This window comes from Ambystoma mexicanum, chromosome 8 (assembly GCF_040938575.1).
Source record: "Ambystoma mexicanum isolate Mex_15411 chromosome 8, UKY_AmexF1_1, whole genome shotgun sequence".
Lineage (NCBI taxonomy): Eukaryota > Metazoa > Chordata > Amphibia > Caudata > Ambystomatidae > Ambystoma > Ambystoma mexicanum.
Genome location: NC_090929.1, coordinates 354,007,893 through 354,152,071, shown reverse-complemented (window position 1 = coordinate 354,152,071; position 144,179 = coordinate 354,007,893). Strand labels below are relative to the sequence as shown.

Sequence of the window (144,179 nt, the reverse complement as noted above, 5' to 3'; positions counted from 1 at the left end):
GGGCTCCAGCCCCCCCACCCCTCTTCTAAATGTGAGCTGAGGGGCTGGCCTTCCGTGCTGAGCCTTTAACAGTTGAAAGGATTCGGAACATGGTCCTGGGCACATTTTGTTTCTTCATTGGCAAATCTAGAATCTTCTTGGCTCAGATAATCAAGCCTTTCCCCTATTCCCCCAGTCACAGCCCCCTGAGACACACGGGCTGCGTCCCTGGCTCTGCAGCCAGTGCAGTATTGAACTCGACAACACATTTCTTTTGTCATCAGCAGCATAGCCTTTCTTATGCATGATGGTGAATTTTCGAACTGAAAGAGCACCAGTCACCTTGCAAATCGGTGACAGTAAAAGTGAGCAACACAATAAAGCACCCTTTGAAACATATGTTCATACCCATAATGTCTAATAGCTTGATATGCAAAAAAGTAACGTTTGCTTTGATGTCCTTAGTTGAATGTTCCTAAAACCACACATAACAACACGCTGGAGGTTTGTGATGAATCTCCAAATCTAAGTGAGTTCACGACACAACTTATTTTATTGTCTGTCTTAAAGCGCTAAAAATAAAGTGGGCAAAGAGATATTTTGCCTTTTGCATCTTATAGTTTTCCATTCAGGATGTGGAAAATAAAGCTACACTGATATTATTTTTGGCTCAACATGCTGCTATAAGGATTTACATGTTGTCGTGATGCTTTACTATGCAATTTGTGTATTTTGCAAGTAAACTCTATAGGACAGTATCATTGTAGTCCTCGACACACAAAACTTAAATATTTGTTCCAAGTAAATTATGGAAGAAGGTGGCATGCCTAAATTGCAGAGTGGGTTAAAATCCCTGCTTCGCTGTTTAGCATAAGTGTGTGATCCTGGGCAAATAATGTCATCTCACCCTGTCTTCAACTGCAAAAATTGGAGTTCTTATAAGTGATTACGTTTACACCCATACAATAGGGCAGTTTTAATAAGCGTAAGGACAAATTGGTGTACCCTGGTGCTCCTCTGCTTGTGGCTCCAATACTGTCACAAACAATTGCATTATTGCTGCCTCCCCTTCCCCAGTTTCCTATCACTTGATTTGAGAGGCAGACATAGTATGATCAGCCAGTCAGTTCACCAGAGATTCTAGTATAGCTGACTAACTGTTATGTTATGTTACTTTGCATTTATATAGCGCCTTATGTATCATTGGTATGATCTCAAGGCGCTGGTAGGTTGAACGCCCTCGGGAACTGTAGTTCAAGTCAGTAGAGAGAGAGAGTCATAAGGTGCGTGAGTGCACCGGATATGTGTGCAGCTGGTGTGGCACTTGCATGATAGCTGCTTCTAGCGGTAGGTGTGGTGGTTGGGAAGTCAGGAATATATGTTCAATCTGGTGGGTTGATATCCAGACTGATTTCTGGCTGCATTCGGCCTGAGGAGACGCTTAGGCTAGCAGTGTGTGCTCAGCTAGCTATGTTTAATTAGGATGATGTGTAGTATGTGGCAGGTGTTAGTATGAGAACAGCTATACTGAATGTGTCATAGTATCGCTGTGTTCTAATTGAGTGGTGGTGTATAAGACAGAGTAAGCGTGGTAGTGTGATATGGTGTTGGTATGGCTTGAGATCGAGTGCTCATCTGTACCATCTATTCTATCAGTTTTATTCACTCTGTCCGTTCACTCAGTTTTGTTTGTTCATACATTTCGTCTGGTTCATCATTTAGTTTACTAGACATTCCATCATTCGATCCTTCATCTATATAAACTACTCCATCCAATCTGTTCATTCATTTCATCCTTCCCATCTGTTTAGCGTGTTCCATCTGTTCTATTCTTCTGTGGTTGAACTAACATTACATTTTCTCCCCTGTTGCTCCCAGCCACTGAATTTGTTTGGCCCATCCAGAGTACTACCCCAGACTCTGCAATGTCCTCTTATGCTATGATATTGAGTCTTTCATTGTACACCATCTGCCATTTTCACACTTTCTATGAGCTGCAGGATCTGAAAGAAATAAGGTAGGGGGCTAATGCAGTAGCAGAGGGATCAGGCCAAGATGCTTTGTTACAACATTACAACATTGATGTGTGCAGATCTTTAAAGATATGACTCTGTACGGTGAACATTTTAGATATTTTTTCAGCTTTGTGGAGCAGTGGTTATGTGCATTTCAGGTAGCTAAGGTACTTGTTTGTGTGATTGACAGAAAACTGAAGCGTTTTACTTTACTGTTTTTGCCACCGACTCACCGGAGAGCCAAAGACCAAAGGAGAGAACCAAAGGTCCAACTCGCAAGGGAGCCAAGGACCAGAGGAGAGTTCATCAGAGCAGCCAAGGACCAGAGGGGCAACTGACCAAAGAGGTTCACTTTTACCTTAGTTTTTCTTCATTCTATTTTAAATTTTGGCTGTAAGCCAAAACTATTGAACTGGAGTATAATTAGGAGGGAGATGACTTGTGAGGAGGGACGCACAGCTTGAGGGTGTTTTGTTATTTACCAGCCCACTGACTGCCCATGTCCATTCTAATTCCTATGGCCAATCCCACCCATTACCTCCCCCTCCCAAAACACGTCCTCATGAGATCTCTTTGAGCTAGCTTTATCAAGCATTAACATCAACCATTAGCCTTCCAAGGTTATTTCTACGCAGTCTGCTGAGAGTTAATGGCTTAATTACAATTGTAAATGGCTTTTGAGGTCCTAATAAAGCCTCATCCAACTGTATCTTCAACAAAAAGTACTCACAAAGCCAACAGTTTGGGGTTGAGATATTAGAAAGGCATTTGCCAGTTAATGCCATCATATGCCGGGGTAATCACTAATTTGTTCAGCCGTTGCCATCTTATCGCAAAGTAATACCATTATATCAGTGCCTATCCCATACTTGACAAAAGCCCAAACTGTCGGCTTTGCCAGTGCCTGCTTATTATTCCAGGCAATGTCTAGTCTAGCCACAAAGCAACAAGAGACATTGTAGATGGCAAACCAAAGGTCAAACCCCACCCACAACAATCCTACCCTCCCCCATCTCCTACCATTCCACTCCCTCCTCTTCGGATGCAGAGTGCCACTAGTTCCTTTTTTCCACTTCCAGCAGTGTTCTGAATACAGCACTTTTAACATGAATAAACAACTTTCTTGGCACAGGATGCAGCGCCAACACCTACTTGAACTTGCCTCCTCACTTGCAAACTGTTTTTATTCGAGGAAGGTGTGGTTTTGCAATCTAATGTAAGCTTTGTATGGAATTTAAAGGCATTGTGACGTGCATCAGGAGTGGTGATGCTGACAGGCAGGTGGAGCTCAGAAGCACCCGAGTCTTGAGTGATGATCTTCAGTGTGTTTGGGGATGTGTTATGAAATGCAGAGAACCTGAGGTCGGATCCCTTGAAGTGCTTTGTGGAAACCTTAGTTACATAAAGCATTTCATTATTAGCACCTGTATTCATATGCATACATGTTTAGGCAATTGAAATCGTGATGTGGGTTTAGTACTTACATGACACAAGAATGATTGGAAGGGTATGTGAGGGGGTTAGGAGACCGCTCGTTTTCACAGAAGTCCTTAGGTGGGTCTTTTCAGACCAAAAGGAGAGAGTGACTGCTTGTAACATTGAAGCTACACTAGAATAGTCTCATTATAATGCGTAAAGAAGTTAGATGCCCCATAAACAAGCAAGTTTGCCACTTCCACACCATCTCTGAAGTTAGTCCCTCTCCCAGCATTTGAAGAGTTAGCCTTAGTCTAAATGTTAGCCCAGGTGCACCCCTCGACATGTGCACTTGCATTTTGTTAGGCAGAGAGGTGAAGGAAGCCTTTTCCGAAACTGGTGGTGTTCAAGTTTCACTGCGTTTGTGCAGAAAAACGTACTTGAACAAACGCAGTAAAACTTCAGAGCTGCTACTTTCAAGAAAGACTGCCATCGCCTTTCTGCATATTGCGCTTTAAAATGTACTATTTGATAGTTGGTCCCCACACCAGACCATGGGGGCGTGGGGTGAATAGAACAGTGTGGGCGGAGCCTCCAAATTTGCCCCACCTATTTTTGAAGTGGCCTCTCCCATCCCCACTTAGCCCCCCCACCCGAAAGGCAGGTTTCGTTGCATTCCTGATCCAGACCCTCACCACTCCCTGTTAATCGAGTACTAACACACAGGCCTTCTGCTGTACACACCACATACCCACACACACCAGCATGGGCAAATCACTGATAATGGGCCAGGGGGCACCAACGCACACCCCATCATGGAGGAGCCAAGACAGCCCAGTGGCATCAAGAGTAAAACCAACATGATGAGTGTTGTCACATGGCCGTATTGGCCCACGTGATGCAGCCAGTCTGGACATGGTTTCTTACTGTGGCTTAGCACATTTCACTGGCAAAGCCAACAGGAGTATGTTTTTCAGTAAGGATATTGGCAGAGACAGCATCGACATGGTTTCTTATAGTGTCGTTAATGGACAGAGCGAACAGGCGTATGTTCTTACATGGGTATAATGGCATATCTTGAGCAGCAAGCATGAAAATGTTTTCATACTGGCAAATATTGTGGGTAAAGGAATCAGGAAAATCCATTAGAAAATATTCATGTGTACTATTGGTGGTTTGGCATCTATTGAATTTATTTTCCTATCTTATCCTACAAAACCGATTAAAACTATGTGGCTTTGTACCCAAGTTTTCATAGAAAGTGTGCTGTAATAGGCATCATTATAATCCATTATTTGAAAAATGTTCTTGGGGAAGTAAACCCCTCCCTAAACCCTCTTTGGTTAATTCAGGTTACCTTGATACTCCCAGTCACTCTTTCATACTCTTGGGATATATTTACACCCCTACAATTAAAAAAATACACCAGCCGCCACTGCACACTCAGCATAGAACAGACAACAGTGGTGCACGTTTTCCTCATATAGAACCAGCACAGCACTGGAGTGCAGGGGTGTAGGCATGTACAAACACACACCCTGGTGGAGCCAGGAGCAGTGGCATTTCCACTCACGAACATATGTGTACAGCAGGGGCAGCACCCGGATGAGGTTCCCTCAGGTGCATCTTGCGCCTGCAGCCGTGCAATGTTATGTTAATTCATTTGTACCGTGCACCAGGGGCGCAGAGGTGTACAGGCGCACAATTCAGCAAGCAGGTGTTAAACACAACACAACAGAACATACATAGAACAGCTACCAGTCAAACAGCCGGATATTCAAGCATAACCTCAAAGGCACTACCTAAACAAATAGGTCTTTAATGTCTTAAACATTTCCCTTCATTCAATCCCTCTGAGGGTCGGCGGGATCACGTTCCATGCCTTCGGTGCCACTGCGGAAAGGCACTTTTGCTGACCATGGCCAGTTTAGTCCTAGGTACCGCCAATACATTGGTATCATTGGATCTCGGCAGAGGCTGTCGCCTCACAGTTTCTGTCAGATAGACAGGATTTATCCCTGCCAGACACTTCTGTGTTATAGTCTACAGGCGGAAGGATATTCTAGCTTCTATGGGAAGCCAGTGCAGATTTCTTCTAGCCTCAGAAATATGGACTCTTCTGTTCAATCCTGCTCTGACTGCACTAACTGCACTATTCTCGATTATCTGAAGGCTAGCACAATCTTTCCTCACGCATAAACAGAACTGTTATCGCACATGAGCAGAAGTGCAAGCTCCAGTTCAGAACTGAAACAGCATGAGAAAATACATTGCAGACTTCCTACAAAGACAAAGGTGGATTTATTTGATGGTGCCCTCACCCCCTAGTTATCAATCTAGGATGGATAAAAGGCTTAGTTGACGCAATGGGCATTCAAACCTGTGAAGTGCAAGTCCATTTCAGTAAAATCTGATCGCTTGTGCCGTGTATTGTGTATGGTGAAATATGCCAAACCAGAATGTTCGCATTGGAATGCAACATAAGGAACAGGAACTATGAACGTATACCAACTCCACGCTGCCAGGGAGCATAGGAAACGGCTCTGGTTTTAACATGAAGCAACTTCGATCCTATTCATTGCAGTTTATTAATTCCATAAACTGATTTTCCATGAGTTGGCCACTTTCTAAGTTGCACACATTTTGGTAGATAAGTGAATAGTGGTTGAGGGAATGCATTTGGATTTCACATAATTACACAATGTGTTAAGGTCAAACCCAGGTCACTTGAGCCCACAGACATCCATCTATTATTCGAATACACCCCTCACCAAGTAGCAGGCAACTGTTAGGAAAACTGTACACTTGCCAACAGGTTGGCGTCACTGGTAGTTGTCTAGGGCTGGGGCAGAGCCAGTCACACATGCCTGGCTGACGTGACTGGAGGCCCCCTGCCCGATGAGCCTTTCCATATTGTCCAGTCAGCCTATGTGTGAAAGCCAGTCGGCAAAGGCCGGTGAACACACCTCAGTGCATAGAGAGGCGTGTGTCTGCCACTTGGGTTATAGTGGGGTATGCAGCACCAGGACGTTTCACAGGAATTCAACAGGCAGGACAAGGCCTATATTCATGAAATCCTTGTATTCCCCCATGGAGTATGTGGAGCAGCCCTTTTGTTTACATGATGCACATGTATTTAATTAAATTATGTTGAATACTTACATACTAGCATTTAACCAATTTGTAAGTGTTCCCTGTTTTGGCAGATATGAAAACTGCAGTGCTGGGGCACAAAGAGATGTACCCACTATAGCAAAATGATGTCTACTGGTAATTCAAGATTAGCACCATGATCATGCGAGAGCACAGTCACTAGACTGCATCTTCTTCCCGGAAGAGGGATGCTGGCCTATGGGGGAAAACAAGAGATTTCCAAAGATGCTGCCTCTGAAAGGTCAGTAGTGCTGGACAGAGCCAGAAACGTGTCCTCTACAGCTCCACTGACTTTGCAGGGGAACTGGGCAGGGGAGGAGAAGAGATGCCAAGGTCCTATACCACTTCTCCCCATGATCAGCAAGTGGCGGCAGAGGAATGTGGCATCCCTGCTCTCCCCCAGGTCCACTCAGCATCACAAAAAAGTCTGAGTACCCGGCCATTTGATGTCAAGACTCTTCAATAATGTACTTAGAGGAATAATGGCAACAACTGGTCATTGATATAAATGGTACAAGTACTAAACATATACCAGTTTCAATGGATTGCTTGTCTCCAGCAGATTCCTCATCTGACAGATATCCTCATCCAGCTCTGCTGCTCAGCAACATTTTCTACAGGGGGTGTTGTGGATCTCGACTCGGCCATCGATCGTCGATATGTCTTGCTCGGTGCTCGACCGTCGGCTAAGGACGTGACGTCAGGCATCATATATATACAACTTGACTATGCCCCACACCTTAGTTATTTTTTTCCGCACCCTTGCACGTTGCTTCGGGAACACAATATCGAGTCTTCGACTCTGCGCTTTTGACAAAATCGTCAAATTTTCTCTAATAAAACCTCAACCGCGATGTCCACTTGCTGGTTTCCAGGCTTTAAAAGGTGCACCGACCTGCACGACATTCGTATGTGGTGTCAGGGTGCAGATCAAGACACAGAGGGATGTGGGTCATGCTCCAAAATGCTTGCTTGGGCCGACTATCCCCGAAAACTCTGTCACGGTCGCTTTTCTGGTCCTCCATGGCCGAGACGGAAGGGCACACCGCCGGAAAGGGGAAGGAAAAACATTGTCGAAAAGCCAAAAAGCGGTCACACTTGAGGACTACTCTTCCTCGTTGCGTAAGAAGAAGCAACGCCACCGCCTTCGACACAAGTCCAGCTTGTCAGAGAAAGGGTAAGCCCTCAGCTGGGCTGACAACTCAAGAAGAGTAGGAAAGTTTAAAAAAAAGAAATACTTGAAATATTTAAGACTCAGGCTGTGGCATGTGCAGGTGTCCCCCCCTTCCACCCTTTGAACAGCAGGCCTCTGCAGTGAAAGCGGCCCTCTGCACTCCCAACCCAACGCTTGCAAATCCGTTGACACCATCATTATTGGAGAAGCCTTCGTGCTTGACACCGAAAAAGACGCGTAAACCATCGACGGCTGTTCCTTCTCTAGAACGTTGAGAGGCTGATGTCGCCGACGTCATGTATTACACAAGCCTCGACCGGCGCAGACGGCCACTCCATCCATCGCCATCGAAAGAAAAACCCTTGCCGCTGACTATCAGCGACAGATCTTTCATCATGCTCTCCAGGTCGAGATTATTCGAATTCATGGTATCAATTGTCGGCGCAGACCAGGGCGATGACCAGGGGGATAATGATCCCATGTATACAGGGTGGGGAGGTGTCAATTTCTTCAATGACCAAGCTGGCCTGTTGGTATAAGCCCAAGGGTTCCACAACACCAGCAGCCTGGACATGTCTCCAGATTTCGAATTTCAACAGGATCAGCCTTATACGCACACCCTTGCTAAATTTAGGACCTTTTTGGAAAGGGTAATAGACACCCTAGGTTTGAAGTCCTCTTCAGCACCTGTTCAGGGCTACGAACGGACATCTTGGATGAAGGTCCTGTAACTGAGCATAACATGCACTTAATCCAGCAATTGCAGACCCCCCCCCCCCGGCCTCCTGCTGGCAACATCCCTGCTCCATCCCCCCAGTCAACTCTAACTTTACGGGGAAGTACAGGCTGGCAAGAGGAGATCCATCTTTCTTGGCCTCTCACCCTTCTCCAGAAGGGCTTGTTGTGCAGGCAGCCACAATGACCACCAGACCTGCAGCATCCACTTCAAATCTGCCTCCGGACAGGGAGGGTAAAAAGTTGGACGCAATGGCCAAGAAGGTCTTTACTTCGGGCAGCATGGCGTTAAAAGCCACCAATTTGTGAAATACTCCTTTGGTCTATGAAAAGCCGTGGAGCAGGCAAAACAGTACATCCCTGAAGGTGTTGTTACAGATGGACCTGGATGTGGCTGACTGCGTTGGCCCTTTCGATGGGGTCAGCTTAGTATTGAGAAGGCAAGCTTATCTGAAAACATTTGGTTTTACCCCGAACGTCCAGAATAGGCAACTGGACATGTCTTTCAAGGGAGAGTTTCTTTTTGGCCAGAAGGCTGATGATTCTCTGGAAAAGTTCAAAGAGTCTAAAATAGCCACAAAATCGATGGGGCTAGCTGTGCAGACGGACAAACATTCTTCAGGTTTGACTCTGAGGGCAGAGGCTACAGGCGCTATGTGGCTTACAGCAGGAAAGCTCAGCTCCCACAGGCCAGGCAGTGGCAGAGGTGTTTCTCGCGCCCCGGAAGGGGCAGAGGGGCTTTTAGAGGCCAGCAAACCGCGGCAGTAGCAGGGGCAGCACCGCCCTCTAAACTGCTTTGATTTCCCCTCCCACGACTTGCTGGTTGGTGAAAGGTTGGCAGAACATTGGATCCAGATGCAGGAGATTACCTCCGATAGCTGGGCCCTGCAGCTCGTTCGGTGGGGTTGTCTGCCCTTCTTAAGAAAACCACCGGACAGACCCCGCCGCCTCCAATCCAACCATGACAGGAGCTTCAGGAAGAACTGCAAGCCCTGTTGTCAAAAGGTGCTGTGGAAGAGGTACTTCCTGATCAGAGAGGGCCGGGTTGGTATTCCTGGTATTTCCTTGTGCCCAAGGAAGAAAGGAGGAGGTCTCTGTCCCATTCTGGACCTCAGGGCCTTGAACAAGTTTCTGAGGAAAGACAAATTCAGATTGTAACGATGAGAGAAATTCTCTACGCTCTCAGAATTCAAGACTGGCTAGTGTCAATAGATCTGCAGGACACTTATTTCCATGTGCTGATACATTGAAAGCACAGGAAGTTCCTGAGGTTCCTCATAGGGGACAAGCACGATCAGATCAAAGTGCTTCCCTTTGGGTTGACCTCCACTCCAAGGGTCTTCAGCAAACTCATGGCGGTGGTTGCAGCTCACCTGAGGAGATCCGGGGTCCATGTATTACCGTACCTGGACAACTGACTTATCCAATGGAAGTTGGCGGGCAGGTCTTGTCTCATCTGGAGGACAGCTACCTGCTACTGAACAGGCTGGGCTTCTCCCTGAACTTGAAGAAGTCCCATGTGTAGCCAGTCCAAAGACTCCTGTTCATCAGAACAGCCCAAGACACTCGGTGGGGAAGGCCTTCCCTCCCGAAGAGAGTGTCGACAGCATAGCACAGATGGTACGCTTTATTCTGGAATCATGCCACCTTAGCAGTGTCTTCCTTCCTCTGACTCTTAGGTCTCATGGCCTCCTGTATTTTTCTAGTGCCAGAGGCCAGGCTGTGCGTTAGATCCCTACAATGGCTACTAAGAGGTCAGTGGTCACAGTACCTCGGAGCGCTCACAGATCCTCTCAAGGTGGCCAGCCAAGTGGTTCACGACCTCAGCTGGAGGGCTGACCGCAGCAATCATATGGCGGGGGAACCTTCTGACCCCCTTGGCATCAGGCCTAAGTGGTCATGGATTCATCTCTGAAGGGTTGGGGCGCTCACTGCAAGGTTTTGCAGGTGAGTGGCCTTTGGTCAGTGACAAAAGCCAGGTGGCACATCAACAGGCTGGAGTTGCAAGCCATCAGGCTAGACCGGAATGCTTTCGCCCCATCTCTCAAGGGGAAGCATGTCCTGATTTTGATGGACAACATGATGGCCATGCACTACCTGAACAAGCAAGGTGGCTTGTGCTCTCTCCCCCTCTGCAGAGAGGCGATGCAGCTGTGGGTCTGGTTGCTGGACAACTGGATCTCGGTTTCTGCAGTTCATCTGGCGGGGACAAAGAACGGCTTGGCGGGTGCACTGTGCAGGCAGAGCACTGTCTCACACGAGTGAGAAGTGTGCCAGGAAGTCCTGAAGGAGGTCTTCTCTTGTTGGGCTACCCCAGCAGTGGATATGTTTGCCATGGAGTCCAACAGGTAGTGCAGCAGTTTTGCTCAAGGGAAGTAGATTGGACCTTCCCTCTCCACTACACCTTCCCCCCGATTCCAGTCATTACTTGGATTCTCAGGAGGTTGAAGAGGTTTTGAGCGACCATGATCTTAATCGACCCGGACTGGCCGAGGAGAATGTGCTACACCGATCTCTTGCATCTGTATACCTCACTGGTTGCCTCGGTGCCCGGATCTCCTGACCCAGTCGGAAGGTCGGGTACTCCACCTTACCCCGGAATCCCTCAACCTACAGACGTGGCTCTTGAGAGGATGAGGTATGATGACTGGAACCTCTCAGAGGAGGTACTTGAGGTGTTGCTGGCTGCACGCAGAGCGTCTACAAGATCTCTGTACGGGTGTAGGTGGAGAACATTTGAGCCATGGTGCAAGGAATGCAAGATCAACCCCATCTCTTGCCCCGCCACTATAGTGATGGAGTTCCTGCTGTCACTGGCCTCAGCAGGCCTTCAGTTTATCACAGTCAAAGGATATTTGGCGGCCTTATGTGTGTTCAAAAGGTCCCCGGATCAAGGTTCTTTCTTTATGATCCCGGTTATGGGCCAATTCCTGAGGGGCGTTATGAATACATTTCCGCCAACTGCCTTTGTTGTCCCAGATTGGGATCTTAATCTGGTTCTGACATTCTTGATGGCGGCTCCGTTTGAGCCCATGCATTCCTGTTCCTTGAGACTGTTGTCTTTGAAAACAGCCTTTTTGGTTGTGACCACATCAGCTAGGAGGGTTAGTGTGTTGCAGGCATTGTGCTGCAAGCCCCCCTGTTCCTGTGGTTTTTTTTGGGGAAAAGTTTCCCGAAAGTGGTTTCTGAATTACACCTTTACCGGTATTCTACCCTCCACCACACTCCTCTAAGGATGAGGAGCGGTTCCACGGTTAGATCCCAAAAGAGCCCTGAGTTTTTATGTCGCTATGACGTCTGAGTTCCAAAAATCTGACCAGCTGTTCATGGCCCATTCATTGTCCCGCAAGGGTCTGGCTGTAACTAAGCAGACACTGTCTCGTATTATTCTTTGCATCGCAGAATGTTACAGTCTACAGGCAGGGAGCTTCCTCCCGGGATCAGGGCAAGACTCAACGAGAGGGGTCTCGGCTTCTACAGCCTTGCGGAGGGGAGTTCCCATTAGGGACATCTGTCGTGCGTCCACATGGTCGTCTTTGCACACGTTTAACAGGCACTATAGTCTGGATATTGCCTGCTGGGCTGATACACGTTTTGGTAGGGCAGGTCTGCAAAATCTGCCACTGTAGCACTTTCTGCCTGCCTCCATCATCCTAACTGTTTGGGGAGTCTATCAGATGAGGAATCTGAGGGAGAAAAGCAATCCATTGAAGGAGAAATTACTTACCGTAATGTTCTTTCTGTGGATTCTTTTCCCGCAGATTCCTCATCGCCCCTCACATCCATCCCCGCTCAGAATTCCTATGGCTTAGCGCATCTATTTAAGCGAAGAGATGCCTGGTGATGGCTCTGAGGTGACTGCTTCTATCTGGCTAGATGCTTGTTTTAAAAAAGAAATTAAAAAAACCTTAAATTTTCTAATTCTGCAGGGTCTCCCTCTTGGGATGTCTCCCATTGTTAAGTTTTTTACAGATTGGTTAGCCTTGCCGCCCATCGTTTTCTTCTTCAGCGTTCAAGCATGGGGAAAAAGGGAGGAACTGAAGTATGGGGCGTAGTGACCTGGTAGATATATGACGCCTGACATCACTTCCGGAGCGGAAAATCGAGCACCGAGCAAGACGGATTGACGATCGACGGCCGAGTCGAGGTCCACTACGCCTCCTGTCGAAAAGGTTTCCGAGCAGCAGAGCTGGATGAGAATATCTGTCAGATGAGGAATCTGCTGGAGAAGAATCCATAGAAGGAAATGACAGTAAGTAATTTCTCCATCTATTTCATAGTGGAAATATGATGTAAGTACCAAGACATAGGTGAAGTGGGTCTTGGGTGAGCCTCATCAGGCTTGATCTTGGGAAAAGTGTATTTTGATATAGACTTCTCACTTTCAGGCAGAGCTCCATACAAAAAGTTCTTGTATAAAAGATTTTCTCTGGCTGAAAATCTGCAGAATAACTGGTGCACCTCACTGAGGTGTCTTGAAACCCTGTATGCTCTTTTATTGGATAATTTTTCCATGGGGGTGGGTTCTAGAGCCTTACTAGGATTTTCTCCTGCTCAGGATAAACTTGTGTTTTGAAACCCCCTGAGCGCTTTTACTGGATTGTTTTCCCTCTGGGGTGGGTTCTTTGAGCCTACGTGGGTTTCTTTCTGCTCATGGCCCCTTTATGTTTGGACCCCCTGTGCGTTGTTATTGCATTGTTTTCCTAGGGGGTGCGTTCTATGAGCCTGGGTTTTAAATACTGAGTTATTTTCCCCCTGACAGCTTTAAAGCCCTTCATGGCGTTTGTGTTTGTTTTTATACTTTATACTGGGTCTAGAGATGTTTTTAAATGTTTGTTTAACTTTTTGCTATTATTGAGGATTTAACTGGCCCCTGTTAGTGTGGTTCCTAGATGCTGTTTGCAGGGTGGAAGGGATGTATTTTTGCTGTTGGCAGCAGGTCCAAGAGCCTGCTGCGTGCCTGTCAGGAAGAGAGAGGCACTGAATGAGAGGGGCTACCTTGCCCTCCCTTGTTATAGGTTTATTTTTGCCTGAGGGCAAGGTAGCCCCTCTTTGATCATCAAAGGTCCCCACTCCATGTCCGTCCGAATGGGAGGGGAGGACCTTTGATTTGAGGTGACAGGGGCTTGGACTACCTGTTGTCACTTGCCCCTGCCACCACTCTTTCCTGGAGGGCGCCCGGCAGTCTGGGTCCCCATTGTTCTGGGGATTCAGCTGCCCGCCCTTGCACCTGCATGCTAAGTAGAGGCAGCACTTGGAAGGTGCTGGCCTACCGGACCGACAACAAACCCCACACCTCCCAGTTTACGCCCTCGACCTCCCATGCAAGCGGGGCCCATGTTTATAAGCCTGGAAGAGTTTTTTTGCGGTGGGTGGCATGGAGGTGACAGGTGACATGAATGACAAGTATGACGTGACAGTAATGATAGTGTCAGGAATGAGAAGGCCAAACAGGATGTGACGTGGAGAAACTTTGGCCACAAGCTTTATTTTTGTACATGTCATGGTGCAAAAGAAAACCAACCATAAGAACATCATATAGAAAATAACAAGAATATATTTTGGGGACAGAGGGATCAGGTGAGCGGGGGACCCTCTTTCCACATAGGGCCCGCTCAAGGTTGAACCCTGCTGCCACCCTGAGGGGGGTGCTGCCCGGCGGCCCCCAGGTCCCCCCAAAATAGATGACATAACTAGGCGCAGCCCCTGGCAGCCAGGGTCTAGAAGATATTTCTGGTGAAGATGTCCATGCCTTCAATGGACAGGCAGACCCCGTCACTGCCGAACATGGCCTCGTTGTGCACTGAGATCCCATGCTTTATGAATTTGAGGCCTGAAAATAGGCAAACATTGGACACTGCTTTATTCAATTTGCGCCTGGATATTTCCATGACTTTATTGGACTCTGTGCCCTGCTAATGCTGGCGCGGGATGACTTCGGACATCATTACTTCTGTTCGTAGTCTCAACATGTGAGCCAGGGATCTGAGGGAGGTGCAGATTTCGGGAGGTGGGAGAGCATGCCCCCAGTAGGCCGGCCAATTCGTAGTGGAGTTCCCCCCAGCACATGCCTGGTTTGCCCCACCAGTAAGTGATGGTGTCCTGAAAATGCATGCCGTCCTGGGTTTCCTCCAGCCATCTGCTGGCCCTGGTAATAAGTGAGTGGCCCACAATCCATGCAGTTTTGGAGGGGAGGTTGCCGGTGAGCAGAATACGGGGGTGGGGAGCGGGGGGGACAGGGGAGGCAGAAGGCTGTTAGATCATGTCTTTCCTAATGTGTCTTTTATAAGCCCCAGATTTCCAGCTCCCTATCCCCTTCATGGCTTTTTCTTGCAATCCCCCATCCAGGCTGATGCAGCTGCTACTATCCTAAAAGAGTGGGACCCAAATTCAGTGGAGTTCCATCCTATTGCATTATGGTCTTTTTCAGCACTGACCTCAATTGAAATCTAATGAGAGCTGACCCATTTTTGTGTGTGAAAAGTTGCCCCCTCACCCCCCGGCTGGGGTGTTTGCTCAGAAAGGCCCTTGTGTTGCAGATGGGGCAGTACTCTGTTTCTTCTATGCAGTATAGGTTGATAATCTTCCCTTTTCCTAGTTGATCAGTTTTGGATCTGTTGAGTTTTACTGCCATAGACTCCTTGCCCAGGTGGATGTCGCCTACATCCAGCCTTTCCTCAGACCCTGTGTTCTTGGAAGCTATCTCGCAAATCCTGAAATCCCCAAAGTAGTTGAGCGTGAAGGCTGCTTTAAATAAGTTGGTCTCATATGCATTGTTGCATACTTTAGGGAGGGTGTCTAGCAGGGTTTTTAATTTTGGGCACCTGGTGTCTCTTTTTACCCCTTCAAGTTTGGACCAACCTTTGTTAAAGCACTGTGTGTGGGATTGGTGGCCCCCGCTAATCTAGTGTAATAGGATACTGCTGCCAAATGGGATGAAGCCCATGCTTTCTTTTTGTTATGTTTGAAGGCCCACTCCATAAAGTCATTGACATGGCTCTCCTGTATGTCTGTGATGTTGGTGACTTTTGTGATGTTGCTAAAATCAGTCAAGCACTTGTACATTTTAGCTGTTTTTTTGGGCCAGTGCCTTTTTGGCCAAGTCGCCTAGGACCCCCCCTGGGCTCACTTGTTGATGTGTGGTGCTGGGATATATTCCCCCCTTGCTTATGCCCTGAGGGCGGGTGAGAGCAGGAGCAGGGGTTCTCAGGGGGGAACCATGTCTGAAGGGATGGCGCGGTCTATCATGTTTTGTTCCAGGATGGCCCAAACCTCCTCTGGAACTGCTGCCCTCTTTGCTTCTGCCTGTGGGTTTAGTGCCCTGAAAGTGGAGAACTGAAAACGGGACAGTGTGTCAGCGGCTTTGCTTTCTTTGCCTGCAATGTGCCGTCCAATTATTACAATGTTGTGCTTCAGACTAACTTTTGTAATTTCTCTTAACAATTTCAATACCAAAGAGCAAGATGCAGCACCCTTGTTCAACACGTGTACCACTGCCATGTTGTCTGACCATGTGACCAGCTCTGTATTACTCAGCAGGTCCCCCCACAAGTAGAGTGCCAACCATATGGGGAATATCTCTAGCAGGGTGATGTTTTTGGTCCAACCCCACCCGTGCCAGCAGGGAGGCCAGTGGCCGGTGCACCATTTGTTACCAAAGCATATCCCGAAGACTGTGCTGCCTGCCGCGTCTGTGAACAGGGCCCTTTTCCCAGCATCATTTATGGGCTCACGCCATATCACTTTACCATTAAAGTTGCTAAGGAATGACTCTCATGTGGCTAGATCTTGTGCTATCTCTTTGCCCAGTCTGATGTGGTGGTGTGGCTTGGTTACCCTCCTCCTTTTCAGTTCCAGGCTTCTGTGGAAGACCTGGCCCTGGGGCATGAGTCGAGTAGCAAAATTGAGCTTCCCAGCGAGAGATTGCATTTGTCGCAGTGTCGCCTTGTCCCTGCCCGTCATCAACTTTATTGTTTTTAGTAAGTCCTCTATTTTTTCTTTGGGTATGCAGCATTCACCCTTGGAAGACTCAATCTCAATTCCCAGGAATGAAAGGGTGATGGTAGGCCCTACCTACCGGCGCCAGTGGGACCCCTAAGGCCTGCATGGTTTCGGTACGTTTGGATGGATGAGCTGCATAATGGGGACCCTGCTGGGCCAGTGAAGAAGACGTCGTCCAGATAATGCACTATTCTTGCTCTGGCCATGGCTTGCTGGAGTGTCAATTGTAAAAATGAACTGAACTTTTTCGAAGTAGGCACACGCAATGGCGCAGCCCATGGAGAGGCATTTATCAAAATAGAATTTGTTCTCAAAGTGGAAGCACAGCCACTGTTAGGCGCTCTCATGTACGGGCAACACCCTAAATGCTGACTTAATGTCAGCTTTTGCCATGAGAGCGTGGCTACCCGACAGTTTCACTAAATCCACTGAATCTTGGACACAGCTGTAAGAAACAGCTGTCTCTGTGGCAGGGATGCCCTTGAGAAGGAGCTCCCAGGTGGTTAGGATAAGTGGTGGATCATCCGGAACTCCCCTTGTTCTTTTTGGGCACAAGGCCCACGGGGGAGCATAGAAACTCTGTAAAGGGGGGGGGGGCAGGGGAAGCGACCCCCTATCCTGCCCAGTTTTAGTTCTTTTCAAATGTTTTCTTTGATTATGGGGGCAAGGGACGAGGCAGATTTTAGGTTTCTGGGGATGTTGTGAGGTCCATGTCCCCTGAATGGGATATGAAAACCCTCTTTAAATCCCTGACCCAAAAATTGTCTAGCTGCTGGGTCAGGGTAGCTTTCTAGCATTTGCAAGAGCTTGTCTAATTTTATTGGTGAGGGCCCCTATTTTAAATCTAGTGGATGTTTATGGCCTCAGTGACTTATGGGCTGGGCCTGGAGGGAGATGGTTTGGTGTACATGTACTGCTTGTAGCTGCACTCATTGCCCTTATTGCAAGACCCTTTTTTAAAGTACCAGCAGGTTCCTGTGGGGTTCCCTTTGGCCCCACCGGCTTTGCGGGTGTTATGTTGCCCTTGGGTTTGCACTGCTTTCTGCCCCCCTGGGCACGGCCTCCGAAAGGAGGGCTTGGCTTTGTTGGCATGTGAACTATCTTGTTGGTACCTGCGCTAGTTGTGCTGTTTGTTTTTTACCCTCCTGTTGTTTTGATACTCGTGCTCTTTGTTGCTCTGAGTATTTCGAGCTGAGTTTTCTTTTAAAACATTATAAATATGCAGTTTAGGGTCTTCTTCTTCCCAGCCCAGGTCAGGGAATCTCTGCATTTCTTTCCTGAATTCCCTGTCGTAATTCAGCCAAGATTCCCCCCCAAATGAGATATTTATCTCCAGGATTCTGTGATGGTAGGCATTTCGTGCTGTGCCTTCTTCGGGAAATTTTTCTGAAATAATTGTGGACAGGATTTGAAGAGATGCCTCTCAGTTCTGAGGCCTCTTTGCTCTCTCTTTTTCTTCTTCCTTTTTGTATTTTTGGGAAATTCCAAAGCCTAATTCCTCATATTCCAAAAGGCAAAATAAATATCAATGAATAGCATTTTTCCAAAACCTTTTCTTAATTTTGCGCTCAATGTGCCATGCAATGGTCTTTTTTAAGCTTCTATTCATATTTTTGCCGGCTGTGCATATTTAGTCATTTGAGGGCCTGGTGACTCAACATTATTGCTAGGTCCAACCTATGCTTTAAGATGGCCTTGATCCTCCTCGCTCCCTGATTCAAACTCTGTGTCCGTGCTGTCATTCTTGCTGCTGGAGCTGCTCAAGTCCTCCCTGTGCCTCTTCTTTTTCCCAGCACCCCCATCTTTGTGCCATTTTAAAAATTGCTCTAACATTGGCCCCAAATAATTTTTTACAGTACCTGATTTGGCTTTTCCTTTGCTGCGGGGGTGGGTGTCTGATGAGGCTGGCATGCTGCGGACATCCGGACGCTGTTTCTTCCTTGCCGGCTGCTCCTGCTCTGCTGAGTCATCACCGCCGTCGTCCTCTTCCTCGGGTGCCTCATTGGCTGCTGCGTTGAAGCTGGTTGCTGCCAGTTCTGCCTTTTTTTCCTGCACCAAGTCCATGCCATGGACTGCTTCGGCCGCCTTGGCCCACTCCACCTTTAGTGACAATGGGTCAGCCATCCTTTCCCTTATTTGAAGTTAGGGCTGCAAATCCTGTGGCATGCACCCCTTGTGTCTCTCTGCTTGTTGCCTTGCAAAATTGGGATGCTTGTGCTGCAAACTTGGGATGCCTGTGTAATGTCTTTTGCCCAGACCCCACGTGCAGGCTTGCACTATCCAGCTCTTCTTTGCTGCGTTTGGGGCGGAGGGTTCGGGGCGGGGGTGGGTTGGTTTCTTTCCAGGCAGAATGTTATGACCCAAGCCCCGGGCCACATGAAATGCGGGACGATAGAGGGTCTGGGAGTTTTCGCGCGGGGTGGGGGAAAACGGTGCAAAAGTGTAGGGAGGGGCGGCCGAACGTCGCCACAAGAAACAAAAGCCCAGGAAGGGCAGGAAACAGCACCTGGGGAAGGTGCGAAATATAACAGCAAGGGGCCGGGGGGAAACCCGGCCCCCAAGAAGGAACAAAAGGCCTGGGGGGTATAAGTAAGCCTGGAAAAGGAGAGGCGGCAGAAACCAGGTAAGAGCTCACCTCTCTCGGGTAGGCTCTTAGTGCCTGGATAAGGGGAAGGAAAAATGTTTGCGCTTGTGGGCTCACGCATTTTCCTACCTCACGGAATTCGTCCTAAACGCAGTGGCTACGAGTCACCCAACGGTGCCGGAGCAGGAGCGACCCAGAAGTACCAGCTGCGAACGAACAAAGGACTTTCGCCGTGGTCAAACGGGAAGCGCGGCTGACAGAATTCAGACGAGAAGGATGGCGGAAGGAAGAGCAAAAAGGGCCCAAGAATTCTCAGAATGGGCGAGAAAGGCAGAGAAGGAATACGGGACACAATGGGTGCTGGAGATAATGAAGAAAGAGCGAAGACAACGTCACCTCTGCTGTTCATAGAGCCCAGCAGCAGCGAAGGAGAAGACGAGGTACCGCAAGGACAGAAAAGGGGAAGAGCGGAGTCGAAGAGATCAGAGGAACAGACAGAGGCACTGACCAAGAAAAAGAAAAAAGATAAAAAGAAAGGTACTGTGAATAATAATGTGGGGAATAAAATCGTAAAAATGTTCAAAAATTGTGTCACGGTTTCGGGTAAGTCGCCCAGAACCAATGACAAGAAGAGCAGACGGGGGAAGGGATCCAGGGAGGAGCAGCAGGGGAGTTCCTCAACTGAAGCAAGCAGTGATGACGAAGAAAGGGATCATCTAAGGGCTTGGGTAAAATGGAGGGGAGTGGTGAGCAGGGAAAAACAGAGAGGGGCAGGGGGGGCAGGCGCAGAACCCAGGGAAACCCCGGTCCCGGCACCACAAGGGGCACCAGTAGAACCCAGGGAAACCCCGGTACCGGCACCACAAGGGGCACCAGTAGTCCCGGTGCCGCAAGGGGCACCAATAATCCCGGCACCACAAGGTGCACCGGCAGGGCCAAACGAAGTGGCAGGGGACACACCAACGGGGGCAGCACCGACGGTGGCAGCGGCTGAAAATGGGGGGCCACTCATGACGAAATATGGCAGGCCAACCATGAGTAAAGATGCACAGGGCAGGTCAATGAAAGCGATGGCTTGGTACATAAATGACAAAGTAAAGGAAAATATATGGAGGAAGGAATTGATCGATATCTTTACATTGTTAGATTGTCAAAAGAGGGGGATGAATGTGGCCCTAGAGGACATGAAGGAGGACGAGAAAAGTTTACTTAAAAAGGGGCCAGTAGTAAGGAATTTTGACAACTGGATGTCGGCCTTCACCATAATGTCTACAATTATATTACAAAACTTCCCGGAAGACGGGGTAGAATTAGTTGTGTATCAACAGAGGGTGCTGAAGGTACACGCAGCGTTTGGAGGTGACGCATGGCTGGAGTACGATCACGAGTTCAGAAAGGAGATGGACTGCTTTCCGGATATGGGTTGGGATGAAGAAAACTTTAATCTCTACATATTTAATGTGCTAAAGGAGAAATGGGATTCCAAGGAGCGGAGCACAGGGGGGCAGCAGGGAAGGCAGTATTGGCAGAAGGATGACAAAGCAGTAAGTACGAATCCAGCTATGACAGAAATAGAGACCAGAGTTTGCGGAGCAGAAATTATGGGTCAAAGAGAGGGTGGCAGAGCAGCCTGACCCCAACACAGGGGGGGGGGTCAGTGGGAGCACGGGGACAACGCGAGCAGAACCAGGACAATGTAGGGGTTTTGAAAAGGGGGTACCATGTAGCTGGGGATGGAAGTGCAAGTTCAGCCACAAGTGCGAGAGATGTAAGGGTGACCACAGCAGCTCCAAGTGCACAAGGGCCGCAGCTCCAAGCGGCAGAAGCGATGAGATGCGGAAATAAGAACTGGGGTGGGAAGGGGGCCACGCTGGGAAAAATCGAGAGATGGAAAGGTGGCTCCAGAAATACATAGACCAAGAAACGGCCCAGAGCGATGCAACGGTATCATATTCAGACTTTCGAGGAGGCAGTAGAACTGGTCAGGAAAGCGGGAAAAGGGGCATGGATGGCATTCCGCCTGTTGCCAGTCAACAGCAGATCACGAAGATGGTTATGTAGGCATTGGGAGGGGGAATACTTTGTCGACAACTGCCTCCCGATGAGGTGCGCCATCTCAGGTGCATATTTTATTGTGGAAATAACAAGCGAGTGGGGTTTTCCTCTGGCGGAGGAGAAAACAGTGGGCCCAAATTAGATTATCCAATTCCTAGGAAGAGAAATTGACTCAAACAAAGGAAGGTGTCGGATCCCGGTGACAAGATGACGGATCTGCTAGCGACAGTGAGAGAATTGCAAGCGCTGGCAGGAAAGCGGAACATCGCAGGAAGAGTCACACCACAGGGGAGGCTGTTCCAGGGAAGTATTGAGCTGAAAACGAGAGGTGCTACAAAGGGGGCACCAGAGAGTCAGGTTAGGGGGAGGAATCTAGAAAGATCTGGAAGTGTGGGCAGAACTTCTGAAATACTTCAATGGGCCGGTGATATGGCGATCACCGGTGAACGAGGAAGTTAAAAGGGTATTGTTCACCTGTGCAGCAGGTGGCCTTGGGTTTGGCGCATACTGGGGAAACAATGGTGTGCAGGCGAGTGGCCAAAAAACATGGCAGGTGGCAGAATGGACAAAAAACATAAGGCTGCTGGAGCCCTTCCCGATATGGGTCGCGTTATGCGCATGGGGGGAAGAGCTAGGGAACAGGGAGTTAGCAGTATGGCCAGATAACATGGCGGTGGTGCACGTGTTAAATAAAGGAAGTGTGTCATGCACAATAGTGTTGGAATTAATGAGGGCAATCATGCTGGAAAGCATAAGAATGAATAGATACATAAAGGCGAGGCATATCGCAGGGGAAGCAAATGTGGTGGCTGATGCAATCTCACGCTTGCAGTGGGAAAAATTCAGGGACCTAAGACCGGACGCCGGCAAGGAAAGAACGCCCACGCCGCGGAAGGCATGGGTCCCGTTGGAGGCACTAGAAAGGAAAGCACGGTTGGCTATACGAGGTTGACTCAAAAGAAGTGGGAGAAGAACAGAGAAAAGAAAGGGTCATCGACAAGCTGACCAGGAACGCCCTTACGTACAAAACGGGTAAGCAGTACGAAGAGCATGTAAAAGATCGGTTGGTGGAAACAGGTGTAAAAGAGGTGGAAAAAATTGCAATTGGAAAAAAGGTGTGAATCTCTCAAAGGGGCATTTGCCAAAAAAATAAAAAAAAATAAAGAAAAGTGGTAAAAGAGGTGTTGGTGGAAACAGCCGTTAAGAGGTGGAAAAAATTGCAATTGTAAACAATGTGTGAATTTCTCAGAGGGGCATTTGCCAAAGGGAAAAAAAGAAAAGTGGTAAAAAGATGTGTTGTAAAAGAGGTGGAAACATTTTTATTGATAAAGGTGTGAATGTCTCGAAGGGGCATTTACCAAAGGAGAAAAGAAAAAGCTGGTTGGTGGAAACAAGGTAAAAGAGGTAAAATTGCTATTGAAGAAATGTGTGAAATTCTTGAAGAGGAATTTGCCAAAGGGAAAAAGAAAAGATGGGCGGCGGCGCACCACAAAAGTGTCGGGCATATGGAACCCAACCGACAGCGCTAGAATAAAATATGCTATGAGAGAATGGGCTAAATTACAGGGGAAGAAACCAGGTAACAGAAGGCGGGTGAGCTTTGGGAAGTTGATAATTCTGGTAAAAGTATTACGAGAGGCACGTAGCAGCACGGGCGAAGCCGCGCGGTTCAGGGCAGCACCTTGCGCTGGCATATTATGGGGCTTTCAGGGTAGGGGAGCCGGGGGCCAGTAATACGGTGGCAAGAGACGGCCTGGCAAGGAGGGATGTTAGTATGGGAGACAAGGGGATGTCTATAATGCTAGAGAAAGCTAAAACAGACCAAACGGGGGAGACAGCAGACCAAACTTGCAGGAGAGAGAAGGACCACTGTCCCAGATGCATTACACAAGAATTCCTAGACCCCCGACCAGAGGTCGACGGCCAGCTATTAATGCATAGGGACGGCAGCGATTACATCCTGGTGAGGCCTCCCGGGGATACACTGGGAGGACATTCACGACTGGCTGTCGGACCGGATAGTTTTCAGGGACCCCCTCCCCCCCCCCGAGTACCTGGTTATACACCTCGGAGGGAACGACCTGGCGAGCACAAATAGGGGTAAATTACAGAGGAACATTTGCGATACGCTGCATAGCATAGCCCGCAGCTGGTGTAAAACCGAGATCTTTGTGTCAGAAATAATACCAAGAAGGGTCTGGTATGGGGCACAGAAGAGGCATGCAATTTAAATAGCCAGAAAGAAACTAAATAAATCAGTAGAAAAGTACTGCAGGAACACAGGTCTGCACTTCATAAGACATGGCTTACACCGGAGCAACCCGGACATGTTTCACCAGGACGGGGTACACCTATCAAGGAAAGGAATGGGGGTTTTTTCCGACAACATTTTTAGGGCACTCCAAGAACAAGGTTGTAGGTAGGGTGCTTTTGGGGGGACCTGAGCAGGTGTAAAGAACGACCGCTCAGGTGTGGTGGCATGTGCCCAGGAACGAAGGCCCAGGGATAACAAGGACTCAGGAGGAGCCTTGGGCAACTTCGGGACTGGACACAAGGTGCCCAAAAGCATATGGCAGTGTAATTATTTTGTTGTGTTGTATTTTCTGTAAGAAAATAAAATGCCTACGGCCTACAACTTTTCCATACACATAAGTTGTCTGTGATTTATTGCTTAGGTAGGGATCTGGTAAGAGAAGCAAAGTGAACCCACACTACTCAGCCTATGACCCAGGCCCCGGGCTGCATGAAATGCAGGACCATAGAGGGTCTGGGAGTTTAGGCGCGGGGTGGGGGAAAACGGCGCGAAAGCGTAGGGAGGGGCGTCCGAACGGCGTCACAAGAAACAAAAGCCCAGGAAGGGCAGGAAACAGCCCCTGGGAAGGTGTGAAATGTAACAGCAAGGGGACAGGGGGGTAACCCGGCCGCCCCAAGAAGGAACAAAAGGCCGGGGGGGTATAAGTAAGCCTGGAAAAGGAGAGGCGGCACAAACCAGGTAAGAGCTCACCTCTCTCGGGTAGGCTCTTAGTGCCTGGATAAGGGGAAGGAAAAACGTTTGCCACCCAACCCACCCTAAAATAATAACGGAAGAAGAAGGGTGCAGGCAGGAGCAGGTACGCCGAGTACTCTCTCGGTACACGGTCCAAGAAAGAAGGAGCAAGCGGAAGTAAGAATGCCGAGTACTCTTTCGGTACACGGTCCAAGGAAAGAAGGAGCAGGCAGAAGAAGGAACGCCGAGTACTCTTTCGGTACACGGTCCAAGACATGTCGTAGGTGGCATGTGCCCAGGACCGAAGGCCCAGGGATAACAAGGACTCAGGAGGAGCCTTAGCCAACTTCGGGACTGGACACAAGGTGCCCAAAAGCATATGGCAGTGTAATTATTTTGTTGTGTTGTATTTTCTGTAAGAAAATAAAATGCCTACGACCTACAACTTTTCCATACACATAAGTTGTCTGTGATTTATTGCTTAGGTAGGGATCTGGTAAGAGAAGCAAAGTGAACCCACACTACTCAGCCTAATGTTTTTGTTTTTGGGCCCAAAAAAAAGGGGGGATGGGATTGGGGGTGCGGTTTCATTCTTCTCCCTCGCCGTATTGGGGTGCCAGCAGGATGCAATGTGCGATCCTTTGCTTTGCAGTATCCAGCTTAGAGGCTGGACCGGCCCCGCAGGGGGTGCTAGAGGGACAGCCTACATAGCGGGGTGTCCCCTCTGGCCACCCCCTTCCGGGTAGGGGCCAGCCTCTATACTCTTCCTCCCCAGGGAAGGCGGAAGAGGCGTCCCCAAGGGCCTGACCTCCGGTCGGGTTCCTGGGGGACGCATATAGGTCGGGAGCTCTGTCTAGTAAACAGGAGTTCTTGAGTTTGCGTCTCCAAGGAGTGTCATTCCTGTGACTTAATCGCAGTGGTTCCTGGCTGCAGCCCCCAGTGGCTCAGGCGGTATGCGTGGTGTGTTACAATGCTGGAGAGCTGAGCTGGAATCTATTGCCCGGTCTCTCCTGGGGATGTTTTTAGCATGGCTTGGCTTGGCGGTACCGGGGGGTAATCCATGATTTTGGCACGGTATCCCTTGTGTTGGTGGATGGCCGCCGCGCTGAGCAAACAAATGTTTGATACAAATTGTATCCAGTACAGCCTCCAGTGGCTCATAGTGGTAAGTGTTGTGTGTTGCAATGCTGGCGAGCTGAAGTCAAATCCAATGTTCGGTATCTCCTGGTGAGGTTTTTTAGCATTGCTTGGCCATGCCGCAGATTTTGGCATGGTCTTCGTTTTGTGTTGGATAGCCGTCGCGCAGTGCAAACAATTGTTAGAGACGAATTGGAAGGCTTCCAGTATGTGCGTTTCATATTCTGAGTATGTGCATCTGGTATTCTTTGGCATTTATGGTTTTTTCGCATCCAATGGCGCTGCTTCGGTCGATAACATTTATCATTCTTCAAACAATCGATTTGATTTGTAAATAGGTGGCTTTTGGCAGGCAATGTTTATTTAATTAATTTGCAGAATGCGGCCGTTACGTTGCTCCGCATTTATATTATGGGGTCCCACTCTGTATAATGAATGGGAATGCTTCCCTCAGGTAGGAATATGTTTTACCGTATGTACCCCATTGTTGCCAGTTTTTAGGTAATGTTGCAGCAGTCCGGATGGCGGATACTGACTATACAGTGAGGGGGCTACTGAAGTTGGAGTGTTTCAAGGCCGGCAGGGGATGTTTTTTGGGGGGTAGGAAGGGCTGGTTGACGTACGGCAAGGGGCCAAAGGAATAATTCCCCTGCGCCGCGTGTTGTCATTTCAATGTACGTTAGCAGGACGGCGGGCCACACGTTGGGTATCTGGTCGTTAAACAATTTTGGAAGTATGCATATTGACAGGCAATGGGCATCGTTACATCCCAACCACGTTGGACTGGTGTCCTAAGTGGGGCTTTACACGGGCAATGTCTCATATTTCTGCGTAATTTCCTTGTCTGGTCGTGATTGCGCTGTATTGCTAACTATGTCTCCCCCCCTCGACAATGTAATGGAATCCCTTCTTTCAGGTGGGCATAAGTTTACCGTTTGACACTGTGGTTCCCCGCTCTCCTTGTAATGCTTCATCGATCGGTGTGGCTTTAACTGCTATTACTGTAGGGTGGCTACTTAAAGGTGTGCCGCATGGGCACGGGTGTGGCACGTTGACTTATCTTTCCTTCCTTCGTTTTTACTTGCGGCCAGAGCCTAGGCTTTCAAAAGAGATGGAAGTGGATTTTGGAATGTAAGTTTGGACAGATGGATCACAGTGCTGCCGCCATACAGCATAGGTTTAAGCTTGAAGATCAGAGAACTTTTTGTGTGATAATATGATTTCAGGCTTTAAGGCTGAAATACATTCCTGGAACTAAAAACCGCCACCCTCGGTTGTAATGTTGAGGGTAGGGGTGCGAGGCTGCCTTGCTGCGGGGGCTTGCAGCTACAGCTTGTAATGGTGCAGCACTGGGTTTCACGAACACATGGTGCATCACCGAGGTTCACAACCTTGTCCGGCAGTCGCTGTAGTTTTGGTTTTGTGTATGTTTATGAAGCGATTGTTCTGTTAGGTAGAAAGGGACCAGGCAGCAGCTCTGTCACCTAGGACACCAATTTATGTGCAGTGTCCTCCTATGGTCTTTGTAAATCCGATGGGTTTACAATTTTACTTTCGTTACTTTGGCTGCCCGCCGAGTTGCCAAGTATTATGGCTCAGCAATGAGTTCAGGCAGGCTGGTCGCCTTAATGGTCAGCTGGTGGGATTAAACAAAGATGGCGTTGTGGGCTCAGAAAGGGAGTTGCATACCGTAGTTAACACACTGCTTGGCGAATCATACAGCCCGGTGCACTGGCATTCCATATCTCCTTACAGGGACCCAGTAGTCACCAGATGCCAGGTGGTCAGTAGGTTAATGTGCAATGCGGTAGCTGTAGATGTTTGCATGTTTCCTGCACCACAGGTGCACAGCATCGTTGGTGAGTTTTTATGTCTTGCGGGCAGTAGCAGTGCCGCAAGTTGCAAATATGGCCATAGCTTCAGATGCATTCAGCTAATTTTTATATCTTTTTCTGCCAAGTTGAAGCACAAGGATTTTATGGGGTGCAGTACGAATGTTGTCAGGAGTAACCTTCTTTAAGGTGCGCTCCACAGCGTCTAAAACGTTTTCTGACCCCATAATCAGTAGATGCCACGTACCTGTTACCATGGGTTGCCGTGGTCTCGTAATCGCAGGCTCCTTGGGGCAGAGGTAGGAGGGGCACACAATTGGCACCACTCTTCGGCGAGATAGTTGATACTGAAACAGTGACACAAAAGGTAGGGATGGCCATCTGCTACGGTGGCCCACTCCACATTGGGCACACTACCAAAGTTGAGTAGGTATAATTTGGCTGCCCAATCATCCGGTTGAACCCATGTAGTGCAGTCCTTAGCCAGGGCGTTTTCTACAAAACGTGGGGTTTTTCAATAGTGTTTTTTGGGTAGGGTCGGTGAGACACTGCATTTAGTATAGGTTGGTTGTAACAGGTGACTCTCATATAGGAGGGGAGTGTGTAACGGAGGAATCTTCAAGTAATGCAAGGCAGATATTACATAGGCATGGTTTGGCGGCTCTGGCCAGAGCAACCTGGTGTTACTGGTCTTGGGGATGGGTCCATTTCTCCTCGATGTTGATAGCTGGGGACATTGAATTGCATATTAACTGTGGTTACAACAGTGTGTGATTATGTATTATCATAGGGAACAGAGATAATTGAGGATGCCAAGGACCACCTTGGTCTGGCCCCAGGAGTATGGCAAGAAATGCGGCATAATGAGACCGACAGGTTGGTAAGCAGTGGGACACTCCCACAAGGTACATGCCATGGTAAGACTTGATGGTGGCATACCTTCCCTGATAATTGGAAATTCTGGCTGGTGTGCAAGTTAGGGTCTGGCCATTAACACGGTACTCGGGGACCGTGAAAGCTTCGGTAAACTGTGAAACTGGGTAAGCCTGTGGGATTCCCACAAGATACATGGCTATGGTAAGACTTAGATGGGGGCATGCATGCATTGATAAAACATACAATGATAAGTTACAAGTGTGGTGAAGTACAACTTAAATGTCCGGCCAGCGACACAGCACTATGACCAGGTAAGGTGGGCAAGCTGTTGACCCTGCCACATGCAAACGGTAAAACCGGAGGATGGCGCAGGTGCACTGAGAATTGAAATGACACAGATGTGCGATTTGGAGGGTCTGGACCAACAGACCTGTACGCAGTGCCAGGGCCGGTTGGGCCACATTGTCCTTCAATGGCACCAGTGACGATTAGTCTTGGGCCACCGGGTACCAGTGACTAGTTAGCCCTGGGCCACCGGCAAGTGTTATGGGGCACCTATCGTGCCAGCATGGATCTCCAGAGGCAACTGAGTGAAACCATAGTATGGGTGGGGGTTCACAATAAAGTGATCTTTGGACTCGAAGGGGAGCATGTGCAACCCGCAGGCAGCCGGGCCCTTCTGCAGCCTTGACTGATCTCCAGGTGTCATCTTGTTTAAGGATGGTACAGCTTTAAGATACAGCGGTCTCGAGACTGGTTGACATTGAAGTTGGGATGAATTAGATGAAAGGTTTAAGGTGTGAGTAAAGGTGGTAGGGCAGAGTTAGGACAAAAGGAGCAAAGGTATGGGGGCATTGTGGGCAGCGAAAGCCACCCCAAAGCGTAGCGGAGTATCGGGGCGGTCCTAGCCAATAAGGGACGTTCACGCTGCAGCGGCTCAGGATTGGCCGGGCTCGAGCCAAAACCATCAACGGGCCCTGACTTCCCTTTTAGGGCTCTAGGCCAGCAGCCTCCTTGTCAGTGCCCATAAGTGTCCTACTGGTAGTAACCGGTGTTCTCCTGGTAGTAACCACAAGCGTGGTCAGCTTGTGCCGGTGGCAAATATGGTGACACGGTTCACCCTTACCTGACTGGAATGTAATATGTGGCTGGGACCGTCCCAAGTGACCTTGTTTATTCCAAAGAACCTTACAAAAGTGGTCTGTTGTTATTTCATCATGTGTGTGTGTTATACTGGCCATAGGAGGTGGGGGTGACCAATGGGGATCTCCCTGCTAAGAGGCTGGACCGGCCCCCGCAGGGGGGCGCTTGTCATGATCTCTGCTTCCAAAAGATCAGGACTTGCCCGACTCCCTTGGAAGCAGACCCATAACCCCGGTTCCGAGTGCCAGCCAGTCCCAATTGGGACCTTTTGGACCCTGTCCTGGCGCCAGTGGCACCAGGCTCATAAAGATGCCCAGTCCCAGCGCTGGAACCGCCGGGCTCATAATGCTTGGGTGGACTTACCTGCAGCAGACCATGCTGCTTACTTACCTGCCAGTTGAACCCCTGATCCTCTTCTGTTTGGGACTACTTTTCCTGTTGGGTGGGGCAGGAGCCACTCCCTAGGTTCAGAACACTGGAACTCTTCTGGAAAGCAGGAACTCTTTTCTTACCTAGGCGTGACTGTGGAAGGAGACACCTAAGCACTACAGGAGGCTATTTAAACCACACCCGATGGATGAATCTTGCTTTGCGTTATTCTGCATTCTCTGCAGCAGAACGCTCATCGTGTCTTCTGCTTCTGATCCTGGGCCTAAGGGAACAAAGGCTTACCATCCTGGAATCCAGTCTTCAGCAGCACCTGTAAAGACAAAGAAAGAACAGGTTAGCACTACGGTCTTCAGTGGCAGCGCATCTCTTACCTGGTCCATCGGCTGTCACCAACGCCTTGCGCTGCATTCCGGCATCTGAAAGACAAAGGCTTACCTACTCTTCGCATGCTCCGGAGGTCTTCGCACTGCATTCCGGCATCTGAAAGACAAAAGCTTACCAGCTCTTTGCACGCTCCGGAGGCCTTCGGCGCTGCATCCCGCATCTGAAAGACAAAAGAAGGTGCGTTTAAAGACATTGGGCAACTTTATTACTCACGTGCCATTACTCCTTCCCACGCCGAATCCAGTGGGTATTCCAGCACCCTTCAGCTTCTCTAAAGCTCCGAACTTGTACCTGCAAGATAAAAGGGACAGTTAGTGCGCATCGTGAAGCAGGCTACAAGCGCTTACTTACGTGCTTCCAGGCGCTTCTATTCCTCACGCGGGTTCGATCCTCAACTCTCATCAGCCCGCCATCCGCCATCGCCGGAACCCTGCAAAACAAGAGATATCATTACAAAAGACTTTTAAGACATTTGAAGTGCCCAGAACTTACCGTTCGTGCAGTTAACGACGGACAGCAGTCCTCTGAGGTCAAGAGGCCTGCACCCTTATCCAGTGAAGAAACTGGTTACGGCACCCTGCCCCGAGGCAGATGGAGAGCTCGGCGTTCACTTACCTAAGACATCTTACTCTTCGAGTCAGACATACAGTGCACAGAGGTCCAGCCCAAAGAGCCAACCGTGTGTTACACATCACCTTTGAAGATACGGCATTCACCCAGTCAAGACCAGCGCCTCTGCGGGAATCAGGTGAGCGTTACAGCGCTAGAGGGACAGCCTACATAGCGGGCTGTCCCCTCTGGCCACCCCCTTCCGGGTAGAGGCCAGCCTCTACTCTTCCTCCCCAGGGGAGGCGGAAGAGGCGTCCCCCAGGGCCTGACCTCCGGTCGGGTTCCTGGGGGACGCATATAAGGCGGGAGCTGCAGACAAATCAGTCTCTTGGTCCAGCAGCTCCCGCCGTTTCGTGATTCCCACCCACCCACACCAGGTATTATCGAAAGGGAGATATTAACATTGGTAAAGTGTTGAGCTGGAAGTAGTTGCGTGACGCAGTAGCAAGGTGTTTATACAAGTAGCATAGTTGGTAAGGATCATGGTGAGGCGTTCGTATCACCAAACGAGTTCAGGTAGAGCTTGTGCAACTAAAATGTAGAGATAGATGGTAATGATATTACGTTGTGTAAGTTGTGTCTAATTTTCCTTTTCTGTTACAGGCGAAGTATCGGGGCGGTCCTAGCCAATGAGGGACGTTCACGCTCCAGCTTTGGTGGCAGCGGCTCAGGATTGGCCGGGCTCGAGCCAAATCCATCGATGGGCCCTGACTTCCCTTTTAGGGCTCTAGGCCAGCAACCTCCTTGTCAGTGCCCATAAGTGTCCTACTGGTAGTAACCAGTGTTCTCCTGGTAGTAACCAGAAGCGTGGTCAGCTTGTGCCGGTGGCAAATATGGTGACACGGTTCACCCTTACCTGACTGTAATGTAATATGTGGCTGGGACCGTCCCAAGTTTGTTTGCTCCAAATAAACCTGTGACCTTGTTTATTCCAAAGAACCTTACAAAAGTGGCCTGTGGTTATTTCATCATGTGTGTGTGTTATACTGGCCATAGGAGGTGGGGGTGACCAATGGGGATCTCCCCGCTATGTAGCCAGTCGAAATTCTCCCATGTTGTTGCTCTGCGTATTCCTGCCTCCAAATTAGTCCCTTGGGTATTATCTCCTTATTTGCCCTGTGAGCGCCATGACCAACAAATGCAGTGAATGTCTGTGTGCTCGCTTCCTTCTGGGCCGCCTATGATCAACCAGATGCCTTAGCCACTCGATAAGCTTGCCCTCATCTGCTCCGTGTCGGCTTGCTGCCAATGGAGCCCAGCAGTCTTTTCGCTCAGCGCACTTGGAGGGATGTGCTGTCACCCTGACACCTCCTCTGTTGCTCTGCAGTAACCTGTCAGCACTCAGACGCCGGGGTGGCTGGGGCTCTGTGTCGTCCTGCTTCCAATACGAAAACACTGTGTTGATTTTTGGATGTTTCTAATCCCAAAATTGAGCTTCCTCCTCGCCTCCCCAGAGCTGCAGAGCTGCACCGCGATAAGGCTGGAATGGCTGGGCTCGCGTCCGATGTGCGCCCTCGGTCCTTCAGGTTATAAAAATATGTTCTCGTTTCTTCCTTCTACAGCTTCCTTGTAGCTCGAGGAGACAACCGAGCGGACTCTCGTTGTGTTTAAATTGGGAAAATGCAGGAGGAGATGTTCTTTGCTGTTGGCAGCAGCTCCGGGAGCCTGCTGCATGCCTGTCAAGAGGAGAGAGGCACTGAATGAGAGGGACTACCTTGCCCTCCCTGGTTATAGGCCTATTTTTGCCTGAGGGCAAGGTAGCCCCTCTTTGATCATCAAAGGCCCCCGCTCCACGTCCTTCTGGATGAGGGGGACCTTTGATATGAGGGGACAGGGGCAGGGACTAACTGTTGTCCCTTGCCCCTGCCATCTCTCTTTCCTGGAGGGTGCCCAGCAGTCTGGTCCCCATTGTTCTGGGGACACAGCTGCCCGCCCTTGCACCCGCGTGCTAAGTAGCACCTGGAAGGTGCTGCCCTACCGGACCCACAACAAACCCCCCACCTCCCAGCTTATGCCCTCGGGCCTCCAATGTGGGATGGCTCATGTTTATTTGCTCTGTGTGCACAGTGCGCTCGCACTGTGTCACCGATTAGATCTCCGAGCCCACCAAGGTGGGGGCTCGGAGATCCAATCTGCCCTGTGAGAGGCGAGCCATATGTGCACACAGAGCAGATGACTGTGTGCACAGTGCACTCGCACAGTGAAGCAGATTAGATCCTTTGCGGGCTCACACTTTTTTAAATTCCCTTTATAGACCTCGTTTTGCCATGGAAGTGGAATTGATATATGGCCCTGATTCATGGAATTATTTGCTTGTAAAACGGGGATGTTCGTGTCATTCTCCCGCAAATCCCTGTTTCACTAATGGGGAATTGCGGGCAGAATAGCACGCAAATCCCTGTTTCACAGGCAAATAATTCCATGAATCAGGGCCATCTTGTGGAGTTTGGAAAAGAAACAGCATGAAAGAAATTGCGATGTTTTAAAACTATTTTGAACATTTCCTTGGATCGGAGTTCAACTGCCAGCTCTGCCCCCTCTGAACCCCGCCTCCTCGGACTCCGCCACCTCCTGCAAACTCCGCCCCCGGCCCTTGTGGGATCCCCCTCCAAATGTTTCCATTTCCACCACTGCACATGCACGGCACATTATTGTTTTCTAAATGTACAGTTTATAATTCCATAGAAACAACAAAAAAGACATTTTTAAAGGGAAACTTGAATCCCCCAATTTTATTTAAACAATGTTTTGTTTTTTGGGGACTACCCTCACAAATATCTTGCAATTTGTGTGCCCCTTCCTTTGGGATTTAGTGAAGGGTATACTTTTAAAGATGGCATTTGCTTGTCAAATTGTTCAGTCGAAAGTGAATGCTTCTACGGTGCTGACAACCGTTATTAGGAAACTGAGCTGTGGTTAATGGGTGCCAACTTTTGATTTTCACTTTGGGGGCATACATACCCACATGCCTGGACTGAATTCTGCAAGCGACCAGCCTAATCCATCCTTAATCTGAATGGTGCATTTTACAGCACCTATTTAGTTTGGGCTATCAGATGTCGCTTGCAGCACCTATAGGCTGAAAATATTGCATTGGGATACAGATTGGGAGGAGAGACCCAGTGGGCCTCATTACGAGTCTGGCTGTTACTCTACCGGTACTATCAGCGTGTTGCTGCCGGACTCGTAACACTTTTCCGCCGCCTGACTTTCCGGTGCCACTGAGACATTACAAGTCCCGGCGGATCGGGCAGTCAGGTGCCGGAAAATGTAACCCCATCCATGGGAGTGGGGAGACAGGAGCATCAGCACCATTGCTAACGGTGCCAGTGCTTCGTCGAAAATTCTGTGCACTGGTGCCGTTATGCCCACAGAGTTGCAGTGTGGCGGTCTGGAAATGGGTGCTGGTACGGTGTGACTGGCACCCATAATTCTGGACCCCCACACTCGTAATGAGGCCCAGAGTAATGACATATGAGGAGGGACACACAGTCTATATGTGTTGTTTGGTTATGAGGCCACCCATTGCCTGTGCATGGCCATGCTAATCTCTATGGCCATTCCCAACCATTCCTGCCTCTGGCCACCCAAATAGCCCCTCCTGGGAACTCTTTGAGCTTGCTTTACTCAATCCCTTCCATCAGACTTTACATTCAAAGTGCCTGATAGTGTTTGTTCAAAGCAGTCTTCTGAGAGTTCATGACTTAATCGGAGTTGTAAATGTGCTGTCTTACCAGGCTTGCCTTCAGCCACTCAATGCACTCTGCGTGTCCTTCACTGAAGCCCTGTTAAAAACAAGCACTGTCAAAGCCAAAAAAATGTGGCTTTTGCGTATAGTTTAAGCTTTTGCCAGGCACTGCTATTAGATACCCAAGTACTCGCACTATTTTGCCCCTGCTACCAACAATGGGTAGGTAATAACACTATGGCTGTGCATGGCAAGTGTCTTTCCCATATCCACACAAAAGGCCAAACGGTTGCCATAGCCAATGATTGTTTTATGAGGAATTGCAGAATGCCATAAAATGTACAGCCAGCTTTAAACGCATAACATGTCCACAAAAGTCACTCACCTGCTGAGCTACCTTTGTACCTTTCTGCTTTAGGACTTGACACTGTACCGTCAAATAATTCAACATCGGGTATGAATACCTGATTGTGCTCAAAATCGCTGCGTTACCAAAAGTGCAGTTTATGTGCATGACTTTAAAGCCAGGAGTGTACCATCTCCAGCCACACTGAGTCTTATTTAGGATCTACAGTCCGAAATTGAAAACTGTAAGCATCCCTACTGGGCAAAGTGAGGTTTCTAGCCTAATTTCTAAAGACCTAAGGAGTCAGCTGTCATCGTCTCACCCCCCCTCCCCACGTGCACAACGCCTTTGGGAAATAGCTCTTCTGGTAAATGGACTTTCTTTCACCACACTTTATATCGAAGCTGTCCTATGATTTATGTCTTGTAGAGGAGCAGGTGGGTGTGTTGTCCCTAGCTACCACCCTCTCACCGCCATCATATTGGAACAGCAGCCCTATATGAGACCCCATGTGTTGTCCCTATACCGCATAGAGTGTACGAGAGACAACATGCACTCCGACAACCAGACCAAATATATCCTCGTACTGAAAGAGTGGAAGGATGTCAGCGCGCACCATTGGACATCATGGAGCGCTGAGTGAAATCTGATGAGAGCGGAGTGATGTCATGAAGCAGATATACGAAGACATACTGAAACAATATGAAAGTCTTAAGAGTGACGATGTAACTGAAGTAATAAGAGAAATATGAATGATATGATAAAGTAATCATATATACAAAGAAGTCAAAGTAATTTGCTGACCAATAAGTGTAAATACACAGTAGCAGAAGGTAGATGGGACATATAGAAGCTTGCTATAGAGGAAAATGTAACGTGGCTAAGACAGCAATAATGTGAAGATGGACGACGGCCTGTGTTAAGACTCAATTCAGCTACCGCAGAGACAGACCAGGGTTGCAGAGTCAGGAGATGTTGGAAAAACAGTTTTGTGTGCAAAATAAAGAGCAGTCTATGTTGGCCTGGGATCAAGGATGCTATTTTAAGAAATAATTGCAAGGCACAAAGGGAGGCGGATGGAATAGCCATGTACGTAAGACACATTTCTCTTAGATTAAAGAAGACGAAAACATCTGCAAGAGCCAAGTATTGGACAATTAAAAGTGCAGAAAGTCTATACAAGATGGAGAGAGCAAGTCTCTAGAGGCCAAGAGGAGCAAGAACACTCAGTATAATTAAATCAAATAGCAGCAAATAAGGGGTTCGAAATTGACAAATTTGCAGTCTCTTCACACGCGATTCAGAAATCAAAAACAAGGGCAATTCATCAAGCTCTGGATGAAGATAGTGATGCGCTTACACTCCTTTAAAAGTCCCAGAGAGCAGGCTACAAGGTAAACTGCAGACGGGAAACTTTGGCTTATGGCCGGACTGATGACAGATGATGGGCTAATTGGAAAAGTGGGGAGTAATCTGACGTGACTCAAGCACCTGGGTTTCGTTTCGCTCACGTGCTGCTAACCAAGCCAAAAGTCCAAGGTTGGGTGAGAATGCCAACCAATCAGAGGGTCTATGGGGTAACCTGGTATATAATGTTACATAGACCAATCTGCTGCCATTTTCCCTGCTCTAATCCGCATTATAGGTATTTAGAGGTAGTTCTACACATAAGAGGCAGCCAATGATGTACTAATCCCTATGTATACCCTAGGTACATATGTTCCCCTAACCAATCCCTCCCTTCAATAGGTTTTACAGTTTGCCATGTAGGATGACGTCATAGATGACCCATATTGGGGTATAAAACCCCTTTAAATCAAGTATGTGTGTGAGTGTGCAAACATCAGTCTGATGTCTGCCAGTTTGCCCTGCTTTATTGAACTGAGAATAAAGCAGTATTTTGCTATATTCTTTGAATCTGTCCGGTTATTTGGTTTGAGATCTTTATTGGTAATCCCAAGAGACGCTTCAAAGTGCTAGAGCACAATCTATTCTGCTTAACACCATCTCTGACTACACATTATTTGAAGCTGGGCTGGGAACACTCTTTGTTTTAGTTAAAAGTAGGCTGTCTCTAGGTGAGTGCATACTATTGGATGGTTTAATTATGAGTGATGTTTTTGCGTTAAAGGTATGCAGTCTCTTGCTTGTATGCACTTTGTGTATAACGACAAGCTGCATGTCTGCATGAAAAAAACGACTAACAGCAGGTGACTATCACATGTATAACCATGTGGCAAAATTAGAGAAATGTCAAATTAGTGCATGCCAGGTGTAACATGCTAAACCAGTTATCATCACATTGCATTATTTTACCTATAAGCCTGGCCTATAGCCTGAAACTAAAAATATAATTACTGTACAAGAACACCAAATGAAGTGTGCTGAACACAACGACTTGAACATTTGATTGCTTAGGGCACAACTCAAGAGATTTCTTTCTGCACATCATACTTTGTGTAAAGAAGAAGCAGTGGGTTAGTCCTGTGGCCCCCTAGTCATTCTTCCAGAATGTTAGGATATGTCCAGGACAACAAAGGACCTCGAATAAAGGTGTCTCCGTGACATGTAGTTATCTGGTCACTCTAGCCGACTCCTCGCGCCTTCGCTGACACACAACTACAAACATGTCATAACAATCAATGGGCACATTAAAAGCGAGCCAAGACTTTCAAGGGTTGTCTGGGGCAGAAGGCAGTGCCAACAAATGATAATGCTCATTGCTGCATAGGCAGGATTATCAAAAGTACCCCTCGCCCACCCTCACGCCACCAACAGCAACATCAGTGCATGGACAGTAGAAGTGAAAGCGTCTCGCATACAGAACAGTTGCAGAACTCGTAAGGTGCACCTAGGCTTACAGTCACGTCTCCCCTTGAGTCCCTTTCTCCCCTATCTCCCCAATGACCTCACTCTCCTGACCCAGCTGGCAGCTGCGCTTACCATGTTTTCCTCACGGCTATGTTTGTCGGTGCCATTTTTTTGCTGTGGTGTTTTCCCCGTGGCTGCTTTTGGTGCATTAAAAAAAAATGTGTTGTGTGTTTGAGGTAGGGTATTAGGGGGCAGGGTTTGGGAGTGGCTTAGAGAAGGGATGGGTGAACCCCCCCCCCCCCCCTCCCCCGCCCTCCAAAAAAAGAAAAACGCTGTGAAAACGGCTGTGGTAAAAAGAACACAGCTAAAATGCCAAGGGCAAAAATAGCAGCGAGAATATCCCAGGAAACCCTCGATTGGAATGTCAATGTTTTTTTACATGCTGCTAACTCACTCACTCCCAAGATTTAGCCTCGTGAATGTCTATGCTTGATTGAGGCCGGAGTCATTGTTCCTACCAAGGTGGACCTCCGATTCAGAGGCATGGTGTAGTTTCCTTGGATATTTTGGGCCCTGAGCCCAGTATTCCCAGACCCTTTGATCGGGAGCCAGTATATGGATTGGAATGCATGGGTAGTGTGAGCAGACCTTTTCCAACCAAGGATGTCTGGCCACTAAATAAGCAATTATCCCTGACAACTGTGTGCCACCTCAAGTTACACATTTGAATCCTGGCAGAGTCGACTTGGCAGTCATCCTTCGAAAGTTCATAAACTAAGTACTTAGAAGATCCTCCTTCTCTTTCCTATCAGCCAAGCTGTGGAATTCAGCGCACAGGCTACTCCACACAGAGGACTATCACCTAGTCTCCAGAAAATCCTCAAAACCTGACTGTTCAATAGACCACATCAGACCAACTGGCAGGATCCCTTCTAAAGGCCAGCACAAGCTGTAGCTTCAAACTCTTACCACACTAGGCTTGGGCACAATAACTCACCAGAACCCCTCAGATGAACCAGCAAGGCCCTGCAGGTCGTATGGGATGAACCATTCAGATTTTAACAACAGAATAGCTGTGCAAATCTGGACACAAAGACTGATCAGAGCACCAGGGTGAGATGGAGTGACCCATTTGGGTCAGACTCGCTGACATGTGCAGTACGCCTGTGCATAACACTTAAATCAAGAACACCTTGGAGATGGGAACCCAGTCAGATCGCTCTCCCCAACTTTTTCTCCTCATCAAACATAAGTAAGTCACTGACACCACCACACAACCATCATATAATGGTAACCAGAACAGTAACAGCACCTCATCAAGGTGCATAACAACAAATCTTGAAATCTAATGATTCAGTGTAATACTACATTTCTAATAACACTCTTTGGGAGCCCCACACCATCTCCCCCTTCCCGAACCTGTCAATCTACTAGCGCCTTGAAATAACACACAAGTACTGTTTCGCACACAGCAGATGTATGCATGCTAGCATCAGCCCAACTACAGGAACCTTAGGAGCAGCTCAGAGCTAATCGCACGGCCTGCTACATCTTTATTATTATGCCATACTGTGCCCTGCCAGGGACACGCCCAGTTTCTCAGGGCTGTCATCTAAAAGATTTTGAGTTCTTCCTTCTAGATAGAACGCATACCCAATTGTCAAAGCCACAAACCACGTAGACCCCCCATACCAGCACTCAGGTTGAAGTGTGGCTTGCCCATAGGGGGAATTAGGATGGGGACCTCCCTTAATTCCTGGGGCTCTCCAGCTCCCTGACAGTGACCTAGCCAAAACTAAACCTACATGTTCATCGTGGACTTGGCGATTTTAACTTCCTCTATAATAATGAATTGTAGTGTTTGCATTTGCAAAGCATCTAAAAACATTAATATTCTTTGCAAATGCAAAGACTAGTGGTGTCCCTATTGCCCTGCACATTACCTTACAAGATTGTAGGCCAACAAATAAAACAGCCATGCCTTCACTCATGCAGACTCTGTGAAAGCATTAGAGCAGCCATCACTGATGTCACAGCCTTCAGAATCCTTCAAGGGTGCTGGAAAATGCAGTGCATGTGGGATACTGAAGGCCTCTTCACCCCTCCCTCTGGCTACTTGGTTCAGGTTGGGGTCAGAATGCTGTACCTGCTCAACTCCTGATCCAAGAATAGGCAGGATTAGGGGCAAAGGGTGGCTCCTGACCTTCTTGCCGAAACGTGATGACGTCTGTAAGGAAAACTGGGAACCATCCTGTAGAGAGGATCACTGCTGCAGCCTGGTAACATTTTTGAAAATAAAAAAGGTGGAATGTTGTGTATGCATGATTTGTGGGTGCATGCGTTTGTGCGAGAGTATGAGTGTGAGAACGGGAAGTTATTTGAAAAGGGTAAGTGAATGTGACAGTGACTGAGACTACCTGCAGCATAAGTAAGCGTGTGAGTGAGAATGCACTTTAAATGTTCTGGGTGCGCATCTGAATGACTGATTGAGAGAAACTGTATGGCTGCATGACTTTATACAAATGTGTAAGAATGTGCGGGTGCTTGAAAGGCTTGGGTCTGGGGTGCATTGGTGCACTCAGCCTAACACCTTTGTAAAATGCCTTGGCATGTTTTCTTACGATGGCATGGCATTTTACAAAGGCATTAAGGGTAAAGCCAATGTGATGAGTGTTCTTATATGTAGTAGAGGGGCATTTTTAAGCAACAGTAAGAAAACATGTAGCAAAGACATGTTTTCTTACTGTGGCGTGGCATTTTATGCTGGTGTTAGGGGCACAGCCAACATGATGAGTGTTCTTACATATCTGGGTAGATAGGGCATTCGTACAGCAAGCAAAGACATGTTTTGTTAATGTGGCAGGGCAATTTATACTGGCGTTATGGGAAAAGCCAACAAGAGTGTTCTTACTTGACCATACCCACCTACATTGGTTCAACTAGCCCAGACAGGTTTTCTTACTGTGGCATTGCATTTTTAACTGATGTTAAGGGCAAAGCCAACAAGATGGGTGTTCATACATATGGGTGTGGCACATTCTTACTGTGGCATGGCATTTTATAGTGGAGCAAAGGGCAAAGCCAACATGATAAGTCTTCTTACATATCGGTGGGGGCATAATTTCTGCAGCAAGCAAATGTTTTCTTACTGTTGCCTGGCAATTTATACAGCTGTTAAGAACAAAGGCAACCAGATGGGTGTGCATGGGGGGCATTTGTGCAGCAAGCAAAAACATATTTTATCACTATAGCTGGGCATTTTTTACTGGCATTAAGGGCAAAGCCAACAGAAGTATGCTCTTATGTGGGGATCCTGGCATATATTGGCAGAGTCAGAGTGGACATGTTTTCTTATAGAATCTTTACTAGCATTATTTGCAAAGCAAACATAAGCATGTTCTTATGTGGAAATACTGGCATATATTGGTGCAGCCAGCATGGACATCTATGGGCGCATCAGCATGGAAATATTATTTTACATTAGCAGGATATCGGCATACAGTGGGCAAAGGCATCAAGAAAATGCTCCTGTGCACTGTAGGTAATTTGACATGTACTGAATTCTTTCATGTTTTACCTTACAAAATCGATTGTAAAGGGTGTGGCTTTCTACTAAAATGTTCAAAGAAAGTCTGCTATAAATTGTACCATTTTAATGAAAATGAAATTCTTGGGGAAACCCCCCCTGCTCCTCCCTCAGAACCCTCTTGGTTGGTTCCGGCTACCTCGCTACTCTCGCTCACGCCTGCATTTTCATGGCACATGTGTACACTCCCCCCATTTAAAACATGTACCAACAGCGATTGCTCATGATTCTGATACTGTCTTATTGCAAACATTTATTGTACCTGCCACTCCCTCATAATAACCCACTCTTTTATTTTGGCAAAAGCACTCTGAACGTGCACAATACCACGCTTTTCACCAGCTTGGTAAAATATATGCTAACTTAGACCAGTTTGGCCTGTTGACCCTTATTTAATGCACCACCACTCCCAACCCATTGTTAACTTTGTGTTCCTTGGTTTGCTCCCCTAATTTCTGATTTCATACACTCCCCTGCACTCCTGCTAGATTGCAAAGGCGTACTGCAGGAGATCAGCAAAGCAACCCTCCACAACAGCACCACTTTCCCAATTGGGAGCACTGCATGCGGGTGTAGGAGCCACTGGGGCCACAGTGATAACAAGGTTCACATCCTCTTCCTCTGTAATGTCAGTCCTTCATACGGACATGCTTTAAATGTCCTCAAACACCCTTCCACTGTACTGCATAGATACCGAGATGGGCCACAGTACATTTCTGATGCAACCCGGTCGGATGCACTGGCAGGCCATTCTGAGGGCTCTCCCTTAAGTGTGAGGCCCACAAGTCTGCAGTGCTCACAGCAGTAACAAGGGGCTAAGGTTTCAAGGATTCCAGAGATATGTGTTGCTATGTGCGCTGGGTTGAACGGAGCGCAAAACCTAGCTGTGAAGAAACGGAGCCCTGCACAGCAAAGGGATACGTTGATGTGGTTCAGTAATAGGGTTATAGTTAGAAAGCTGGAGTTTTAAGGGTGGGGTTGGAATAATATTAGTTCGTATTATTCCTTCATCAGGGACCTGCATCCCATGTTGCCGCAGTCATCCCCCTCGATGACAATAAGACTGAACGCGGAACAGGATTATGATGTGTTCTGTTATGAAAATGATTGAAACAGTTGCCAATGGGCTCCAGTCCATCATGAGCAGCTTTGCCCACTCCTCGCTTTATAATCAATGTTACTTTGCATGCTAGTACTTGCCAGACCATACTTCGATTGGTAAAAGCATACACTGAAATCCCAGCATGCAAAGTGATGTTGGCTACAAAGCTAGGACTGGATAAATGTGATCCAACATGGAGTCAGTTGCAAATCTGATTTCAGAAATGATATTGAGAACCGGAGTACACATTGAAAGGTCCCCCATGAGGACGCCCTCCGCCAGCTTGCCATTTCGTGCTGCCCATCCCCTCCACCCTACCCCCTACCCCCTATCCCCTGCCCGTGCACTGGACCTTTAGTTTTCTTTGCTTTCTCATCTTGATATTTGTTCTACTTGGCAGAAGACTAATGTTTCACCTCATACATTCAGGCACAGTGTTTAAAAGTGGTGCAATTATATGTATGGTCAGAATGCTTCAATGTGGTGTAACATCTGTTGACATACGATTTCATTTTGCCATTTTTTGTAGGGAGGCAGGCTCGACCTGGCTTACAGGGCAATAGGCCCAGAGGCGAACCAAAAACACAAACTACTTGCGTGGGCCAGTTTTATGGGTCAAAGTGGGGCACTTTTCTGGCCAATGTGGGCCAGTTTGGTGAGTTACTTCACTATGTGGCTAATAGTTTTGACCACTGTTGCTGAATAAATATTCTTTAAAATGTACAGTTTGCATCACATTTTATCAAAACCCTCCCCCTTGGGTACTATTCAAACAGCGTCACAAAAGGAATGAATTCCCATTTGCAACTGTGGGCCACTTTTTTCTTGGTGCCCGAGACAATGGTATGCCCCAGCCCCACCCTGTAGGGAGGTAGTGGCACGGTGCATCGAATAGTGCTTCAGCGCTGTGGCACAGATATAGAGGCGTCTCCTGCGCAGATAGGGTTTCCGTTGGGCTCACAATGTTCCGACTGGCGCATAATTGAGTTGCTGGGAGGAAATGCTCTTGTGTACTTTGGCAGATCTGGCATCTGAATTATTGCAATACCTCCTATAGTCCCCTTCAGAACTCAGTGTAAATCCCAGAGCCCTTTAATCTGTTTCTCGTGTAAATTATGTTAGGAAAATGCACCATTTCCACCCACAATTTCAAAGATTCAATTTGGGGGAGGGGGAAAGTGCCTTCAGAAACCCTCCTGTAGTCGCCTGCCTTGCACATATTCGCGCAGCTATTTACACTGCTTTGCATGTTAGCCTTCACCGATGGTAACAGTGTAAAAAAAAAAACATATAGGTATATACATAAATTACCAAAAAGGGCCTCAAAGTATTGGTGCCCAGGGGTCGCTCAGGGCGTTCATCCGCACTGCACCAGGCGTCTGTACATAGCCGCAAGCACCCCAGAGATCCCATGCAATGCTCAGCTGAGCTCTGGCTGCAAGCAACCTTGTGAGCAGAGCTTTGTAGAGTACTCGCTGCACCCAGGGCAGGAAATGGGCTGGATTGCTCTAGATTCGGAATCCGTCAGAAATGATCTCTTTTGATCTGGGATCCTAAGGAAACAAAAGCTCATGCCCCAGGCAACATGCACCAGTGATCAACAGCACCCACCGCTCGGGAGGAACTGCGGAGCTCAGAGGAGTTCAGCTCTGTGTCGTTTGTTTTGCATTCAAGCATCCTAAAGTGCTATTAATGCTAGATGGCTGCAAACGCAGTAATGAGTGGGTAAGTGTAGCTTGCTATGCAGAGACAACTGGTGAATTTTGTAATTGGAGGTTGTAAATATTATGCACAACTATGCACGAGAAATGAGTATGAGCAAACAAGCAACCAACTGAGGGATATTCAGGGTGGTTCTCCACCCAAGGACATCTTTTGAATAATGGGTTCAAAGGGTGCATTTTACAGTACACTGCCTGTGAAACTTTGGGTAAAACGCCAGTTCGTTTGCAATTGGTTTTGTAGGGTAACTCATGAAAAATCCAATAGATGAAAGTCACCAACAGTGCACAGGATACTTTCCCAAAGTATTTTCATGGTGCCTTGCTCCACAGTATATGCTAGTTTAAAAAACATGTTCACGCTGGCTGTGTCATGTTTGCCGTGTGCGTGATGCCAGTTATGATACTATAAGAAAACATGTCCAAGCTGGCTCTGCCATATATGCCAGTAGCTGCAAGCTTCTGTTGGCTTTGTCATTTAAAATGCCATGCCACAAAAAGCAAACATGTCCAAACTTGGCTGCTCCAATGTAGGCCAGTCTAGACACGTAATAACTCATAGCATGATTGCTTTATCATAGATGCCAAGTAAAACATTCCATGCCATAGTAAGATAAACTGACTGCACCAAAATGCCACTAAAGCCATGTTACAATGCTTAACACGCTTGCTTTATCATAGATGCCCAGAAAAACATTTCATACCACAGTAAAGTATACTGGTTACACCAAAATGCCAGTCTAATCATCTAATAACACTTATCATGCTTGATTTATCATAGATAGCTGCCCAGTAAAAATGTCATGCCACAGTAAGAAATGGCTAGACTGCTGCACCAAAAAGCCATTCATGCCATTTAATAGCACAGAGCATGTTTGATTTATCATTGATGCCCAGTAAAAAAAAAAAGTCAAGGCACAGTAAGAAATGGCTTGACTGGCTACACCCAAATGCCAGTCTAGCCATAAACAACACTTATCATGGTTGCTTTAAAACAGAAGGCCAGTAAAAAATATATCCTGCCTCCCTACTCCCTCTCCTAATCAGCATCCCATGCTGGCATAAACATAATACAAGCACACGCATACTCACAAGCTAATGCTAATTCTCACGCATAATACAAGCACACGCATACTCACTCGCTCACTCCCCCATCTCTCCTCCCTTTTAACTTTCTATACCCCTTTTCGTTCTCTCCGTTCTGCTAATCTTTTCCTACTCTCTCCTCCTCCACCTCCCTGTGCCCCTTCCCGTTTCCGATCTTTCCAACTCCTTGCTCCCTTCCACTGGAACCGTCTCCCCCTTCACATCCGCTCTTCCCCCTCCTTCCCTTCCTTTCGCTCTTCTCTCAAATCTTACCTCTTTCACTCACCTCCCTAGCACCCTTCATTTCTTCTCATCCTTCTCCCTCAACTTCCGTTCCTCACCTCCTACCACTGCTCTTCCCATCCCTTTCTTCCTCCTCCTCCCCACCCCCTGCTCTCATATAATCCCACTCTTTCCTCTCCTCTTCCTCGTTCACTCTTACATTCCTTCTTCTCCCGCTCCTACCCCCACTAACTCCTTCCTTCCCTTGCTCACCCTGCACTCCGTAACCCCTCCTCATCCCTGCAATGTTGTAAATTGTTCTTTAAACTGTTTTCGTGTTATGATTCAATTACCATCTAATGCTTGTTGTATTTTGCCTGTTCTTCTGTAAAGCACCTTGGATTAAAGGGCTATATAACTTCAATAAATACAAATAATGCAACCACACATTCACGCATCAATCACTCGCTCGTTCATGCATCATTGAAACACCATTCACTCGCTCATTTACACCTGTACCCATAGACCATACACTCGCTCATTCGCACATGCAAACATACACGCACATTATACATACAATATTGTACAACTACCTTCAACCCCAGTCTGGATGCTGTTCCTGCCACACCTGTGATGCTGCCTTTCAGTGACAAGGGCCTCGGGCTCCCGTACACAAGAACAGGAACCAGGAAGTGCAAGAACGCTTCCGGCACTTTGTCAGCGCACCGTTCAGTATGAATATGCAGGCGTTCACCCTCACACATTCAAGCGTGCAGTTCCCGAGCCTGCATCCCCAATGGGCCACGTAAGTCATGGGGAGCAAAACGCCTCCAGCCTTACATGGTCTATTGGACATGCACGCTAGGGAACATAAACTGTGAAAGGGAAGCCACGTTTCCCTTTGACAGTTTAACCCACAACTCCTCCACAATGGGCCAAGGGTTCTGGCTGGTCAGCGCCCCCTCGCTCACTATGGGCGAGCCGCCCATGTTGCGATGGTCTGTGGCATATGCATTAAGATGTGTGAATACTAAGGTCCTAATTCACAGCGCGTTTTCCAATGAGGTTTTGCCATTATAAAACACTTCTGTGAATTAGTCCCTAATTGATTACAAATATACATATATTGCTACAATCATGCACTTTTCATTCAAAATGTTCAATAACAATACATACATATATATGCATATATATATATTTATATACACACACATACATATAGTCAAGTTGGTTTATTAAGTGGTTGGCATATAGTGCGCAAAAGCCCTCGTGCACTGTTGGTGACTTGTAAGATAACAGATTTTTTCATGTGTTATTCTAAGTTTTCACAGAGAGTGTGCTGTGCTGTAAAATGCACAATTTTAACCCATTATTTAAAAAAGGTTCTGGGGAAGAGAATCCGTTGTTTCGGGCTCCCTTGCTACACTTGGTCGCTTTCACAGACTCAGCTGAGAATGAACCCCCTTCGCTCTGTGGGCTCCCATCGGGGGGCGGGGGCCCAACTGCATTCGTTTCAGGCTGCACTTGTGAGACAATCCTGGGTACGCCTCTAGTAAAGTGCTTTATAAAGGGAACTTGGCATTTGTTTTGTGCAAGTGTATCCATTGCTGAATATGTTTCACTTGGGGACTCTGGTAGTAAACAGTGGCAAGTCGAAGATAACATGCAATCATCATAAGCACAAAGTACACTGTCTTTCAGAACATGTGACATGGTCAGGGGCATAGGATGCAACTCAATTCTTGGGAGTAGGGAGCAAGATCACGGGAATTACCCGGGGCCTTGCTTCTGGCATGCGCCACCGCAACCCAAATTGCTGCCAGTGAAGTGCTGCAGACATCAGACTCCCATAAACATCTATATCACTAAATACACATTTTGATAGTTTTATAAACGCATCCACATGCCAACTGAACTGAATTAAATAGACATTTGATGCAACCTGCAAAGATGATTTTAAATTCTTTTTCGGGTTCCTGATTGTTTATTTTATTTATTTATTTCAATTTTTATAAAGCGCCACACGCCCGAGGGCCTCAGAGCTGGTAAATGTTTTACTCAAGAAAACACAAGAGCGCCTCTCCCCACCCCCCAAACATAACCGATTAGGGACATTAACACCATTCTCATCCATGCAGAAAATGGTTGATGGAGAGTTTATTATCACATTATTGAGTAATTAATACAGCAATGAAAAGGCAAATGGTCAGCAGGTTAACCACATCATCTTTGGAGCGCCAAAAATGCCCCCACCTGCAGCAGCCTCCCTCCCCGTGCCCTCTTCACCGATAAGTGGATGGTATTTGGCAGCTCACAGGTGGAAAGCCTTGCATTCCATAGAGTGTAGGCTACCTAAGACCCACTCCATGAATGGACCCACTTTGCACTCCATCATAGTTAATTGGAAGAGGAGGTAAGTACCACAGCAGCCCCCCCCCCAATCTGCAAAGTGGTGGTATAAGATCCCACTACTCTGTCCCTTCTATTTCCTACACTCCTGGAAAGAGCACACACACATTGGTTCTGGTGCGCCACAACCATCTCTGGATTTGTTAAAATATCGCCCATGAATTGTAGCATTTGATCAGATGTTATTGAGCAAACAAAAAGCAGAATGTTCAGGTCTATGACACTTGTGATTGTGTTCTGGCCCCTGAGGGTACAATATTGGTCCATCCAATAAAAATGATCACAACCTGGTGTTTTGGGGATTTTCTGCACTCGGGTTAACTAGGCTTCACAACCAGCAGTTCATCTGAACGCCTTAAGCCTCCACACATTGTGTCATTTGAAAGATAATTAACATTATTGATCTGTGATGCACTTGAACCCCCACCCCCTAATTTCGAGCCCCATCCCATACATTGACTCTCTCAGGCCCTCCTATAGCCAGGCCTGTCCATCAAGCCAGTTATAACATAACAGATGAATTGTGGATGAACCTCGAACGTCTCTACAGACCCTGAATCCCGATTCCTGAAGCATAGCCTTGAATTCTGAGATTCCTATATATGCTTTATAAGTTATAGGAGGGATGAGGTCTCCTGGGCACAGCATCACTGTGAAGAAACGTTAAGAAGCGGAGGTTCTTGGCTGTACAAGCTATTGGCACTGAAATCTGTAAGGGTTTTATGGGTGTGTTTATGCCTCGGGAATGTTTGCTGTTTTTAGTTCGGTTGGGTGTCCATGCTGGTGGTTGTCCTGTCTCTTGCAGGTTACATGTCCATCCAAGAGGGGCGATCTGTCCACTTGCACTTGACTGGTTCTGTCTCCAGCTCGCTCAGGAGAGCTGCTTGCCTCTCTGTTGTCCTGCTCCCACAGAAAAGTGCTTGCTTTGTCTTGTTTAGGATCTTGGTTTGTGTGCTCTTGGTTCATATGCCACGCGGGGAATAATTGGTATGCTTATTGTGGGTCCCTTGTTCAGCTCATACAGAAGAGCTGCTCGCCCCGCTCGTGCAGTTTCCTTGTCCAACTCTCACAGGCAAAGCAAGTTGATCACCTGTCCATTTCCAGCTCTTTGCAGATTTCCTATAGATGAGTTGTTGGTCAGTTTCTTGCATGCGCCTTTTCCTACTCTGATGGGAGAGGTATGTGCCGGCCTTCAAGTGGTTCTGTGTCCACATATTCTACAGGAGAGTTGCTTGTCTGCCTCGTGCAGTAGTTGTTCACTGTCTCTGACAAGCTCCATGTCTATTTTCCCTGAGAAAATGGTTTCCTTCTCGTTTGCAGGTCGCCTGTCCAGTTCAACCAGGAGGGCAGAAGTTGTTAAGGTTCCTTGTGGATTTCCCTTGAGAGTGTTATCTTCTCTCTTGCAGGAACATTGGTGGTGGTCTTTTGCAAGTTCCTTATCCAGTTACCATAGGATAAACTTGTTTTGCCTCTCTTGCAGGCTCCTTGTCCATTTCATAGGCGAGGAGTTTGTTTCTGCTGAGCAGCTTCGTTACCCTGCTCCCATGGGAGAGTTGACTGTCCCTTGCAGTTTCCACGGTAGAATTATAGGTCTATCGGACTCTTGCATGTTTGTTTGCATTGTCTCTTAAATGTTACTTTTGTTTTCAATTACCCATGAGAGAATTGTTTGCCTCTCATTTGCAGCTTAATTTTCCATGTCACATGCAAAGCTTCCGCAGTTGTCTCGCTCTCACTTTAGGAACACAAGGATGAAGAAGACGGCAATGATGGACACAATGAGGCCTATGGCAAACCAAACGCGAAGATTCTCCACTGAGGAGGAAGGCGGAGGCTGAGACAGGGGCAGTGCCCTTCTTTGCGGTATTTCCACCACATAGGTGCTCTGGAGTTCTTGCAGATATCTCCCACCCCAGAGCGCCGAAGCTCTGCGTATGCCATTGCTGTATGGGGACACTATATCGCTGACCGTGAAGATGGAGGATTGTGTCGAGAAGGTTGGGTCAGTATCCAGAGAGTAAACGGAGCTGCCAGGCGACCAGTCCAAGCGACCTACTCCTTGACTGTGCATGGTGTTGTACACAGCCTCCCTTTCTGCCTGCTGCAGATGGTCCTCTTTTGACAGAATCCGCAGTGTTTCCTCGTCGGTTTTCAGAGCCTGGACACCTTGCTCCGGTAGCACAGTGATCATACGGCAGAAAGGGCAGATGACGAAGGAGATGATGGCGTTACGGCAGACCATTTTCTTCAAGCAGGAGAGGCACAGGCAGTGGTGGCACAGCAAGGTCTTCGGGGCCCGCGATGTGGAGTTTGTCCCAAAGGGCTCAAAGCATATGGCACATTCTGCAAGTGTGGCAACCCCAGAGCCATCACTGGGTGGGTTATCCATGTCAGCACTGTGGCAGCTTGCCTTCAGAGAAAACTGACTTCCTCAAGGCCTCCCAGGACTCCTACCTGCAGCCTCACTGTTGACTTGTGCACGCTTAGCAAAATGTCTTTAGACTGTTAATAACGCCTTTCTGTTTCAGGGGGTGCTAGTTGCCTGCGTTCGATCACGATCTACCTCCTTACCAGAACTCCTGGCACCATGAACACATCTCTAGTGTCTGGGTTTTGGAAATGGAGGCAGGTTGCTGCGTGCACAGGCCCCGAGCTCTCAAGTGTTGGCCACCCAATGAAAGGCAACGCCAAATATCAAGGTGAGTTCCAATTCATTGGCAAGACAGTTCTCACTCATGCTCGGTTTTTGCCGAAGGCGCATTTGCTAGGCCTGCTCTTGAAAATCTTGGGCTTTCAAAGGATGGGGGAGCAGGTCCGCTGGATGCAGAAGAGGTGTGAGGGCGATGGAGTAAAAGACCCAGCTTGCACAATAACCCCAAATTCCCCACGAATAGCAGCAGCCGAAGACAGCGCCTCTTGTTTTATTTTAAGCGTTTCAGTTCCAGAACTGTTGGGTTATTCCTTGAATTGAGTGACATATTGCCGGAAATTAGGCATTTGTCTGCCGGATTGTTTTATTTCCGTTATTCCGTTAAGGTGTGCCTTTTTCTACCGTTCGTCGAGCCCTTAACGGCCTTTGGGGTTCAATCGCTTTGCCAAGTTAATATCGTCGCCGGCCATGAATCTCGCTAAAAGTCCCTCGGCAGCCGTGCTCCGTACCTTCGCCGAGCGTGTCTCTCACCTGGGAGGAGAAAGGTCTATTCCTGGAGGAGTCCTGCCCAGAGTCTCCAGCTGGCCGCGGGAGCTCGGCAAGTCTTCCGAGAGCAGCTCACGGGGGGAGGGCACCGCCCCTCTGGGCAGGAAGCAGCCCCATCCCCTGGCTGGCAGGGACGACGTGCAGCGCCTCTCGGAGCAGGGCAGAGTCTCTGCGAATTCATAACTAACCCCACTCTGTTTGCACTGAGATAAGATCACTGGGCTACAGGGGCCGGAGACCAGCGGCTGTACTTTGCTCGCTGTGTTCCCGGTAAGCGATCCTGACCTCCAGCTGGTTCCTAGATGTCCTGTCCTTCCTTCTTAGCCTGGGAGGGGGGGGGGGGCCTGTCTGTGCCTGCCAGTGGCACTGCTGAAAAGCAGTTTCAGGAAACAAGGAGCAGCTCATAAAGGACCCTTCAGTGTATGGACACCAGGGGCGTTGCTAGGTCTGGGAAAGGTCAGGGGCTTAGCTATTGTCTGGACTGGCGGGATTCGGAGCTAGCTATAGCCTGTTGGTTGTTGTCCCCAAGCTTCTATCCAGGGATACAACCAAAAGACCTGGGGCTTTAGCCCCCTCAGCAACGCCTCTGATGGACACATGCCCAGCCGTGCTGGACAAGGGCCAGCAGTCCAAATGCTGATCGTTCACGATCTATCATGGGTACACTAACTCCCCGGCTATCAACGGAGGGCCCCAATGTATAACTCGGGATCACAGACCACCACGGGGGTTCGGGCTATTGTCAGCGCCCTAGACATATACCAGGAAACCTAAACAGGCTCTGGTGGAAGCCAGAACTGCCAGATATCACAGACTACCACCAAGTAGTAGTTTGGTGCCTCAAAGCGATGGTATCGAGGCAGGCGTTTATAAATCAACATTTAATGAGTAGTCCCAGCCTACCATCAGTGGTCGCAGGCCATCACTGGGGGAGGAAAGCAGACTATCCCCAGGAGTTAGAGAATATTGATTGTGGTTTCAGGCTATTTCAGTGGTGTCCAAGGGACCACTATGGGCTTGTGGGTAGAGTCTGTCGCCAGAGTTGGGCCACTGGCACCAAGGTAGTACAAGAGTCGTGGACTTTATAAGGGTTGGGGGCGGGGGTCACAGCCTGTCAATAAAGTAGGGGGTTGCCTCTTAAAGAGTGGAACCCAGGCAATTATCAGGCTGGTGCTCTGGAGTATCACTGGCGTCGTCGCATTATCACAGAAAGTTCCAGGTCATTGGGCCTCATTACACGGTAGGAGGTAACCATGCCGCTATTAGCGGCATGGCTACTCCCTTGCCGCATACCGGGTCCGGGTAGGCGGTATGGGGACTTACCGGGTCATTCCGACCCTGGAGGACCCGGTAAGTCCCCATTCCAAATACCATTCCCCATTCCCATTTTAGCTCCCATAGGGCTCAATGGGAATGGGGAAGGAGCTAATAATGCTACCGCAATTTGCGGTACCGTTATTAGCTCTGAAGTCCCACAGCGGGTCCCGTCCTTAACGCCTGGTCAGAGCAGGCGCTAAGGACGGGACCCGCTGAGGGACCTCGTAGTAGGGCGCTAAGGGATTACCGGCACCAGTGACCTTACCGGTGCCAGTAATCCCTTAGCGCCTACCGTGTAATGAGGCCCATTGTGTGTCTGCATGTGGGAGAGAGAACAGGATCGAGGACTGTCAGAATCCCACCAATGGTTCCAAACTATCACTGGGGTCCCCAAACTATCTCTTGGGGCCCAAACCCATATGGAAGTGTTAGAGTGAGTACTTGATTATCATTGTGATGCAAATCTCAAATTTCCAAAGGGTTGGGGACAGCAGAGTACAGGCGGGTCACAGGATGTCTGAGATTATCACTGTGATGCAAATGTCTGACCTTCAAAGGGTTGGGGGCCGCAGACTACAAGGGGAGTCAGAGGAGGTCCTAGATTATGACTAGGCTGAGGATCCTAGACTTTCAATGGATTGTCGAAATGAGACGAAACCATTACATGTGTGGGTTCCCCTGACTATCTCCAAAATCAGAGCGTCTTAAATTATCACCGCTTGTGAAGGAAAGTCCTAGTGCATGAGGGAATGGGACAGCACGTGTAACCAGGGTGAGATACTGGAGAATGAACTATGTGGGTCTCTAACCTGCTGCTTTGGTCTTCAGTCTCATACAAACACTGCAGGGTCATCGAGGGAGCCCCTGATTATCACTGGTTGTAAGGGGGCAACGATTATCACCAGCATGGCCTGGGACACATATAATTACTGGTGATTGGTCAGACAAACATTTACTGTTGCAGGGCTACATACCCTTCTATCACGGTGGTGAAGACCCCAGATTATCACAAGGGCTCCAGATTTTCACTAGGGTGAAACTTCTAATCTATCACTAGGCTCACAAGAAACACAAGACAGGGCCTCTCCACTGTCAAACGGTCTCCAGAGTATTAACAAACAAATGGGGGGGGGCAATATTTTTCTGTGGTTATTACTGTGGTTTCATAGGTGTCCCAGACTATCAGAAAGATGGGGGGTGAGAATGGGGAACATTTAATTAGGTTTTGGGACCTCAACTAAGGCACTGGTGCAAGTGATTTGATTATCACGGGGGTGGAGTTCACAAAATAAGGAACCCCCTGGATCCCACAGGGGTAGGGGCCCTTAGTCTATCACCTGGGCTCTCAGAAGGGATTCTTGCGGTTTATAGTGATATCGAAAAAATAATGTCGAACTACAAAAATGTCAAAAAAAATGTCAAAAACAAAAAAAATCAAAAATATATACATATAACAAAAACAGTCAATTTTTCGAAAAATAAATGTCGAAAAAATAAGTCGATGAACAATAGTAATATACCAATGTAAAGTGTCATCAATAGTACCATTTAATAGGGGGGTTCCCCCCCAAACCCCCCTCTCCTGACACCCCGCAGTCCCCCCCCCTTGCCCCTTCCACCCCTCATACACAACACAAAAGGGTAGAAAGGGTTAAGCAAATAGGTGACAACCACGAGTAAAGAACCTTGTCTAAGTACCAAGGAACAGATAACGGTTGTGGAAAACCGTCATTACCTGACAGAACCACACTTCAGATCGGACTGCAGGGAATTGAATAGAGTTACTTCAGGCTAAAACAAGTAATATTAGCATAACTAACATGTAACTAGATATTAAGGTATCTTATTATATAAAAATGTGTGACAGGAAGGTAAAACACTTATTTTCTCCGTTATTTTAGAGTACAAAATGGAAGACAAGGTGGAGTATTTCACCTCACAAAAAGGAGGAAAACAGATGGCTTTGAATGGTTATATTTTCTATAAAGAAGCCGAAAAAAAGGAACGCACCTATTGGAAGTGCGATGAGTATGGCAAAACAAAATGCAGTATGCAAAATGCATACTGAAGCTTCGAATGTAAAGACCAAAAATGAGCACAACCATCTACCGGATCAAACAAATATTATTATTACCGTTCATGGAACAATTAATAACAAAATCATACCTCTTGTTTATGTTTTGATGCCAAGGAAAAGTGAGGAAACTTATAAAATCGTGTTCAACAAAATTAAAGAGACTGTACCTGATTCACAACCAACTACTATAATCATGGAAATCGCACAGATTAAGGGATTTTCTACAGTATACAAAGAGACAAGGGTACAAGGGTGTTTTTTTCATTTTACACAGAGCATTTGGAGAAAATTACAAAAACTAGGATAAGCACGAAATATACAGAGGACAGTACTTATCAATACAACATAAAAAACTTTTTGCTTTGGCTTTTGTAAAAGAGGATCAAGTTGTACATTTTTACGAACATTTGATTGACAGTGAATATTATAAGAATCATGAGGAGGAAAATTCAGACTTATTAGATTATATGGAGAACACTTGGATAGGACAATTAACACGTAGTGGGACTAGATGCAGGCCAACATTCCCTGTAACATTGTGGAATTGCTACCAAGCAACTGTAGAAGGAAAACCACGAACCAACAATGAATTAGAAGGATGGCATAGTCGATTAAATAAAAACTTCAATATCAACAACCCAAATTTATAGCATTTTTTGAAAGAATTGCAGAATGAAGAAACACACCAGGAATTTCGCCTATCTCAAACAATTTCATTGGCAAACGCAGAACCCAAAAGAAAAAAATACAGAGATTACGACCAAAAACTGGAACAAGTGGTACGCGAATTTGACAATCAAAATAAAGAAAATTACCTGAATTCAGTTGCATTTAATTTAAAATGTTAAAAATACTTACGGTTTCGAAGCATCTACGATCCATTGTGGCAAAACAGAAGAGTATCCAAATACACTGACCTGAAAACTCCATAAATCCGAATGTGCAAGAAACAATCCGTAGAAAAATGACCAAAAAATAACCAAAAGAAAAATCCAAACCTGGAAATCGAACAGTAAAATCCAGCATGGAAGAGTAAATGCAACTCCAAACAAACCAGAAAAAAAAAATCCACACTCCATGATGCACGGTAAATAAAACCAAAAAAACCCCATAACATCCACGTAATCCGATGGAAAAAAAGCCATTAGAGCCAAAAAAATCCATGAAAAAAATAAGAAAATCCACAAAATCCATGAACGGAGAAACGGAGACGCGAACGCAAAGGAAACGGTTTCACAATGAACTTTAAAAATGGCACCTACGTATACGTACGCACACGTAACGTACGTACAAAACAAAAACAAATATCACAAAAACAGCATTATGAGCATTTCTAATGCAATATCGCCATCTAATGGACAAAAATTATAATTGAAGTTCAACTTGAAAAAAGCATGCAACTCATTTAATATTTATTAATACATTTATAGTTGAAATAGTTTTTTAATTCATATAATTATTAAAAGTTATTACTATACATTAAATTATATTGTAAAGTTAAACATTAAAAAAATGCTTAATAAAATACATATACATATGCTTACATTATACCTTGTATGTATTAATATTTTCGAAAAAATATAGAAAAAAATTCGATATTTTGTATTTTTGACATTATTTGTTTCGAAGAAATATTTTCGACATTGTGACTTTCGAAAATATTGCATTCGAAAATATGACTGCATACCGATTCTTGCACATCACCAGGGTGGTAAGATTCAGTGTATCACCATCCTACGGGAGTGGCAACTGTCCCTGAATGGAGGACCAAAACTATTACTGGGGGGCCAATGTTAATCCCAGACTATCAAAGAGCGAGGGGCGCTGAGGTTATTATCATTGCAAGAAGCCTAGGCCGTCACTGCAGTTGATGCATGGCTAAACTATGTACAAACCTTCAACTAACTACCATCCTAGATCCTGCACTCCTTCAAAGCGTTTTGAAATGGAGTGACATGCTTGCTTTGGAAGAACTAAAAAATAAAACACATCCGTGAATTTGAAGCCACCAAATGATTTGTACATAGCTCACCGCACTACCAAAAAAGAAAATCTTAGTGCAAAATATGAAGAAACTCTTACGTTCTTCTGTTAGGAATTGCTTTAAAATGTGTTTTATTTTTAAGAGATTCCTCTGTTTATTTTGTGAATCCTATAACCAAGTCCAGACGTTTCTTGTCGTAACACAACACTTCTTCAGAATTTCAAAGTATATGCCCCACATACCATAGTCCCACATTCCAGAAATGTCATAGCACTGTCAAACCGCTACCGTGGTGACAGGTGCAGTATAAATGCCCATTGGCTTACAATGGATTAGGCGCAGTGCCTACTTGAAGATGGATTAGTTATCGTTGTCTGTGTCGGAGGTGGTAGCTGTAACAAAGGAGTAACGTAAATGATTGCATATTTTTCGGTATCCTCAGGACAGGTGGTGAGGTCATACTGATGAGCATCATCTTATAGTAGAGAGGGAAGACAGACTCCACCACTTGCACCTTGGTCCTTGCTGCTCCAAAACACACTGCCCACACCCATTTTATGGTCCTGGGCCACCAGCTGCAGATAGGGCCCCCTCCTCCACGATCCACACTGGCAATGGTTCCCAGGAGAGAGGAGGCTTAGGACATCGTCACAGATGACCTTTGGGGTGGGTCAGGCCAAAGGTGTAGCGGAGGGGACTGCAGCGGGTGTGATCGCTCAGGGAGATGACCTCATATACGGAAGAATGCTGTAGCTGATCCTCTAGCCACCTGCAGTGACAGGTGCAGCAGTGATGGAGACAGGGGTTAGGTATAGATTCCAACGAAGAAACATTACGGTGGCGAACACGGCATTAGCATTATGGAAGGATGCAATGGAAAGCGTGATGGCAGTAAACAGTATAACAACGGAGATGCTTGTGAATCGCCCTCAATGTGCCAAACAAAGACTACAGCAAAATTAATAGATAGCTACTCTAACAGAGAAATCAAGTTATCAGATGAACTTGCACTGTGACTTGGACAATCACGCTATCAATGTTTTACCTGCGTATTTGAAGCAATTTCCAGATAGGCAAATTAGGGACACATTTATTAGACTACGATTAAACCAACTAGCGACCCAGGAATTGATGGCAAATAACAGACAAATCCTGAAAGAGGAAGCATTCTGTTGATTCTGTGAGAATAAACAGATGCTCGAAACTATCCATCATATCATCATGATTTACCCTACATTAGCCGAAAAAAGAAACTGGTTTTCGAGAAATGATAACAAAACCCGGGCATGAACTGACTTGCCAGGACAGATGGAATCTAATACTGTCAGGGAACAACAGGAGCCTTACTACGGTTATAATTCAATTTTGGAACCATATAATCATGATGAAGAGGACTTAACCTTACCACTCATAGCAGTTTTCAATGTAGTAAGAAAATGACCATAGATGCTTTGGAGAGGATGAACAATGGGAAAATCTGTGTGCTAAAACCCTGCTTTTTCTTTTTTTTTCTTTTTTTTTTCTTCTCTTTTTCTTTTCTCTTTCTTTCTTATTATTGTGAATTTCAGTATTATATGATGTTATGGATAAATGAAAAGTTTTTTAATAAAACTACAACATTAAAAAAAAAAATAGATTCTGCGTGTGGTGGTTGTGCATCAGCTAGTGGTGATGGAAGTGGTGGCGGTGAAGTTTGCAGTGACAAGGGTTCTGCAGGTGTTGAAGGAATTCTCTCATGCCTGGCAATGAGGGTGCTGCCACTAGCCCCTGTAGCATCGCTTTCACTGGTTTGGGCACCTGTTGGAAATACAGATAACACACAGATGGTTCTCAGTAAGTCTTGGAAATTGGATGTCAGGCCATTCATGTTTCGTAATGTCCCATGTATTTGGAGAGCATGTAATGCTTCTTATACAAATCTAGGATATATTGGGCCAATTTGTACTGCCACTTCATGAGGGAGCCTTTCAATTGTCAATCTATAATAGAATGTGTTGCCAAGAACTGGGAGACGTACTTTGAGGCCCTATCCGTTATGATCTTGTTATGTTATGTTATGTTATGTTAATTGATTTAGTAAAGCGCACGCACGCCAAAGCATCTTGGCGCGAAGATAGACCGGAAGGATTTACGAACTAGCTGACAGAAAAAAGAATATCTTAGAACAAATAGGTTTTCTTTTCTGGGCTAAAACAGTACATGGCAGAGGTCTCAGTATGCTTTCTTTATCTAATTGGGTTTCAAGACCTTGGGTGTCTTCTATAAGGCATGCAGTGATTAGGGTTGCATCAGTGGGAGCCCCTATATTTTCAGCTTCCGTCACCGAGTCATTCAATTTGGAATTATGGTTGGAACTTGAACGTTCCTGTTCATACTTGTGTTCTTCTTCTAATGGACCAGTATTTCCTTGAGATATTGTCTGCACCCGTAGAGGTTGTGCTTTGGAATTGTCGGGTTGCGCTATCACCTCGGCCGTCAGTGCAAAACATTCTGATGTCAGCTGTTAAGGAGGCCGACCGCCGCTGTGATGTACGCGGTACACGTTGCTGCAATTTTAAGATTCTTCTCTGGTTGGTAGCCTTGGCGGTTATATTTCCGTGCTCAGGCATACCTAGTTTGGCTCTTAAAACTGATATGGGCGGCATGCTAGTAGTTAAAGTGTATTGTTTCATTATCATGCAAAAAGAAACAAATTAATTTAGCAATCCGCAAGTTCAAACCAAAGGAAAACCACCCGCGCCACTCCGCTATTTCGCTAGACAGCAGGACAGCAGCAACCACACTTTTTCAACCACGCTTCCACAATGCGTGTGCACCAATGCGTGGGTTTGGCGGTGATAAGCTTGCTGGGACAGTAGGCGGGGCAATGTTCTACAAGAAACAGAGAACAAAGTGTAAACTGACGTCACAAAAATACACAAATGCACGAGCATTCGTGACTAACGTTACTAACGTTAACGTGTTAGCGCTGTGCTCCTCCCACAAAGGTCCACACAATGTGTACCCGATGTATTGTCCAATGGCACGCTTCCTTTTGCTGCAAAGAAATCCAAATAAGACGTGCTGATTCAGGAATCCGAAAATCCAAATGGGCAGAGTGGCGGACAGTGAGACAGCAGCAACCACACTTTTCCAACCGCACTTCCATAATGCGCGTGCACCAATGCGCGGGTTTGGCAGTGATAAGCTTGCTGGGACAGTAGGCGTGGCAATCTTTCGATCCATTGTCCAATGGCACGCTTACTTTTGCTGCAAAGAAATCCAAATAAGACGTGCTGATTCAGGAATCTGAAAATCCAAATGGGCAAAGTGGCGGACACCGAGACAGCAGCAACCACACTTTTCCAACCGCATTTCCACAATGCGCAAACATTCCCACGGTTTTTGTGTGTGCAATGACATCCGAGGGACGGGCTAACTGCATATTTCTGTGGTACGTATACATGTGTGACAGGCTCTGCTCTAGTGGGCGTGATCAGTGTGCTCCCTGGAAGTCTTTTTCAAGCCCCATGTTCTGGTCCGTTTGCTACAGGCGGTGACACTTAGCTATATAGGCCCAGATAACCTCACTGGAATGACCTTCATTACCTATGTAAAATGTCCATCAGCATTTACTGGTCTGGTATATCGTCTAGAGGGAATGCACATTGTGCAATGCGTGTGAGAACTAGCTCACGGTAGGAGCATACAGATTAGTCGGATCATTCAGTGTACAACTTACCACATTTTTTCAAAAAGTCCCCATAATACACCACGTGAGTGAACACAATGAGCAAGCCCTACAATTCGGAGGGGGATTTCAGGGGGTTCTCCCCACAACAATATTTAGAAAAAGTATGTTCAAATAGTGAATTGGAAAGCACGTTTGTCCATATGTAGGGATGGAAAAGTAGTAAAATATAGGCAAAATCTAACATTGAACATCTATTGGTTAGGATTAAGGAGAACATACTGGAAGCTTTCAGGGACGTCATTTAGGGGTCACCAGAGGTTGCAACTGCCACCTCTGAGGTCTCCCTTGTGACCTCTGTGGTCTCCCCTGCGACCTCTAAAAAAACAAAAACATTTTTTTGTAATACAAGCTCCTGGGCTTTGGCCAGCAACATGTGGCTCCTTAATTCTGGAGTGGCTGGCTTTCTTGTTCAGGCCCCTTAAAAAAAAAAAGATGAAAAATAAGAACAGGATTGCCACAAGTTTAACACTTTCAGCACTGATCCTAAATAAGAAAGAATAGGAATACCAAATAATGTGTCTTTCTGGAATTCTATACAATAATTGCTAGACTAATTAAAGGTTTATTTCAGGAACACTTCAGGGGGTGAGTCACTGATTTAGTCTGTTCTTAAATGCCTCAACTCAGTCTTTCATCCTTCTGAGGTCGATAAATGAGTACCAACACAGGTTGGGTGATATTGGGTGTATATTTTTTCTATATAAAGCGCTTCAGCGTATGTGCTTTATAATAACACATCATTATCATTTGGCCATGGACGTCTGCTTGCATTCACATTAATTTGGTAATATGGGCATATACAGTAATCTTAACGATACATATGGAGATCCATTCTTGTATGAAAAGTAATCAGATTATAGTGATGTCATAACCATATTTTTCGTAGTGTACAATGCTATGTGATGCCATTTCCTGTTTTGTCAATGGATGAAAGGTTGGGTCCATCGCTTCCCGCAATATCACTTCGGGGTGGGGTCAAATGACATCACTTCCTGTGATGTCATCAGGGGTCAAGGGTCGTGTGACGTCACTTCCACTACCCCTGGCATTTTGGTGAAATGACGTCCCTGGAAGCTTTATAACCAATTTTTTATTTAAAACGGCTGTGGGGATGAGGGGAGAGGGAAGGAAGTGGAAGGGGGACTGAACGTGAGGGTAAAAGGAGCAACATAGCAGGCAGCATCACTCTTAGTTTGTTGATGCGCCACTTAAGAATGCCACAATTCTGCTTAAAGTGCTACAGGGAAAAGGCAGCAGAGGGCGGTTGGAGTCGTTACCTAGGTGTATTTATTATTATTATTAGGTTGGGGAGAAAGTGTGTTCACATACATTGCTTGATGAAGGGTTAAAGGTAGTGGGTTGCAGATTCGAAGTGTCTGACACCTTCAAGAGATCCTTACCTACAAAGCTACCCCCGAGAGCTCATATGTGGGGTAAACTGTCCAAATGTGCAGTAGCTGACAACAGAGAACGATGATGGTATCACCCCATTACTGCCCAGACCATTTTCATGTGCAGGGGCCAAAAGGGAAATCTCCAGACTTCCTTGTAGGCCAGCCCCACCACTGGTTTCTTAGTGTCTCCACCTATGCCATACTGTGGTATGGGAAATCATACAAATATTCTATAAGGTTATGCATTTCATTGTGCTTGTTTAGTTGAGTTATGACAGTGGAAACGCAATATTCACTGGTTCTCCCGTTAGTGAGTGTCTGTGCATATTATAGTGAACAATCTATATTTATATGAACATTGTATTTATGAGAACTTGATAAAGCCTATGATTGTGTGCATACTATATGTGGGATCAGGGGTCCCCAATAAAAGAAACATACATAAATATAGATGTCTTGCAGGAAAGTTAACATATTTGAAGAGCATGGGATATATGAACCGAGAATCCTGTAAGATCTAAACAAAGTTGTTTAGTTCTACAGAAACGTGGTCCACTGCTAGAGCAGATCCAGAAAGGATATGAACTACTCCTTAATTAAAAGCACCAAACAGCAAAACCTCCCTGTGCTGAGGTTTTGATGAGGCAGGAAATTGTTCTGAGACTGTCAGTATCTACAAAGCAATGGGGCAAACCTATCAGGCTGGGGATCCGCTCCTTTGTGTTTCAATTCCCTATCCGAGTCCTCGGAAACCTCGGAAACCACAGAACACCCAAACACAACCTCTGGAGGCTGAAACGGTGCTAGAAACACCCACTGTAGCCCCCTCGGCAAGGCTCAACGCTATACACATTATAGCAATACTGGTTGGGCTATCTCTCCAAAATAGGTACCCCCACCCAAAACCCAAAATCATGCCCCTACCCTGCAGTTGTACACAGCTCTATTTCCGCCTGCCCAACAAAATCTCATTCTCTGCCTCACAGGGGCTGTAATTCTACAACGTCACTCTCCCTGCCTGATAATATTGTTACACAGCCTGTCACTCAACTCCTTATTAGCAACAATCATAACGTGCTTCTGACAACCTCTAGTTGGAAACTTTCACAACCCTGATTTCACTCTGCTACGATTGCATGAGTCATTCCAGGCACAGATGTCAGTGGTCAGCCTTCCTGTGGCCAGCCACACCGACCATTTAGCAACACAGGACAGCATGCAAAATCACATAGGTTATATACTGTTTCTGTCCGCCCAGTAAACCATGAGGGGTTTCTTGCCATCTGCTTTATCACATACATCATGCAATCTATACTAAAGCACCCTTGTTCTGGAGTTCGGTGGCTGGATTTACACAGAGTTGTTTTTTAGAATTTAACCCTTGCCTCGGGAAAACATGGCCGCTGTTCTGCTGGAACACAGCCTAGGTTTAATGTACATTAAACACTGTAACAGACCTAAAATTCGCAGAGGGACGTTTATTTGACTTTGTTCCTCTATATTCTGGGTTAGAGTCATTACAGGAAAATGAGCGAGTGTAATCTAAACAAAATAATGCTTAGGTCAAGAGCTAACATCACTTGTGAGGACTGAGTTTCTAAAGTGCTAATGGCCGGAGTCCGATCTTTTCTCTAGGTCAGGGCCGTGGCACCCTGTGTAGGCTGGACAGTCACGCTCACACGGTTTTATCCCCTTTTGCCATCCCTCTTTCTTCTCCATCTCTACCTCACTCTTACCTCAATCCTCCTTCATTCTATTCCTTCTCTATGGCCACACATTCCTTTCATTCTGCGGACCTTCTTCCTTCCTCGAAGTGTTTACTTTTCTGCTTCTCTTCCTTTCTCCTTCCTCCCTCCTATGTGGTGTTCTCACTTCCGCTCTCCCTGCCTCTGTTGTTTCACTATCACCTCTATACTCTCCTTGCTCCGCTTGGCCACCTCTCTCTCCTTACCTATAGCTCTCCCTGCTGTATCTCACACCATCTTTCCCTGCCTCTCTCCTCTTACTCTCCTATACTGTCTTCTCTCTACACCTTGCCTCTTCCATCCTTCTGTCGCTCCTCGATCTTCTCACCTCTAATCTCGTTTTGTCTTACCTCACCTCCCCTTTCTCTCAGTCCCTCGTCACTCTTTACAATCTGCCTCCTACCTTCCACCACACCTATTGGGAGGGATGACTTTTTATATCCGTGCTTGCCATGTAATTGGGCTGATTAGTACTGCGCTGGGGACACCTGTTTGCTCTTAGATATTCACAGGTCTAGGTTGGGTGCTTGTCCATTCTCCCCCTTTCAACTGAAGTGAAACTCCTAACCTTTGTTACTCTGTTAAGTGGTCCGTTGCTCCATAGGCTGAAGCCACAAAAGGGGCCCCCCAATTTTTGAGTCAGATGTCTTTGTCATGGTGCCTTTGTCTTTGACATGGTGGGTGCCATGGCTCCACCCCTTAGCCTTTTGTTAGTGACTCTGCCACAAAACATACGTGTTTCATTTATTTTGGAGGCACTCATATTTCATTCTTTGATCATGCTTTAACTGCGATCAATTATTGCCCCTGGAGATTCATGCTATAAATGTTATTGGATTATTTTATAGATTCCTCCTCACTTAGACAATTATAATGCTCAGAATTTAGTCTATAATCTCTATTAGCATCCAAGGCGATGGGCGCAGCCAATCCGGTTCCGTGCTTCACGGGCTGATACTCCCTATCTCAGCCTGTGTTCCATGGAACCCTCTGTAGTGTAATGAGCAAAAACATCCATAGGTGCATAAACCTACCAAGCTAACCATACTGCATACTAGGCCTATAGCCTGCTGCACGAGGAAATAGTACTGATAGCTTATTCGAAGAGTGTAATGAATGCTGCTAATGTTAGATTATGCATCTAAATACCTAGCACAGTGAGCTATTTTCATCACAGAGAACATGAGCCCTCATGAAGTTGCTCACAGAGGGTTATTTGCAATACTTGTATTCAGCTTCTACTTTTGCAAGAGGCTTCAACCATTCGTTGTAAACAGACAGTTGGATGGGAAAACAGAATTGAAGACACGCTGACCGAGGCAGGTGCTGATAAGCTACATTCCAGAGATGCAATTTCCCAGCCACAGAAGTGGGACGGAAAGAGCGACTGGCATCAATATAGGATTGGATTTTCCCAGCAGTAAACATGCTTTGCACCCGGTGCTTAATTTGTAAAAAAATAAGTGCCAGTGCCCAAAAAATATTGGCCCAATAATGCCGTGCGCGGCGCCGCCTGCAGTACGGGCGCATGGCCCGCGCCAGTTCAGTGCTAGACCTAGATCAGCCCATCACCCTGCTGCTGCTCCCTGTCACATGTTTGGTGCTGAAGCAACTGCTGGCACAGGCTAGTAGTGGGATGGATGGAAAGGGCACACATGGTTAAGAAAGTATAATGCTTTAAAGTTGGAAAAGACTTCTTGGTTGTCAGAGAATGTGGCTGTTTCCCTCACATCCCCGTGCCTTTAAGCCTGAGATAGGGGATGGTCTATGTGGTGTCACGTGCCCAGGTAGTTCCGGGTCACGTGACACAGGCAAAATAAAGGTACCACCGGAACCGGCATTAGAACGCCAGTCTGGGTTTATGCATCCCAACGGAGTGGTCGTGTCTTACTTTGCCTTGCGCGCTGCGCGCCATCGCTGGCCCATCAAGGCCCATCTCTGGTTGTCGGATCTGCATGCTGACCAGCAGACCGACATCACACTGGCGACGAGGCCGTGGAACGGTCCACGCTGAATTAGCCATCCAAGACATCAAGGCCGCGCGGCCCCAACGGTGCGGAGCCACGTACCTGCTCGCACTGCACCTGCGAGACCAAAAACGCAGGAACAACCTCCACATACCACACGTTTATACGCGGATGTGGGTGTGCCTCAACTGCACGCTCACCACCGGAGCAGAACGAGGCCGCGGGCCGTCAGCGACATCACGGCAGACCGCGTGTAGTACGTGCCCCATCAACGGCTGCCACAACAATGCCGGTGCTCCACCCGCGTATGCCAGCCGGAGCTCAGCATCACACGCGCACTATCAGCGCGTCATCAGATACAAGGAGGCAGGTACCTCCCTGTAGAAGCACCCGTAAGGGCAACGATCAAAGTTGCGTGTCATACGCATGTGTACGCGCGTATCCTGACCAGAGCCGCGTGTCTTACGTGCACCGCCAGCATCCATCAGTCCTCCGCGTGGCTGATGCAGGGACGCCAACAGCCTTCTTCCAGGCCCCACAACCTCACCCCTGCGCTTCCACCATCATTGTAGGAAAAACTGAGGAGACACCTACTAGTCAACGTTCCTTTGTCTTCTTACCTGTGCTTCCAGGACAAGCAGTGACATTCTGGGACACCTACACATCATACTAAGAAAGAAAAGGCCTCAGAGAACTCGTGCACAACATGTCTAGCTCGGAGACCAGCCCTGTGAGGGCCAGCACGAGTTTTTCCTCCAGAAAGAGCCTCACCACGGATCACCCAGACCCAGCGCTAACTGCACTAATGCCGCCTTTTGATCCGTTCACCACGGGAGCAGCCATCAGGTGGGAAATCTGGCTGCAACAGTTCGAAATGCACCTTGATGCCAGGGACATCACCATAGCAAAAAAGAAGCGTACTTTCTTCCTGCTCAACGTTGGGGCTGCCACCCTACGCCTATTCAACGCCACCCCGGACCGCAGAGTTCACAACAACTACGACGCGGCCAAAGCCGTGCTCACGAACATGTTTAGGCCAGATCTCAACCCGGACTATGAACGCTTTCACTTCTGCATGGCCAGGCAGCGGGAGAAAGAAACTGTGGACAAATTTCATGCTCGCCTTCGCGTAATGGCAGTCGGCTGTGAATTCCCAGACGAAGAATTCGCAATCCGTCTCCAAATAATCAATGGCATATCCTCGGAAAAGATGAGAAGAGCTATACTCTCAGAGAAGAACATGCGCCTGTCTCGCATCCTAGAAATGGCGCGACTCCGTGAACAGACAGAGGACCAAGTTGCAGTGATCGAGGCAGCAATCCAATGACTCCCGCTTGACAACCCCAAGCCAACAGAAGACGTCGCAGCCATATCCAAACACCAGAACACTCGCGCAAAATATGGCCAGAAAACACACATGCTGCAAGAAGGAAATAAAGCGTGCAAATGGTGCGGTGGCCCATGGCACAAAGGAGAGTCCTGCCCGGCATGGGGGTCCACGTGCAGAAAATGCAACCGTCTCAATCATTATGCTGCAGTCTGCCTGAACCCGCCAAACCGAAATAACAAGGAGACTCCCTCCCGACCGACACAAGAGCGCCGGAAGAAGTTTGCACCAAGAGAATCTTCATACCAACATAACCGGAAAGAAAAAGCCAGAGCCGTCGACCATTCGCAAAGACCCTCTGACACGAGCGATAGTGACGACAGCGACAACAGCATATCCCCTGAGAGAAGGGAGAGACGGAAGAAGGGGAACAAAAGAATACACCGAATACACCTCATATCAGCCGTCGAACAACACCGATCACGACAAAGGAAGAGGCCGTCGTGCACAGTCATTTCCAACGGTGAGCCACTGAAAGTAGTCATCGACACTGGTGCAACGGTGAACGTAATGCCAGCAACAGCCTTCAGCAAACTTCACCCGAAGCCCACACTCCACAAGAAAAAAGTCCGACTGTACGCATACGGATGCAAGAAACCCCTACCCGTGAAAGGATCCTACAAGTCCGATTTCCCCCACAAAAACACCACCTGCCAGGCGCGCATCTATGTCGTAGATGCCGGCTGTGAGACACTACTTAGCTGCAGGACGGCAGAAAAACTAAAGCTGATCCATTTTGCATTCGACCTCCAACACAACGAACTCGATGACCTACTACAACAACACAAGAAACTATTCCAAGGCATAGAGTGTCTAAAAGGCCGAACCATCAAACTGCACATAGACCCCACGATAGAACCAAAGGCCGTACGACACTGACAGATACCATTTCACCTGAGAGAAGCAGTGGAGAAAGAACTGGCCAAACTTGAAGAAGCAGGAATAATAGAAAAAACATCAGGACCGACTCCGTGGGTGTCACCCATGGTAGTGGCCCAGAAACCAAAGCAACCCAACGCAGTAAGAATCTGTATAGACATGAGACTTCCCAATGCAGCGATCGGAAGAGAACACCACATAACCCCAACGATAGATGAGCTCATTGTTGACCTCACAGGTGCCACCCTATTCAGTAAACTTGACCTCAGATCCGGCTATCACCAGCTCAAATTAGCCAGAGAATCCAGATATATCACCACATTCTCTTCTCACCTCGGCCTAATGAGTTACAAACGGCTCAACTTCGGGATATCGTCAGCCGCAGAGGTATTCCAACACGAAATTCGCAGGGTCATTACAGGCCTAGACGGCACCACGAACATCAGCGACGACATTCTTGTGTACGCGTCAGACGAAAGAGAACACCACAAACGCTTAGCAGCAGTCTTGGGCAGACTAGAAGAAGCAGGTCTAACGCTAAATGCAGAAAAGTGTGAGTTCGCGAAGGAGGAGCTGTGTTTCTTTGGATACATTTTCAGCACCAAAGGGGTATCCCCTGACCCGGCCAAAGTCAACGACATAAAGAACACAAAAGCTCCCCAGTCTGCCACTGAGGTGAGAAGTTTTATGGGAATGGCGACATACTGTGCGCGTTTCATTCCAGACCTCGCCAACATTGCAAGCCCACTCCGAGAACTGACCTAGAAGGACCAAAAATGGGAGTGGACAGCAACCCACCAACAGGCATTCCAACAAATTAAGGACACATTGTCAGCATCAACAACCATGGCGTTTTTCAACGTAGAAAAGAAAGGCACACCTTGCGGATCCTTGTGGATGCCAGCCCGGTCGGCCTAGGGGCACTGCTGACCCAAACAGACAATGAAGGAAATGTGTTCCCCATCGCATTCGCCAGCCGAGCACTCACCAAACCCGAGCAGAACTATGCACACATAGAGAAAGAAGCCCTAGCTATTCTCTGGGGATGCCGTCATTTCAAAGTATACCTGCTAGGAAAGCAAGCGAAAGTCTTCTCGGATCACAAGCCCCTGATACCGATATTCCGAGGGTTTGCTCCCCATCCACCAGCACGCATTGAAAAATGGATACTGCAGCTGCAGCCCTATGACATTGAAGTTGACTATCACCCAGGGACAGACAACCCAGCTGATTACTTGTCCCGTCACCCGAGGCCTGCCACGGAAGGAGAACAACGCCATGCAAAAGAAATCGATGAACATGTATGTCACGTGATTGCATGCACCCGACCAAGAGCCCTAACACTACAAGAGGTAGCGTGTGAGACAGAAGCAGACCTCATCCTGCAGCACACCACTGCTGCCATCCAGTCCGGCAACTGGAAGAACTACCTTATGTCCATAGCTCAACGCACCACATCAGCTCAGGCAAAACTCTGTGCACTATTGGGAATCCGACATGAACTATCTGTCGCCCCTAAAGGAGTGCTCCTCAAAGGACACCGCATTGTGCTACCAGCATCGCTTGAGGAGAGAGCCCTCCGGCTAGCCCACAGTGGACACCAGGGCATCGTAAAAACAGCAGCATACCTCAAATCCAGAATGTGGATGCCCAACATACAACAAAGAGTAGTTGAGCTGGTGGAATCCTGCGCGGCCTGCCAAGCTTCCAGGAGACCAGAAAGCCCAGAGCCCATCAGCAGCGCTCCAAGAAGTAACAAACGGTGGGACGAGGTTAGCATGGATCACTGCACAATTGCTGGCGAAGGATATTTACTCGTGGTGATCGACGAGTTCAGCAGATATCCGGAGGTAGAACACGTGGCGTCCACTAACGCAGAGACCACAATCCTCACACTAGAAAAGATCTTCGCGACACACGGGATCCCGAGAAAAGTGAAAAGCGACAACGGTCCATCCTTCACCAGCCAGGAGCTACGCAAATTCTTTAAAGACATAAATGTAAAACACCAACGAATCACCCCCAGATGGCTCCAAGCGAACAGGGACGCAGAAAGATTTATGGGGTCGCTCAATAAAGTAATCCGCATTGCCAAAGAAAAAGGACATCCGTGGCTGAAAGCCATGTATCGGTTCATAAGGACACACAGACAAACCCCACACTCATCTACAGGCATCAGCCCTGCTGCCCTCATGCTCGGAGTACCCATACAGGCAGAACTCCCAATACACCCTCAGTGGGTAGCTCCTGAGCCAGACATCCCGGCTATAGACGCCATGAGACTAAAACGGAATGAACAAGAAAGCATCGCCAGGAGAGCCTGCCACAGAGAGCTGACACCAGGCGACACTGTCATCGTCAAAAATCGAGCGACACCCAAGAAAATGTCCCTCAATTTTGAGCTCCAACCCTGGACGGTCAGTACAACGAACCACAGCATGGTCACCGCCACCCGAGGAAGTGAGACAGTGACAAGAAACGTGTCACACTTCAGGAGAGTACCAGCTGAACTATGGGAAGAACGTCCAGAGTCCCCGAGAAGAGAAGCGACAACGACACACACGCTTCGCGACCAAATGCCACCCAGAACTCAGACCCCACGAGAGTGTCCGAAGCACCACACCAGCAAGAAGACCAGGAGGAAGTCGTAGCTCCGAGAGCAGGCACACCCGAGAGAAGAGGAAGCAGATACCACTTGAGAGAAAAACCCAGACCTTCATCCCGTCTCCAAGGATACGTAGTAGATGGAGTATACATACAGAGAACCCTGCCAAAGTAGACTCTAAATATGTAAAGAATACTTTACCCAGTTGTGACAGTTGATGTTTTAACAGTTGTGTAAACACCTCCAAGTTGGGGAGGAATGTGGTGTCACGTGCCCAGGTAGTTCCGGGTCACGTGACACGGGAAATAAAGGTACCACCGGAACTGGCGTCAGAACGCCAGTCCGGGTTTATGCACCCCAACGGAGTGGTCGTGTCTTACTTTGCCTTACGCGCCATCGCGGGCCCATCAAGGCCCATCTCTGGTTGTTGGGTCTGCATGCTGACCAGCAGACCAACATCAAAGTCTAGGCCACTCCCCCAAAGCCCCTTTTGGAACTCCTTGCTCCCTCCCTTCTCCTGCCTCCTTGTGCCATCCAGTCTGAGGAGGTCCCCCCACCCCTGGTCCCCCCAACCTGTTGTTGGAGGGGGATGGGGTACATGGGCCCAAACGGCTGCATGTAGCGACTATCCTGGTGTCTGCTACATTCCTCCTTGCACTCGGCGCATCCCCCTGCTTAGCCGCACATTTCCCTTTTCCCATAACCTCCCCCAAAATCCCCCCAGAAATAATACACTGACTCGGGTTGTGGATGTACAGGCCGAGGTTGCTTTATTAGCAGGAGGTATCTTACAGGTGCTCCGTTACTTGTTACTTGGTAATACAGCATCAGGTTATTCTGCTCTGAGCTGCACACCCTTACACTCCCCACTCGATGGTGAGCAGCATCCGCTGTTCGGAACTGATGCTGTTACTTTTCCACTTTAATTTGTATAAACTCAAACTTGAGGGTAGGAAAAAGAAAGCCTAGGACACAGTGGGCCAAATCTGTAGGTATTGCAAGTGAGAGATTTTACTAACAGGACAAAGCTTCTATGGCAAGGTGGACTTAACATGACAAGAGGTTACACACTGCACAATATTTTACTGACCTCCATCACAGCACCCGCAGACATATGTTTGACTTGCACTTGCCTTCAAAAATGCAGAGGGGAAGAAGGGAGTAGAGTGACACCCTTTGCAGTTGAAGTCAGGATGAGAGTACATTATTTCCCCGGGATCACACACTTACGCTGAACAGCGAAGCAGGGATTTTAACCCATTTTGGGAACAGAACAGCCACCTTCTTCCATGCATTATATGGAACAAATACTTCAGTTTTGGTTGTCAACAAGACCTACAATACTGTCCTATAGTTTACTTGCAAAATACAAAAAACTGCATAAAAGCTTCATGACAACATGTAAATCCTTATAGTAGCATGTTGAGCCAAAATAATATCAGTGTACCTCTATATTCCACATCCTGGATCGAAAACTATAAGATTTTTATTTTCATCGCTTTAAGACGCACAATGAAATAAGTTGTGTCGTAAACTCACTTAGGTTTGGTCTATACTGATTGCTTTAGCTCTCTGGCTATGTGTGCCAAAGAAGACAAAGTCCTCACTGGCGCATACAAGAGCGTTCTTTTTTCAGATCTTGTTCTTGCCATCTTTTCCAGGGTTGGAGGTAGGTATCCATTGTGTATTCCCATCAAGTAAAGGTCCCTTTTCACTGCTGCGTTGCAATCATTGTCCCGGGACTCAGGATAGCTCATCGGCAATGTGATCCACTTGGAATCAAGACGACACGAAGCAACACAGGTTCAATCCCCGACTCCTCAGGGTATTAAGCGCGTAATAAATATGCAACTAAGACATGCTCCTCCCGTAACTGCGCCTCGATAGCCCCGGGCTGTGTGAGCGCTTTTAAAATGCAAATAAATAAAAAAGCATGATGTTTCAGTCACTGTTGCACTGTATTTATCTCTACCCCTTCTGCCCCATCTGACAGTCTGTTAAAAGTACACCAAGTATTGTTAATCGGTTACCTCCAGGAAGAGCATCCTCGACTCAGCCTGTTCTTCCGTCACCTCATCAAGGTGTTTTGTGTAATAAATTTACTCTCAAGTCTTTATCAGTCATCACATCTCATAAATGCATCCCCCCTCAGCCTTCCTTCAAGCATGAGCATGGTGTTGTTGGGGGCATACAATTGTCTCGAGTCGGGCACCAATGAAAAAGTGGCCAAAGTTGCAAACGCCAATTCATTCCTTTTGTGACAGACTGAGTAGTACCCACGGGGGAGGCTTTTTAATAAAATGTGAGGCAAATTGTGCATTTTAAAGAATATGTTTTCAGTGACACTGGCCCAAACTACTAGCCAAATGGTGAAGTAACTCATCAAACTGGCCCACATGGACCAAAAAAGCTTGCCCACAGTAGCATTTTGTGTTTTTGGTTCGTGCATTGCCCTATAGGCCAGTCCGAGCCAGATGCTATCTTTGCCCTATCGGCCATTCTGAGCCGGTGCTATCTTTTCAATGAAAACGAAACACCCCTGTATCGCCCAAATCCTTTCCGGTACCCTGCCGGGTGTGCATTTTGGGGTGAAGGAAGCAGTGCAGTGGAGAGAGGCATAGGTGACAAGACCATGGCTGCTCCTGCCTGCAATCAAAATGGTGTCAAACGGGCAGACGGGGGCCCGAAGGATCGAAATTATGGAAAAGGAAATATGCAAGTGTAAAAACCTGCACATGGCCTCGTGGTGTACCCTGTACCGCGTTGTGAAGGGGGGCTAAACGCACATCGTTTGGGCCAAGGATTTCAAGACACCCACCCGCCCCTCCCCCAGGATTTTGCGGCTCCACTCAGGTGATGTGGGGGCATGGGGTTGGATTGCTAACTGACACAAATGGAGCTGCACACGCTGTGCAGTCCTGAGGGGCTGTGCTGTGCACATTGTCCTGGAGGGCTGTCTGTGCACATGCTATCCTGAGGGGCTGTGTCCGGGGGCAGGGGCTGTGCACGTGGTGTCCTGGGGGGCTGTGAACGTGGTGACCTGGGGGTCTGTGCATGCAGTGTCCTGGGGGCTGTGCATGCAGTGTCCTGGGGGGCTGTGCATTAGTGATCCCCTTGGCTGCCTGTGCACGTAGTGTTCTGGTGGGCTGTGCTCACATTGTTTCAGGGGTCTGTGGCTGTTCTCATGGAGTTCAGAGGGAGTGGGAGGGCTGTGCTCAGTGTCCCTGGGCTGCGCTCATGGTGACCTGGGGGCTGTGCACGTAGTGTCCTGGGGGGGCGTTACACGCGGTGTCCTGGGGTGACCCATCCCATGTTCAATACTCGCAACTTCCCCGAGACACGAGGGCCACCCGGCCACGGCCACCCCAGTCGTCCTCTAATACAAAGGGGCCACAGATTCAGCAGGACTCAACCATGGACAAGGACCACGCTTCTGCCCGTGCCCCGCCCGATCCTGGGAGTTGCTGCCTGAGCTGCCTCAATCGTTTTAGGCTACCTTTCGTGGGGCCGCCTGCCACCGCCACTGCGGCCATGCTGATGACAAAAATAGGTGCGCAGTGGCAGTGGCCCCACGGAAGGTAAGATTTTAAAAGAAAAATGTATATTTGGACGGCTGGGGCCCATCAGTTTCGAAGTGATGGGCCCCAGCCGCCACTCAAAAATACTTCTTTCTTTTAAAACCTACCTTCCGTGGGGCGGGGTCCCGGCCACCGGCCCCACGGAAGGTCAGGTTTTAAAAGAAAAAAGTAAAAACATACTAATTTGGGCACAATCCACAGGCCCGCACCGCGGCAGAGTCATCCGACTCAGTCTGCGCCGTGGCAGCCCTGCCTGGTGGTCACAGAAATTAGCCTGGGCCTGGCACTGCAGTCAGCAGCACACAGGTCACACAGACAGAAGCCCGCGTGCGGACGGGCCCCTGGTGGGGTCCTGACTCCTGGGCAGTCAGGACACCACCAGGGGACCGCACCGCCACCCAGGCCCCGACCTGGACCTTCCTTGCCTGATCACTGTGACAGGCTCAGGTCAGGCTGCTGTTTTACGGTCCAGACTTACCTGCTTTGCCGACTGGGTCTTGGTCTTCTCTCCTGTCTGGGCCTCAGGGTGGGGGGGCGCACACTGGCACAAATGAAAAAGCAGGCAGAGGGGGGCCCCAGGAAACAACTAGGCCGCACCACGCAGTGCAGCAGGGCAGGCTCTCGCTCTCTCTCACACGCCACGCCTAGACACCTTCACTTCACAGTAACTCGTGAAATGAAGGTGGCGCCACGCTGCCTCCTGTAACAACAACACGTCACCATGTAATATCACTGGCCCAGAAGAACAGCCAATGAAAACTGCACATTCTGTGTTACTATACAGAATGTATCAAATACTGCATAGTAACAACAGAATGGCAGTTTTCATTGGCTGTTGTTTATAACTTGTTGTTCATTGCTATTGCTGGCCCCTCCCAGGCCCAGCCAGCCATGGCCTGCACCTGCAAGCACGAGAGATCACAATGACAAACAAACCCAATGATTTATAATGAAGCAAAGTGAAGTGGAAGAACAAATAAAGCAATTGCACGTGCGCTGGCCCCTCCATGATTAGTTCTGGTGCCCAAAAAAAGAGTGCCGGTGTTGGGCACTTTGGGCACGGCAACCACCCCCACAAATTAAGCACTGTTTGCACCACTCAAAGGTTCTAGGAATTTGAGTCACTTTAATTGACAGGCTTACCTAATAAAGGTATATACACACACTAATCGTGAGGGACTCGTCTGCGGTCTTTGCTGTTGTGCATGTGCAAAGTGGCCGGAATTAACAGCTGCTCCAGTTGCAGAGGTACCTAGCCAGTCAGATCCCACCTCTGTGCTGGTTCCAGTAAGGGGAAGGACAGACTTTATGCTCTAAGTACTTGTGATTCATATCTTGCATTCTTTTCATTTTTACTAAAATTGCTGTTGATTTATATTACAAGTTCATTATCAAAATAAATGCAAGTATGCCATATGTTGGTTGGGTTTCTTCCAGAATGAGTGTGTCGCATAAAGTTCAAACCTGAGAGCGGACGGGGGTGTATGTGGGCTGTTCCCAGACGTGAACTCACACCCTTCATAATACACCCGCTGGCTGCTTCCCCAGCCCGACATCTTCTCTACACCCACCCACCCTTTTCTCTTCTTTTTTTAAACTAATCCCAACCCCCTTCCCCCACCCTAGCCTTCCACAACCATGGCGACCATCTTAGCATAATATTTTCATTCATTGAACGGGATGCCCTGTGCGTCCCGTTCTTTAAATTAAAATACTTTTTTTTAACACCAGGGATTTAAAGCTTTGGTAACCCTGGGGTGCTAATAGCATTAGTAACCTCTATTAAATGTTAGCATTAGTAACTTTGTTAAATGCCCTCACTTCTCTCAGGCCTTTAACTCAGGCTGCCGGCTGTTATCCCCCAGTGTAGCCCGAGGAACAGGTTACTAACGCTATAGTATAGACAGCATCCTAAGCATTCTTAGTGCACAATAAAAATGGCCACAGTTTGGTAAACCTCCCTTTTCTTCACCCCAAAAATGTAAAGGGTAACAAACATTACCAGTGATAATTTAATTAGAGGGGCTGAGGACTTTAATTGCAGGTGCTCCGTGATATTAAATACTAAACTAAAAACTAGAATGTATAGCTTCCAAATAATGTCTGGATTGACACACAAAGAACAGCACAGAAACTTTGCTGAACATCGAGCATTTCCCAATCAGTGAACACTCAGTTTACACAGAAAAATACTCAAATACTGTGAGGAAGAGGGAGGTGAGTCTATGATCTTGCACTTATTTCCTCATTAGGCGCTAAATGCACCAATTGCAAAACACTGTTAAAAACGAATCTGATACTACCAAACCCTTGTTAGGAAAGTAGGAATTAGGAAGGTATAATAAGAACAAATAGGAATCTAGAATACATTATAAATAAAAACAATAAAGAATTATACGAATACTAATTGAATATGGATGAAGATAATGAACTGAAGCATTCCGATATACTGACATGTACTTTAACACCAGCTATATAGATTGTGTAATAATGCCATTACTAATTATACAAATAATATGTCAAAGGATAGCTAGACACAATAAATTGATACAAAAAGCTAATGTAAAATACAAAAGAAATGTTTTTTGATCTAACCTATTTTCATAACTGTCTTTTCATGTCTCATGTTCCCAAAAATATTATATAATTTGTTCACTATGGGAATGGTGTTGATTTCATGCCTAATTGTTACTAACACGCATTAACAATGATTGCCATTTCAAGGTATTACAGGCTTGTCTAAACGTGCACATATTACACAAGCAATACGGAATCTGCACTGGCCGACTGTAAAGCACCTGGTCACTGAAAAGATTCTCACTTTGACACACAAGTGTTTTCTTGATATAGCACCCAAATATCTCTCACCCAGACACAAGCATTATATTCCAGCGCGCACCTTAAGATCCAAGAATCAACTCAAACTTGTTCAGCCTCGGTTCATACTGGTGTCTCCGGGGTGGACTGAGCTTTGATCTACGTGGACCCGGCTGCCTGGAATTCCCTGCCACTAATTCTTCGATCTATCTCTTCGACTTTGGATTGTAAAAAGGGACTAAAGACAATGTTATTCAATCAGTATACTGATTAGTTGTCCCCTGCTTCGCCCCTTGATATTCTGACCCATTCTGACTTTGATTCTTCACAACGTTGATTCTTCTTGTTTTGTGGTGTTCTCTGTGCGCCCTGAGGCATGCGGGCATGTGGCGCACTGCAGAAGAATTCTAATTTTAAAACAATGTAAATTTGATTTTCTTCATTTCTTTTAACAAATAGTTCACAGGATAAAATGTACGCAACTATTTCCCATTGTACATTTTATCATTTAATAACATGAACATTTTATGTTCCATGTACAAAATTATTTAGAAAAATATTAACCAGTGAATTTCAGATATGTAATGTCTCGAGAGAAGAGGCTAACTCAAAATATGTCCATGTTTAGGTAACTAAAAAAGGCAACCCATTGGGATATTGAATTTTATACCAGAAAAGGTACATCTCAATGAATTATTGAATTGCATACTCGTACGTTTGACACAATAAAATGATCAAATAATCTGGTGCCAAAAATTGTTAGTTTGGTATTGTTTGGGATTTTAATTTGCAACAAAATAGGTATAAAACAGAACAAAGTACACTCAGAGCAAACCAATATGTCCTCAATTCTATGGTTAATAACTTTTAACTAGTCCGCATTTTCTAAAAGAATTGTTTGGCATGGCCTCCCAAAACTTGAAAATATTATTCAAATTCGTCAGATTGTTCAAAAGATATAATATGTGAATAAAGGGTATTTTTTATTTTTGCACATGTTTTTCCATAGGGAATATTTGCAGTTTTTGGACAGCCACCCAACAAAACGTCTCGAGTGGTTTTCACCATGTTTCTTTCAAAAGCCTGAGGAAGCATTGGAATGCATTTCCTTATTGGTTTGGCAAAAATCTATCCAGTAATTTTCTTTAAAATGCAGTGAAGTAGATTGACTATGGCACCCCAAAAAATAGTTATAGATTCCATGATGGATTGCAGGAGTGGAGGATTTTCAGTTTAGAAAATCCACTGTCTAAATAAATTGCTGCGTTTTCCTTAATGCAAAAGAGAAAACATCTCAATGTTCTTTCAAAAAATATTTTTACATATGCACATGGAGGTTCCTGAGGTAGGCTTGGAGATAGAGTGGCTGCAGGGGTGCCACTGAACTGGATTAATGAAGGTCTGAGAACTAATTGTGCTTTAATGAGTGAAGGTCTGAAGTTTGTGGATGTCTGAGAACTCTCAGCCGCATTACGAGTTAGGCGGTAAGTGGTAAAATTGGCGGTAACTGAGTTACTGCCAATTTTACCACTATGCCCAATCATGAGTTTTGGTTTTGAATGGAGAATTTGCCTCTAGTAAAACCCTGGAAGTAAATCTTGCCACTCAACGCCAAAACATCGGCAGAATTGGCAGAATTACTGCAGTGGTAATTCTGCTGCTGTAATTCTACAGAAAAAGCCCCATTGGGTCCAATGGACCCAAAATAAATGGGGAATCACACCACCACTTGTAATCAGGCGGGAATTCCGCCTGACCAAGTGGCGGTAACAGTAATTCCTCAGGGCTATTTTATGAAGGATTTACCTCAGAATTTCCACCTAACTCATAATGAGGCCCTTTGTGTTTTAAAGTGATTTTCCAACATCTCAATGCCACCTGTCAATGTTTTACTGTGGGACACAAAAAGCATTGAAAAAGAGATAAAGAATGAAAATTGAGAAATTATACTAAAAGGAGGGATTAGTGGCAAGTGATGAAATATAGCTAAGAGAAGTAAAAAATTAGACTAGTCTGAATGTATGCATATGGCACAGAGGCGTGATTGCATCCAGAATGTTTATTCATTATGCATCATATGAAATGGTCTCCCATTTCAGGTTGGGTTGAGAAAACATATCAAAGTCCTCTGCGATGCAAATATCTCAATGTGGTGCCATAGAGATGTTTACATATATGTCCTTCTTTAAAAGAAATATAAAGTGCTAATGCAGACTTATTTGGGCGACAGGGAAGAACTGAGAAGGGTCCAAGCATCTTAATTGCAAAGATTTTGTGTATATTGGTAGTGTTTTTGCAGAGATAATTTCAGACTATTTGAGCAAACATCAAGATGTTTCCAAACATCAAGATGTTTTGCCTGAGACATTGCTGGAATAAACGCTTGTTAGTTCTGACAATCCGCCATTTAAAATCGCAGTGTTTTTCCCCGATGCAATTTTTTTTTTAAAGCTTGTTCAAAGTAGTATTTGGAGGTTGCTGATGGCCGAGAATTTTTTATCAGAGCGATTTTCCAACATCTTAATTTGACATCTCAATATTTTATGAATGTGACAAAAAAATAATAAAGAATGAAAATTGAGAAATGGCAATAAAGGGAGAGCAAAGTGGGTGGATGATGAAAATGTAATCATATTTAGAAAGTATTCCCACCTAAAATTAAACAAGGGATGATTTTCTAAATCTCATTGAACAACTGTGTTTGTTGTGGCCAAGGGATTGATGTAAAATGGGGTTGGGAAATATGGCCAAGAAAAGGAAAAAATTAGTATTTTGAATGTATACATACCCCACAAAGGCACACTTGTATACAGCATATGTATTCATTATTCGACAATTCAAAACAGACAAGCATTTCACGTCAGGTTGAGAAAACCTCTCGATGTCCTCTGCAGTGCAAAGATCTCAAAGTGTCATCAAGTTGTTTATTATATGTTATCTTAGGAAAACATATTCAATGATAGCTTAGACTCCTTTGGGTAGAAGGGAAGAACCAAGATGGGACCAAGGATTCTATTTGCAAATGTTTAGTGTATATTGGTAGTGTCTGTGCATAGATAATTGGATAAACATGGAGATATTTTGGTGGAGAAACACAGTAACGTGGACATAAAAACAAAGGAGTTATTTTGAGCTATGGGGCAATAAGGGAAGAGGTGAGGAGGAGGAACTAAAGAAGTTTGATCAGTTTTAAAGTGGATTCATCTATATGGGAGAAATATAAGGACGATTTTCATAAACATTGCGAGGTTTAAGAAAACAGATTTTTATTTCCATGTTTTTAGAAAAGGGATGTGTGTGGTAAATGTCAATGGTGAGAAGTGTGGCTCATTAAACATGCGTCAAGAATGAAAGAGAATGAACCAAGAATAAGATGCAGTAGTGACACGTTTACATTTTAAAGTTCCAACTTGTAGGTGCAGAGGAGCAAAACGTAGTGAGATGGGTAGAGGAAAAACAAATGTGAGTGTATCTTTGTCATGAGTGTTATAGTGGCTTAGCACCCCATCTTGCATATTTCAGCAAGAACATTTATATTTTTTTTACAAGGAAAAGCATAGGGCTAGTGATGCCTAGAAATATAAATTATGAATGGTTATTTATAATGTGCTTACTACCCAGAGGTTTCTAAGCCCGGACCCAGGCGTCAAACCTGTGTTGCTCTACGTCGTCTTGTTTCCAAGGCGAGCGCGTTGCCTCTGAGCTACCGCACCGAAACATATAGTATACAAAAGCCTTGAAATTTAGTGAAATAACTTTAGTTAAGACAGACTTAAGATGGAACAGCTCAATGCAACAAAATCCTTTTAATTGTAAATGCTCATTCAGAACTGTCTGACTCGGTGTGAGAATACCACGATTGTAAAAGGACAGTATTTTTAAAGGTGAATTCCATGCACACTTTGCACTTGTTGCCATACACTCTGTTTTAGATGCAGCAGTATGCTTTTTAAATGTTGCATTTCTCTTACTTTCAAGCGATCATGCAAATAGTGATCTGTAATGTCATCAATGATATCATCAGTGAGCTCTTGTTGATGTTGATGTTATTGATAATGTTGAAGTAAGGTGGGGTCTATTAATTTCCCCAAAATACACGCAAGAGGAACTGGTGCAAGGGAAATCCCCTGCACAGAAAATCTGAAGAGTCAAAAAATTTGACAAAACTCACTGTTTATTAAAAGCTTTTGAAACAAGGATCAAGACATGGATATCACATGATTTCCAATACTCTCTCCCTAGTTACAGGCTCTTAATGAAGTTTTAATGTGAAGTGACGTCACAAAATAAATGATACATTGCAAAAACCTAAGGTAAGATGGGATTGGTTAGTACAGTAGAGTACATATAGAAGACATATGGGGTTAGTATTTTTATTGGCTAATTTATTTATTGTTTGCTTGTTAGGCTCTTGTACAGCAAGTAAAATACTGTTTCAAAATGCCCACAGGGCGAAGTGAGGGAACAAGGGAGTGAAACACATTACAAAACACAATATTTAGGAGCAGTGGGAGGAAACAAGGAAAAAGGAAATACCTACTATGCCCTGTGACTATTAAGATTGTGCAAGTGCAGCAAGAAAAAGGGCGGGGGGAAAGTGCTGAGTCCGAGCTCATGGTTGAGCCACAGATGAAGTGCTAGGATTGTTGAGTGCTACACAGTCTGGAACTGCGTTAGGTGTAAGTGCAAAGTATTGAGGGTAGACAGGGGCTGGGCCGATTGGGTGTGGGAGGTCAGGGGCCTGAGGATGCATAAGGGCCCCAGACACCAATCACAGCAACTGTGGGATTAGCAGAGGAGAGAGGAAGGGAAGTAGGAGGTAAGGAGAAAAGTCTTGAGGAGCTTCCGGAATTTAAGAAAGTACCGCTCAAGGTGCAGAGGGAGGGGGAGGCTGTTCTGTAGAAGGGAGCCAGCTGAGGAAAGCGACTGACCACCTACCCTCTGTTTAGCAAAACGTTTTGCACACAAAGAGTTGGCCCCAGAGGAACATAGTGGTCTAGAGGGAGAGTATTTAGTAAGATAAAGTTGAAAATATTGTGGTCGCTGGGCCCAGACAGCCTTGTGGATGATGCAGAGGGATTTGAATTTAATCTGTGCAGCAACCGGGAGCCAGTGAAGACTTTTTAGGACAGAAGAGATGCGGTCCCTGGGTTTAAGGCCAAGGATAAGTCTTGCTGCCCTATTCTGGATTAGCTGGAGGGATCGCAGAGTGGAAGATGGTAGATTCAGGAGGAGGCTGTTTCAATAGTAATGCCTAGAGTGAAACAGGACTCGGGTAACATTGAGGGGAGAATTGCTTTGAGAAGTAAGAGCTGAAAGTGGGACTTCTTTGCAATGTCTTGGGTGTGAGGCAGGAAAGAGGGAGAGGAATCGAAGATGACTCCAAGATTTTTGGCTTCAGAAGATGGGGCAGGGGAGAGACCAAGGAGGAGGCTAAACAGTGTCTGGTGGCGCCTTTTGTGACCACCTTCTAAATGTTGCAACTACCAACATGTCAGGTTAGCGCATTACTATTAGGTCTTTCAACAAAGTGTGGGCTATCGTGGAAGGTGGGCAGGGATTGGTCAGAGAGGGTCTTCTCAGCCTTGGCGCTTTCGAAAGTTTCCCGCTCATTAACAACATCTCAAGGTGGTCGGAATAGCCTCAAAGGTGCTGTTTGTGCCCAATAGGGTTACCATCTCCGATCCTCTAGGCCTTGAGACAGAACATTAAGCCTTATTATTATATTATTATAATTTGTTTTTATAACACGCTTAATACCGAAAAGGTTTCTAAGCGTGGACCCGGGATTCGACCTGGGATTCGAACCTGTGTTGCTCTGCGTCGTCTTGCTTCCAAGACAAGCGCATTGTCATTGAGCTATACTACCCGTGCCAGCCTGGTATTACTTTTGAATCATCTGTCTTCAGTTGGATAGGAACAACGGTCTCCACCTGGCTTGAATGAAAATGCTTTGTCTTCCAGGTTCAGACTACATGTGCAGGGCCACAAACTTGATTCTCCTGCTCACATTTATGGGGATTTTCAGCTTTTACACATGTAGGTGTCCTATCTCTTCTGCTAATGTGAAAGTTTCTCTCCCTCAGTGTCCCTAAACAAAATATGTACGCTGGCTGCACAGGCAGCCTGGTCGGCGCGTCTCTGTGAAATCAGCGTGTCACGCCTCTCTCTGTATTCTTGGGCCTTTTCAGTGTCTTTCATTTACTTCAATGCGGCTGTGGCTTCCATCTTGATTTACATGGCCACTCCTGTTAGTTGCATTCAGCATTAGCAAGCAGTTCATACGTATTCTTGTGCGACTTGCAATTACTGCATAGCAAAGGTGTATCCGTCCTCTAAGTGGGTCATAAGCATGTTCTTCGTGTCTAGGAGCAATTTAATCTGAGTGTCTGTGTAACTTCATGCAGGAATGTGTATGTGCTTCATGTCTAATGCATCTATGTCATAGTCTCAGTCATGACGTCATCAGCTTTTTGCACAGTCACAGTCAGCCTACTTGCTCCATCGACGGCAAACGTATCTCTTCAATGACGTCATCAGGATAGTGTCTAAATGGCTGTTTGAGTGTATAGTATTTTTCACATCTGCGATACACCTGCAACGGGGAGGAGGGGGCCAGGAACGATGTACAACTTTCATTTCTTTGACGTCGAAACGAGGGTGAGAGCAGTGCAATGGGTGCCACATTTGTATGTTCCTCTTCAATCCCCACCCCGGTCGATATATATCGAACACACTTCCTTAGAGGTTCTCCCTGTTAATGTATGGCTTTTGTTAGGAAGGGGGCAGCCCCGTACCACCCCCCGAGGCGCTTTAGAGTGAGGCAAGATGCATTTGAAGCACAGTGACGGGCCAGGGGCTTGGTGGGACAGTGAAATCAATATAATCAAATATAATCAATCCGCATAGTGTAGCGTGGGGCGCAAGCAGCATAACTGTTTTGCGTAGATGTTAGTAAACCTAGGTAGAAGGGAAGGCCGGCGTGGTGAATGCAGCATTGCATACATTAGGCCCAAATTGCGAGACATGAGAAATCTCCAGCCATGCCTGTGCTCCCACGAGGACAACCCCCAACCAGCCACAACGCCTATTTATTTATTTATTTATTTATTTATTAACGCACACCTAACCCAAGGCTATCTGGGCGCATTCCTTGAAGATACTGTGCAGTTACGGTGGGGAAAGACATTCCATTACAATAAGGGTACAATAAGATATATAGTGAGACAGACATTTCACGACAGTGCAGATACAATCATAAACAAGGAGCGATAATACATTACCACTCTTGTGCAAAGAGCCACGTTTTCAGATTTTTTCTAACTGTCCAAAAGGACGGTTCAGCTCCTAAAGCCGGGGGTATGGAGTTCCAGAGGTTGGCGGCTTGTACCGGGAAACTATTAGCTCCTGCTTTTTGTAGTTTTAATCTGGGTATTGTTAGAAGGTGTGCATGTGTGGACCAGATAGGCCTGTTTTTTTATTTTCTCGTGAGTTTATTAGTTTGATATTTTGGGGCTGAATTCAAAAGGCACTTGTGTGTTAGTGATAAGGTTTTTATGGCAATCCTATCCTGCACTGGGAGCCGGTGGACATTACGTCTTGCGGTTGTAGCCTGGTTAGCTCTTGGGATGTTGAGTGCCGCTCTTAAGGCATTGTTTTGTAGCACCTGGAGTTTTTTCAAGTTACGGCTGTTTGTGTCGACATACAGGGCATTACAATAGTCAAGTCTACATAATATGAGGGCCCTAGCCAGGGTAATGTAACTGTGTGATGAAAGGAAAGGTCTACAGGCATTGATACGTTTTGATGTGTAGGCCGCCGCAGAGGCTATCTTGTTAGCTTAAGGGCCGAGTCAAGGTAATGTTTTCACTTCTTTAGAGACTTTAATATTGATGTTGTCAATGTTAAAAGGCTTTAAATTGGTTCTAACAGTGTTGCAAAGATGTGTTTTTTACTTAAGAGGAATGTGCCCTAAAAGGCTGTGATCACAGACCGCTGCCTGGTGTGCATGTGATCTCACACTGGCCAAAGCATGACCTGGCCAATCTCCAGCCATTCACGAGTTATAGCCCATATAACTGACTAAACCTTAAGACCCCTGAATGCCATGGCACCAGGTTCCCTTTAACCACCAACCCCAAAGTAACAAGTCCTGAAATGTTCAAAGAGGACAGACAATCGAGTGATTTGTATCGCAAGGTGCTAGGAGGGATACATTATAGTTCACAATGAGGGTGGAGACCTCGGAGCCGGATGGAGTGAGTGAAATGTGTGTGTGAAGGTTAAAGTGTCCCAGAACCTCCTTTGTGCTCATCTTGAGGCCTTCCAGAAGAGAAGATGATCACTGCAGCACCCAATTGATGGAAGACGGACGGATTGGGCTGGAACCAATGGCCTGGAATATCTTCTGGAGCAGGCATATCATGTATAAGCGCTGTGAGGAACCTGAAGGTGTCAGCCTGGCTAGTCCCCGGGTATCTGTCATCCAGGTGGCCAGGACACGGCCATCGCTATTGGATCCAGGTCCTGGGGGTGGATCAGTGAGGGAGGATCACCTGGATGGAGGGTCCTTGAGAAGTAGGAGTGGGACACCGACGGGTGAGACGCGATATCGCCATTCTTCCGAAACCTTTTCTCCTTCCTACCACATAGGATAGTCAAAAACATTGCCCCCCCCTTTTCCTACATGAACCATTTTGCAGGACACGAAAGACAACGGACTAACACCAGAGCCGTTTACCTGACATGTCCCAATACAAGGGTCAGGCATGGTCAGGCAATTGAACGGAATCACACACACCCGACGGTCCTTTCACTTCCTCACAGGGATAAAAGGTGGAGCACAAGAGCACAGGACGGGCAAGGCAGATCGCACAATGTGAGAGCTAACACAGCATGACAGTTCAAGAGGAGGCGAAAGACCGCAAATACCAAGAGGATGACAAGGAGAGAAGTGACCTTGCCCTTTCCGATCAAGGCCCATGAAACGTCCACAGACGGAAATATAAGACCGCAAACAAAGGCCAGCGTATGCTGCAGCAGATGTCAATGGTACCCAACACCCTCCCCTGCTGATTCCCAAGCCAGGGAGAGACACTTGTCTCAGTGGTAACAACCTTAACTCGAAGGAGAAGAAAGCCAAGCAGTTCATCACAGCCAGTGAGTTGAGGGGAGAGTCGATAAGATACCGAACTGTGTTGAACGAAAAGTAGCAAACGCCTAATTTGAACATTGAAAGCTATAAACAATTGATGAAAGAGGGGGGTAAACCACAGCAACACAGGTGTCCGGCACCATGTGGGTGCTGAGCAGGAAACTCTGGGTGATTTCCTAACGGTAGGGACTACCGTAACCAGGAGGCCTTGGGAAGAAGCAAAGAGAGGTCAAAGTGGTCATACAGGGTTCTTGTAAAATCCTCTGTACCGTCGAAATTCTTTGACCCGATAGATGATTGTGAAGCTAAGGGAAGTGAATCCCAAAGGGTGAAATCAGTATATGAACAGTGTGTTTCGTAAAAGGTTAGCAAGAGTGAACCCGGCAGAGGGACACTAACAAAAAGTGGCGAAGTCCAGTGAACTGTCTGTAAAAGGTGACAAGAGTGAACCCAGCAGAGGGAAGCTGACAATCAGGGATGAAGCCTGAAGTACTATTTAAATTAAAAAAGACATTAAGACTTGTGAATGTAAGAAGTATTGGAAGACCAGGGGAAGTGAATTGTCCCCCTTGTCAAGGATTCCGAGCCCAGTCGAGGGAGATCCAGGGGTGAAAAGTCATCACCCAAAGTTCATTGAGAAAGAAACTGTTCAATTGATTTATTATTTGAAACACTTCTTTATTGAAACCCTATCCCACACCATTTCTGTAATTATTTCTAAGGAATAGGCAATAGGTTTTTCTTTAGTATAGGCCCTGTTATTTTGATACACCACCACAAGGACTGCCTAATTTGTCATTAAATGGTTGACGCTTGTGCCCATTTTACATTTAGGTTAGGTGTTTTTCCACCCTGCATTTATAGTTCGATAAACAACCTTGAACTGTGATCACTTGTCTGTCTTTACTGTTGCAACCATGAGCTTCTTACAGCACTCACCAACCAGCCACACAGGATTTTACTATATATATTGTCATGTATGACAATGTTTTTCTTTATAAGATTCTGCTTGTACTACTTTTCGGCAGAACGTTCTTAACAGCAGAGTTCTTCGCTGTTGCTCTCATCTGCGTGTGAGATTAAAACTTGTTATCCTTGCAAGACCGACTTGGGCCTTTCTTCCCTAGCGGGTTGTATTCTCTCTGGTGTGAGCTTTCAGGGACTTGCCTTCAATTGCTGACCCCGACGTGATCCCTGCACCCCCTGTATTTGCAGAGGCTTCCAGGTTGCTTCTCAAGAAGGAGCTGCACTGACCTACATCGACCGGTCCTGAAAAAAAAACGTGTTCAGAGTGTTGTAGCAGTAGCCATTTTAAGAGAAATACTATCTGCTCTTTGAAGCAGGGCATGGCTCCGAGGAGAGTGCGGGCCGGTGTTGGAACCCCGTGACGGAGGAGTTTTGGTGAGCACACACATGTGAGTAAACTGTTGTAAGTGATAAAAAGTACGGGACAGATGCATGGGGAAGTATTAGAGGTGGGAGCATGCTGAGAGCAAGCTCATTGGTGTGACGTGTGGGAGGTTTGTGTTATTTTTCGTTAGTGTGTGTACTGTGAAGCGATTATTTCTTTAAGGCATTATAACGTAAGGCAAAGCTAAGGCAGGGAGCCCTTCCTCGGAAGGGAAGGGAAAGATTTACCACAATACAGCATATTATTTAAAGGAGGAATACAGAAATAAAACTAGTGGTCTCATAATAGGCCTGGAATAAGTAGTGGTTGTTATTTTAGCTTGTTATTCTATTGTATTCATGTTTTGTTGGGTAAAGAACAGGCCCTAGAAGGGGCAGTAATTGTGTGCATTGCGGTGCGGCGTGGCATTGGATGGTTTTGTGGAGTGGTGTATGTGTGCAAGGAAGGGGAACAGAAAAGGGTGGGGGTTGATTTTCGTCTTTTTGGTTACAAGCAAGCGGCAGCGTACACGGCTCGTTAGCGGGGTCATTTAGGATATAGAAATTAGTAGCATGGGGGGAGGAACACCAATAGAGCACATGTATAAGGCCCTGTCACTGTATTGTGACAGTGTGGAGAAATATCATAAGCAGTGGATTGTGGAGACAGGAGGAGGGGGATGCCCTGCCCATGGCCAGGGCAGGGCTCGCACAATAAGAGTGCCTTGGAACACATGTCCATATTTTTAGTAGCTAAGTATAAGGGGAAGCAGCTACAGAAGACAAAAGAAATCTTAGATCTCTGGCGTATGTTTGAAGACACAAAAGACAAGGGGATGGAGTAGAGGCGCAGAGACAGAAAGATGGAAAGTGCAGGAAAGGAGAAGGAGAGGGCGAAGTGCCAGCAGAGCATGGGGGATTATATCCCTTGACAGCATATTCTGCGGAAGGGTACACAAATACAGTCTATGTACCCGTAGCAATATGGACCCCTTCTGCTGTGGTAGGACCCCTTCAGCACCTGTAACACCAGAGGCTACTGCCCTCCCATCCTCATACGCACGCCCGCCTGAAGTATGGGCAACCACGGGTGTCAGGTCAGAACAGGTTGGCAGAGTTGTTATCAGAACTGAGAAGGATACAAGAATCCTCAAGAGAGGTTAGGGATGAACCGGCACCCAAAGATGGATTAGGAGAATGGAGATCAGGAGATTTATTGCTTAGATTGAATCAGTGAGGAATAAAAATTGTATGTGTCGGAAAGGAAGGAAGCAGGGTCAAGTGGACATATTTTGGATCAGATACAGTGGTGGGAAGACGATAGTGACTTGTTCTCTGAGGACCAGGGTGAAGAAGAAGAAAGGGGTGAAGTGGCAGCTGAGAGTACCCGCCGAGCAGTAGGCACGTGGGGGAGGAGCATGTTGAGGAGTAGCACAGCCGGATGACAACAGTAAGGAACAGGGAAAGTAGGGCATGAGAAGTGGGGTGAAGATCAGATGCCCCTAATACATAAGGGAGCGGGGAGAACCCAGTATGTGCATCGGCCCAGATGGATAAGAATAATGTAATTAAGGCCCGCTCACAGCAGGGGCGAGCAAGTGGATACATGAATTTGAAAAGCAAACTGCAGGGGTGGCCTTGAGAACAGGAGACATTAAGATCTTGATGGTTGCTATAATTGGGGACCAGGCTGGGGATATGTAGGTCAATGCTGGGTATCCGGGAATAACCCTGGTGGACGATGGACATTATGAAGCATTGTTGAACAGAATTAGAACACGAGTGTCGGATGTGTTACGGAGGGCTTTCCCGGATACCCCCGATTTAAAGTCCTTGATGCAGTGTACAATGGGGATGATGAGTATCCAGCTAAATTCATTCTTAAATTACAAGAGATGTGGAGAGCTGAGACGCGAGGACCGTGGGATTGCTAAAAAAACTTTCTTCTATTTTATTGTAAAGAGAGGATTGCCAAAGGAAGTGCAGAAGGCTTTAGATAAAATTGTGGGTATCTAGGCAAAGGGGTGGCCAGAAATGCAGAGTATTGTTTCCAGTGGGGGTATTTCGCAAGGGAATTTAGGAGCAGGTCTGCAGTCGAGTATAATTACGGGTTTCAGCAACAGGGCTAAGGGCCCCAAGGTCTAGGGTATCCGCAACAGGGTCAAGGATATCAGAACCAAGGATATCCACAGGGGCAACACCAAACACATAACCAGCAGCCTCAAGCAGCTGACATACAAGTGCGGCATCTGCCACAGGGGGGCGTGGCTGCCCCGGTGAGCAGAGTACCAAGTGGGGCTACCAATCCCTTTGGAGGAGCAGCAGTGGTGCGGGGCAACCCCTTCTCGCTCCTTGCAATGAACACATACCCTGATTAGGACAGCCCTCAGAGAGCACTTGCATGTCCGGTCTTGTCAACGACCATCCAACCTGAAGAGAAACATTTGGTGGGGGTGGAGATAGGAAATAAACAATTCATATTATCAGAAAAATATCTTGACATGCAAGGATTCTGTGCGGCTATTTCCAAGGTTCCATACACTGAGGAGCTGGACGTAAAGGTGGAAGGGAAGGTAGTGCAGGCGCCCTTACTATATTCCAAATGTTCCCCCGTTAATTTAGTAGGTAAGGACCTGCTAAGACAATTTAACATGATGATATCATTTACAGATCATGATATAGTTTGCTCCACACCTGGGGTGTTGGCTATAGGAGCGATGTTGATAATACACACAATGACATGGGAGATGGTGGTCCACGGGACTCCTGTCGACCCTGATATGTTCATTTATGGTATTACTGTGCTCGTGGAGGTGGTGTCCGAGATTGCCAAACAGTGTTGGCAAGTGCTCACAGACTTTATTTTTCATCCAATGATCAGTGTGGGTGTGAGTGGCGCACAGTGCTTTATGTAGATCCAACAGTACAGCTAAAGGAAATTACGGATGACAAGTTGTTAGAGAATAATGACAAAGATGGGGAGATAATATTGGAGATCTGTATCCCCTGTGACATATTAAAGAGTGCAGTGCCCCTTGAAGGCAGCATTACCTTCACCCCTATTTTTTGATGAAGATGTACAACACGTGCCTTTACAGCTGTGGACGACAAATCCACATGATGTAGGATTACTGAAAGACGTGGCCCGTGTGTGTATAACACTGAAGCCAGGTACGGTGCTGCCCAAGGTAAAACAATATCCATTATCAAGAGAGGCAGAGGAGGGTATTTGAAAAACAATACAGGGGATCTTTGTGCCATCAACATCTCCATGTAATACGGTGATATACCCTGTCAAGAAATCAACATGGGGCAATTCGAGAATGATGCAAGATTTGCGCCTCATTAAGGATGTGGTGCAGAAAGAAGTTCCAATGGTTCCGAATCCTGCAACAATTTTATGCAGCATCCCCAAAAAAGGCACTTATTTCACTGTAGTGGACTTGAAAAATGCATTCTTCTCGCTTCCACTCCATTCTGAGTCGAGGTAACTCACAGCATTTACACAGGGCCAGATGCGGTTCGAACATTCTAGGTTACCTCAGGGGTATTGCAAGAGCCTGAGCATATTCAACAGGATACTGCATGCTGAGTTAGGGAATATTGAGGTGCTTAGCGCAATTATCCAGTACGTGGATGATGTGCTAGTGTGTAGTGATAATGAACAGCACTGCCGAAGGGATTCCATTGCGCTCCTGCAACTGCTGGTCTGTAAGGGCTACAAGGTCGACAAGGCCAAATTACAATATTGTCAACGGGAGGTGCTCTATCTGGGGCAGTTTATATCAGCGAATGGTGAAAGAATACTACGAGATGCGCCCCCCCAGATCCGCCTCAGTTAAAGAAATGCAGATGTTTCTAGGCCTATGCAACTACTGTAGGGCATGGATCCTAGATTATGCGGCATACACAATGCCACTTTTGCAGGCCCTTAGCGAAGCGCAAAGGACCACAAGTTACAGTGGACGGCAGACATGATCAAACAGTTTGACAATTTAAAGAAGTCATTAGTTCGGCAACGTACTGGCCATGCAGGAATTTTACTTGTTTTCACATTCAGATAACCATTTTATGACAGTGGTACTGACTCAGAAGAGCACTATGGGTCATAAGCCAGTGGCCTATTATAGCAGCACTTTGGATGCAGTGATGCAAGGGTAGATCGCGTGCGAACAAGCTTTAGCAGCTGCTGCTTTCGCGATAGAGAAACGTTCTAAAATTGTAATGGGGTGCTCAGTTACGTTGTATGTGGAACATTCTTTGTTTGCCATTCTAGAAAGTTCAAAATCTATTCTGACTACACAAAGATCTTCAGTGTATGAGGTTATCATTTCTAACCCCATATGCATGTGGTTAGATGCAAAACAGTGAACCCTGCTACCTTTTTAACAGACATGCCTACTAAAGGGGACTTAACAATGCATGACTGTGCCACAAACGAGGGAGAGGACGTCGTCATCCCCAAAGCAAGGAACTGTGTATTGTCAAAGGGTGTGATACTTTTCTTCCACAATTGATCAAGAGGACGGGCAAAGACAGACAGGGACAGCGACGGTACAATTTGAGAAAGGAGAGTACAAGACCATGGTCATGAAAGGTTGCCCATTCATTATTCTGCACAGGCAGCGGAACTCATAGCGCTCACCGAAGCATTGAGAGCATCCAAAGAATGCCATGTCACAATGTATTTAGACTCGGCAAATGTCACAACAACAGTGCACGCCGGTCTATCCGGCTGGAACGCGAGGGGGTTTCAAGGGGCGGATTGATACCCAGTGCAGAATTCAGCACTGCTAGAAATACTGATAGAAGCATTGTCCCAGCCATCTGTTGTGGCAGTCATCCAGTGCACCACCCACACTAACAGGGCAGACGAAACATCAATGGGGAATGCAGCTGCCGATGCAGCAGCCAAAATGGTGGCGCATCTGCCAAATGAAATACCCGCCGAATACATTCTGACTGCCGAATACGTTGTGACTGCCCCACCCACAAGTGAATATCCAGCACCTTATACAGCCTTGCCCATCTCCCAGATTATTGAGCTACAAAGAAGGGCATCTGAAAGGGAGAAAGAGCTGTGGTCATGGAGAGGTTGGAGCAATCCCAGACAAATCTGTTATGGCGGCAAGAGAGCTCCGGGAGGACAGTAAAGACCCAGGAGCTGCTAGCAACAGCCATTGAACAGTTATATTACCCATCTCACAGTTCGATACAGCACGTAGAAGCAGATATACAGGAGAACTGGTGTATACCGAATATCCAGGAAAGCATTACAGAAATGGTCATACATTTCACCATATGTCAAAGTTCCAGTACTGGGATGACACTAGGGACATTACGGGGCACCTTGCCCCACCCTAATGGGCCTTTTTATGAATTACACATAGATTACGCCAACATGGTTGAGCACTGTAAAGGCTCTAGGTGTCTCATTGTAGTGGTTTACCATTTCTCAAGGTGGATGGAAGCAGGGCCGTGTGAACATCCAGATGCAAAGTGTGCTGCCAGATTTTTAGTATGTGAGGCTTTCCCTTGGTGAGTTCTGTGCAAGGTTTTAAGGTCAGACAACGGCACACATTTTTTCAATGCATTATTCCAGCACATCACAGCACTACTCGGCATTAGGCACCAGATGTGTTCAATTTACCACCCACAGGCCAAAGGCATTCTGGAGAGGATCAATGCACTCCTCAAAAGTAAGTTGTCCAAATAGTGTACTACATTATAGTCCACACAGCCCAGTAAGGACCACCAATTATCACCTCACGAAGTGGTCACTGGTTGGCGTATGCACACCCATATATGCCCTATAAGAAGAGCTTCAAATGCACATAGGGCAGCAGCGGTGTTAGGCGATGAGTTTAAGGATTATTTGACCACAGAAACTGGGGCGATTAAATGTGTCTCCTGACAGATTGCACCTCCCAGGATTGAGACGACAGAGACTTCGGACATAGAAACTACTACAGCGACAGATCCAGAGCATATGACTACACAACCACTGCTGCCTGTTTACTTCATATATGTCTGTAACTGTGTGCCTAGGTGTAACAACACTCGGTTCCACAGGCCCTACGAGGTGGTGTTTTGCACTCCCCTCGCAGTGAAAGTCAAGGGGTTGTGCTATTTGGATTGTATTGGAGGGAGGATGTATTTATTTATTTATTTATTTTTGTATTTGGTTACTAGAACCTTTTACAAAAAGCAAAGGGAACATTACTAAAACATATACATGGTAAATCAAGTAAAATCCTAAAAGAGAAAAACCCAAAGAAAATATAAAATTAATCACCATGAACATTTCAGTAGAACATTATATACATCAACAGAAAAAACAAAATTTCAAATTCAGAATAATAAAATAGCATCAAATTTGAGGGAAATAGAAGGGATACCAACTACGATTGTCATTTCTCAGTTGTTCATAAAAAACCAACAGAATTAACCCAAGTTGAGACTTATCGGAGCCCAAGAAGCATTTCTTAAATCAAATCACAATGACACTTCTCCTGAGCACCTGAACCACAGCTACCGTCAAAGCTCTCTCATGTCCCGAGATCAACCTGTCCCAAAATATTACTGGGAGCATTCTCCCCTCATCCACCCCATACCTGGCAAACAAAGATCTGACCTCCCGGGTACCCTCACAATCTAGCAGCAGATGTCGGAGAGATTGGTTACCTGGGATTTTACCTACATTACACAGAATCTTAGTAGTTTCACCTTGGCCCCTTTTGTTCAGGACCTCCCCCGTATGTGCTATGTTAAGCCGAATTCTCAGGAAGCATTTCCGGATCTTACAATCAGGAAACTTTATCAGGTACCTGGACAGGCACCCCAATTTCTTATAAACCTTCTGGAAAGAATTAACAGGCGACGAAGAATGTATATTCTCAATTGTGGAGCTCCAGTCCCACGTATCCAGTGCATTTTTAGCTTTCATGGGGTTACTAATCAAAGTCTCGTGTTGATATCTGCTCCTACGAGGGCTATTTTAACCCCCTCCTCCAAGGATGATAGTATATTTGATTTCTCGGCTATGAGATGTAATCTAATGTTATCATATAAAGTGTATACTTACTAGTAATAATGAGCCGAAAAAGGGAAAACAATTTCCATTCTGCCTGAATGCTCAATGACTTCAGCTCTAATTCAAATCTTAAACTTGAAATTGAAAGGTTCATGGGAAGATTGAGAACCCTCTTCCAAATCAATCCCTCCAATGTTTTCCAATCAATTGCCCAGAGAAAAGGTTTTGCCTTGAGACCATAGAGGATCACTGGTATTACCTTGGCTGAATAGTACTTGATAAGTGGAATAAGTTAAACCTTGCAATATCTTGAAAGAACCTTTTTCATCTGCAGTATCAGTTGTGCAATCTTCTTATAGACATCCTGCTCCACCTTATTGTAGGAAGGCGAGGCATAGACCTTATACCCCAGATAGAGTAATTCATCCACTCTTGGAATGTTATGACCAGCTAGTTCTCAGTGGAAGCTTCCTACCTTCTTGTTGACATGTCTGAAGATTACTAATTTGGATTTCGATGGGTTGACCGAAAGCCCATTCTCCTTGGCATATTCGTCCAACTTGCCAAGTAGGCGCTGCAGCCCTACCGCAGTATTGTCTAGCAGTACCACATCGTCGGCATAGGCAAGCCAATAGATCTTGTTCCTACGACCAAACCCTGTGGTGTCACGGCGTAGTTACAGACAACTTTGCATAAATGGATACAGTTGCAATCAATACATTTGCAGAACATGAGCAATCAATACATTAACAGGGTACATTATATTCCGATATGGGCAAAGGCTAGTCAGGATAATGAGTGCTGAGAGCAGCAGTTGGCTAGATAAAAGGTGTTGAGTAGTCACGTTTTTAAGGACTTCTTGAAACACTGGTGAGAGGGTTCATTTCTAGTGTGTAATGGGAGTGTATTCCAGACTTTAGGGGACAGTACTGGGAAACTGCTTCCTCTTGCTCTGGAGCATTTCTGTCATGGGGTAGAGAGATGTGCATATTTACTAGATCGGAGTGCTCTCAATTTCTTATTCAGGGTGATGGTGTTATTTAGGTAAATGGGTGCCTTTTTTGCTAGACATTTGTGGGTGACACAGAGTGTTTTGTATATGATTCTGGCTTTTATGGGTAGCCAGTGGGCTTCCCTCCTAGTCATGGAGATGTGGTCCGATTCTTTGAGTCCAAGGGCTGCCCGCAGTGCTTTATTTTGCAGCAATTGCAATGGGCCAATTTGGCTTTTGTTATACCTAGCAATAGTACATCGCAATAGTCTAGCTTTGATAATATGAGGGCGCGAGCTAGCCTGGTGCAGTTGTCCGGTGTGATAAATTGTTGACTTAGTGCAATTTGTTTAGATGTGTAAGAGGTGGCTGATGATAGAGCATTAACATGTTTGGACATTGTCAACTTAACATCTAGACACACACCTAGAGTTTTAACTTGCTTTAGGACTAGGATGGGAGTTCCATCGATATTTATTGCTGAGTAGTCAGAGTGGAGGGCATTCATTTTAGCTGGGGAGTCCACAATGAATATCTCTGTTATCTCATTGTTGAGGCAGAGACTGTTGCTAGCCATCCAGTTTTGATTTAAAGCATAGATTTTATTGATTGTGATTGTGTCTTGGTCATAGTTGCCTGTGATGGGGATGAGGTTCTGGGTGTCATTTGCGAAATTTGTGTAAATGACACCCATGGCATCCAAAGCAGCAAATACTAGCTTTGTGTGCGCATTGTATAGCGTAGGCGACAAGCAGGATCCTTGTGGGACTCCTAATGGTACTGGGATAGGGTCTGCAGCTTCCTTGCCAATGGAGACTTAGTAGGTTTGATCAGCAAGGAAGGATTTGATACCAGGAGGTAGCTTCTTGCGAGAACTGAAAGTCCTTAGCTAGTGAGGCACATAGTTTGTCATGGTCGACTAGGTCAAATGCAGCGGACAGGTCTAATAGCAGAAATATGCAGAGTTTACCGGCATCTCTAATGGAATCCAGCTGGATTTTTTGTTCCAGGAGTGCCTTTTCAGTACTGTGGTTGGGCCATAAACCAGATTGTCTGGCTCCGAGGAGGTGGTTTTGTTCAAGGTGAGCTTGAATTTGGCAGTATGCTATTTTGTCAATTATTTTCAACAAGAACAGTACCGTGATTATGGGGCAGTATTTTGTGGGGACTGGGGCGTCCAACGATGTTTTCTTTAGGTGTGGGGTCACCCAGGCTTCCTTAATACTGGTCGGGACGGTGTTAGTGCTAAAGGAGGCATTAACACATTTGGTAATGATGGGAGTAAGTGTAGGGGCACAAAGTTTGACTAGATGAGCTGGGAAGCTAACTCCTTTACAATTGGAGGGTTTAAGTTTGGAAATAGTGTCTAGCACTAGGTCTTGGCTTAGTGGGGAGAATTTAAATTGGGTAAATTGCTTCTGGTGATGGTAGGTGGAGGTGAGTTTCTGTTGGCCAGTAGCTTTCTTTTGGTGGCAATTTATGTTTGAAGCACTTGGATTTTAGACGCATGAGCATTCTGAATGGTTTTGTACCAGACTTTGCTTGAATTAACCGGCGTGGTGGATGGGATAGGGTTCTCCAATTCTCTTAGTATAGTAAAGAGCTCTTTCGAATTTGAGGTAGCATTACTGATGTATTCAGGGCATTGGCTTTATGTGTGCTATGATAGCTGCTTTATATGTTTTGTTTGCTTTTAGATATGCTTTGGTAGTGTTGATAGTAGGTTTTTTGTGGATATGCTCCAGCAACCTTTTGTTGCACCTGAGTAATACTAGTTCATCATTGAACCAGAAGTTTGAGCCTTTGTCTGAGCGTCGCGTTTTAGTTGTGAGCGGGGCTAAGGACTCAATGGTAGTTGATAGGCAATTGTGGGAGATGTCTGCAAGACAGCTTGGGTTGTCACTCAAGAAGGTATTAGCGGCAAGGGCTTCCTTCAGGATAGGGGTGAAGTTGTCTACTGTTAATTTACGAGTGTTTCTTGACTCAACCGTATCCAATGAAGTGGGTGTAGGATGAGGTTTCTCATTGCTAGTTAGTGTAAAGCTGATAAAATGGTGGTCCGTCCAATTCACTGGTACAATCGAGTCTATCGAAATATGAGTGTTTAGTGTAAGTATCCAATCTAACACTCTGCCCTTGTTGTCGGTGGGGGAATTGACTAGCAGTGAGAAGCTCTTAGATGCGAGCGCTGTGTGGAGGGCGTTGGCTTTATGGTCTTGTTTGTCATTAAAGCCTAGGTTGATATCCCTAAGGATTATAAACTTAGTGTTTGGTTTGAGGTGGGGGTGAGGGGGAGTGGAATGTCCAATTCAGGATGGGTGTTGTTATTGGGTGCTCTATAGATGATCAGGATGTTGACAGTCGTTTTCCGATTTGTCGTGAATTTGAGGAGAAGTAATTTGTATACTTCTATGGAGTCAAGTGGGCACATTCTGAGTTGCAGGTTGCTTTTGGCTATTATAGCTACTCCACCTCCCTGTGGATTGGGTCTATCAGCCCTTATGATATTGAAATCTGTTGCAATGGCTAATGCTAATAATGGGCCTGAGGCTTGGTGCAACCAGGTTTCCGTTACTAATAGTAAGTCAAATTGATGGTCTAGTATGAGATAATGGATCTCGCTGGCATGAGCTCCAAGGGAGCGAGCATTTAGAAGTGCACCTTTGAATTTTTGGGTAGGATCTGGGAAGGACTGGGCTGGGATGGGCTGAGGGGGAGGAGTGGACTGGAGCTCTATGGTCGTAGTCAGGAAGCGTTGTTTAGGCGTCGTGTTAGGTTACAATATTGCATCAATAGACTATCTGTACGTGACATTGGCGTTTGGGTATGGCTGAAAACCTTTATGGTGAGGCTAGCAGGGTCATGGTGGCAGGTTGCACTCGTAATCTACTTAACCTGGTGGTTCCCTGAATGGGGCACATGGTGATGGAAGAGGGTAGCAAGGGTTTGGTCCTTAGTGTGGTGTCAAAGTCCACAATGTTGTTAGATGTGGGGTGACGCTCTGGCTTTAGCAAGGTTTTACTAGGGATGGCTGTGTATATCACAGGCTTGTTGCTATTGTTGGTGACCTGGGTATTATGTTGGTCCTAAGTCGAATGGAATGGGGGGTGTTCGGTAGAAACGGGGTGGGGCAGGGGATGGGATGGTGTCGGTGACATCCCAGTCTGGCCAGGCGTTTATTTACTGGGATGAATGCACCTCCTGAGCAGGGGGTGACATCATCTATGATTCGGAATGGGTACATATTTGCAGGGGTAATGATAGTGGTGAGCACATAATCATACACAATAACTTTGGGCAAGGGGTGCCTGAGTATCAGGGATGCAGTGGCAATAACGTGGGCGTACAATATCACTTTAGGCAATGGGGCACCTTAGTGGTCAGAAGCAAACACATGGGTGTAAAATATCACTTTAGGAAATGGGGCACCTTAGTGGTCAGAAGCAAACATATGTGTGTACAATATCACTTTAGGCAATGGGGCACCTTAATGGTCAGAAGCAAACACATGGGTGTACAATCACTTTAGCCAATGGGGTACCTTAGTTGTCAGAAGCAAACACATGGGCATACAGTATCACTTTAGGCAAAGGGTAACCTTAGTGGTCAGTAGCAAACACATGGGCATACAGTATCACTTTAGGCAAAGGGGAACCTTAGTGGCCAGTAGCAAACACATGGGCGTACAGTATCACTTTAGGCAATGGGGTGCCTTAGTGGTCAGTAGCAAACACATGGGCATACAGTATCACTTTAGGCAAAGGGGAACCTTAGTGGTCAGTAGCAAACACATGGGCATACAGTATCACTTTAGGCAAAGGGGAACCTTAGTGGTCAGTAGCAAACACATGGGCATACAGTATCACTTTAGGCAAAGGGGCACCATAGTAATCAGTGGCAGAAACATGGGCATACAGTATCACTTTAGGCAATGAGGAACCTTAGTGAACAGGGTAATAGCGGTAGGCACATAAAAACATACAATAGTGCCGCTGTGTGCAAAAGGTTCAGGTAGATATATGGGGAGTCACAGTATATGCAGATCTGCATCGAAAGTTAAGCCAGATCGCCCAGTTGCGTGAAGTGGCGAAACGGATATGAGGTTGCTATGTGAGTCTGAATCTTTGCAAAGGCAGACCCGGCTATATGGGGAACGAGGCTGTGTGTGGCGCACCGAGAAGCAGGGAGCATAAAAGTATGGGAGAAGGTGGATGCGAACTTGGTTGTAGTGGGAGCGTTGTGGTAGAGCCAGAGTGGGGGGTACTTATGGAATCGGCGAGTAATGGAATCAGCAGTGAGTCGGCCAATGGCCCGTTAGGCGGAAGGTGCCTGGCTTACACCTTCGGGTTGGCTTGGAAAGCCTATGAGCGGCAGCATAGGTTGCTATGCAACCAAAATCAACAATGCGCCACAAACTATTTGTTTTTTCGACGCAGGAGTGTGAATTTTGGATTGCCGGCCTCTCGTGGCTGATGGCAATGAGCGAGGCAAACCCAATCTCAGTGGGGCTGGGGAAAAGAGCACAGCACTCCGCAGATGAACCCTGCTGGAGGCAGGCCTTTGGAAGTGCAGGATTGCAATTGGCGTCTGGTCCGGCAGAGGCTGTGGGTCAGAGGTGATGCTGGAGGCAGCTGCTCCTGGAGCTACCACAAAGAGGCTCCTGCCCTGGTGGGGGAGATGAAGCTAGTGATGTTATAGGGGGAGGTCCTATAAAGGGTGCAATGGGTTTGTATATTATCCAAATGGATAAATACAAATACCTGTTAATAATATTAGTGGATTACATATATTAGTAATAATGTGAACACTAATAATAATGGAAATGAATATATAACAAGCACACCATGACAGTGGGAGAAACCGTTGTTTTCAGCAAGTAGGAGATTGTCTACCAATATGAAGCAACATAATGGTATTTCCGAGAGCACTATTAAAGCTGCCATCCCTAAAAGCATGTATAGAATAATGAAAAGGGAGGTACGAAAAAAAGTAGGACAAGGGCTGGGTTTGGATGTGATTGGGGATATCCGCCATTACACGTTTACCAACTCATGGTATTCCGACATGAGTGGTGTGAGAAGAAACGCTGTGAATGGAAACTGTTGTGTGTTCACTCATTCAGCATGCATCAGGGGCTCCTAAGGTGCTAGTACCGCAAGCAGTCCCAATTATAAAGGCACAATGCCTAGTTCATGTTGTGCTATGCAGAATAAAAGGAATGTTCCAGGCACACAGTGTGCAATTGAAAATGGTGGGTCCAGATCTTGTACAGTGCAGCAGGGATTCAAAAGACATCAAGTGTGTGGAGTTGCCATTTCTGATGGTGAAAGGGCCTAAACGTGTCAATAATAGTTGGCAGGACACCACACTACCTTGCTTGGCAGAAGGACTGGAAACATACAGCAAGGAAATTATAGCACGGGTGGACAATTTCTGTGCACAAATCTGGACAGAGCATATCACAAAGCTGATCTGGATTGCAACAATGAAAAAGCCGGTTTGAGTACAAAAGGAAGAAGAATATAGACTCAAACAAACATTGCAATAAGACTCTCCTGACCACAGACATGAAGAAGGAAACAGCGGCGATGATGGATTACTACTGGGTCTGTGGCCAACGAGTGTACTTGCACATCACACCAACATGGAGGAGCTGTTGTTCGCTGGCCACATTGCACTCAGCGCTATTAGTAATTCCAGAATAACATCTGAAGAGGGGGAGCACTGCCTGCCGAGGGCCAACTAGTCTCTAATAATCAAAAATGAAGCTAAGGGCCTGCTGTCCATGAAGAGCTTCACATCCTGCCAGGAAAAGGACAGTTCCAACAACCAGAGAGGAAAAAAGATCGAATTACATATCTAAATACTCTTCTACATTGCTTGCAGAAATACCAGAAGAATACAGGCTCTTCAGCTCAGCAGAATCCTTTTTTGCATCTCTACTTTTGCCGGGAGTGCAGGCTGCAGCAAATGCCAAATGGTTGTAGATCGTGAGATGGGAGCTGGTCCAGCTTGCGAAGGATGCAGAGAATGGGTTCAATGTGTTCATGGTTGAGTTGTGTGCATTGAGACGCAAAACCAATGTGTGTTGGACATGTTAACAGCAATAGAAGGAGGGGGTTTGCCAAGAAACTGGCGATTCCTTCTGCACAGTGGTACCTCCAGAGGATGCACAGAATGCATTATTATCCCATATCATTGCATCTGTCCATGGCTTGGGTGTTCGCATGAAGAAGGAGGGAGGAGTACAGGACTGTGATTGGTTTACTTTGGCATTTAGCTGGGCCCCGTCGTGGCTTGGAGCGATTATGAAGATGTTAATGCCTATCATGATGTTCATCCTTGTTATTTTTTTGCACCTGTCAACTGGGCCTTCGATGTTGTGCCAATGTGGCACCTAATAGCACAGGAATGATGGTATCAATTGGGGTTTCAAAAACACCTCGCCAGACAAAAGATATTGAAGTACAGACTGATATCCCACAAAGTGGTCCTAAGTATGAAATTCTCCCCATCCCATATGGAGATGACGTTGACCATCTATACCACACTATCAATTCTCCACCCCCTGATCTAGAACATTACACAGAGGTCTGGGTGGACCTGGCAGGGGATGGGGTGTGCATCTATATGGCTTGCTCACCTGAGAAATATGCACATAGAGAGTAGAGTTTGCGGTCAGTATGTAGGGTGTGGGTGGGTACCGATAAAGGGAACACAGCCATACGTGGAAGCAGAAAGGAGACTGCAGGAGCGGAGGGGTATTAAAGAGTTTGTTAATGTAGAAGTAACGAAAGGGGGGAATGTTGGGAAGGGGGCAGCCCTAGCCCACCCCCCTAGATGCTTTAGAGTGAGGCGAGATGCATTGGAAGCACCGTGACGGGCTGGGTGGTAGGAGGGACAGCGAAATCAATATAATCAATCCAAATAGTGTAGCGTGGGGCACAAGCAACATTACTATGTTGCATAGATAGTAGTAAACCTAGGTAGAAGTTAAATTGTGAGACAGGGGAAATCTCTAGCCACGCCCGACCTCCCATGAGGACAGCCCCCACCCCCAACCACCACAACGCCTATTCATTGGTCCACCAATGTTGCAAACATGTGTTTTTTACTCAAGAGAAATGTGCCCTACCAGGCTGTGATCACAGACCGGCACCGGGTGTGCATGTTATCTCACACTGGCCAAAGCATGACCCACCCCATCCCCAGTGACCATGAGTTAGAGCCCAGATTACTGACTAAACCTTAAGACCCCTGAATTCCAGGGCACAAGGTGCCCTTTGAACACCAACCTCAAAGAAACATGTCCTGAAATGTTCAAAGGGGACGGACAGGGCACATCATTGAAGTGACAATTGTGTGATTTCTATTGCGAGGTGCTGGGAGGGATACATTATATTTCAAAATGAGGGTGAGACGTTGGAGCTGGATGGCGCGAAAGACAGTGAGTGAAATGTGTGTATGAAGGTTAAAGTGTCCCAGAACCTCCTTTGTGCTCGTCTTGAGGCCTGCCAGGTGCACAGTATAGTGATAAAACAGCATTGTCAGAAGTGTAGTTCAGTTGTTATTTGACCTTCGACGTGAGAAGAAGATGATCACTGCAGCACCCATGTAATGGAAGACCAATGAATTGGGCTAGAACCGATGGCCTGCATCTCCTATGAAGCAGGCGGATCATGTATAGGCACACTCCAACCAGCCACGCAGGATTTTACTATATGTATTGTGTCATATATGTCAATGTTTTTCTTTATAAGATTCTGCTTGTACTACTTTTCAGCAGAACATTCTTAGCAGCAGAGTCATTTGCTGTTGCTCTCATCTGCGTGTGAGATTAAAACTTGTTATCCTCACAGGATCAACTTGGCCCTTTTTTCTCTAGCGGGTTGTATTCTTTCTGGTGTGAGCGTTCGGGCATTTGCCTTCACTTCGGAATCCATACTTTCACCACTCCTCCCAGTTGACCTTCGTACTTCACTTGTTCGTTGAAACCCAAGGTCACATAGCAGTAGTCTCTGTCGGGTTTGCACCATACCCAATGTCCCACCTAGTTGCATGGATCTGGGGGAAATGAGAACCTTGTGCCTAGAGGGAAAGGGGGGCATTGCTTCAAGTGAGACTGTAGCACTTCGAATGTTTGCGTATCTCTGTCTGCTTTTGTTTCTACATCCAATAATATTTTCATTCCTATTGCCTTCTGGGTAGTCTTCTTGCACTGGGTTATAGTACTCTAATGACTCAGAAAGCGATAAGTACTAGTACTAGGGCAGCTACGAGTACCTTCAGCCTGTTGGCCATCTATGATGGTATCCAGGAAAAGGTGTATGTCAGCCAACCTTCATCTTCCCCTGCTGGGATCTTTGTGTCTTCCATCTTGGCATGCAAGTCTGATAATTGAATGATGGCTTCTGCAAGAGTTCCATTAGCTCCATCGTGGTCGAGCATGTAGGTGCGGCAGGATGGCCCTTTTTTTGTGCACACGCCTCCTTCCATAGCTGTGAGGAGATCCAAAACATATCTATTTTTTAGGATAATGAGTCTGACAGCTCTTAATTCTTCTTTGATGGCGCTGAACCCCTTAACCGTCAAACTGATCGTCTGCAACAGTTCCCATCTTGTGATCTGGAGCCACTTGGTGTTCGAGTTGGCCTGGACCCCTGGAACATCTGGCGCAAAAACATTTCAGTCATGCTAAACAGTATGTGCTTTGGTGGTATTGCATTGAGTTCTTCTTCCATCTTTGTCGAAATATAGTTTCCTCTATTTACTCTTGTCAGCTTCACAGATCTTTTCTTCCTCTGGTGTGCATCCATTTTGGGAAACATGTCTACGTGTGTGTCCCTTTGAGGCACCACTAAGGCTGGTGTATTCAGCGGTACTAGAGAACATATCCCTCCCCAGTTTGGTGGTAGTTGCATGTACACCTTGGAACCACAGGCCCATTAGTGGTCCATTATTGCTGCCATTCCGACCTTCATAACTAGTATCTTCAATGTTCATTTGCATCCTTTGTTTGCCCCTAACTTCACTGGACCATCATTCTGGAAACACAGGGAAGCATTCATTTTAGTAAAATCATGTTTAAATTGTATTTGGTTTGAAAACAAACCTTTACAGAATTTAAAACAGTATACAATCCGACTTAAGATCCCATCTTGTGATCTGGAGCCACTTGGTGTTCGAGTTCGCCTGGACCCCTGGAACAACTGGCGCAAAAACATTTCAGTCCTGCTAAACAGTCTGTGCTTTGGTGGTATTGCACTGAGTGCTTCTTCCATCTTTGTCGAAATATAGTTTCCTCTCTTTACTCTTGTCAGCTCCACGGATCTTTTCTTCCTCTTGTGTGCATCCATTTTGGGAAACATGTCTATGTGTGTGTCCCTTTGAGGGACTACTAAGGCTGGTGTATTCAGCTGTACTAGAGAACATATCCCTCTCCAGTTTGGTGGTAGTTGCATGTATACCTTGGAACCACAGGCCCAGTAGTGGTCCATTATTACTGCCATTCCGACCTTTATAACTAGTATCTTTGATGTTCATTTGCATCCTTTGTTCGCCCCAAACTTCACTGGACCATCGTTCTGGAAACACAGGGAAGCATTCATTTTTGTAAAAAATTGTTTTAATTGTATTTGGTTTGAAAACAAACCTTTACAGAATTTAAAACAGTATAAAATCCAACATAAAAGCCATACAACAACAGACAAAAATATTCCAAAAACAAAAATCATTTCCTCTCTTATTCACAATGTCCATAGTTACAAAAGAAAACATTTTTTAAAAGATACAGTAACATCAAAAAAAGAGCATTAAGTTGTTATTACTAAATCGCCACAAAATCTGCTTTCTTACAGAATATTGCAGACATCTTTCAGAAAACAGACTACCGCTTCTTTAACTATATCCCCGAACCATGCATCATTTCCCACCATTACATTTCAGCAAGGACCCGCTTAGTGAGTCTACAAATTTAGCAAAGTATTTAATTTGTGCTGCCATTACGGGCTTACATTCTAGCAGGAGATGGCGTAATGTTTCCTTTTCTTCCAACTGCAGAGAAACTTGGTATTAGTTACTCCTCTCTGTTTATTTCCTGAGCGGATCTCACCTGTATAGCAAACATTGAAGCGAAATCGCATGATCTCATTGCGGATAGCCCGACTTGGATATTTTAGCAGGTAGGGTTCCGCCGTCCCCACCGTCTTCTGATGGGTAACTAGAGGAGAGTACAGTTTGGAACTAGCCACCTTAGAAATTGTATTGGACCAATCTACACATTGAAGTAATTTTTTAACATACAAAGGATTATTAATCAAAGTGTCAGTATCAACCCCTAGCTTTGACAAAGTTTCTTTGCTCAGTCTTCAATTTTATCAGCTGTTTGAGTCCTGACATACCACTCTTAAGACCTCGCCCAAAATTCTATATAGGTTGTCCCCTGAGTCATGAATTAGTCTTCTATAAAGGGATAGCCTACACCACATAGCCCAAAAATTCCATTTTAGCAGTCCCAGCTCATAGTGCAAGGCTTCAATAGGCATAGATTTAGGAAGCCAATACATAGTAGCTTTTAATACTTTGGATTCTATTTTTGAAATTTCTATAATTGCTACATCCGGAAAGATTTCTACACCATAAACCATTTTCGGAGTCACTTTTAGTCTAAAGTAACAAAAGAAGGGAATAATTGAACATTTCCCAAATTTGTTGTCTATTTTTTTAATTGCACTATTAAAGGGGTTCCTTTCATTTGTAGGTGCTCTCGATACAGCCCTTGGTTATTTTTATTAAAGATCGGGAAGCCCAGATATATCATTGCAGATTGTACCTGCAATTTTTCATTATTCAGAAACCACATATTTGACTTCCTAATTTTCTTTCCTCTTTGTTTGAGAGAGTGACTATAAGTTTAGCTAGGGTTAATTTTGAGATGGTTTTCAACCGTGTAAGCATAAAAAGCCGTAATCATACGTTGCAAACCTTTTGGGGACTGATACATTAAGTGGAAATCATCCGCACATGCTATCCATGCTATAGAGGTACTACCAATTTTTGGGGGAATGAAGGAGCTTTTCTCCAAACAATTGCCCACTTCGGAAACATAGAGATTAAAAAGAGTTGGGGTGAAAAGGCACCCTTGTTTTAAGCCATTCGTAATTTCCACTGGGCTGGACAAGAGACCATCCATATTTAACCTTATCTGCACTCGAGAGTGGAGATGAAGGTGAATAAGGATGGACAACGATTTTCTGGCATATGCAGTATTTTCAGTTTCCCCCAGAGTGTGTCTCTGTCCACACTATCAAAAGCCATGCTTAGAACGATGGCAGCTAGGTAGACTGGAGTTGCACCCGTTTTCCAAGCCCTAGTTTGTAAAGTAGTCAAGAGTAGGCCACCCGCTTCTGTCCCAGTATCTTTTCTAAAGCCATATTGTTGCAGAGATAAGATGGATTCTTGCTTCATCCAAAGGTTTATTTCCTTTAATAGAAGTCCCGCAAAGATCTTCGAGTCCGCATCGGGAATAGCGTTTGGACGATAATTTTTGAGGGAGCACCTGTTCCCCTTTTTGAAAATTGGGACAACATACGAAAGATGGCAAGATATCGGGATGATTTTTGTTCTAGTGACATATTTGAATAAAAAATAGAGAATCTTCGCCCATCCACCCGGGTTACCCTTGAATGTCACATTCGAAAGCCAATTGGGGCCTCTAGCTCTTGAGGTACTGGCTGATTTTATTTGTGACTCTATATCTGTGATGCTAAAATTTAGTGACCAGGGAGTTGATAATGTCTTTGTCCAGTTTTTACATATGACAGATTGTCTATATATTTGGTCAAAATGCCCAATCCATACCTGTTCTGAAATAGGATTGGTTTGGGTGGTTGATTGATGGGATTCAAGGTTATTTACCAGTAACCAAAATTGTCTGGAGGAATTGTCCCTAAGTGCTAATAGCATCCCTTCATTATCTGCCTGATGAAGAGTGTGTTTGTGGCCAATTAGCCAGTTTTTATAGGTTTGTTTGAGTTTTCTGATATTAGGCTTCAGGCTTTCGAAGTCCTGGTTAGATCTCCTAAGTAGCCAAATCTCTTTTTGGAGGGTCGCTTTCTTCAATCTTACCATATCATCATAGGTATGAATATGTTTCATCCCACTCTTGTGGGCCCTCTTATTAGTAGAGATTAGGTCTAGGGTAGATCCTACAAGCCCAGCAAAGTTATTGTGAGAAAAGAGGACAGTCTTTTCCTCAACCATGGAGGAGTCCCCCAGGATTTTCAGGAAAAGCCTATTCGCCTTAATGACATTCCCCTTGTGCCAATTCAGTCTGATTTTTGAAGGATTTAGAAGTACGTTAGCAAGAAGCCTCGATCCCAGGGATTTCTGCCCCTCCAGGAAGTAAGACACCGTAAGTATACTATGATCACTATACACAGACTTACAAATCTCAAACTTCGACACTGCATCGAGCAATGATTGTGACACAAATATATAATCTATAACTCGACCATGTTGGGGTCGTCCTTTCCTTTTCTCGGTTTTCACAGGCCAAGGATAATCCCCAGTCCGAGAAGAAGGTAAGCCACATTTTCCCTTGCCTTAATTTTCGATTTACATTCCCTAATTAATTTATCCAAGTGTGATGGAAAGAGTCAAATTCCAACCCAGAGTTTGAGTCAAAGGAAAGGTCCGCATTTAGATCACCCAATACCAATATTTGCAGACCCGGATGTGTTGACATTTCTACCAAGACATAAGCATTCAATATTTGAAGCGCTTCTTCCAAGTTTCTTTTTGCAGACCAATAAATATAAATGATTAGCATTATGATTTTCCCTTTCTGCACAGTCATCTCAAGGAGAACCGAGAGGAAACCAGAGGCAATCTGCTTATAATTGCAAACTTTCAAGGATCCCATTATCTGTACAGCCGTTTAAGAGACCCCCGGACGGGCGACCCAAAGTACCCTGAGTGGCCATTTCCTGAAAACATACCTGCCCATCCATTACAAAGGTCCCAGTCATCCATGTTTCTTGCAAGCATAAGACAGAGTATTGTGTTTGTTTCCCACAAATTACAGAGGAAATTAAAAGATGCGAGTGTCCCCTAGAATTCCATGACAGGGCCGATAGGCCATTCACATTAAAGAGAGGCCTTCTTATCCTTTAGCTGGGTGATGGAATCTCTCAAAGTCAGAGCCAACCATCTCCAGCTAGTTTCCTCCTCAGATGTAGCCCCAGACTTAGATTGCTCTATATTCTGGCCCACTCTGCCATTTTTATTTGTTTCTACTTTATTCCCACCTGAAGACCTAGTGTCCCTGCGAAGGGAAAGAAGGTCATAACCCATCCTATTAAATTCCTCGGTTGCATCCAAGATGGTATCACACATTGCCCTTGTATAGAATACCAGGCAGACGCAGTCGTAGCGTTCTGGCTGAATGAAATCCACCAATTTGATGTCCGCTGAGGAAACCGTCCTTAGTGCTTCAATTGCATTACACATTGCTAAGATTCTGCCCATAGTTAGTGAGACCCGACTGTCCTGTTCAAATAAGTCGTATAAAATTACACTCGGATAGTCTGGAAAGGCTGACTTTTTCCAGCGTGTCTGGTCCAAGTTACACTTGGACAAAGTGTTGGAATGGTTGCTTAGGAATCCTTATCCTCCTCCCCGCACTGCTGCCTAGCCTCCGGCCTGAGCATATAAATGGTTTCCCTACCTTTAAGGTCCTCTGTCCAATTTGCACCTTGATTTGGTGCGGAGTGTTTTAACAAGGGAGCTGAGTCTTTCTCACTTGCTAGATCAGGAAAGTCTTGTCACCCCTCCATCTCGTGATACCTCTTACTTAGGTTTCACAGCGGTTAAATGGTCTTGGAGCAATTAATTAACTAATCTTCTCACCATTGCTTCAGTACCTGTGTCCGCTGACTCTATTAGGGCCCTTGACACTCCCGTTCCATTCTTACTCGATTCTATCAGTCCATCCATGGCTGATTTATTCGTTGGAGGCTCTTCATCTCCTATAGTCTGTGGAAATTGTTTTTGAAGGGGGACTATATCTTTCATTCTTGCTTGGTCAACTAGTCCTTGTCTTATTGCGTTCAAGTCAAGCGAGGCCCCCTCTTTAATTTTTATTAAGGGCACCTGCTCCGGAAAAATTGATTGCATTATCATTCTGACCGAGGCTTCGGAGTCCATTACTGCCGGTTCTTTTAGTGCATTTCCTTCCGATTCATCTATAGGCGAGGAAGTCTTATTTGCCTTTTCTTCCTTTTTCAAATTAGGGAACAGTCCTTCCCCCTCCCGAAGTTCCGGTCTGGGGCCTGCCCTAGAAAATTCCTCTGCCTGGCGAAAGGGGTTCCCTAAATTCTTATGGGCTGTCTTAGCCGCGCTCGTAATTTCTGTTTTAGGAATGATGGGATCTGGAGACTGCACGGACATTGAAAGGGAAACCTTTCTTGGCTGGTATAAGGATTTGAGTTGCACTGTGCTTTTGGGCCTTTTGGGCCTTCAAATATAGTTGTTTCTCTTTACGTGAGATGAAATATTTAGGCTTGCTTTGTTCTCTTACCCCCTGAGCGTTTGGCTGTAGTTGTTTCTCTTTAGCCAGTTCTCTTGCTTCCTCCTCCATAATATCGGTAAGCATGGTGGAACTATCCAATTTTCCCTTGCTCATTGACCTCGCTGGGGCAGGGAGCTCCAGAGGTTGGCTTTGACCTATTATGTCCTCCAGCTGTTTCTGTATTGAATTTAAAATTTGAGCCTGAGCACAATTCTGGGTTGTCAGGTTTTTCATAAGGTCAATTTCTCCAGATTTGCTAGTTGATTGGTAATGAGGAGAATGTTGGCCGATATTCATTTGCTTTTGATCTTTAAGGTCCGCAAAAGTGACTGTTTGCGAGAAATTCTCTTTAATAACAATCTCATTCGCTTGCGTACCTTTTGAGCACATCTCTGGAGGAGACAAAGAAGGAGAGTTTTCTTTCAAACTGTTTATGATTTCCTGAGAGAAATTAAGGCCCTCTAATTTACTCAATATACTAAACATTTCTACTAGTCTGATGTTCAGATCCCCAATTTCATTGTGGGTACGCTCATGCCCCTTGTCCAGAAGGTTTAAGATCCTGGTCAGGACTGGGAAAGCCATTTCAGCTTCCTGATGCTCTTGAAGGAAAGATAAATCTATAAGTGGGGCCACCCTAGGTGTGCAGAATTTAAAATTATGGGCGGAGAGTTTGGTCTAGGGCTTGAGCAGGATTGCATTTTTTTCCTAAACTCTGGTTCTTCTGGATCTGACAAAGGGTACAGGTTATTTTGTTCACCCCTACCAAAGGGCATCTCCTGTATATTCCCCCGTTGGAGAGGATGGAAATCCGTTCTCAGGGCGGGGAACTTTCGTATTCCAATTTGTGAAAGTGTACATTGTCTATACAACCCCCCCTTGGCTGTATTGGAGTAGAGGGACCCAAGGAGAGATGAATCCGCTTATTTAATTCGGCCGTCACAACCGGGGCCATCATTTAGGTGTCAATGGGAGGATTGACATGATGGATTCCCTTTGGGGGTGAGAAGCTAGCTGGTTGGTCGCGAATGCCAAGGAAACTTTGTTGGACTGGTAAATCCGGATCCAGACTGTATTAAGGGGAAAACTCTTGGGAGTCCCATTGGCTCTAGGGGCGCCCAAGCCATCCTGCAAAGTGTCAGGACGGAGATCCAGAGGGGGCAAGGGATTAAGTGACCTCCCTCCTCCCGTAAGAGTATTTTCATTATAGATGGGAGCCGATTCCTCTATTAGAGGAGTCAGAGCTAATTCAGGCTGCATGTCCTCCAAATCAATACTGTTATCACAGGAGTTATCTGAGTGTCTTCCTATACTGATATCCCCATTCTTACATTTCTTTTTTAATTAAAGGTGAGGACCTCAGTTTACCACTCATCAAACGTCCTGCCGTAGCTGACTGGGCTCTACGTAGTTCCTCACTATAAACGTGTCCACCAGCTCGCTTTGCTTTATCTGACTGGATTGGCAAATAAAGCTTATTTCATTCAATATGGAGCGCCGCCAAAGAGTTTGCTGCCCTTACAGCCGCTAGCCTTCATAGGAGAGCCCTGCCGCTTATAAACATTAGCAGGAAGTCCCTAAGGCACAAACAATGCTTTCGCCCCCTGGGTGCAATATGGGCAATAACTGTACACAATGTGTCTCCTGCTGTAACTACAAGACTTAACCTGAGACCCCTCACAAAGGCGTTCCACAACTTGTATTGGATAAATGAGACCAATACTCTCACCCCACGGGGGTAAAGAGAACAGACAGAATACCCCTCGGACGTGCTTTAAGCACTGAACTTTGCCTGGAGAACCCCAGGCTGTTACGCTCCACCGTGTATGTTACGAGAGTGAGCGCAGTATTCCAAGCCCCAGTTGCAGTATAAACAGGACCGTTATGCATCCGAAGGGCTTTGTACTGCAAATGTTTACCCTGGAGCACTGCCAATTAGGTTCACAGCATATAATACATATAAGCACGCAAAAGGAATAAATCAAAAGAAAGGGCAGCGATCGCTCACCCACGCACTCTTATACATAAAACAACAATGCCTCAACTGATAGGAAAACAAGAAGACACTATAATATTCAGGAGGGCACGGGAGCAAGCACAAATGCTCCAACCTTCAAACTTCACCACATGTTCCACTTCCTTAATTTTGACACACAGAGAGATCGTAAATAACCTCACCCGGAAGCAAACATGGGGCGAGAAACTCACCTGCGTCCCCTCCTTCTCAGACCTCTCTCTCAATGGCAGCGGCGCAGAAACGCCTGCGCTGTTCCACGAGGCACTGTACCCCCGATCACCAGCGGTCAGGAAGGAGGCGAAAACGGAAGCCAACCCGGGCAGGAGATACAACACACGGCTCCTCACGGCGAAGTAAAGGACCTCCCCCAACCGCCCGAGAGAAGTGTCACTTAGACCTCCGTTATGCCGTTATAAATTTGAAAAATCAAGCAACGGGGATTAACTGTTAACATGCCGTGCCAAACCAACGGCCAGATGAGCCAGCAAACAGCACGGACTTGAGCACGGACATGATGCACGCGGCCAGTACAATTTGAAGCTTTCTGGTAAAAGGGGCGGGGATTCCTTCTAATTAATAACAATAGTCCCTAGGAACAGTCCTCCAACAAGGACCTGTAGAGTCCAGCAAGGTCACTCGCCAGCAAACAGCACAGACTTGAGCACGGACTTGATATGCGCACGCAGGTGTGCGTGGCCAGTACAATTTGAAACCTTTGGGGGAAAGGGGCAGGGTTTCCTTCCAATTAATGACAATAGACCTTAGGAACAGTCCTCCAACAGTGTCCTGTAGAGTCCATCAGGGTCACTCGCCAGCAAACAGCACGGACTTGAGCACAGACTTGAGGCGCGCGTGCAGATGCATGCGGCCAGTACAATTTGAAGCCTTCTGGGAAAAGGGCGGGCTTCCTTCCACTTAATGACAATAGACCTTAGGAACAGTCCTCCAACAGGGTCCTGTAGAGTCCAGCAGGGTCACTCGCCAGCAAACAGCATGGACTTGAGCACAGACTTGATGCGTGCGCGCAGATGCAAGCGGCCAGTACAATTTGAACCCTTCTGGGTAAAGGGGCGAGGCTTCCTTCCAATTAATGACATTAGTCCTTAGGAACAGTCCTCTAACAGGGTCCTGTAGAGTACAGCAGGGTCACACACCAGCAAACAGCATGGACCTCAGCACTGACTTGATGTGCGTGGCCAGTACAATTTGAAGCCTTCTGGGAAAAGGGGCAGGGCTTCCTTCCTAAAAGTAAAAATAAACACTATAAGCACTGCTCAAATTAACAAATAGTATATCTATTAATTGATATCACTACCAGCAAATATTCTTCTCAGTATTCATACCAATTAATGACAATAGTCCTTAGGAACAGTCCTCCAACATGGTCCTGTAGAGTCCAGCAGGGTCAATCGCCAGCAAACAGCACGGACTTGAGCACGGACTTGATGCATGCGCACAGATGCGCGCGGCCAGTACAATTTGAAGCCTTCTGGGAAAATGGGTGGGGCTTCCTTCCTAAAAGTAAAAATAAACACTAAGCAAAGCTCAAGTTAAGATATAGGGCCTCATTACGACCCTGGCGGAAGACCATGGTGCTACTAGCACCATGGTCCATGCTGGTAAGTTACCGACTCCGCCAGGGAGAAAGGGGGAATTACCACCCCATTACAAGGTTGGCGGGCGGTAATTCCCCCTTCTTCCATGGCCCTTCCCCATTCCCATTTTTGCCCCATAGGGCTCAAAGGGAATGGGGAAGGCGCTAAGTACGGTGCCGCAAATTGCGGCACCGTAATTGGCACCAAGGTCCCTTTGCGGGTCCCTACTTTAACGGCTGGTCTACAGCAGCCATTAAGGTCGGGTCCCGCAAAGGGACCTCGTAATTAGGCGCTAATAGGTTAACGGCGCCGCAGCCTTTTACGGCGCCGTTAACCCATTAGTGCCTGGGTCGTTATGAGGCCCATAGTGCATCTATTAATTGATATCACTACCAGCTAATATTCTTCTCAGTATTCACACCAATTAATAACGATGGTCCTTAGGAACAGTCCTCCAACAGGGTCCTGTAGAGTCCAGCAGGGTCACTCGCCAGCAAACAGCACAGACTTGATGCACGCGCGCAGATGCATGCGGCCAGTACAATTTGAAGCCTTCTAGGAAAAGGTGTGGGGCTTCCTTCCTAAAAGTAAAAATAAACGCTATAGGCACAGCTCAAATTAAGATGTAGTGTATCTATTAATTGATATCACTACAAGCTAATATTCTTCTCAGTATTCATACCAATTAATGACAATAGTCCTTAGGAACAGTCCTCCAACAGGGTCCTGTAGAATCCAGCAGGGTCACTCGCCAGCAAACAGCTCAGACTTGAGCACAGACTTGATGCGCACTCGCAGATGCGCGCGGCCAGTCCAATTTTAAGCCTTCTGGGAAAAGGGGTGGGGCTTCCTTCCAATTAATGACAATATTCCTTAGGAACAGTCCTCCAACAGGGTCCTGTAGAATCCAGCAGGGTCACTCGCCAGCAAACAGCACAGACTTGAGCACGGACTTGATGAAGGATTCTGGAGTGGTATTATTGACATAGGACCTGCTTCATTCTTGACCCATGTGAGCAGCTGGGCACCTGCTGCCCATTCTTTGAGGCAGTCAACATTTTCCTTCTGTACCGCTTTTACTGGAACAGTCAGGAGTGCCTGCGCTTTGTACCCCATAATCCCCTCCATCCATCATTCTCCTGTCAACACCTGTCCATACACCAACAGTTGAAGTCTCTCAGCATTCTGGCAGTCCTCCTGTTCCCCGTTACCCTGTTTTTGGGTACTGCAACTCCTTTTGTGTTACTATCCTGGCTTCCCCTTTGTTCGGGCTATCCAATATATACTGTATCATCTTATCTGAACTCCAATAATCGTCCATTATTGCTTGAGTCTTCATGTAGCTGTCCTCATACAGGAACATCTTTTGTGGTATCCATCGCAGTGTGGCCCATCTTCCTTGAAATTACCCCTTGTAGTGCAGAGTGCTGGGTGCATAAGGCATTGTGCTCTAGCTGCTGGAATCTCTGGGGCTATGAATGTTCTGGAAGCACTCATGGCATTGGGGATGAAAGATCACACATAGCAGCTCTCCCTTGTGGTCGCTCTTTTACCTTGGTCATGTGCTGATACCACTTATTGGTGACATGGGCCAAATCTGCTAAGTAAGCATTTTCATGCTCAAAGCCAGTGTTCACGCTTTGCTTGAGCCTTTTTACCTCTCAGGCAACACTGGCATCAGTTCAGGTATAGCTTCAGTTACAAAGGGAATGGGGTTTGTGTTAGCATATGCTCTAGTGTGTGTGTAATACAATGCCGCTCTTTGCACGGTGAGGAGGGTAAAGGGGTAGAGACAGCAGAATGCACAAAATGGCAAAACAATGGCTCTTGCTGCGGTGTCTATGTTCTGTATAAGTGTACGATCTTGGCGTTGTCCATGAATTCGAAACAAATGCTTGCCAAAATGTACAACCTTCGAAATTACCATTGTTGTGGCAGTCAGTTTCTTCTGCGATAATACTGTGCGAATGCGGCAGTAAAGAGTCTTTCAAAAATGAATTGAGGTTTCGGATTACTAAGCAAGGCAATAGTAAGCACGTTACTTCATGTCAGAATTGGATAACTTTGTGCGACGTAAGTAAGAAAAGCATAAACAAATATTTTTTCTGTTATCATTTGGCCCTAGTCTCTGAGTTCATAAAGCACTTTTCGTTCTATCGTGCAAGTATACAATTACTTGTCGAAACTCAGTTCACATAAACGTGTCGACTACCTAGTGTAAGAAAGGACAGTGTGCCTAATCTAACCTTCTGTATGCTCCTGTGTAGCTCTGGTCCATGATGATGTCTGAATCTGTCGCTGTTCCTCTTTTTCTTCTTTTTCTTGCGATACACCATCTACATGTTGAGCCGGGGGGGGTGGGGGTCTCACCTCAGCAGGGCTTGACATCTCCCAGATAATTCCAAGCTTTCTTCCTTACCAACTGAACAGCCTTATCATTTGCTTGCTCTACTGTAAATGGTCCCTCGAAACGTGGCTTGTGCCACGGTCTATTGAAATTTACCAACAAAACTTGGCCCCCTGGATAAAGAAGAGGGGCCCTAAGCAGTCCCTGTGGCTCTTGTGTGTCATATTCATCATCCTTCTTTGACCTCCCCTGCCACGATTTCAGCTGTTGAGAGATAAAAGAAGCACTAGCCATCATCGAAGCAAGATATTCATACATTTAATTACCAAGAACAGCAGCAGCATTATGGGAGTCCGTCAGCTCTCTAGTGGGTGGAGCAAGTGGGAAGCACATGCTTCATCCCGTCACCACCTCATGATGGGTTAAATGGTGGTCCGATGCAGGCTGATTATGCAATGCGAACAATGCTATGGGCAGGCAATGAAGCCCTCCCTTTTCAGTGTCATTTTTACTTTTGCAATTTTCTCTTTGAGCATGCCATTGAGGCGTTTACAGATCCCATTCGCCTGCGGGTGATGAGCACAGGAAAATGTATGCTTAATCTCCAGCAGGGCTGTGATATGCCCAAACACTTAATTTACAAAGTGAGTTCTGTTGCCAGATCGCAGGACCTTGCACACCCACCACTGTGGGAATACCTCTCTGACAAGGAATTTGGCTGCACAGAGGGCATCGGTGTGAGCATGGACCAGCTTCGATCCGGCAAGAAAATGGATAGACCACTATGAGCATGTATCTGTAGCCATTACAATTTTGAATCATATCCACATAATCTATATGGAGGTGATGGAAGGGGCCAGTATTGATCCTCTCAATATTGCAGGACACACACGCAATGTGTGTCCTGCAGTAAACTTCTGACAGATAATGCAATTATTCATAAAAGTGGCAATATGCTCTGCCAAAACCAGTCTTCCACTATATGCGCTGCAAGAACATCTTTACTGGTCGAGTAATGGATTTGCGAAAGAGCTATCTGCAATAAGGTAAGGGAAATAACCAGCTTTCCGGTGCTCTCCTGTTGCCACATCGCATCTGTACGGGGTACTGAAAACACCCTCTGTATCCATAATTCATTCTCTTCTATTGGTGCTCGGCCTTGGAGTTGTACTATTTGGGGAATGGGCAATGAGCTATACCCTTCTTGCAATATCATGCTGACCGCTCGTGTTCGTCTGTTGGGTGGAGTGTCAAACTCATTTATTTCTAGAAAATATGCTGCTCGCTTTGCTTCTGCGGCTTTATTGCCGCGGGAAACCACGTCCTCCCCCCTCATGTGGGCTTGGCATTTCACTACCACAATTGCTGACGGGAAGCTGTAGTGAATCTATAAGTCTATCCAATAGGGGCGTGTGCTGCACTGGTTTACTGTCAGCACGTCGAAAGCCCTCCCTCTTCCAACGTAACAGTTCTGAATGTACTGTTGACGTCACATAGGCGGAGTCTGAGTACACTGTTATCTCCTCGCCTCATGTGTCTCTAGTGCTATTATGCGTGCGCCCAATTCTGCTGCTTGTGCAGAGAAATGCTAGGATAAACTTGCGCTCACCACTACTTCAAATGTCCCGCTCTGTCTTAATTTTACCACTGCATAAAACAGGGGGGGTCCTGGGAAGTCCCTCTGCCAGACATTAGTTCTGTTTCCGAGAGCCTTACCCAGATTCGTTAGCTCAATACACTATCTTTCACAGAGGAAAAATATCCAAAAACATATCAGTCTTTGTCCTGCCCAGGGGCAGTCCAGCACCGAAATGCTAGGCAATTCTCCTCTGAACAAGAGTGCCCACAGCAACCCCAGACACGTGTTTTGGTCGGGTCGGACCTCATCAGTAGAGTGAGGCTGTGCCTCTCTAAGACTAGTGAGCAAGTGGTCCACATCTGGATTTCCCATGTAACTTAGGGTGAGACCCAAAGTTACTTCAATTATGCAAAAATAAAGGGGGGTCCTGGGAGTCCCTCTGCCCGACATTGGGCCCGGTTACGAAAGCCTTACCCAGATTCTTTACCTCACTATCTTTCACAGAGAAGAAATAGCCAAAACATATCAGTCTTTGTCCTTCCTAAGGGGCAGTCCAGCACCGAAATGCTAGGCAAGTCTACTCTGAACAAGAGTACCCACAGCAACCCCAGACACGTGTTTCGGTCTGGTTAGACCTCATCAGTAGGGTGGAGCTGTGCATCTCTGAGAATAGTGAGCCCCTGGGCAGGACAAAGACTCATATAAATCATTTTAATGTAAGAACATAATAGTAATTATGTGTGATTTGATATAGAGGACATATTATTGTAGAACAATCCTACCTCAATTAATGACTCCACTTGAATGCCCAGGAATCGCTGCAAGAGTTCTTCAAACAGGGATATCTGTAAGAGTGCAAAGGGCAAATTGTATATAGAAGCCCAGCAAAGAGTAAACTAAACCTCTAATCAAGAGAGCTAACAAACATGTAACCTCAGATGTGTCTCAGATTGGCGAATCATTTGTGGTTCCTCTTCCATTCACTGTTTGGCACCATCCGCCAACTATTAAGAAAAACAACCAATCAACCAAATAGTTACTTTCCGGTTTCAGGTTTGGAGGGTAAAACATATATTAAAGTTTGTGCTAAGTCAAATATACAACACAAAATGCATACCCTGAAAAAGCAATGAGAGGATACATTTCATAAATGATGCACTAGTATATAATGCCCAGATGAGCGTCGACTGTTGAAAAGAGTAAGAAGCACTATCGGATGGATCAGGAACATCAAAAAGACTTCGAAAGCAAACTGTGCTAAAACACCAAATGACACTATATATAGAATGTTATTTATAAACCACTCAATATCATCCTCAAAGTGGGATGTCTCTGCAAAATGACAAAAGAGTGCTGCCTATATACCTTAAAGGTGAAGTTTAAATCTATGTTCGGCCATGCGGTTGGTAACAGACTGTGTTGTTATTCCTACGTGCAACAAGAGACCAAGGCAAGAAATCACATAAATAACGTTCTTAGATTGACAGTTAGAAAGTGATGTACGTGCCATGTGGAATTGCCATAAGTGAACTGTGTATTGTTCTTGGTAAACATGCAAACCACACAGTGGCCACAAGGATAGTGGCTTCCAACCGGGGGTAATGTAGAACCTAAATACGTATCAAGAGTGGTAATTGGCTTGCAAATATTTTGATTAGAGGGATATACATTTTACCCCCATAAATAAGTGAGAGTGACAGAGAATAAAAACGGGCCCAAATGAACCATGGGAGTTTGGGAGGTACTCCTCACAAGAGCACCTTTTAAATATTGGACGGAAATTGTGCATATTACAGCACACTTTCTGTGAATAAATGGGTAAAAAGCCCCACAGTTTACAATTGGATTTTAAGGGTCACCAATGAAAGAATACAATAGATGCTAAGTCACCAACAGTGCACAAGAACATTTCCCAACACGTTTTCATGATACCTTTGCCCACAAAATATGCCAGTATTCTGCCAGATGAGAACATATTCATGTTTGCTTTGCCAACAAAGTCAATACACAACAAGCATACCACGGTAAAAACCATACCCATACCTCTGCACCGATGTAGGCCAGTATGCCCACACAGAAACACTCATGTGGGCTTTGCCCATAATGGCCGTACAAAATGACAGTTTTATTGTAAGAAAACGTGTATTCTACTTGCACCAATGTAGGCTAGTATGCACACTGAAGACCATTCATCGTGTTGGGTTGGCTATAATGCCAATAACAAATGCCTTGTGAGTGTAAGAAAGCATGCCCATTCTGCTTGCGCCAATGTAGGCCAATATGGTCAAGTAACAACACTCATGTTGGCTTTGCCCATAATGCCAATAAACTATGCCATGCCATAATAAGAAAACATGTCCGTACTGCACAAGCACCAATGTTTGTCAGTATAGCCAGTTAAGAACACTCATGTTGGCTTTTCCCATAATGCCAGTAAACAATTTAATACGACTGTATGAAAACATGTCCATAGTGGTGGCATCATGTAGGCCATTATACCCATGTAGGCACACTAATGTTGGTTTTGCCTAGAATGTCAGTAAGAAAATCAAATGGCACTGTACGAAAACTGGTCCATGTTGCCTAAAGCCATGCGCCCCTCTGCCCCACATAAGAACAATCATATTGGATTTACCCATAATGCCACTAAAACATAGGCAACTATAAAAAAACATGTTCATGCCAGCTGCCGTTGCACTAAAGTAGCCCACCCCACATGCACACGCATCCCTACACACACACAAACAACATATACACAATTTCATTCACACATGCAGGTCTATCGCTCTCTCATTCACATGTGTACCCAAACAACATGCACACTGCAGCCTCATACATATGCGCACCTGTATGATGCAACATATACACCGACTTCACTTTCATTCACACACACACACACACTCAAACAGACACAAAACTGTGCATGCACACATACATGCAAACACATAATGAGCTTTTTTTTCTTCCCATCAGCCCGGACTCCAGATGCCAACTCAAGGGCCCCCACAATGTCCCCTCTGGCTTCTGTGAACCATGCAATTAATTTCCCCAGTCTGTATTCTCAATGGGCCCTACAAAACTGGAGAAGCAAAAGGTCATGCCTCTCAGCTCCTAAAATAGTCAATAGGAGTGTCTGTTTTCGGTTGGGTGCAAGATCCAACCCATCAATGGCTTCTAGGTAGAAAAAATGGCAGATTACCACAGCTCCCAAGGAATTGCTCCATACCAGGAGATTGGAAAAACACTGTAGGTGGGCTCACCCCTTGCTGAACTGAAAATTGACCCAGGTGGCTGGATCTGCAAACACGAGGGGGAAGCATGTGGTGTAAAGAGCAAGTAGTCCAGTTCCACTGCAGGTCAGATGTGGTGGACGTTCCAGACATCGAATTGTGGTATTCTGGTTGTGTGGGTAACACGAGCATCGGGGTAAAGAGGTGCAGCACACACAAATAAATAAAATAAAACATTTATTCAACTTTGTGGATACAACAACACCTGCTGTGGAACCATGGCAATGTGCACTTTTCCTCTCACCATACTCTTCCCTTTGCCTTCCCCCTGAGCCCTGTGATGTCTTTGTGCAGCATAGGTTAGCGGGCCTTAGAGTGCGGAAGCTGGGAGAACTGGTGGGTGGGCTTTTGGGTGCTACTTTTAGCCTCCCAGTCGGTTGCCCAGGAGGCCAATGGGAGAATTGTCAAAAGAGCTGCATCGGAGGCACAGAAATGTGGTTTTAATCTGCATTGATGCATCACTGTTGTATTTTTAGGTGCGCTCTACTAAATCTGGATAGTTCATTTTTCAGTCAATTATATGACAAGACAGGAGGCTCATATTATACATTACAATCTTTACTCTGAAACCACAGCAGCAAAGAAAAACCTTTTACAAACAAAAAAGTTGTAAGAAACAGAACCAAATAGAGTTCAATGTCAATGTAAAAGAGCTCCCCAATCCATCATGGAGGACAGGTCATGCCCTGCAGGAGACCAATGAGCAGGGACCCTTCCTTATATAAGTCCATTACTCTGAACCCAACTCCTCTTTCTTTGCTGCTGACACCACAGCTAAGTACACTCCTTTCAGTTTGTGTCTTGCATGTTGTCAGTAGAAGTTAAAGCTTAATTGGTTATATTATGGGAAAAAATATTTTATGCTTGTAGCATTTCTTGATGATACATTTAAGATATATTATTCCTTTATATTTTAAGGTACTGTTTATTTGACTTTCCAACGCTCGCGCTGGTTTGCCTCTGGGCATTATATTTAACTGTGTACGGTTTTTCTTTTATCCCGTGCGCGCCCGTGTGAATGGAAGCTTTGCTTCAGACCCGACGCACAGCGGGTCTCTTTATATAAAGATTTATGGGCTGACAGAAGCTAATGCTTCGTGCCGTTGTGCGCGCAAGCATTCTTCTGTTTATTTTTGGTTTACGGCCATCGCGCATGTCTGTCTGAAGCTGATAAGCTTCAAGGCCAGCGCACGCAAGCCTCTCTTTGTTTGTTTAAGCCCTGCGTGTTTGTTACAATAGCTTATTCGGGGCCTGCACTGCTGGCGACCCGTGTACAAAGCCCTTTGGTGGGCTGCAGTGTTCATTTGGACAACACAGCCTCCAGTGGTTCAACGGCTAAGGGCTTGGTGTCGGAAGGCTGGGTACCTGAGTTCTAATACAATGTCTAGAACATCATGGGTATTTAAAAAAAAAAAAAAACGTATATTGTTTAAGTTTATGTCTGTTTTCTTTTGAATTACACCTGGGACTGCCAGGTGCTGCGGGCGCGCTCGGTCCGCTATGTTTCCTTCTTTTCTATTATTTTGAAGACATTCTCTGTAGCACAGTCAGTAGGGGTTGTCACTGGTGCCTGGAAGGTTCGAGGTCCGAACTAGCCCTCCAACTTAAAAATTCTGAAAGTGTTGGGGAGAAAATAATTACAATTTTAATTACCATACCGCCCAACCATGCAAAACCCGGAGGGGGTTTCTAAAATGAAATACGGGTCGTCTGGTCACCCTAGTTATGCGAGACAACTTGAGACAGCCCAGTCTGCATTTTTTTTGCTTTAACAGGATTATATATATAATTTTAATTACTTTTTAAATAAGAATATTTTGTAATTTATATGTTTGGAACCTGACCGCTCCAGTGCCTGATGCGCTACGAGTCTGCAGTTTTGTTTAAGTGCGGCATTTGGCATAGAGGATTACCTTCACTGTAGGTGCCATAAACCTGCTCGGTGCAGGCTTTGCCTGTGTTCTTCTGCGAGGTAAACCCCTCGTGTACTGCTGGTTCCACACCCTGCTCGGGTGAGCAGTTTGAGGTGCACTTGCTCAGTGTATTCCTCCCTTAAGGTTGGCAGCTTTGTTTAGGTGCTGCATATGGCATTGGTGATTACTTTCACGGTATGTGAGCCATAAACCTGCTTGGTGGCAGTTTTTTGCCTGTGTTCTTCTGCGAGGTAAACCCCTTGTGTACTGCTGGTTCCACACCCTGCTCGGGTGAGCAGTTTGAGGTGCACTTGCTCAGTGTATTCCTCCCTTAAGGTTGTCAGCTTTATTTAGGTGCTGCATATGACATTGGTGATTTCTTTTTCACTGTATGGGCGCCATAACCTGCTCGGTTTCAGGTTCTGCCTGAGTTCTAATGCGAGGTTACCCCCTTGTGTACTGCTGGTTCCACACCCTGTTCGGGTGAGCAGTTGAGGTGCACTTGCTCAGCGTATTCCTCCCTTATAGTCGGCAGTTTGGTTTTGTTTAGGTGCTGCATGTGACAGGTGTCATTATCTTCCATGTTGGTGTGATGTCACCTGCTCGGGGGCAGGCTTGGTCTATGTTCTTCTGCTAGGTGAACCCCTCGTATACTGCTGTTTCCACACCCTGATAGGGTGAGCGGTTGCGGTGCTCTTGCTCAGTGTACTCTTTGCTAAACAATATGTTTAAGTGATACCTGGAACACATTTGCGTTTTCAGTATTGTCAGTAGCCCTGATAGCTCAGTTGGTAGCAGCTACTATAAGGCTGGGGCCCTGTGAGGGCGTAACCCCTATTTCTTGGATATTGTTTTATATTATTTTATATTGTTTTATTTATTTGTTAAATACTTTAAAGAAAAGAGTGTTTGGAGGTAGTGGTAAACAGACCTATGTAGGGGGTTGTACCTTCCTCTCTAGCCATCACTCTGGTGTTAACCTTCGTCTTTTAATAAAAATTCTGTCGCCCTTTACCTTAGTTAGTTTCAGGACAACTCAGTCCTTTCCTTAGGTTTTGCTTGCCGCAATAACAGTTGCTCCACCCAATACCTGTGCTGTTTAAGCCACAGAATTTTCTCTTGACATGAGGAAGAAAAGAATGATGCGTTATGCCCCTATTGAGGTCTGCAGGGCTTGATGCTCTCTTTAGTGGTGGCGTGTTTCCCTTACTATTTGTCCCATTATGACTTTCACTATACTATTTGGACTATTGGTGTAGACAAGGTCAGCTCTGGGGTATCTGTTCAGTTTTGTTGCAAGGGCAGGTTGGACAGCCAGGTTCTAATTGGATTAAGTGTTTGGAAACACTTGTTGGTTTCAGGAGGACAAGTTGCCAAATAATATCCTCCTGATGCCTACCCATGGTTTTCCTCCCAAGGCTTGGCCTGTTTTCAGCTATTCGTCTAGCAGTGTGTTACAATTTCTCCTCTGCTCGAGGAGTACAAGCAGGTTTCTGTACCCTCAAGAGAGTTGTTTAGCCTCTTCATATATATATATATATATATATATATATATATATATATATATATATATTACTGATGCAGGTGCCTAATTTGGGAGGGTCTAAATCAGTCTTTCATCCTGCCGAAATCAGAGACTCAGACCTCAGTGTTTGAGGGGACAGTGGTCCCAGTATTCTTTCACAACCTTTCATTTACGGGGCATGATAATTATCCCAAAGTCCTTTTCCCCTCATTCCCCTTCCCGCCATCCTTGGGCCTTGGGGGAGATTGCATCATAACATTACACCTCTTGGTGTAACACCTGATGGTTTCCGTTTTTCCTTTTACAGGAGTTCTGGCTCAGGACCAGTGCAGACTCGCACTGAGCATTTCCCTCCCGTCAGTTTACTTTCCTTTGGGCTACTTCCTTGTATTGCACTACGTTAAGTGGACCCCCGCTTCCATTGTTAGGGGGTTGGTTAGAAGTGTAAGAGTGTATTTGTTTTAAGGGTGTAAAGCGGCGCTTTAGTGGGGTCCTCAAGGTAGCCTTCTTCTGGGTTGCAAGGTTTTCCTTAGATAAGTGAGGGAGGTTTTTTCTCCTCATTTGGGAAGGCACAATATCCCTGGATGGGATAGAGGGGTCTGTGAGTGCTACTCATCTTCCATCCAAGTTATTACGGCCCTCTGTCACAAGGCGTTCCAACGTCTCTACGCTATCTATCTCTGAAGGTGTCTGTCAGTGCAATCTCCAGAGGGCTGGGATATATATATATATATATTTAGTTATTGACTTGTTTCTCCTAGTTCACAGGAGATTGTTTTGCAATAAGGTGCCAGCACAGGGTGCTGGGGGTTTCAAGGTTCTTCAGATTGGCTAAGTTAAAGGTAAGTTTTTCTTCTGGTGAGCAGCGTCATTTTAACTGTTATGTGATCATTTCTTTGCAGTTTAGAGTCTTTGCTAAGACTATGGAATTTAGTGGTCCTCCTTCGGTTAGTTTATGATCCTCTAGGGGATTTATCAACCATGGAGCAGGGAACAAGGTCCAAACACATGGCACATCTACAAAGGGATTGAGATATCACTATGATGGTAGCGATTGGATGTAAGATACATTTCCTCTCCCAAAGATGGTATGAATTTAAGTGCTCTACATGTTTGATTGGACAACAGAGGAGTGTATTGCTCTGATGGGTTTTTCCTAACCTATTAGTATAGGAAAACTTGTTTTAGTGTTCCCCCCCTCTTTTAACCAGTTGGTTTTGGTGACCTGCAAGGAACGCTGGAATTGGCACATCTGCCAGTTGTTTTTTCCTTGCAGTGTGTTTGGCTATGCCTTATAAGACAGTTATTCGGCCAGCCTAGCCTTGGGCAATACTCTTGCAGTCAGCTGATTGTTCAAATGAAAGCATTTTAAAACTTTCTTCTCCTATTACTTTATTATATTGTCACTATTGTATGGGTCTTGTTGTACTAATGGGATGCAAGGGCTTCACATTTGCATAATATGAGCCTCCTGTCTTGTCATAGAATGGCTAATCCCCCACACTAACGTGAGATGGGGGTTTAGATTCTATTAAAGACAAGGAGGCGAGTATTATCCCACCCTCCTACCCTTGATATGATATGATATGATATGATATGGCAGTTATGACACGCATATACACAGGTGTTTCAGGAGAGAACATTCTTTGGTTTGTTGTTCTTCCCATCCATCCATCCTTCTTGCTTGTTCTTACAGCTACGAGTTGAGGTTCTGATCAGGAGTGTGGATCACAGTTACAAGATTGGAGTGCGTGGTACGAGAGCTTCACTGGATTTGTCGTCACCATTTGTCATCTGATCTGTGCAGTGGACGTCTGGTTCAAGACAGCTACAGAAAGAGGAGTTGGGTTCAGAGTAATGGACTTATATAAGGAAGGGTCCCTGCTCATTGGTCTCCTGCAGGGCATGACCTGTCCTCCATGATGGATTGGGGAGCTGCCTTACATTGACATTGAACTCTATTTAGTTCTGTTTCTTACAACTTTTTTGTTTGTAAACGTTTTTTCTTTGTTACTGTGGTTTCAGAGTAAAGATTGTAATGCATAATACTCGCCTCCTTGTCTTTAATAGAATCTAAACCCCCATCTCATGTTAGTGTGGGGAATTAGCCATCGTAGTCTGTCACCATTGCGTTCCATTTTATTGGAAGCAGTGTATCCCCTTTCGCATGGTATGGCTGTCCACTTGACAGCAGCTTCTGTGTGTGGTGAACATCTGAAAATCAAAGACCAAACCGTAACACTTATCAATGCGTTGTTTGTGTTTTGGTAGAGCAATCATCCTCAAGGACAAGTGGGGGCACGTGTGCATTCGCTGCAGCCCAAGCTGACACCTTTTGAAAATGAGACCTTTGATTTGTAAATAGGCGAGCATCCTGCTGTATGACCAACGCTGTCACGAGTAGAGAGCAGAACCTCACCTACTAAAGGGCAGCTCAGCTCACTCGCTAAAGAAGGTAATATCTAACCAAGAGGCCAATCATGCCACGCCGCCGCCGCACACACCTGACCGCTAGTACCTCTGTCATGGGATCCTTGCACAACTCTGCTCATGCACCTCAATTCTGACCTGCAATAAACTCTGTTTCTGTCCAATAATTCGGACAATGCAATTCCTGACCTAATACATGAATACCACACCAGAGGCACTGTCCAGTGCCTATGCATTTTTGTCACGGGATCTTTGTGTATTTTAAGAGTGGGAGTAAACACGAGTCCTGGGTAAGCGTCGCGAGTTTTGAAGGCGATCCGTCAGGCAGCGGCCATCTATGAAAATATTTAACAGGATGTGCTGGACGAATATGCACGAGCAATATGATTTAGAAATTAGATCTTAATAAACGTGAATAAATGTAAAATACAATTTAGAATGGCAATGTATTATGCTTAGATTCTTTTAAAGAATAAACGCTAACTGGAGTCAAGAATAAAACTGTTATAAAGTAGATATTTCAATTACCTCATGTACCGGCTTATCGTGCTTTCTGGAGGATCGCTGCGTGATATACACAGCAGTGCCCTGTGCGAGATTTTTCGGTACGTCCCCCCCCGCCCTCCCAACATTCTGACAGCAGTTAAGTGAAAAATGATAACTTAATTTGTTGTTTTGTTTCACAGCATGTGCATTACCCAAAGGAGGAACAAACGGGGAACCATCGACAGTATGTTAGGAAATGTAAGTTCGAAATTCGACCATCAAAGTGCACATTCAGAATAAGGCCAGGTTTGACGGCTTAAATTTGATCCAGCTCGAGGCCCTGCTCTATGCTCTATGTCTCGACCAGGCATTTACAATTGGTAACCCATCCTGGTGAATCGAGTGGTTATCCACATTTAAATAGTGTTGCTGCAGGCGTGTCAAATTTGTTGCAGTCTTTCATTCAAGTATCTGCGTGCTTGCCTGATTACTTGCCATTCAGGCGCAGAGTTGCAGAATGCAGAAGGCAAATCCAAGATGGCCACTGGAGAAGGTAACCCGTGAGGGTGAGGGCTCTGCTCTCCCATGGCCGAAACAGCAGAGGATAGAGGAATACAACACTGCAAGTCCGACCTGGGTCGGCGAAGAGCGTAAAGGGCTGGGTGACACTCCGGGCAGTGGACGGCACAGCAGCGGTCCCGTTTGGCGGAACACCGGAGCAGTGTGGGTGCTGCCCTGCAGTCACTGAGGCGCTGCCGGGGACATCACAGGCTGCTACAGGGAACAGTGGTGTGTGTGCCCGGGGCCGCGGCTGACAGAGCCCACCAGTGACACAGCCGCCAGAAAAGGGCCACAGTGTGGACAGAAGCTGAGAATGGGGCATTCAGGAGAGGCAGCCCCAGGCAGGAACACCAACGGGGGCCGCGTTCAGCAAAGTAGCAGCCCAAGTTGGGTGAGGTGTGGATCCCAGTTCCTCAGACCATGAGTGGAGATGGAGGCCTGGGGGGCTCTGGGAACGGATCGTGACAGCAAAGTAAGAGACCCCTGGGACCTTCTGCAGGACAGACAGGGCGCATAGGGTCACAGGCGAGGGGTGGTCCTCTCCTCCCCCTTAACCTGTGGCACAATATATATATGATATGATATGATGTGGCACTTATAACGCGTCTGTACACAAGTGTTTCTAGGTGCGACAAGACAAGGAGGGGGAAACAAGGGAGGACAAAATAATGATCTTACTGGGCCTTGTGTTATTCAGATTGCGCAAGTGCAGGGAAGAGGGAAGGGGAGAAGTGGTAGGGAGGTGGGGTACGGGGAAGTGCAGATAACTCACAAGTGCAGCCAGCAGGTGGCTCATAAGTGCAAAGAGAAGGGTCTGTAGGGTTGCAGATACAGACCCTTAAATGCTGGGGAGCCCAGAGGCAGTGCAAGGGCAACTGGACATGCAGGAGCCTGGGCCCGAGTTCAGAGGGTGACCAGGTGACCGGTGCGCGGAGCAGACACGTGCATCAGCAGGTGAGAGGAAGATGGAGAGCGGAAGCAAAAAGGAAGGTCTTGATTTGCTTCCAGAACCAGAGGTGGTTCTGCTCAAGTTTGAGAGAGGCAGGGAGGCTGTTTCAGAGGGAGGCCCGAGCCGAGGAGATAGATCTGCCCACCAACTTTGTGCTTGGCGAAGCGTCTGACCCTCAAAGAGTTGCAGGTGCATCAAATAGACAAATGGAGAGAGGCTGGTAGATTCGGCTACGTCCAAGATTCAGCAGCAGGTCATGGAGCTCCCCAGGCGGGAGGAGCAATCTGTATAAAACATCAGCTCCCAGGGAAGAAGACATCCAAGAGAAGTGGGTTTCCCAGTGGGAGCCAGGGGCCCCCAGATGTGTAAAGGCTCCGGCCAGTGTGGAGAGGGCACTTATAATAATGTGCGCCCAAGGCAGGGCAACAAATACCCACCAAGCCCTTACAGAGCAAACTAACACAGGCTGAGGGGGCAGAAATCAAGGGACGGGAGAGGGCAACCCCCCTCACTGGCTATCAATACCCAGAAACAAACCTAACGAAGAGACAGTTAGCAATAAAAGTGTTGAGAAAGGCAGTAGGGTGGGAGTCTGCAACGGTGCTGAGGACAAGAGACCCGGAATGACAGCAGCACCACTCCCAACAGATTCTCTGGCAGCACATCCCCTCAGACATGGCGATGAATAGGGAAGATCTACAACTATGTTTTCAGGAGTTTCAAACCAAGATGTCCGACTCCCTATAGTCACAATTCGCAGATCTGAAAGCAGACTTGAAACAAACGCTGTAGGAGAGTGACACAGAGGGGATGGATTGACGGGTTGTGTGGGATGCTGCAAAAGCTGTGTTTAGAGGGGAGCTTATCTTGCAAATGGCTGCCACAGAAAGCCAGCTTAGGAGCGCACACAGATGCCACAAAAAATGCCCTTAAGGAGCTGGTGGAGTAAGCCAGGAAAAGCGACAAACTGCTGGAAAACCTTTCGAGAGTGGCTCAAAATCTAGAAATCCAATGCGAAGACCTCAAGAATCGCTCATGGAGGTCTAACATCAGAATCAAACACCTACCAGAAAATATCGTAGATAAAGACCTGTAAGAAACTGTGCCAAACTTCTTCAGGGACATTTTGGGGGAAGACCTGGAAGTGGCAATCCCAATAAACAAAGTGCATAGGGTGGGCCCCAAGAGGAGGGAGCCAGGCACCAGAGGCCGAGATGTGTTGGCGGCACTGTCAATATACACCCAGAAGGAAATGATCCTATATGCCACGAGAACAGAGGGACCATTAAAGGCGAATGGCACGGAAATCCTCCTATTACAGGACATAGCCCCATCAACGCTGATAAAACGACGCGCGATAGACCCGGTGACAAGGGCTCTGATACACAAAAAGATCAAATATAAATGGACCTTCCTGTTCGGTCCCCTGTTTACATGGGAAGATAAACAACACGACCTGTGACGAGGGGATGGTCATCCTACAGATGGAAAAAGACAAGCATAGCACGGCAACGGGTGGGAAGTAGGTCCCGTCGAGGAGGAAACCTTGGGAATGAGAGAAGGTGGTCAGAAAGGAGAAGTGAGAATCAAACCAGCGTGCTACCACCAGCAAGGTGACAGAAGCAGCAGAGGAGGACCCTTGCTCCATAAGGAAATGCCAAGGGTGTTTGCTATGGAACAACAATGAAATGGGGGTAGGGGGCCACTTAACACAAGTGCCTTGGTGTATACAAAGACTTTGCCAAACATAAATGGTCATGATTATAGAGTCCCAGTATGGGGTCGAAAAGCCGTCCATGGAGAGGGATGGAGTGGGTATGTCTGGATCTCAGTTGGGGTTAGTTGTGCTCTAAATACTATCTCTGGGGTTTACAGGCGAGTCAATTCTGGAAGGGTGGACCCCCTAGATTCCCTAGGAACTTTGGCTTGCACCAGGGGGGAGAGGTTGGTGGCCATTGGTGTAGGTGGGAGGCTTCAGAGGGGAGGAGGGAATTTGGAGTTTTTGGGGGGGAGGTGGGGCAGGGGTGGGATGGATCCAAGCACTGGGAATTGTGGGAGGTAGGTGTGCACCGGGATAGGGACAATGGACTATCATGCAATGTGTCGATACTAAATAGTTTGCAGGGGCAGTTGACGTTAGCGTCCAATGGATCGGACGTGCGATGGAAGGGCAATTTAGGTTACCAATGCACAATGTGAGGGGCCTCAAGTCTCCCGTTAAGAACTCAAACTATACCTTATGTAAGGAAGGCATGGCAGTCATATTGGAGACCATTTTTGAAAAACTTTATTTGGTATTTTGGTTGGGTTGGTAGAATTCCTATCTGGCCATAACTCTTGAATGGGAATGATTTTGACCAGTACATAAATAACAAAACAAGTCCAAGTCAGTCTGGACAAAATAAAAAGGCCTATACTTAAAAAACCTAACCTTGCCCTCCTTCTCAAAATCCCAAAATGTGTTAAGGGAATACCAAAAGAAAACAGTGGGCCTCATTACGAATGTTGCGGTAAGGCAACAACGGCGCCGGTAGTGCTAGCAGTGCCGTTGTTGCCATGCCGCAACATTACAAGTTTGCTCACGGGTGCCGCTCTGGACACCTGGTCAGACCAGGCTACAATGTAGAAACCGCATTATAAGGTTAAGGAAAATTACAGCAGGCCTCAAACCACTGATTAGAAGATGAGCTGAGCTGATTCATGCTGGACAGAGAGCAAGATTTGTGAGACAGGACCCACAGCCAAGGTTAAGAGATATGAAGACAGTCCAAACCCCAGACAACAAACGGGCCAGCTGCAAAGAAACAGAATAAATCCTTATAAATCAGAGCTACAGAACTCAATTTGGTGGTCCCTAGACACGCGATGCAGCTGAGTCAGGCAATGGACAGTGATCAGAGGTGGGAAGGAAGAGCCGATCCCAGGCAGCCAGACGCATGCTGCAACAAGTATGCAAAAAATGTGCAACAAGTGTTGCGACGAGCCGGATATGGTCTCATAAGGCAAAGGTGGTGTACACAAGTTCCAATACAGACAAATAATCGTTCGTATCACCTTGAAAGGTGCACAGTGAGCTGAGAACCATTTCGGGTCCAAGGCCAGGGGACGACCTCTTTAGCCAATCACATTTTATTACTACAGGGGTGGGTAGCAACGGACAAGAACCAATGGTAAGTCTACTACTCTGAAACAATGTATTAGTTAGTAAATTGGGGATGGGACAGCCCAGCCACCTGACATGTAAGAGCCAGTAGAATTACACATATATGTACCCATATAGGTTATTAGACTCCTGACAGCCAAACACACACATCAATAGGTTTTTGGAGAACGGCCCAAGTGATGACAGAGTAGTGACGTGTCTTTAATACAAAATTGGCTGGCGCGACACTTACTGTGTAACATGCTGGAATTTTTCTGTGTTCTTGTGTTGGTTTTGGCTGTAATAAACCGCAGTTTGAACTTGCCGTTGACCAATTCCTCCATGTATACTGGGGGACGGAGTTGGGCCCTCCAAGTCCACAGACTTCCAGCATTGCTCTGGCATACCTGGGAGTCTGTCCCCAACAAGTTGGAAGCAGAGTTAATGATTTGCTGTCTCAGCCCAGCACAAAGTCGTCTCCCCTGCTGCAGTACCGAGAGGATGCAGGAACCTCACATATTTTTTGAGAAGACGGGGACGCATACCCATGAAAAGGCCGTCAGGAGCTAGTTTGGAAATCATCCTGGCCGAAGTCAGCGGGGAGTCTAGGAAGACCAAAACTGGGAAGTGAGCACCTTCTGGGGACACAGCAGCTGAGCAGCGCCAGCAGGCTATGTAGAGTAAGTATTGATCCAGTTGAACGGCAACTGTGGGTGTGAGGGAGGGTATTGAATATTGTGGAGTATTGTTTAGCCGATTCGAGTATTGTCTAGTATTGCAAAGTTAGTCGGGACAGGAGCAGAGGTACATGTCCCTTTTCTTTCTATGTCTAGGGTACATTCGAGTATAGAGCTAATCGATTCTGGTGAATAACCTAGACTATTGACTTGAAGACATGGATGACAGATTTTGTTATGTAAATAGTGGTTTCCTGTGGGTTGGGCATTTTAGCTCGTTTTATCTCAGGTCATAGATGACAATACTCCTGTAAGGGTTAGCAAGGGAGCTGGCCTAGATTGCAGAAGGTGAGTCGACTGGTTAAGTCTCCTGGAGTGAGACACTTTGAACGGCATGCGATGCAGCAGGCACAGTTTGATCACAAGAGAATATTGGTATACTCTGCCTGGAGGCGGGAAGACAGCTGTGGGGTTCTGTGTGGTTCAGGATTAACTGGTTATAACAGGGTGCATGTGGTATTCAATTTTTCAGCACTACCTTGCTTAGTAACTTGATGACGTCACCCATAGATTTGCAAATAGGACACAGAGAGTATGAGACGGTGAGGAGATAGCATTGGAAATTTGGAATTGGCTGACGAGGTGAACCAGTGGCAGTGCACAGAAGGTGCATGCGCGAGATTGTGGGCGTGCCTGAGGAGGCAGTGATAGCGAGTTTGTGAAGGGGCAGTGCGCAGAGCTCGCCTGATAAGTTGTGGAGCCAGAGAGGCTCGTAGTAACCTGAAAAGAAAAAGCATTGTTATTACATTGTACCTTCCGCCCTAAACAGCGGATTGTCGAAACCCTCAATTTGAGGTCAGGTAAAGGCAAGAAAAATGCATTGGGGGAAGTGCGAGGGTGACACTCCGCTACAGCACCAGTGTAAGACACACTCTACAGGGCAAAGATATATAAATATACCACAGAATGGTGCAAAAGCACAGAGGGAAAGTTAACTAAACCGTGGCCACCTTGCAGAAGGTTCTCCAAAGACGTGCAGCAATCACTACAGACACATATGCAGGGTGCCCATAAGAGGAAGAAGTTAACAAAACGCATAGCCATATTCGAGTTATGGTGCATGTTCCAGGAGGGCGAGGAGGATGCAGCGAGGCGTCAGTGATGCTGAGCCAGCAGGAGGTGAAGGAGCCAGGGGCTCACACCTCCGCTCACCCACACGTCCCTCCAAGTGTAGCATTTGAGGCCACAGACGATGAGCAAGGGATGTGCCTTTTACAAGAGATTAGAGCCTTATGGGAATTGAGAGCTCACCGGGGTATTCAAATCTGACATATAGGCCACCACTATACACAAAGGAGGAGGGGCCGAAGGGCGCAGGGCAGCCAGCTTCTGAACGAGAAGCGAGCTGCGAAGCACAGAAGGGCGCGAAGGAGGGGCTCGCGAGAATAGCCATGAAGGAGTGGATAGGACAGATACTCCTGAAGCTGGAAGGAAAACAGAAGGGGAGGCAAAAGGGGCGGCTAAGGCAATGGAAGGCTTGAAGGGGAGCGAGGAAGCTTCGGAGTGGGCTGAGATAATGGAGGAGACAGATAGGGGGAGAGGGAACGAGAGGAGAAACTTGAAAGAGAGGACAGAGAGGAGAAGAGAAGCTGGAGAGAGAAGATAGAGAATGAAGGTAGGAGGAGGAGGAGGAGAAGGAACAGATGCAGAGAGAAAGAGACGAGAAGATCGAAAGGGATTGTAGAGAGAGGAAAAGAGCTTAACGGGAGCAGTTTGGACAGAAAAACAAGGGAAGACGAAGAGATCGAGAGGCGAAGGAAGTAGCGGAGAAGGACAAATGCAAATTGGTTGTTTGTTTGTTTGTTTATTTATTTATAAAGTGCACCAGTCCCAAGGGTTTTAGGGCGCAGAAGAAGGAAAAGAGGATTGTTCAGCTAGGTTACATTGCTGTGCGTTGCAGTACAAAATATTAATAAACATTGCTGGCCTATATCATACAAATGAGCTAAAGGTAGCAGAGAGCATCAATCAACAGCAATATATACAATTATACAGATACAAATGTATATACAAATATACGCAGTAGTGGACAGTGTTGTGGCAGTGTGGTAGCGGGTCAAATGTCATGCTCCTTAATCCATTGGATGAGGTTAGATCTGAAGCGTGGGTAGGGCATGTCTTCTCTTAAAGAGGGTGGGAGTGAGTTCCAGTTTTGGGCAGCTTTGAATGGGAAGCCACTACCACCAGTCTTCATATGTTTGAATCTAGGCACTTGAAGTAGGTTAGTATTGGCTGTTCTGGAAGGGCGGATTGTGGGTTGTCTCCAGAATCTGTGGCTAAGGTACTGGTGGGCAGCCATATGTAAGCACTTATGAGTTAGGGAGGCCGATTTGAGGAGAATTTTATTTTTGGTGGCGAGCCAGTTGTTGGATCTTCTCAAGTCAGATATGTGGACTTTCTTGGGAATGTTGAGGGCTGCTCTTAAAGCATTATTTTGTAAGATCTGGATCTTGTTGGTAATGTATTTGTTGCAGCCTATGTATAGGGCATTGCAATAATCCAGTTTAGATAATACCAAGGCTCTGGCTAGAGAAATGCAGTTGTTAGGTGTAAGGAATGGCTTAGCTGCTCTAATTAACTTGCACGTGTAAGCGGTGGCCGAGGCCATGGAGTTTACTTGTTTTTTGAAGGTGAGAGTGGAGCCTAGGTAGAATCCAAGAGTTTTCACTTCCTTGGCTACTGGGATGTTGTTGTTGTCTATGGTAAAGTTTGAATATAGATGGCCTAATTTATTGAGATTAGCCGTGGTGCCCAGAATGAGGAGTTCCGTTTTATCATCATTCAGGCATAGTCCATGAGAGGCCATCCATGCCTGGATGATGAGATATATTTTGTTCACAAAGGACAAATCCTTGTCGTAATCTTCCGTCAACGGTATGAGGATCTGTGCATCATCTGCATAGTTAGTGTAGGTGATACCCAGGCCATCTAGATCATCAAAAAGGGGCTTCATGAAGATGTTGTACAGAGTGGGCGAAACACATGAGCCCTGAGGCACACTACAAGTGATAGGAATAGGGTCTGCGGCTGCTGAAGGTGCAAAGACCCGCATGGTTCTATTATCTAAGAAGGTTTGAATCCAGCCTATGGCTTCTTGTGAGAAGTGGGTGGCCGAGTCTAAGTGGTGGCAGAGAGTCTTATGATCAACCAAGTCAAACGCCGCTGAGAGGTCGAGCAGCAGAAGTAGTGCTGTGTTACCATTGTCCCTCAGGGTGTCTATTTGTGCTTTAAGGTCAATCAGTGCAGTTTCCGTTCCGTGTTGCGGTCTAAAACCTGACTGACGTACTCCTAGGAGGTGGTTGCATTCCAAATATTGTTGAATTTGGAGGTACGCTACCTTGTCCAGAATTTTAAGCAGGAATGGCACTGTCGTAATGGGACGATAATTTGTGGGAATGGTCGGGTCAAGTGTTTGTTTTTTTTAGAAGTGGGAGGACCCACAACTGTTTCAAATTGTAAGGAATGGTACTGGAAGAGAATGAGGCATTTATAAGTTTGGTTATGAATGGGGAAAGGTCCCTTGCGGCATCCTTCATGATTTGTGCAGGGCAAGGGTCGCCGCAGCAATTGGAAGGTTTGAGAGTTAAGATGACTTTTTCAACTTCTAGAATGGATACTTTCTTAAAGTTGAAAAGGGGTTTAGGGAGTTCGGGCAGGGTGAGAGGTGAGGTGTTCGAGGGCACAGGGGCCGTAACATTGTTAGAGTTAGAGGCGAGGAGGGGGGATTCTTTTTTGTTGTTGATTTTAGCCTGCAAGGTCGTTATTTTATTAGCTAGAGCACTCTGAATGCTAGTGCACCAGGTTTTGTCCTTGAGGCAGGTGTCAGGGGCTTAGATAGGTGTTTCCAATTCTTTAAGGATTGTGAATAGTTCTTTTGTATTGGAATTAGCTTGGGTGATGCGCAAATTGTAGGATTCTTGTTTAGCAAGGATTATTTCTTTTTTGTATAGGGAGGCTAGTTTTTTTAGGTTGTTTTTGTTAGTTTCAGTAGGGTTTAATCTCCATATCTGTTCACATTTACATTTCTCAAGTCTAATGGCTTTTAGGTGGTGAGAGAACCATGAATTAACATGTTTTTTCTGTTTGCATTTTCTGATTTACAAAGGTGCTATGGCATCCCAAGCGGATAACATTACCTTATTGTACTCTTCAACCAAGGTAAATGGGTCTGCAGAGTCAGGGAGAGAATTCAAGGTGGAGATGATCAGAGGAATTAGTTTGTCAGCTGTAATGTTCTTTTTGTTCCTTGTAGGAATAGCAGGAGCTATACTGATGGTATGATAGGAAGCTGTGACTTCAAGGGCGAAAGAGATCAGGTGGTAGTAAAACCAGGGCAGGGATGTTATGGCATTAATGGACGTTACACAATGGTGTTCTGCTATCCAATCAAGGGTTCTGCCTATAGTGTGAGTGGTGCCTGTTACCTTTTGGGTGAAGCCTAATTCCTTGATGGAATTGTTGATCTGTGTGGCATTGGGATCTGAGGGGTCTTTGTAGCCAAGATTAAAATCTCCTAGGAGAAGACTTGGCGATGTATTTTTGATGTTATCCAAAAGGATGTTAGTGAGATCTTCTTCAAAGGATCCTAGAGGGCCTGGAGGTCTGTAGATAAGGTGGATAGATATGGTTTGAGTAGTTGAGGTAGTTAGTTTGGCGGTCAGGAGTTCGCAAGAGTCTACCTTTAGTGGAGGAGCAAGTCTTAGTGCTAGGCTAGTTTTTGCAATTATGGCTAGGCCACCGCCTCGAGAGAAAGTGCTGTCTATTCTTAAAAGAGTATAATCCTCAGGAATAGCTAGCATAATTGCTGGGCCAGCTGCTGAATGCAGCCAGGATTCCGTAATGGCGAGGAAGTCCATTTTTTCAGTTGTGATAAGGTCGGCTATTTCTGTGGCATGTGCCACCAGAGATCGGGCATTTATTAAGGCTCCTCCTATACCTGGCAGTGTGGGCTCAGTGGGTGGTATCGCAGTGTTGTCGGGGGGTTTTGGGCAGGTGGTAGGGCCAGCTGGAGTGGGTGCTGAGTGTTAGTCGAGTTGTGCAGAGATATTTTGGTATTAGGCTGGGCACTTCTTAGGCTTCCAGACAGGTTGTTAGAGAGGAGGTCTAGAGATTTGGCTGTGGGTTCGTAAATTTTGGGGAGTCTGGCACGAATTTTGAGGTTTCTTTGGGAGAGATTGCATGTTCTAGTGGTCATATCATTTAAGTTTCTGGGATTGTTCGAGGGTGTCTCAGACACCAGGGAGGGCAGAGAGTGAGGCATGTTGACATCTATTGTGATGAGTAAGTGTAGGATATTCCTCAGTAGGACTGTATAAGTAGCTGGCAAATACATAATTTATGTGGAGGTGGACTAGCTAATGGTAGGGGTACCATATATAAGGAGTAAGCTCAGAATGGGCACTAGGGCCTGTGTTTAGGGTGGGCAAGCAGATAGCGACGCGATAGTCGCAGCGCTATGAGGCAGGCAAACAGACAGCACGTGTTAACACACATAGGCTAAGTAAAGTGCGTAAGTGTGGCAGGCTGGGCATGATATGGCAGCGCTGGCAACGTGCTCACAGAGGTCATTCTAGCAGCAGGGGTTCACCAAAGTTCAAAAATCACAGTTTGGGCAAAAGATGCAATGTGCAAACAGGTAGGAACAATTATAGCAGCAGGGTCCATCTAAATTCAAAAATCACAGTTTAGGCTAAAAATGCAATGTGCAAACAGGTAGGAACAATTATAGCAATTATATAACAATTATATCCATCTAAATTCAAAAATCACAGTTTGGGCTAAAAATGCAATGTGCAAACAGGTAGTAGCAATTATAGCAGCACGGTCCATCTAAATTCAAAAATCAGTTTGGACTAAAAATGCAATGTTCAAACAGGTAGGAACAATTATAGCAGCAGTGTCCATCTAAATTCAAAAATCACAGTTTGGGCTAAAAATGCAATGTGCAAACAGGTAGGAGCAATTTTAGCAACAGGAGTTCACCTAAGTTCACAAATCACTGTTTAGGCTAAAAATGCAATTAGGTGCAGCAATCAATTGGCACATATGATCTAGGTGCAGCAATCAATGGGCACATATGAACTAGGTGCAACAATCTAATGGGCACATTGAACTAGTACGACAGGCAGTGGGCACATATGAGCTAGGTGCAGCAGTCAAGTGGTAGGCAACATGTGAGCTGGAGGCAACTTGGGCAGGCATAATGCAGTTCAATATAGCTGAGCTTTAGGTAGGGCACAGTGCAATACATTAGGCTGAGAATAGGCATTCAGTGTATCAAATAAAGACTCACCTGTATCAAGGGTCACAAAGGGCATTAATAATCGATGCCATAAGCGAGGCTGGGCAGATGCCCCATGAGAGGGAGCAGACAAAGTTCCAAGGTGGACAGACTGGCAAGGGAAGGAGCATGCAGGGAGGAGGACGAACGCGCAATAAGGGTGGTACAGACACAGGGGACAATGGACAGGGAAAACAACAAACTTGAGAAGAGCAGACAAACAGAACCAGACACCATGAGCTCATGGGGTAGGAGCATGATGGAAAGAGACAGAACATGCCTAAGAGCTTGGGGAGGAGGAAGCAGATATGACTTAAGGGATATTGAGCTCAGTATGAAACCTAGCACTTGACATCTAGGAGACTGAGTTTTGCAGATGATTTTTGAAGTAACATGAGCTCCGGGTCCGACAATGAAGACAGGAACAGTGGGGATGAGAAGAGGGAGCAACATCGGCCTCAGTCAGTAGGCACAGGAACAGACAGGCGAGTGACATGGGAGTACAGGACGCACACAGAAGGAGCAGGAGGGGGCAGCTCAGATGAGCAGGTACGGCTGACGACCGACTTATGCACCCTACATGATGACACTACATATGTGGACAGGCTTAGAGACCTCCCAGGACGAAGGAAGGGGGAAGCAGCCATAGCCTGTTCAAGGGGAAGGTTAACGAGGAGATATGATGACAGTGTCTAGGTACCTATACTAGAACCAATAGATGTGTACGCAGGCATCGAGAGAGGGGACAGACAAGTCATACTGGCTAGAAGCATGCATGGGGAGGAGGGGTTCACACAGATGTCCTTATTGGAGAGGGGAGGGGTACGACCTCAGTATATACCATGGAAACACGCTGGGAAGGAGAACTTGAAGTGTAGACTGCCATCATTAAGCGCGGGGGCTCGGAAGGGGATTTTATGAAATGGAGAAGATGACAGCTGGAAATAGGTTAGCAGTAGGAGACGTCAATCCTCGGGGACGCTGCTGTCGGCGCGTGGAAGAGGGCGGGGTACACAGCAGTGACTTCACAAAACACGACACACAATGGTTCGCTGTTTGCAAACTGCAGAACTGCCGTATTGCAAGCATTAAGGACACAATACCCAGACACATCAGATATTGGGGCGATTACGTTCGGGAAAATGAGAGAAGACAAAGACCCTTTGTAGTATAGTCTGGAGATTCAAGAGCTTTGGCGCCTTGAAACTCGAGAACTGTGGGACAAAACAGTAGCAATATTCTATATGCCAGGGGCCGCCAGAGCCCGTTCAGAAACAATTAAGTAAGTTGGTGGGAATGGAAGCAAAAGGATGGCCGGAAATACAGCTCATGATAGTTCACCATTGTAGGCTATGGCAGGAGATGCTCAAGAAAAAGGCGGAGGGCAGGAAGATAAAGCGAAACTAGTACAGAAAAAAGATCAAAATACACAATGGACGTGGCGGTACTAACCAACCCCACCCCACAGGCACAGCAACAGCAGCAGAAACAACCAAAGCAGTTTGCACCGCCCACGGGGGGAGGGTTCATGGGATGGGGGAACACAAAGCAAGGGTTTTGAGGAAGGGGGGCAACAGAGAGGACACAGGTTTGGACCACAGATGAATCATAACCAAGGGGGCATTCCAGGAGGGTTTTGGGGACATGGGCAGCAGGTGCAGCAGGGCCCATGGGATTTTGCAAAGGATTTCCAAGGGCAAGGGAGGGAGCCAGCACAGTGTTGGACATGTGGACAATTAGGACACATTTCAGGACTGTGTAGGAGCAGGGGGGTGCAGCATAGCAAGGGAGGTCAGGAATAGCAGCCATATCAAGGGGACCAGGACGATTACTATACACAGGACTAACAGCAGCAACGACAGAAACAGAACACACACCAGCAGATGCCACTAGCACCACAGATGCAAATGCAGATACCACAGATTCAAGCACCAGCACCCCAGTATTTACAAGCACCACAGGCTTGCAGGAGCACACAGCAATTGGCACAGATACAGAACAATGATGGAGCAGAACACGTAGACTCCATGGCAATGGTTACTGTTAGACAACTGGTAGGAGTTACTATGGCGGGGAACAACCTCTTTACAGGGAATGGGATGTCCCTAATACCCTCCATAGGATAGCCCACAGATGAGCTTGATGTGGTCCATTCTGTCGATCACACCCAACCCTGCAGAGGAACTTCACATAGGGGAGGCGATGTGTGATAAAACATGTTTGTTTCTTGTTGACACAGGGGCGACCAGGTCCTGCATTAGGAAAGGAGCATTTAAATTGTCAGGCGATGCCATGACCACTCAAGGAGTCTCTAGGGCTTGGAAAGTGGTTCCTTTCACAGACGATATCTCACTTTCTATAGGAGAACACAATCTATCTGTGCCTTTACTTTATTCTCAACTGACACCCAAGAATATACTGGGAGAAGGCATTATGAACAGACTGAACATGACAGTTTCATTCACAGACAAGGGGATTGTGTGCTCCAGACCAGGAATACACATGCTCAATATAAGGGAGATTGTTCAAGCTTATTGTGGTTGGAAGGTACAAAGGGGGGTGCCAGTGGACGCCAAAATGTTCCAGTACGGGACCGAGATTGCTATTGCATGGCTTCCAAGCATTGCAGGGACAATGTGGCGGGTTCCAAACGAGTACCTATGCAGGCCTGAGATGCCATTAGACGAGGAAGGAAGAGGGAACTATAGTGCCCATAAAAATCGAGACAGTGGTTGTGAGAGAAGACTGGATAGCGGTACATGGGATGGATGAAACAGGACAAACATTGAGGGAAGTGATCGCAATGAAAGAAGGTTGCAGGTTGACCACAGTGACAGACCAAAATCTATTCAGGGAAGAGAGGTTAGAAATAGAGATGGTGTTCGAGATGAGTGTGACTTACTGGTTAAGGATACGCTACAGATGGGTACCACAGAGGATGGCAATGGCGCTGGAAGTGCCACTCCCATTCTGTGAGGAAGATCTGGCCAGTTGCCCAGCACCCTATGGACAACAAGTCCCTAAGATGTGGGGCTCTTAAAGAGCATGGGGGGTGAAGATCAAACTGAAACCAAGAGCAATTTTACCAAGAGTGAAACAGTACCCACTCACCAAATAGGCAGAAGTGGGCATTTATGAGACAATTACAGCACTAATAGAGAGAGGCATTCTGGTACCATCAAAGTCCCCATGTAATACGGCAGTGTACCCAGTGAGAAAGGCAAAGGGGGGGTCATGGTGTTTCATACAGGATTTAAGGCCTCTTAACCACATTGTAAAAGCAGAGTACCATTTGGTTGAAAATCCAGCTACAATCTAGTGCAGCATTCCAGCGGAAGCTGCCTGCTTTACGGTCATTGACTTGAAGCATACATTCTTCTCAGTACCACTACACCCAGACTCACAAGACTTGACTTCCTTTATGTATAGAAACCAGAAGTGGAAACATACAAGACTTCCTCAAGGGTACTGCGAGTCACCATCTATCTTTAACAGAGTGAAACAGATGGACTTATGCAATATACAGATGGACAGCACAGTGTTACAGTACATGGGTGACATTTTGATCTGCAGCAAGACAGAAGAGTAGTGTAGACAGGACTCAGTGCACATGTTGACAGTGTTATCCGTCAAGGGAAACAAGGTGGACAAAGGCAATCTACAGTACTGTCAGAAGGATGTGTTATACATTGGACAGACTATCTCACAACATGGCCGACAGATTACCCCGGAAAGGGCAGAGACAACACACAAGACAGCTAAGCCCACGACAGTGAGAGAAATGCAGCAGTTCTTAGGGTTGTGTAACAATTGCAGAGCATGGGTTTTTGACTACAGCACATACACAGGGCCTCTATTGAGTGCTCTGAAGGAAGCACAGAAGGGACGCAAAACACTGACATGGACCACAGAAAGAGGAAATATACACAGCACCAGTGTTAGGGATCCCAGACTACAAAAAAGGATTTTTTCTTATTCTCACACACTGACGGTGTAGTGATGAAAGCAGTACTGACATAGAAGACAAGCATGGGACGCAAGCCAATAGCCTACTACAGTGGGAAGTTTGACCCAGTAATGAGAGGGCATTATCAGTGTGAACAAACTTTGGCAGCTGCCACATTTGCAGTGGAGAAGTCAGCAGCAACTACCATGGGTTGCACTACCACAGTTTATGTGGAGCACGCCCTTTTTGCGATACTGCAGAAGCCAAAGAGCACCTTGACGACACAGAGCATCGGGGTACAGAGTGATATTATCCAACACTTCACAGAAGATAGTGAGTTGCAGACTTGTCAACCCATCAATATTCCTAGCAGATGTCCTACAAGAAGGAGACTATGTACACGACTGCGCAGAAAACATACAGGCATTTATTGACACCCACAAGGTAGATGAGGATGCACTTGAGGGAGGAGACGTGTTGTACATTGATCGGTCTTCAACTATTGACCAGACAGATTTGGTCAGGCATACAGGAACTGCAGTAGTAAGGTTGAAAGAAGATGGAACAAGTGAGATAGCCAGTGCTCAATTACATCCCATTATTCAGCACAAGTAGCAGAACTAGTGGCCCTAATACTAGCATTGGAAAACAGCAGAGACAAGGAAGTGGCAGTGTACTCTGACTCAGCTTATGTGATATCAACAGTGCTCTCAGGATTGTCACAATGGATCAGGAGGGGATTCAAGAGGGCAGATGGGACACCAGTACAGCATGCACTTCTATTGGGCAAACTGATAGAAGTAATTTATTATCCAGCGCGTATAGCCATAGTGAAGTGCCAAGCACACACTAGAGGGGAAGATCCTATTTCAAGGGGGAACGAAGCAGCAGACTTTAAATCAAAATGGGCAGCATATTTTGGAGAACTACTAGAAATGGAGGCAGCACTAAATGCCCAAGAGTGCACCAGGAACATGGTACTAAAGGAAGGCTACAATGTACTGCCAGAAGCACAGTTTATGGAACTACAGGGAGCTGCACCCAGGGAAGAGAAAGAGGTGTGGACTAAAAGAGGATGCACAGTATCTCCAACAGATGCCCTATGGTGGCAGACATTAGTCCTGGTTACGAGAGCCTTACCCAGATTCTTTAGCTCACTATCTTTCACAGAGGAGAAATATCCTTAACATATCAGCCTTTGTCCTGCACTGGGGCAGTCCACCACCGAAATGCTAGGCAATTCTCCTCTGAACAAGAGTACCAACAGCAACCCCAGACACGCGTTTCAGTCTGGCTGGACCTCATCAGTAGGATGGAGCTGTGCCTCTCTAAGAATAGTGAGCAAGGGGTCCACGTCTGGATTCCCCTAGTAACTTAGGGTAAGACCCAAAGTTACTTAAATATGCAAATTAACAAGGGGGGTCCTGGGAGTCCCTCTGCCAGACATTAGTCCTGGCTACGAGAGCCTTACCCAGATTCTTTAGCCCACTATCTTTCACAGAGGAGAATTATCCTTAATATATCAGTCTTTGTCCTGCCCTGGGGCAGCCCATCACCGAAATGCTAGGCAATTCTCCTCTGAACAAGAGTACCAACAGCAACCCCAGACACGTGTTTCGGTCTGGTTGGACCTCATCAGTAGGGTGGAGTTGTGCCTCTCTACGAATAGTGATTTAATCACATACAGGGGCTGCCGGATGTGTATGAAATATTTACTTTAGACCAGGGTCTGTCACTAATTGAGCCAACCCACCACAAATGCAGAACAGCACAGGGCTCAGTTCTGTTTTTCGGCTGATACTTGGAACAAGTATCAGCCGACCAACAAAACTGAGCCCCCTGCTGTTCTTGCAAAGTGTGTGTAAGGGCCACGCATGGCATGATTCTTTAATAGGCACAGACACTGGGCCCAGGGTGAGGGACCGCCTACCCCGGAGTCGCACGCTATGCTGCGCAATAAGGCAGTGAAGACCTGTGTGCATTAACATCTTTATTACCCAACTTCTTACATCGTACTGAATTTCCCCGGCTCCCCACGTCATTTTCCTGCCCTCCCTTCTGCCCTTCCCCATCCCACCCCCTTACCCCAGATCTATACTGTCAGGATGACACCCCCCCAAATTAAAC

At 46.3% G+C, this 144,179-nt stretch overlaps 1 long non-coding RNA gene across 1 annotated transcript; it reads left to right on the top strand.

Annotated features, from left to right (window-relative positions):
• The first annotated feature begins 58,988 nt into the window (after positions 1–58,988).
• LOC138473589 (uncharacterized) lies at positions 58,989–125,567 on the top strand. The gene is made up of 2 exons (XR_011268800.1): positions 58,989–59,447; positions 125,218–125,567. It is a non-coding gene; the product is annotated as an uncharacterized lncRNA (long non-coding RNA).
• The last annotated feature ends 18,612 nt before the right edge of the window (positions 125,568–144,179 follow it).